The sequence below is a fragment of the Condylostylus longicornis genome, unplaced genomic scaffold, assembly GCF_029603195.1.
Source record: "Condylostylus longicornis isolate FDR11 unplaced genomic scaffold, ASM2960319v2 ptg000026l, whole genome shotgun sequence".
NCBI lineage: Eukaryota > Metazoa > Arthropoda > Insecta > Diptera > Dolichopodidae > Condylostylus > Condylostylus longicornis.
The window spans coordinates 765,259-909,437 of NW_026577995.1; the positions used below are offsets into that span (position 1 = coordinate 765,259).

A 144,179-nucleotide genomic window follows, 5' to 3' on the forward strand; every position below is an offset into this window, starting at 1 on the left:
CATAATACAGAATTTGATAATACAGAATTGTAAACTATTTACATATTTCTGAAATAATTGAAAAGGAGGTATATAAAAAATTTTATAATATAATTGGTAAGTATATAAAAAATTTCATTTTGGTTAAAAAAGTATTCTTCCTTTATACAAACACTTATATCGCATTATAATCCAATCGTATGATACTCCCAACCAAAACGGGTTATTTAAAGAAATATATGGTTTATATGGTGATGGTTTATATTTTGATATCAAAATTTAGTGTTCAAGTTTTGATTTTTAAATTAACAAATATTCTCTCGTTTGCGTTTTAAAAAATATTGGAGGAATCGAAACATTACATAGAACAAAATGGTTTAACAAATCTTCTTACATACTTTGCGACAATCTATAAGAATCAATTTAAGTTAACATTTTTTAGTTTTATGATTATACATACATAGTTTAAATTGTTTAAAGTTTTTGAAAAATTTAAATTTTCTACATGCACAGCCATTCACGTATATTATACATAATATGTATATTCAAGTACTTCGTGAACATTTTATTAATTAAAATTTGAAAAAAAATTTATATCTGTTGTATTTATAAAAGTAAACTCATAAAACTTTCATACTTTAATATGATTATCTTTATGTTATGAAAGTTTGAAATCTAAAGAGTATTAGGTATTGCACGTCCACGCCACTGATTAATTTGGGGAAGTAAATTAATATAAATTATTATTGCTAACAACAAGAATTTATATCAAGCTTTTTTAAACGACGACAATACAATAATATCTAGAAACAGTATATATACACACTAATGTATAATGTATGTTTAAATTCTATGTTCAAAATTAAAATAGTTTAAATCACTGAGCTTTTCATTAGTATAGATTTATTGTTCAAGGAAATAACATTGAAATTTTAGTTAAGATGAAATTACCTTTACTAATAGTTTTATTGATCCATTATAGTTCAGCAGCCAATATTTTGGGATTAATGAATGTAGCATCACCAAGTCATTCAATTTGGTAATAAATTAATAAATGTGCTTACTAAATAAAGAAATTTTAATAAAATTCTAATATTTTATTTTAATAATCAAACAACATTACAGGAATAATGTATTAGTAAAAGGTTTAGCTGAAAGAGGACACAATGTTACAGTTATAATTACTGATTTACCTAGAAATCCAAAAGATATTTTAAAAAATGTTTCATATTTCAGTGTAGAGGATGTCTACGCTGGAGTTTATGAAGAAGTAGACTTAAAGGAATTATTTGATATTAATCCTTTAAAAATGGGAATAGAATTTTGTTCATATTGTGCAAGTAATTGTAAAGCAACAATGAATTCAAATGGATTTGTTAAGTTTATGAAAACTTATGATAGAAAGTTTAAATTTGATATAATTTTATATGATTTTACTTGCGGTCCGTGTTTATTAGGATTATTGGAATATTTTAATTACCCGCCATTAGTTGGGATTTCAGCATTTCCATTTCCTTCGTTTGGTAATAGTTTTGCTGGTGGTCATGACCATCCCGGTTATATTACCTATCACAGTGCTTTAATTGATCCAGTTAACAGTATTTCGGATAGATTATATAATAATTTTTTATACTTCTTTGAAGCAATGTAAGTTATTATGACTTTTTTTAACTATAAATAAAATGATTTTTTTTTTATCTTCTATTGAAAAAATTTAGATATAAATGGTATGTGTTCTATCCTAATCTGGACCAAATTGTTAGAGAAAAATATTTTCCAAAAGATATGAAATTAGTTCGAGACTTAGAGAAATATGTGACTTTATCACTAGTGAATTCACATCCGTCAATAACACCTGCTGAATCGTTACCACCGAATGTAATTGAAATAGGTGGCTTACAATTAACTGATCCAGAACCGTTACCTAAAGATATAGAAACATTTATAAGTTCAGCGAAAAAAGGTGCAATATTTTTCTCATTAGGAACAAATGTTCGCCCGCAAGATTATTCAGATGAAAATATAGAAATATTTTTAACAATAATGAAAAAGTTTCCGGAATATAATTTTTTGTGGAAATTTGATGCAGACAAAATAAAAAATGAAATACCAAAAAATCTTCTTATAAAAAAATTCTTTCCTCAACGTGATATATTAGGTAATTAATTAATTTATAATAATAAACGTTTTACTATAGTTAAAATAAGTAAATATAAATAATTCCGTGCGTTATAGTAAATAGATAGTGCGATATTTAAAGTGTTTGCAGAGAGCACTAAAGTTTTATTTCAGTTTTATATATGTACATAACTAGCTGATAAGTGATAAGAGGTTCTTTTATCATTTGCGCACAAGTACATACTTATGTATGGACATATTTATATTTTTTATATGCTTATATGCTCAATATGAAGATAAAGCTTGTTTTCACGTACGTACATACTTCAATAGCTCGAGTTATTCTGAATGACCCAGTAGCAAGCATTCAATAACCGTCAAAATAAAACATATAAATTTATATATAATATGTACCTACATATACATGTGTGTATATACATGTATGTATATTAAAATTTCTAATTATTAAATGATTCATGAGACAATAAAAAAATTTAGTACAAAAAATTAATCGAGAAGAATTTTTTTAGATTTTTAATTTAATTTTAAGATTTTTTTTTAAATTTCAATAAGAATGATATATTCGATAATTTAACGCTATATAATTATATTTTAGGAAGATTTTGTAGATACTATATGTGTGTACATATGTACATATATGATTTTGAATGCATGTACACTTAAACAGTTAACAGAAAAATTCTACGTACACTCGGAGAAACTTATTCAATATTGATTTTTTTGAAACTATGATGAAAAAAAAAAATAATTTTTTGTATGTTTCAAACGATAATTCGAAAATATGAGTACTCAAAAATTACGCTTATGGAATAAGTTAAGAAGTTATTTATTAAGAAAGCCCTCATCTGAAGCATATAGTAGCTATGTATATGTATATATGTATATGTACTCAATAAAACTAATTCTAAATTAAAAATTTTGATTTTAAGGAGGGTCGATCGTTTCTTGAACAATTTTTGGTGCAAATAAGTGCTAAAGACTTTTTTAGAAAACGAGGCTACATAAAAATTTATACAATGAATCCAGCCAGGCGTATTAGCATATAATGAAACAGCTACATGTTACTAATTTGTTTCAATACTTGTTCAAAAATATTCCTTTTTGTAACCATTCCGTAGATTATTGATGCAACTTTTTTCATACGAAATTGAAAATTTATTAATAAAACATTTTTTTTTAAATAAAGAAAAAATTGTGTGGAAATATTATAAACACATACATACATATGTATATTATAATTTATCTATTAAATTTGAATCCATCTTATATAATTTTGAAACTATACAACAATATTTAACAAACTTCGCTTCAAGTGTACGTAGACTTTTGCCTTTAAGTGTATATGGATTTGTTTATATTTTTATAAAATTATCATGATGATGCGGCATTATTAGAATGTAATTATAATGCTGAATAAGATTCCAGTCAAAAATAATAAAATAACAAAAGAATATTACATAATGTATATAAATAGATTATGCGACGTAATATTTTTTATGTATGATGAACTTTTTACTTGCATATGTACATATTTACTTATTGTACATACATGAAACACAAACGCCCATTCATTTATTTCCGTAAGCTTATTCTATTTAACAATTAATTACGACATATTATGTACTTTGTATTTTGCTACATATTCGCACACAAAAATTATATATTATGTACATATTATTTACATACCGTACATTAGTATTTAAATAAATGTTAAATTTTAAATTACTTCATTTATGAACTATAATTTTTAATTTCAGCACATCCAAATACAAAAGTTTTCATAAGTCATTGCGGCGGTTTAAGTACCCAAGAATCAATATGGTATGGTGTTCCAATACTTGGATTAGCATTATTTGGTGACCAAATAAGAGTAAGTATTATTTTAATACCGTTATTAATAGACGCTCAAAAGCACAAAATATCACAAGTGAAATGTTTTTTTTTTATTTGTAGAACATAAGAGATGCTGTCCAAAAAGAGATTGCTTTACAAATAGATTATCGTTCCTTATCTGTAAAGAATCTTGAAAATAATTTAAAAGAAATTTTGGAAAACACCAAATATTCTAATAATATCAAATTAATGTCTAAAAGATTTCGGGATCGTCCATTAAAACCATTGGATAATACTATTTGGTGGATCGAATATGTTTTACGGAATCCAAATCCGGAACATTTAAAACCAAAATCATTGAAAATGAACTTTATAACAGCAAACTCACTTGATTTTTTTACACTCATTTTGATAGTTCTACAGGTTATTTTAGTTATATTTTTGGCAGTTATATGGGCTTGTCTTTGCAAAAAAACAAATACATCAGCTAATACGCAGAAAAAAAAGAAATTAAATTAAACAAAATATGATGTGATATTATAATAAATAAAAAATATTTATTTTCCATGAAGTAAATCAATAAATTTGTAAAACTTCAAATGAAAACTGGGTTTTTTGTAATTCTAACAGAGGAGAGGGTGTTTAACAATTTAAATTTGCCGTAGCTCACCACAACATGAACCAGTTATTTTCTAAATAAGTTTTTTCAACAAATTTTGCCTTCATAATTTAAATAAACTATTTTAAAATATTTAAATATTTTAAAACTTAAAATAATTAAATGCCTGTAAATTAAATTAAAGAGAAAATACTTGTAAATTAATTTTAATTTAAGGTATCACTATTATCCAATCAAAAATAAATATTTATTTTACTAAATTATTTTGAACCTATCAAAAACATAAAGAGTCAATTAAGATTGCTGTTCGAAATGTTTAAATAATTTATTACGTTTTTACATATATGTTTGTATATATGTATGTATATATCTATATGTTTTATCATAAGACCCATATGATATGAATATTAATATACAAATAACAGAAATTAAGTAAATTAACTATTGGGTAGCACTACAATTTTTATAAAATTCTTGAGGAAATTAAAAATCAAATCAAAAAATGTCACACTGTTATTCTTTAAATTAATAAGTAAATAAAATTATTGAATAAAATACATGAATTTCTTAAATTAAATACAAAATGTTTTCAAAGTTACATATAATTATATTTTCTTATTATTAAATTATATTATTATACATTAAATAAAAAATAGACTTGTGATGTGAACCATTGACACATATTAAGGTGTTTATAAAGAGAGTAATAGCTTAATCGCGTATCTCGTTTTTTCATCACAATTTTTATTCACTTTAAAATCAGAATTCTCCGTTTTTCTAATGGATATATTTTATTTTTCCAATAAGATTACTCATTTTTTCACCTGGATTTTTGCATTTTTTCTTAAATTATCAACTGAATGTCTCGCCTTCAAATACAAAGTGAATAAACTTTATATACATTTCAGGTACGGAATAATTCTTCTCACTCGAAAATTGCATTTTATAAATATGTATATGATAGTTACTCAGTTACTTCTTCTCAGGCCCTTAATACTTTCAAAATATTCATTCAGTGTATCATGTGTCTTGATGGCTTGAAAATATAATTGTATATATAGATTGAGCTTCTTTTAAAAAAATAAGGTTTTTTCAAATATCCAGTTCCAGCCAGTTTTGCCTAAAAGTATACATACATATGTCAATTTTCGAATTATGAAAGTTTAATTAAAAATAATGAATACAGACAAAAAAACAACAATTTTTTTTCTATCAAGCGGAATTACATAACCATATTGTTATTTTTGGCCTAGTTTTATGAGCTATGAGTTGTGCCAATATAGAATAATATATCCCCGTTCTGTAGGGTGTTTCGCATAAGGTGGCAAATAATTTCAGAGATGATTCTTTGATCAATTTTCAGCAAAACATTGTATGGGAAGGGAGGGCGATACATAAATGCTCATTTTCGAGCTAAAGTCTGTTGAGAAAAATAGCTACCAGATTTTTACTGCATATAAATTAATACTTATAACTTCATATAAATAATAGCTTATGTTCAAACGTGTTTGAATTTGCCTCTTTCGCGTGTACATGTACACATAGGTATGGATGACAATTCTGAAACAGACAATAATGACAGAATGTTTACCAAAATATTTGGTCACTTTTCGCTGAAGTTCAAATATGTTAATTAAGTACTGATGTATCTTAGCCATATTGAATACAAGTTAATTCTTCAATAATATAAAATATAGTTTTGTTAAATATGAGCTGAAAATCTTTAAAACGAAACTTTTGAGGATGTTATATTATGTAGAAAAATATGTATGTGTGAACATACGCATAAATAGCGCATATACATAAAAATTTGAAAATAATATCTTAATACTTTTTTTCACAAAATCTAAGAAATTGTTTGTTTTAGATAAGATTTTTTTTATCTCAAATTTTGTGAATTTCATGTTTTAATATAAATTTCGTCTGATTTAAAACATAATTAGACTATTTTCAAAGAAGATCAAAATGAAACTTTTCCTTACATTCATAATTACAGTTATTTTAATTAATTTCAATAGTGCAGCAAATATTTTGGGTTTCATGAACGTTGCTTCACCAAGTCATTCAATTTGGTAATTTAATATTCATATACACAATTTAATTTAATTAATAATATTTATTAATAAAAAAAATTAAATCTTGCTTATTTTTTGACTTATTATTTTCTTTTACAGGAATAATGTATTAGTAAAGGGTTTAGCTGAACGAGGTCATAATCTTACAATTATAATTTCGGATTTACCTAAAGATTCAAATGAAATCATAAATAATGTGACGTATTTTACTGTTGAAGAAGTTTACAGTGGGATTAACGAAATTGTTCAAATAAAAGATTTTTTTAACTTACCTGCATATAAAAATCCTATTGAGTTTCATGCCTATTGTATTAAAAATTGCGAAGCAACCCTAAATTCAAAAGAATTCAATAAATTTATAAGCACTTATGATCGTAGTTTTAAATTTGATTTAGTTTTATATGATTTTGTATGTGGACCTTGCCTTTTGGGACTACTAGAATATTTTAATTATCCACCATTAATTGCTATATCACCGTTTCCAGTTCTTTCATTTGGTAACAGATTTAATGGAAATCATAATTATGCTGGTTACATTAGTTATTTTGGCGCTTCATTGAATCCAGTCCATAATATATTTGACAGATTTTATAATAATTTTTTGTACCTATTTGAGGCTTTGTAAGTTAAGTTTATAATTTTTATATATGTACATATATAAATATGTATAGGTATAATTTGAGTATTTTTTCAAGAGAGTGTTTAATATATTCTGCATTCTCAAATATCATATATCCATTATTTAACTTTTTCTTTTAAAATTTTAGCTGATATATTTTTACTAAATTTTGAGCATAGAATGTATTTCATTATATTATTATATTTAAATATATATCATTAAAGTTATAGACGTTACATATTTTACCGGGATCTTGATCAAGTAGCAAGAAGCAAGCATTTTCTAAAAGATATCAAATTTATTGGAGATTTAGAAAAGAGTGTGATGATTTCATTGGTAAATACTCATCCGTCAGTAACTTCAGCACAACCAATACCACCGAATGTAATTGAAGTTGGAGGTCTTCAAATAACAGATGTTAAACCTTTGCCAAAAAATTTAGAAAACTTTATAACTTCAGGCAAAAAGGGTGCAATATTATTTTCATTGGGCACAAATGTGCGACCGGAGGATATTTCCGACGAATACATTGACATTTTCTTTACAGTTATAAAAAATTTTCCTGATTATAATTTTATGCTAAAATTTGATGAAACAAAAATAAAATTAAATATGCCGAAAAATCTTTTAATTAAAAGATTTTTTCCACAACGTGATATATTGGGTAAGTTATTCATTTAACTGGAAATTTCAGCCTTTATTTTCTCAAAAAGACTTGAAATTGATTAAATTTTCCTTAACTCAATTTTAGCACATCCAAATACAAAGCTGTTTATAACACACTGTGGCGGATTAAGTATACAAGAATCTATTTGGCATGGAGTTCCATTTCTGGGATTATCATTATTTTCTGATCAAGTCAAAGTATATAATTAATGATAATATAAATAACTACTATATGCATAGTATTAAATTATTAATATAATTTATATTTTAGAATGCTAAAGATGCTGTACAAAGAGGAATTGCAGTTCAAGTGGAATTTTTTAATTTAACAAAGCAAACATTTGAGTATGGTATAAGAGAAGTCTTGGAAAATGACAAGTATGCTAAGAACATTAAACTGATGTCGAAACAATTCCGTGATACTCCTATGAAACCGTTAGAAACTGCTATTTGGTGGATTGAATATATTTTACGTCATCCGAATTCCGATTATCTAAAATTAAAATCACTACAAATGAATTATTTTACTGCTAATTCTTATGATTTTATTGTGATTGTTTTAACTATTTTTTATTTAATTTTAATTTCTATATTAATATTAATTTGGAAATGTTGGATAAAAAAATCAAATACAAAATATTTGGAGAAGAAGTTAAATTAATTAATAAAAGTATGTATATGTATGTATAAAGTAATAAAAAAATGAGTGCGTGTATTGCTGTAATTTAATTATACATACATACAAACTTTGAATTACCATAAAATTTAATAAATATCAAAATCAGTACATACATACACATAAACACCTTCTTTATGCTTGATTCAGAATTTAAAATGGGTGATCAATTGGATGATTAATTAAAATATATTTGAATATTATAAAATTTGATTAGAATTAAAATTTTGAAATATTGCCGAAATACAGTGCCTTTAATTATTTTTAACTTCTTCCTTTAGCAGTTATTCATGAAATATAAAATTATTGTATCAAATATTACTGAATATATATATCATGTAAAACGGGCCAAAACTGGCAATTTAAAAAAAGTTATACTTTTTCTTTGCGTCTAAAACCAGGTTAGGCCATTTTTCTAAAAGGAAAATTTAAAAAAAAAATTGGTCTTGGGAAACATAATTTTAGTGCAACATACATAATCATAAATGTTCTATATATGAATTTGGGACCACAATTTAAAAATATGTAAAATTTTTCTGAAACTTTTAAATGCATTTATATGGAAATATAACTTTTAGGGCTGAAAATGTCATAACTTACCTCGATGAAATTTCTTTTATTTGTACATACTTACTCACTTGCGTTACAAAACTGCTACGTCGGTACTAATAAAAAACTTTATTGCTATAAAAGCAACACGTAACTTATGCAAAAAACTATTTTGAAAACATTTTCAATTTTGTTTTCCAATTGTAATATTGAAACATGAATATACTCTCATCAATAATCTAAAAACCCACTGTATTTTAATCTGAAAAAATCTATTAGAAACGTTGAAAGTACATAACTGACAAGAAAAATGTGATACGAGTTATACCTTATGCATTTCCAAGTAACAATCTTAGTCGATAATGATTAAGTGCGCTCTGGATTTGTTTGCATCTTATTTGCATCTTAATCGATATTGCATTGCAGCTAATAAAAGCCTTTTAACTTTTAATCATAATTACTTTTGTATTATAACTGACGAAGAAAAAAACAAATGTCAAGCAATTAATAATGCCTGCCATATCGTTAAAATTTTTTGGCATTTTTTGTAACAAAAAAAAATTTTAATTGCTGATTTTGTTTTTTGTAAGAAATCGAAAATTTTGAAGAGGATAGGTAATTTTGTTTGATGAAATTAAGTTCTAGAAATATTCAAGCCAAAAATAATTTGTTGCTAAGGTAAGGGGTCAACTGGTTATAATATGCAAAATTTTCAATACAAAGATATTTTCAGCATAAATTGTTGATGGCCAGTTTGTGATTGTCAGATGCCATTATTGTCGGCCGGCATTATAGATTATATTTGACATTATAGATTATATCTTTATACGAATATATATGTACATTGTGAAGACAAATCAACTGTTAAATGAAAATTTTTGTGTGAAATAAAAATGCCAAATATCAATTTTTCAATCATATATCCTTTTATTAAAGTTTTTGTTTTTTTTTTTTCAATTTTTTTTTCCATTTTTGAATTTTTTGTTTTTTTTTGTTTTAATCATCCTAGCTTAATTCTCTTTTTATTTTTTTTTGTTTTCAATTTTTTGTTTTTTATTTAAATCTATAGGCTTAAAAGTTGAAATGAATTTTAATAAAATTTTTGTTTTTTCTTGTTATTTTTGTTTTATAATAATTAATTTTATTTAATTATTATTTTTATTATAAATTAATAATTTTATTTGTTATACAACATAATAGAAAGACTTTGTTTTCTTTTTTGTTATTTAATTTATATAGCCTTATTTTTTTTATGTGTGTGTGAATCTGTATAATATTGTTTTTTCTTTGTATTTTAAGGACAAAATTAGTAATTTTTTAAAATCTGTCTTATTTTTTTTGTTTTTAATTTTAGTCTATTTACTTGAATATTCTATATTTGTATTTAATTATGATATTAATTAAATGCGATTTTGTATTTTTTTTTTTCAATTATAGAAATTCAATTTTAAAATATTTTCATTAAAAATTTTTGTTTCTTATGTTTTAGTATTCTTTAAAAATTCTTTGCTTGACTATTTTGGATTTTTTTATTTCTTTTATTTTGTTTGTTTTATGAAACCGAATTTATTTTCATCTTGTTTTTAGATTAAAAAATTTTATGTCCCATAAATATATAGCTTCTTTTTAATTTGTATTATTTAATTTGATAATTTTATTTAGATTGGTATTGTTGGTATTTGTTTTTAAAGTATTAATTTTGTATGTATTTTTTTTTTTTTGTTAATATTATATTAATTTTATAATAATATAATGATGAGATAATAAGAAAATAGCCTGGGCATACGCATGTATTTTTAGTTATGGTTATTATCTACTTCAATTATAATTTCTAAAATTTATTTTATAAAAGTTTAGCGTAAAGTTGTTCAAAACAAAAATACACAAAAAATAAAAAGAGTAAATAACTTACCTATCTAAAAAAAAAACAAGAAAAAATAATATTTTTTAATTCCTTTTCATACATATACATTTTTATTGAAATGAGATCTAAATACATAATAATTATAATTATATATTTATTTATATATTTTATTTTTATTTTATTCAGTATGTTTTATGTAAGTTAAAAAAAATGTTTTGTGATTAATAATACAAAAAAAAAATTTTACGCGGCAGTAGAGTAAAGACATTTTCATAAACGCAATACTGAAAAACAATAACTGTGAAACGCAATACTAGTCGCTATATCCTGAAAAATTTGCCAGATTCAGGAAGAAACTAAGTTAACATCATTTGTTTATGTAAGTTTCACTATAACTATAGTTTTCACTATAAATCGCGATATGCTGCGTTTATAAAAATGCCATTTTATTTGAGTCAATTATTGAAAACGCCGGTCATCATCAAATTTGAAACAGGAAATTTAATAAAAATTAATATACGAGTTAAATAAAAAATTAATAAAGGTTAATTCAAATATTTATAAATTTCTTAAAAAATATTAAATAAATTTATTCAGTTATTTAAAAATTATTTATTACGTACTGGTTTTATTTTTCTTAATCTCCACACGCTCAAAAGAATATAAAATTATAAAATTATAAAACGGATATAAAATTTGAATTTTCGTTTATTTAACAAACGCTGTAAATTGTATTTTAAAGAGTAGATTTTAAAATTATGTTTTTTCATGCCAAAATGTGACGTTTAATTCTGTTCCGGTGACAACACTCTTGCTTGCAATAATTGGCTCAAATAAAAAAACAAAAGTTAAAAGTTAAAGTCAATTTTAACAAATAGATTATTTTAATTTTCGTTGGTTAATTTAAAATTAAAATTAAATTTTTAACTAAAATATTGTTGAAAATATATAATAAGTATTAATTTTTCTTAAATTTTTTGAAAAAATTAAGTCAGATTGTTAAGAAACTGTAAAACCTTATGAGAAATTAATAAGAAGAATGTTTCAAGAAAAAATATTGGATAAACATAATATAGAACATATTGATGAAGCAAAAAATTTCAAATTTTATTTATATATTATTTGGAAAAATTAAAAAGAATTTTGTTGCTTTCAATTTAAAAAATGAAATTTTACTTTCTTTTATATTTTAGGAAAAGAATCCCTAATTGGTAGATAGATGAACCAAAATCAGTAAATTTTCTTGATAAATTATTCATTATGAAATTTTGGAAACCGATTTTAATACGTTTAACAAATGGATTGGAAGAGAAAATATTCATTAAGAATTAATTAAAATTGCATAAGGACATCGCATTTGAATAACATTCTCAAATTATAATATGATTTTGATAGAAAAATTAAAATTTCAACTGAATCAGTAAGAAACTATTTTGAAAATAAGTGATTTAAATAGCTAATTTTTTTAATTATTTGTTATAAATATAGTTCATATTAAATTTACACATTATTGAATTATCTAAAAAAAAATAATCTATTTATAAATGACTTCAACACGGTAAAATTTGAACACAAAAAAATTTAAAATAAAAAGAACAATTTATTTACAAACAAACTAAAAAAAACCATTTATTAAATAATCCTCTGGGACAGAAATAATATTTTATTTTTTTTTTGGTACTTATCATTTATATACATATATATTTTAATGCTTGTATTTATTGAATTTTATATCACAACTTAAAATAGAATTTAAATTAACCAAAAACAATATTTGAAATTTTTAATATAAAAATGTACAATAATAATTCTTTTTTTTTTTGTTATATATTAATTTTTCGAAAATTGAATGCTTTCACCTATTAGAAAAAACTTTTTTTTATTCTGTTACGAGTATATATCCTTTTTAGAGTAAAATACATGTAAGTTTTGTGAATTTCTGATGCTTTCGTAAATTTTTTAGTTCAATTTACCTTAATGAATAGATTGCAATTCTTTTTTAATTTATCTTTATAAATATTCCCTCACATATTAAAGTTAGTTTAAAAGTGTAATTATTGTACTTTGCTGAAAATTTTTATTTGTATCAATAAATTTTATTTTTGAAAAATACACTAAATTTGTAATGTGATGTAGCATCTTGCTTCATAGATTTTTAGGAAAATCAAACTTTGCTTTCTTAAAAGGTTTATAAAAGTACATTAAGATAGATATGTTTTTGCTGTTGATTTCAATTAAATATTGCATTTTGTAAATATTTTAAGTAAATGTTAAACATTTGGAAGAAAATTTGACTTTTAAATTTAAAAAATTTTAATATTTTCTATATATTTTTTATGCTTTTTTTATTGTAAATATTCCATTGGAAGAATGGTTTGCAAAAATTTAAAGAATTCTCAATAATGCTTGTTATCTTATAAACTTAATAATAAACATAATTTGAAAAGAATATTTTAAAAAAATCATATTATTAAAATTTAATTTTTATAAGGCTATATGCATTCAATTTTCTAACATAACATATTCATTTCAATCAAAAATATATATAGCTAATTCAAAATTTTGTATAATATATTCTATTTTATTTTTGATGTGATTTTTTATCTAATTTCAATTTTAAATATAATTTTTTTTACCAATTACCTTTTTTCTTTTTAAATTATTATCAAACATAATTTTATTTTAATTTTATTTCCAATTTTAAATCTAATGTAACACACATATGTATATGTATGTGTATATACATATACATTGTAATTTTAAAATTTTCCTAAAATATTATTATTCAATTAACATTAAAACAAAAAACGAAACATTAATATATACATATATATGTATACGTATCTTTAGTTCAATAATTAAAATTTAACTTAGAATTATTTATATACTTACAATTTTAATAATATTTTTTATTATGATACAGTTTAGTATATTGTGTATATAAGTATATTCTATATATGTATATACAACAATATAATATAGTTTTTTTTTCTTCATATTTTTAAAACTAATTAACACAGGCAATAAACAAATAACGAACAGTTAATAAAAAATAAATTTTTCTATTGCTTTATAAGTTTTATTAAAAATAAAATTTTAAAATGAAAATATACGGATATTTTGCAGATTGAATAATCTAAAAATTATTATTTTCCTTATTAAAGAACACAAATATTTAAAAATTGAAATGAATTGAATCAAAGAAATTTTTATAAATTGAAAATTTTAGAATTTTAGAAAAAAAAAATAAAATTTATAAATATTATATAAATAATCAGTTTAAATTGTGTTCTAAATTGTAACAAATAAAATTGATTTATTCATTTTATAGGCAAATTTAAAAATTTATAAAAAAAATTGTAACAGAAAAAAATATAAAAATCAGGTTATTTAGCATGTATGTATTTTCAAAATATTATAAGAAAATTAATTTTAAATAATTTTCAATTAAAATTTAGTTTAAATTGTACATACAAACAATATATTATGCATATAATTAAGACTTGATGTAAAAAAAAAGAAATTTCGAAAATTAATTTTGAAAATGCAGCAATTTTGTTGCATATTTAATTTTAATTCGAGCCCAAAATAACTATTCAAATTGTTAAGTATAGTTATTTTTATTAACTGTTTTAAAAATTATAAAAAAAGCACTTTTTCTAATAGCTAAATAATATGGCGAATTTAATAACAATTTTCCTTTCAATTTTAATATTATATATGTGTATATATACATATATTTTTATTTTACCAAAAACTTTAAAAAATTGTATTTTAAAAATAAAACAATATATATATATATGTATATGTATATATGCACATATAAAATTTAAATATATTTTCTATGTATACTACAGCAATAACTTTCTAAAATAAAATTTAGCAAAATTTACAGGCATTTTTTTAAGGAGTAAATATTATTTAATTATTTATTTATATATAGTATATGTAATAGAATTAATAGGAAATTAAATTTCTTTATCAACTCTTAAACAAGCTAAAATATATACTTACTTAAAAATAAAAATATTAAATTTTTTTTTTCAAATCTTGGCACTTTTTTTTCTTTTAACTTTTTTTTTCTTTACTAACATTAAAAAAAAGAACTTAACATTTTTTTTGTAATATAGGTGAATTTCTTAAATTAATTAAACATAAAAACTTAAACAGAATTAAACAAAGCTTAAAATTATTAAAAAAAATTGAGGTATTTCGTTTAAAATAAGTCAAAACTGTCTGGAACATTTATTAAATTTTATTTTCAATTTAAATGATTTTTTATTTTATTATAATTTTAAAATTTAGTAATGGAAAATTGTAAAATTTTACTTTTAAGAAGTTTTGTAAAAATTTTGGTAATTTAGTCGAATTGTAAATTAAAAAAAATTGCAAAAATATATAAAATGTCATTTTAGAACATTCGAATTATAATTTTTATTTATATTACATTTTAAATATTGTTTATTACTTCATTAATATTAATTTGCTTTATTCTTGCTTTTATTTGACGTTTTTAAACACTTTGGATCATTTGACGTTGTAAAAATTTTTCGGCTTACAATTTTTATTACAAAACTTTGCAGTATTTAAGAAAATTATAATTTTGTAATTATTTTAATATTTTAAGTTGAGTATAAAATAATACAAACGAAATTTCGCTTAAAGAAATCACAAGTAGATTGTAATTAGAAATAATTATATACTATTTTAATTAGGTTTTAAATGTAAGAATATGTATAAAAATAAAAATTGCAAATGTTAACGAAATTATAAAAATGATGGTATTATAATGCTTGTTGGTTAATTATAAGAATGAAATTTTAATTTTGAAAAGTTTATTTAAAAACTATTACCAACTTTTTTAAAATACTTTTGAACATAACTGAGTAAAAATTGAAATTAAAACAAAACATCTTAAAAGAAAATTAGAACAAAATAATTAAGTATTTGTTTTTCCTTACATAATATTGTTTTTTTACTATTAATTTATTTAAAAACAAAAAAAAATTTAAAATTCAATTCTAAGAGAAAGAAAGCTTTGACTCATTTCATTAACTTATATTTTAATTATTTAAACTTAGTTTTTGTAATTTCCTTACATAATATTTTTTTCTTTTCCATTAATATTATCATATTATTTAAAAAAAAAAAAGAATTAGTTTTATGTATTTTAATTTTTGAATTTCAATTCAATGCATAGCCATTTTTTTTACAACAAAAAAAAAAATATAAGAAACAAAAATGAAACATTTAAGAATTTTTTATTTGTAGTAAAAATTACTTTTAGAATTATTTAAAATATTATTTATAAAATACAATATGTTTTTACTAAATAGGAAATTTTCTGAAATGCACTTGTTTTTTTTTTTTTGTATTTTGCTATACGAACAAACCTTTTATTATTTTTTCTTTTTAAGTATAGCAAAAAATTTTTTATAGTGTTTTTATAATTTTTTCCTTGTTTGGTTTTTTTTTTTTTATTTAAGCGGAAATCGTTTAAAAAAATCGACTTATATCTATATATATAAAATATATTATGTACATCAAGTTAATAGAAAAAAAATTAAATAATAAAAAAAAAATTGAAATTAAATATAAAATAATAAAAAAATATAAAATATAGTGTTTGTAACAATGCTAATATGGTATGTTTGCACATTTATTTTTTAATTGTTGAAATTAATAATATTGAAATGAATATACAAACAATATACACACACATAATTGTATATAAAAACTTTTTGTTTTCCAAGAGCTTTAAAAAAAAAAAAATTAAATTTGTTGAAAAAAAATTGGAGATTTTCGATAATTCAGACATGCACTGAAAATTCTAAATTAAATCCTAAAAATCTTTTCACAAATACTTACAAATTTGCAAAAACTGAATATTTTACTTTTGCAGATTTGTAACCAATCTGCAAAAGTAAAATATTCAATAAATAATTAAAAAAATAAATAAAATATTCAATAAAAAACCAATTTGTAATTCTTTAATTATTTGTCTGTGTTAAATTCAATATTTTTATATTATGTACATCTTCTAATTTATGATATTTTTTAAGTAGTTATAAAAAAAACTTAAGTATTCCTTTAGAACTTTAAGCACAAATGTCATTTCCGAACATGCTTTTTTTGCAATTTGGATTAATCGAATATGCTTTATATTAAGAACTAAGTCACATCAGAATTATCGAAAATCCCCATTATATTTAAGAAATTTTATTTGTAGTTGTTTTCTATATAATTTAGGTATGCGTGCATAAATTAACTAAATTATTTAATTATTATTCTAAAACAATGTTGTATATATTTTGCATTAAAGTATATATTCCATTTCAATATACATGATTTAACTTAAAACAATTGATATATAGAAAAAATTTTATGTAATGCGAGTTTTTCAATTTCTTTAATTTATTTTGCATATTTTTCAAACTATTGAATGTAGATATTTTTTATTTTTAATGATTTTCTATTACAATTATTAATTATTATGAATTATGTATAGCTTGTTGTTAATAATAAAAAGCAACAGAAAACAGAATCTATTAATTTTTGTAAAAAAAAATTTTCATATAAAAATTCAGTAATAAAATTCATATAATTTAATTCTTTTTTTTTTTAATAAATCAAAAATAAATTTTTTGATATACATAAATGTAATTTAAAACTTTATTAATATTAATTTATGTTGTATATATATCAAGTATGTACTATATAACATTTATATATATATATATATATATAAATAACATTTATATATATATATAACATTTAAAATGTTATATATATATATAACATTTATATATATATATATATATATATATATATATATATATATATATATATATATATATATATATATATATAAATAAAATTATTTGAAAATATTTTCACTAAAAAAATTGTAACTGCATATAAATGTATAAGTATACAAAGTTAAACTTTAAAACAGTAATTATTTTTTTTAATTAGAGTGCTTTTAAAAGAATAAATAAAAAGTATATAGATATTTTCGATTTTTAGTTAATTAAATTTATTAAAGTTTAATATTTGAATCTTATAGATAGATAAAGTGCATTGTTTAAAGTTTGAATAATCGGTTTGAATAATATTTATAAGTAAATTTCAAATTTTTAAAATAATTATAAAAGATTCTATATTATTGCGCTTTAACTATTAATTTATTTGTAATTTTAAATGCACATTGAATGAAATAAAAAAAAAAATATATAAAAGGTGAATTTTATTAAATTTCGTGTTTTTGAAAATTCAGTTCTAACTTTTCTAGTATTCTAGCAGCGTGTTAGTTTAATAAGAAACGTTTAGAAAGTATTCTTGAAAATTAAGTGTAGAGCAGAAATATGAAAAAATTAGAAGTTGTATTTTCCTTGTTGCCAACCATATTTTTTTTTACCTAAACTTTTTTCTAAAAATTTTTCCGATTTTAAAACAATACTTTTATTTCTTCAGATTTTTTCTCACTACTTGACGTAAGAAATTCTTTGTTTTTTCTTAGAAATGTGAAAATTTTGAAAAATATAAATTACTTTTAATTATTCACATTTACCAATGTGATAAAACTCTTGGAGAAACTAAAGAGCTCTTGTAGAAAATTTTTGTTTAACAAAATATTTTTGTAATTATTTTTATTACAATATAAATTAAATGTTAAATAATTTAAAAGTGTATCGTAGTAATGTAATCAAAAAAGAAATAGAATTTAATTTATATGAAATTTAATTCTATATAATTTAAATATAGGTGAAATAAATAAATTAATAAAATATCGTGGTTAATTTTTGAAAGTTTGTTTTTTTAAGATTTTTAAGATTTTATTATATTAATTGAATATTAATACAATAATAGATATTATACAGTTTTTATGTTGTATGAAATTTAAATATCTTTAAAAAAAAAACATATTTAATAATAAATATTTTAATTAGAAGTTATAAATATAAATTTAAACTTTAAGAGTAAAGATTTTTCATTTTGTGTTTTTATTTTTTTTTAGTGAAAACTATAATATTTATATATATATATATTTATATATATATATATATAAATATGTTTTAAATAAATAATGTATAAATAAATATATAAAAACATTATTTATATATATAAATAATATATAATTAATGTAGATATATTTACATATTATTATTTATAGTAAATGTCATAAAAAAGTTAAGCGATTGTAAAAATTTTACATATTTTTGTTTTTTTTTACTATTTTTAAAAATTCATATACAAATATTTAATATGTTTATTCATTTAATAATTGTTGTATAATTATATAGAATTATGTTGTTGTAAGCGATAAATTAAAAAAGTTTTTAATATATATTTTTTTTATTATAATATTTTAATATTTCATATACTTTTTTAAATTCATTTTTAGAAAAGAAGTTTAGAAAGTTTAATCAATCCTTAAGTACTACAAATTTGGGAACGAAAATTCAATTAAGTAGCGCATAATTATATATTATACTAGTATATAGGAATTATTTAGTACCAAAATATTTTATAAAATTCGGCAAATATCCTATACACAATTTCGACAAAATTGTCATATCAAAATATTATTTTTTTTTCATAGTTTCTATAATGTATTTTAACAGGAGAAAATTGAAGAGAAAAGAATTTGAATAATTTTTACAGAAAATTTACAATTTTATTTTTTCAAATTTATAATTTTATTTTTTTGAAATAAAAAGTTATAGATATATAAAAAATTTATTTTTTATAAATAATATATAATGGTATAATATAAAAGTTTTAATATAATAATATTAAAACTATAGACGCGATTTTAATGCAAACCATAACTGTAAGTTTTTTTTATAAAAATTGTGTAATTTTAATAATTTATTTAAAAGTGTTTAAAAAAAATAATTAAATAAAATACAAAAGTAAAATGAAAAAGTAAATAAATATTAATCAAATCAATATTATGTGAGATGATGTTACAACTGTAAATACTAGTTTTACCGCCATTTGGAAATTAATTCTTTTTAAAATTTGGATGGAGTTATCATTTACAATCATATTATTTATTCTATTTTATGGTCATTCAATAATTTCTGTAGTATTTAAGGGTTAATATTCGTATATGTTTTTAAAAATATGTTATTTTTTTTGTTTTTCTATTTTTATATGAATTTTATATTTGAAAAGTTTTGTTGTGCAAGAAATTGTATGTTAAATTTATATTTTTAAAGAAATTTTTTTTGTATTATATTGTTACATTAAAAACACATTTGATTTTTACATATTTCTTTTTTTTTATTATTTATTATTTAGTATTATAATAAAAACTTAGATTTATAAGTATAATGTTTAAAGTTTTTTAAAAATTTGAAGATCCATCACTCAAATTTGATTTCTTATTTAATATTTTATTTTAAATTTTATTTTCTTCTATAAGTGTTGCTTTTTTTTTGTTTTTGGACTTAATTTTTTTTTGGGTTTATTTTTTAAACTTTAATTGATTTTGTAGAATTTATTCAACAATACAAAATTTAACTTATATTTTATGATTAATATACAAAAAAATATGAAATAAAATAAAATAAAAAAAATTACAATAAAGGAGCAAACAATAATTCACCTAAAATTAAATTTATTTATAAAATAAATGCTGTAATTGTAAGAAAATAAAAATATAATATTTTAATTTTGGCGCTCAGAACTTATACAAATGGGTACCTTGGGTATTTCTTTTAGCTTTTATAATAATTTTATTATTACTTTTATAAATATTTTAAACATTTATTTAAAAATTTTTATTATGAGTTTACTTTAAAATTTTATTTTATGCTTAGTTAATATATATTACATCACTTAAAATTTAAATTATGATAGCAAGGAACAAATAAAAGCAATTTACTTATTTTAATAATATTTTGAATTTAATATTTTCTTGTAAATTGCTGTTTTTATGTATTTCAAATACATTATGTTTTATTTACCCAAGTTCTAAACCTATTTCTTTTGTACACCAAGAAGTATCGACTAAAAACGTCAGTTAATTTTTTTGTCGAGGATCTTTGTCTTGTTTTTTTTTTGTTTATCATTTTCTTTTTGTTTTTTTTTCTTTGTTAAAAAAATAGTTCATTTATACTATAATATATTTATTTGTTTTTGGTTTTAAATTATATATTTTTAAAATATTTCCGATTTTTTTCTCCTATTTTGTATAATAATTTTTAAAAATCATTACAGTGTCGTTTAATTAATTTTTTTTTTTGATTTGAATTTATAATTTTTAAGGTTTTTTTTTAGTTTCATATATTTTTAGATTGTTGAACTTAATTTTAATAAACGATCTGGATGTTTGTGCCTCAAATGTGATCTTAGAGTATCAATTCTGCTATAAGATGCAGTACAATATGGACAATTAGAACGTTGAGCTGTGTGTGAATGAAAATGATGCCATCTATTTGTAACCTCTTTGCCACAAGATCTGCAGCGCCACATAGTGCCAGGATCACGTGATGGAATAAACATATTATGATAAGACATTTGATGATGTGAATTTTGATCATGATGTGAACCAAGACCACTATTACCTCCTCCTCCATTACCTCCACTACCTGATAAACGACAATTATTACCGGTTGTTGAACCAATGCCACTACCAATGCTACCAGCTGATGGACTACGATGATATGGATCATGTATATTACCGCCACCACCAATTTGATGTGAACCATGTTGTAAATGTGATGTATGATATTCACCTTTAAGACCGGCAGCAACAGCTGCAGCTGCTGCTAAATGCATTGGAAATGTTGTTGGTGGTGGTGAAGCAGATGATGTAGATAACGGTGTTGCCATTAAATGATGACGTCCTCCTAGAATATGGCCTGTAGAGAAAAACGATAACAGCATCGCTCATATCTTTTGTAATCTTTGTAATTTTTTTTTGTTTAGGTTATATATAATTTTTTTGTTTTTGTTTTTTTTTTTTTTGTAATAATAATTAATACTACTCTTAAAGATAATATGCAATGTAAGTATATATATATATCATATATGGTATATATATATTTCATATATCTATGTATGTTATTACACATACATATATTTATAAACGAATACAAGATATATATAGAAATATGTATTCATATATTACACATATTTTGTATTCGTTGTAATTTTTATAATATATAAAAATTTCTTTTATTTTAATTTTACTAATATTACTTTCAATTCATGGAATTGTGAGAAAATATTCATTAATTGAAAAATAAATAGATGTAATATAAAAGAATAAAACAACATTTTTAAAATAAAGATGTGAAACGAAAACTATTAATGAAAAAAAAAATAAAACACAAGAAATATTAAAATAATTAAATCAGGCTGTGAAAGTTAAAAAAAAAACCCTGCAATTTTTCTTGTTACTTAATTTCATATTAAATTTAAGATGCAGACTACAATACTTAGAATACGCAGCAACTCAATTTTTTTTTATTAATTCTTAAAATATTTTCTTAAAAACTTTACTATTTCAAGCCAAGTTTTAATTATGCAGCTGTACTTTTAGGATTTCTAGTGTATGACTTCATCTAATCAATGTAATAATGTAATTATAATGTAATATTGCATCAAATACGAATATTACAAATTAATTTTTACCTTCCAGTTTTTTAACTATATACATAAATAAGAAATATAAAAGTCAAAAATTATATCTTTTATTAGTTTTAATTGTGAGAATATGTTCTTCTCATAAATTACCTCTCTCTTCTACAAATTTATTGGATATAGAGAAGATACGAGTATTTGTAAATAATTTTAAAATATCCTATATTTTTACCAAAGAAATATATTATAATATCGTATATAGACTGCATTTGTAGATAAGTAATATTAAATAAAATTTGATAGTAAATACACAAAATATTATGTCAAATAATTATATATATATATATACACATTTACGTATATATATATATATATATATATATATATATATACATATATATAAAGTCATTCCAAGCGATGTTCTTACATAATAATAAATACAAAAAAAAACAAAAACTTAAATGAAATTACAATGTAATAAATGTGAATAAAAAATTATTTGTATGTAGTAAAAAATATATATATATATAATATGTAATATATATATGTATATATATATATATTTATGTAAAACTAAAATAAGTTACTTTCTTTTTTTATAATATGATTGAAAAAATATATTATACTTTGAAATGTATATGAGCTAAAAAAATATAAAAATTATAATAAATAATATAAATAAGAAAAATCGCTTATATAAATGTATATGAATAAAGCGGAAATCAAAAATAATATACTTAGTATATGATATCATAATATATATGAAATTATAATATATAGGGAAAATTTTATAGTATATAGTTTAAATATGCATATAAATTTGTTGCATTATTATGTCTTTATTTGATTTATAATATTATATATTTGTTGAGCATTTTATTATAACAGCATATTATTTATAAGTTATTTATATATATTAATTTAGTAACATGTACTAAATGAATTTGCAATTATAACAACAAATAATTTAATATTTTATTTAATCGTTATCATATTTATATAGATATTATTATATATATCATATATATGTAAAATATGAAAATATTAAATAATTATAAAATGATTATATGTACATATACTGTTGGTAATAAAATAACCAAAAACTAATACATAACGTATATATGTACATATATTAATTTTTATATATAAATACTATATGTATTCTCTTATTAAAATATTATTTTTAATATATATATTATTTTCCAAAATTTTGAAATTTTATTCAAAAAAGTAAATCTTTGAAAATTTTCATATTAATTCAAATTAAAATTTAATTGAAATTTCGTATTTTATTCAAATATAATTTAATATTTTAATGTGTATATATATATATATTTAATTTTTAAATTTGTCATCTTGATTTAAATAAAATATTATATTAGTTTTTATTATTTAAAGTTATTATAGATCTCAGTTGTCCTAAAAAAAATTTGTTCTTTTTGTAACTATTATTAAAGGATTTTGGGGTTAGTTTATATGATTTTTTATTTATTTAATTTTCATTCAATTATATAATAAAATATTATTATAGTAATTTAATTATATATATTATAATATTAATATGATCATTTGTTTTATGTTATTATTATTTATATGAGAAAATTTTATTATAAGTTATGTTTTAATATATAATATTAAAATTTTATTATAATATTAAAAAGCAATTATATTATCGATAAATAAATACAACTATACAGATATATATATATATATATTTATATTATATGAAAATAAATAATATTATGTTCAACAAATATTTTTATATAACAAAAAATAGTAATTAATACACAAAGAAAAGAAAAAAAAAATTAAAAATAAATGTAAATTGATGACTATATATTATATATAAATTAGAAAATAGAAACATTAAAAAGGATAATATCTAAATTTCAGTTAAATATTTTAATTAAAAAATGAAACATAAAGAAAAAAAATAAATAAAAAAAAACAGAATGACTAAGTATAAATTAAATTAATTTTAATCGTACAATATTTATATATAAAATTATATACTGATTAATTAAATACATCAAGTGCATTTCAGTTTTTTTTGTTTTACTATTTATTTTATTAATTACTTATATTTTAGTGTAATAATTCTCTTTATGTAATAAATTTTAATTTTTTTTTCATATTTATTTTATATTATTTGGGTTAAATTATAATTTGATAACTATATATATTTTTTTTTAAAATACATATTTTTTTTAAGCTTTTTTAATATATTAATTATTAATATATATAATTTTAAATTTCATTATAAAAATTGTAAAATAATTATTTATTTTGCTGCAGGGGGAAAATATTATTTGAACGTATTTACGGCATAGTCATATAATACATAAAATATTGTTGATTTTCGTTTTTTAAATATAAAAGATTTGAAAAATATAAAAAAAAGTCATTAAGTATTAAAATAAAAATCAAAATTTTTCATTAGTAAAAACTAATAAAAATTCAAATTGTATGTAAATTTTAAACAAAAAAAATCCTGAAATCAAAATTTTTCCTATTTCAAAAAAAAAAAAAATAATGGTTTTCATAAATAAAACTCAAATGTTAAAAGATACAAAAATAATGTCGACATCTCTGTTAATTGATTCTATTTAAAATATTTTAAATTAAATATTAATTTTTTTTTTTGTGTATTTTTTTATTTTTGAAATTTTATACTGCGTGTACACGCAATTAAAGTAATAGTTTTTTATACAATGTTCAAATTACATCTAATCAATAGTTTTATATAAAATAATTAAAAACATAATGGAATTTTTTAATGTGATAAATTAATAAGTATAACATTAAATTTTAATTGTATAACATTTGACTAAGATTTCAATTGTATAACAAATTTAATAAAAAAGACGACAACATTATTTTTGTATAATTTGACAATATTTTCAATTTTTTAGTATTTTATTTTTTTATTTTATGAAAAGAAAAATAAAAAAAAAAGAAATAAAATAAAATTTAAAAAGTATAATTTAATTTTTTCTTTTTTTTTGTTTTGCATTTAATAATCAATATTTCTTTAATGAATAATTAAATTAATTTATAATCTTACAATAAATTTGTGTGTATGTATTTTGTTATAATATATTCATGTTTTTTTTATTATAATTAAATATCATTTTAAATTCAATATGAAATTTTTTAATTTTTTTTTATTTTTCAAAAATTTACATAATTAATTTCCCTTTTTTTTTTTGTTAAATTGTAATGTATTTTGTTTAATGATTTGATTTATGCATTTTTTTTTTATAAAACTGATGAAATTTTTAAATTCAAAGTTGTATAAATGTTTATTTTATATAATAATATAATATAAGTATGCTTGAATATTTATATAATATTTTTATTTGTTTAAGAAATTATTTTTAAAAATAAAAACAAGAAAAAAAAATGTTTTTGAAATTAATTTGCGATATTTATTACTTTTAATGTATATTTACGATTTGCAAATTTGTAATATTAATGTTAAAAAAATTATTTTTTATTCTGAGGTAATTTATTTTTTTTTTTTTTGGTGGGAAACTAGTGGGAAAAATTAATTTTATATAGAAACTATAAGGAAGACAGTAATTAATTTTTATTTTTTGTAATTATTAAGTATTTTGTAGTGTAATGAAATTTGAATTTGTCTATCATGAAAGTGGATATAACAGTTTATATTTTATAAGAGAGTGTTGTCTTTTTGATACACCATTTTTAAAAATATAATAAAAAATTAATTAATTAATCAGTGTTATTTTTAATATAAATAACATTTGATTTTATGTTTCTGTAAATTTCGAAACAATTGTTTTACAATAATGTTATACGAATACTGTTTTTTATTTTCTCATGAAAATTATTTGAAAACATACTTTGTATATACCACTTTAATAAATTATATTTGTAATTTAAATTAAGTCACAAATGTTTAGGAAAACATTTTTGTAAGAAATAATATTGAATATATCTTTTAATAAGAAAAAATTATAATTTAAAAAATAATGATTTTTAAAATATTAATTTTTTTTAACTCATTATTTATATTAAGAGATTAAATGTATACATGTACAATGTATGTACATATAGAAGTTTAATTGGTAATTTGATGTCAAATTTGTAAAATATCGCCCAATTTTTGATAGAAAAATAATCTTCATTTTTAAATTACTTTAATATAATGATATTTATTAATATTTTTATAGAAGATATTTTTATTTATCGATTTTGACTGTAAAAAGTATTAAAAATATTGGAAAATTTAAATGAGATTGTATTTTATAGGACAACTATAGTTTTCATCTTTAATTGGTTTATTAATTTTAATTCATAAAAGTCTAAATTCGTATATAAATAATAAATATTCTAAAGGAATATTTTGCCAAAAATAATGTAATGCGCTTTAAAATTATTTAATTACTATAAGCAATCTACCATTAAACGATTCTGACTTTAAAACTAAAACTGACTTTTGCAACAGAAAAAAAAAATATTTGTGCTTAATCGTGCAGTAGCTTTAATTTTGGCACTACTTTACCATTTTTGACATTTAAATATTGAACAAGGAATATGAAAGATATATATTTCAATTGTTACTTTAACGTCATATGTATGATTATCATTGTACAATTTATATAAGTATAAATACTTAATTTCAAATGGAGTGTTGCTGCTTTTGCTTTTGTTTTTAAACTGACAAGCTATTTTCATTACTAACATAATTAATTCCGTAAATATACCGTGGATCGGAAATTTGTTAATAAAATGTCAAAAATATTATTTTAAATTGAATGCAAATAAAGCTATTTAACTATAGCTATACTCTTTTTTTTTTAATACAATCTAATAAAATATGATTTCTATATTTATATAAAAAAATTCATTTCTTTTATATAAGTATAAAAATAATACGAGTAATTATTTCTAAATTATTTCAAAATATAAAAAATAGATAAAAAAAAATATAATAGAAACTATAAGTGTTACATATGTATTATAAAAAAAAAAACAAATATAAAAATAATGAATTAATAATTGAAAAACATGTGTTTTACAGGTATTTAAAGAAATAAAATATAAAAAAAGATATTTATGTATAAGTATAATTATATTATTATATAAATTAAAATATAAAAATTAAAATATCGGATAACAATAATTATATAGAGTATTTGGCACATAAATGACAGTGGTTCTTTTGAAAAGGTGGGTGGAAAGATTTACAAAATATTTTAATTTTGTTATAAATTTTCATCCATATTACGGTATTTTATGGTTATTTTATTATAATTATTATTAAAAAAATAATCATATAAGTATATAGAAAAATATTACAATAATTATAGAAAATAAACTTTGAACTTAGAAAACTTGTTTTTATTTTTTGTGTTTGTTTCTTTAACCTATCCATATATAATAATAATCTTTTATATTATTTAATTCTTTCTTTTAATATTTATAATTATTTTTTTTTGTCGGTTTTGTAAGTTTTAATTGTAACAAAAATGCATATTGTATTATGAATGTTTGTATATATGTACATTTATATACCAACATTTTTTTTGATACCAACATTCTCTTCTAATAATTTCAATATTTTATTTAGGTACATTTGTTTTTTTTTTTTTAAATATATTATAAATATTTCTTTTTATTTTGTATTTTCTTTTTTGCTTTAAGCATTTTAAACTAATTATCTTTTTTAAATAAATTTTTTCTTAAAATTTTTTTAACGATAAGTTTTATTTATATTTTGCTTTTTTTTTTTTAATTTGTACGAAATAAAAATAAACATTTGTATGGCTGTAATCGATAATGTAAAATGTAGATTGAATTATTTTGTATCTTAATCGATATTGCAGTCAAAAAAATTTCTGTCTATATATTTGTAATGTAATCAATAATGCAGGAAATAAATGTCCGTAATTAATAATGTCAGTTGCCTGTAGTGCTGTTAAAATTTTTTTGATATTTTTTTAATAAAAAAATTTTAATTGTTGCTTTTGTTTTTGTGTAAATTAGAAAATTTTGAAGAGGATAAGTTAATTTTATTTAATGAATTTGACATTTTAGTAAAATCTCAAATTCAAATTATCAAAAATAATTTATTACTGAGACAGTTGTAAACCGGCTGTATGCAAAACTTATATTTGCAAAAGAATTTTTTCTAGCATAAATTATTGATGAACGGTTGGTAACCGTCAGATGCAATTGTTATTATCGATCGGCATTTGACATTATCGATTACCGCCATATAAATCGTATTTATGATACGATTCTAATTTTTTATTTGCATTTATATATGCATATATATTTATATGCTTATATATTTAAATAGAAGTGTAAGTAAATAAATGTATACAAATATTATTTTGTTTTTTTTTTTTTGACTTGTTTTCATTTACAATAATACGTTTTGTATACAATGCAAAATATAAATTGTTTTATTAATTTTTTTTTTAACATATATGTATTTATATAAATGTGAACATGTATATGAGTATATGTATAAATTTTTATATATTTGTGCTTTTCTCAAATATTATTATTATATTGAAATTATAAGAAAATATTTCAAAAAAAAAAAATTAAATTAAAAACAAATAACTGCAAAGTAGTTAACCAGTATGTGTATTTGTAAATTTATTTTAATTATTAATTATTAAAAAAAAAAAAAAGTAACTAGCAATATTGCACGTTCGGTTCTTTTATCAATTTAATAAATAAAAAAATTTGATCTGTTTTTGTTTTTTTTTCTTACTAAGTAAATGAAGATTTATTTATTTTTTTTTTAATAATAATATAAATATTGTATTTTGTTGCATTTTCTTTTTATCTTCTTTTATTTAATATATAATAATTATGTACTAATTTTGTAAAAAAAAATTTATTAGTACCAATACATTTTCCTTTAAGTTATCCATCTATACCTATATGTATACATATTTATTTTTTTGTAATACATATTTTTTTCTCATTTTTGATACTTGTTATTAAACACAACTCTATTTTTTCTTTTTTTGGATTTAGCACCATAATAAAAATGACATACTGCATATAATGTAATTAATGTTATATTGATCTGTTCTATTTGAGTTTTTTTATATTTTCTTTTTCAATTATTTTAATTTAATTATTTAATATTAAAATTAAACTTCACATTTTTTTTCTTCTTCTTCTTCTTTTTTCAACCTTTTTTTGTTTTCTTTTATTAAATTATCACAATAATTTTTCACATTCATTTTATATATTCCTTTTAGATAATATTATTTTTCAATTATATTGAAAAACAAATAATATATATATATATATGTAGATAATTTTTAAGATAATTTCATATAATTTATTATATAATTAGTGAAAAGCAAACAAAAACAAAAAAAAAGTGAATTAATTTTACTTTTTATAATAATTATTAATTTATACAACATTATTATATTGGTTTTATGTATATATATATATATATATATATATATTAATAACGATGATGGCCAAGGTATATAAATAAAAAAAAGGAGAGTAAAAAATTAAATAATAATTTATAATACAAATTCTAGTAATAATAATTAATTTCAAAAAAAAAATTTAATTAAATTATTCATCTAATGGAGTATTTTTGATTTTAACTGTACTAAAAAAAAATAAATTATATAAATGTTAATTTTTAATGGAAAAAAAATATGCAATAATTAATAATTTATTAATTAAATTATTTTTAATGCTTTTCATTTTTACAGTTAATTTATTATTGCTATATACTATTTTGAAAAATATATTAATGTAATATTAAATATATATACAAATGTATAAATAATGTTTTCTTTAAATTTCTTCTTCTTTTTTAATTATTAATAAAAAATATATAGTTTAGATCACAAAAAAAACCTCAGAAATGAGATAAATTTTTAATTTAAAATTTCAGAGTTTTAATTTTTTATTTTTTATTTTTTTGAATTTATTTATTTAATTAAGTGTTGCTTTTTTTTTGTTTTTTATATAATTATTTACAAAGTTTTCATTACTACATATAAACTTATAATAAATATGAGTTTTAAATTATTTGTAAGATAAAAAAGTAAATTATGTATTATTATCTATTATGTTTTGCAAAAAAAAAAAATAACTAAACAAATTGATAATAAAAATATGCAGATCGACTATATAAACATGTTAAGTTTTGATATTATAATATTCAAGTGTTATTTTAATTTTAACATTATGTATATTACCCATATGCGTAAAGTAAATGTAAAACAATTAATTTAATTTGGAAATTGTTATATTCTAGGTGAAAAAAATTTTTGCGCCGAAATTCTATTTGGCAATATAAAATAGGTCGTTTCCCATCATATAATTGTGTGCAACTAATATTAATCGTGAATTCTAATTTATGTTGTCAACGCAACTAATTATTATTTTAGACACTTTGTGCATTCCTTTCAAAAAAAAAATGTACATATAACGAAGAAAATATTTTAATTTTGGAATTTGAAATTTTCCGCTTTATTAAAATCGTTTTCAAAATGTCAATTGCGAAAATTGTTTAATGAATGTCTTTTACGATATTGTACTAGAATGTAAATTAGTTGTACTAGAATGTAAATTAGTACAAAATTATATTTTCTGTTATATTTAATATAGGCATATTATAGAAACGTAACTGAAGAATCACTTGAATTGTATAATAACAATATTAACATGTTTTGAAAATCTCAAAATTAACTTGAAATTTAAAATTCAAATATAATATGTATTAAAAATAAAAAAACTTAACGAAATTACAACAAAAAATGTACTATATTAGAAAAACTTAACTTGTTATATCATTATTGTTAAATGTAATATTGCATTGCAAAATATTTATAATCACCTAATATTATAGGTATATTTGCTTTAAAAGAACAAACAAAATTTATTGAAATCTAAGCAAAATAAATTAAATAAATGCTTCGCATAGTGAAAATTTTTTTCGGATTTTGAATTTACAAAGATTATGAAATCAAAAAACAAAACAAAAGAGTGACCATATTTTTTATATTTAAGTACTTATTTAAATTCTAATTAATATTTTTGATTTATTCAAAATTTGTAAATTTGTTTTTTTTTTTTTGTTTTTCTAAGAAAGAACAGTGTAATATTAATTAGTGCATAAAAAAAATTAATAATTCAAAATTTTGATTAAGAAAATTTAAAGAATAAACTTATTGAAATTTAAAAGAAGTTCAGATTTTTGTAAGTTAATCAAAATATTTGTCAAAACTTTTAATTGAAAAGCTGTCAATTTAATAAAACAATAAAATATAAAAACACTTTTAGCAACTCTACCAAAATGTCCATGTAAATTTAAAAACAATTTATAGCACCTATTTAAAAAATATGAATAGTAATTAGTAGAATTGCCTTAATGGAATATTATTTTTACAATTTTATTGCGCTAACAACTCATATTATGTCAATTTAATTAGAAAATTTCAATTAGTTTTTTTAACAATACAATAATGCTGAAAAAACTTTTGTTCGGGTTACTGATTGTATACAAATATTAAAAGTGATATTATCGCACATTATAACAAAAAAAAGTAGAAATATTTTAAAAGTATAAAAGTATTTTAATAAAGCAAAATAAGATATTGAAAAATAATTCATTATGGAATAATAATGACATTGATGTCGGGATAAAATTAACGATAATTAGGCTCGATTAAATGCAATTATATTAATCATACAAATTTTTTGTGTTATACAAAATACTTAATCTTAAATTTTTCATATCTATATTCTCTTATTTTCTCATTTTCAGAGAAATATGATTTCCAGAGAAGATAGCAGCACTAACATTGTGAAATTTTCAATTATTGCTTAATATTGTTAAATTTGATGATTTTAATGTTAAAGATCTTAAAAATTTAATTCAAATTGAAAAGGAATTATAAAACGAAATTCCTATATTTGCTAACATCACGGATTCATTTTAATCGAACAAATAAATCTCAGCTTTTAAATAAACAAAGAAATTATATTGCATATTTCTGATTTTTAAACTTATAAATATTTATTTAAAAATTATATAAATTTTGTTTTCAAAATTATAAATGGCTTGTCAGTGCAATTGTAATTTTAAAGTTTTAAATATATTTTGCATTTAATCGTGTTTTTTTTTAGATTTTTGAATGAAGTGGAAAAAGAAAGATTTTTTTTTTACTTAAACTTTGTTTGTGCTAAATATAAATTAAAGCAGTATTGCGTATTATGAAAAAAAACCGCAAACTTCGACCTGATACATCGGTCCCGTATTGTATCGGATAAAAAATTGTACAATGTTAATCATTCCGAATTGCATAAAATGGGTTTCGAAACGCAGAGAAAAACAAATCGTTTATCCAAAAAAATTTGAATACTTTTTGTAAACTTTTGAGGATAAGTATTACTCGTATGTGTTGAAATGTATAGAAAACTAGTAGTACTCTGAAAATTTTAAGAAATATGATAAAAATATTTATAATGTTATTTATAATGCCTGTTTAAAAAGAAATACGGACGTCAAAAAATCTAAATTTACATACTGAAATGTAACAAAAAAGAAAAATTATAGTTGTTTGACAATACAAGTGTCATTTAGTTTTGATTTCAAATACGGTTTAAATGCGGTTTCAAAACGTTGTTTTTGACAATACACGGAAATACTGCCAATTTTTTTTTTTTTAATTATTTTGTTTTTATCTAATATTTTATTGTATTGCATATTTTTTTTTATTATTATTATTATATACTTATGTCTACTTTATAATAAATTTATATTTGTTTATGTTTGTTTATAATAAATATGAGTTTTGTAAATTAACAATTTCATTGAATTTTAATCGAATATAATAAATTCTGGCTTTAAATTTAATTTGTTTTTTTTTTCTTCTCTGTAAATAATTATTGTTATTTTAAGATTTTAATTATAATAAATATAAAATATAAAAAAATAATTTTCTTCATTCATTATTATTTTAAATATTGAATAAATATACATAATATGTGTACGTTTTTTTTTTTTTTGAATATGTGAAATATATTTATTTTATATATATAATTTTATATATATAAGTATTTTATATATATATAAGTATATCAATAGTGGGTATGTAAATTTTATAAATTAATTATATAATTTTCATTTAATATTTTCATATTTTTTGTAATACAATGTAAACTAAAATTGTGTTACATAATATGTTTTTTTTTATACAAATTAAAATTAAATTTTATATTTAATATTTTTTTGTTTTTCTCTTATCAAAATGTGAAGTTTTTTTTAAATACATTATGTTTTGTAGTTTTATTCTTTATAAATATATATATTTCTATTTATATATATATATATAATTTCTATATGAAATTTACATTTTAATTTTTTAATTGTCTAATAATAGTATAAAGATAATTTTTTATTTAAATTAATATTGTGTAAAAAACATTTAAAAAAAAACAATATAATAAAAAAATAATTATAAAGTTCAACACTTTAACAAATTCATTTTTTTTTCTTTTTTAATTTCTCTTTATATATATATATTTTTTTTTATTTATTTTAATTAATTTTAATAGTAAATATGAAAAACAATTATAAATATTAATTAATTTTTATATTTTAATAAATTTAAATCTGGCATTTTGTTAATATTTTGTTACATTTGTGTTTTTTTTTTAATTATTTTGTTTTTAGTATAAATTAAACCACTCGATTTTATTCTATATTTTATAATAATAATTAACTAATTATATATTTATTAACTAAAATTCTTATACATATTTTTTATATTTAAGTTAATAATTATAAATAATAATAATAATAAAATATAATATATAAAAAATAATTAATTAATTAGAAGGGTTTTTGTTAATAAAAAATAAAAAAAAAAACAATAAACAAAATTATAATTTAATTTTAACATTTACAAAGTTTATTCTTAATGTTTTTATCTTAATTTATCAAATTTATATTTATAATATATATAAATTTTATGAAGTTTTTATATTAATGCGTTTTGTTAAAATTACATAATACTTCATAATGATTTTTTTTTTTTTGTTTTTATTAATATGCATTTAAAAATATAAATTTTTACCATTAATATTGCATTCTATTTTATTTTGTATTAATATATATTATATAACATGTATAACAGTTTTTATTAACACATTATAAACATATTGTTGATACAGAAATATTATTTCTATTAAGTATTTATTTTTAATAAATTATTAAATTTTTAATAAGTAAATTTAATAAATTATTACTAATTGTATGTAATAATAAAGTAAATCAAAAATTTTATTGAAATAAGGGTAAATGATTTTTATTTTTAACCTATATAAAAGTTTCTTTTTTTTTAATATTTTAACATGCAACATTTATTTCTTTTTCATTTTATATTAAATGTTTTATTAATAATATTTAAAAATCTTTAATTTTTATACAAATAAAATTAAAAATTTTTTTTTTAGTATTTTTGAAAATTTTTAGAACAGTTTTATATATAAGTATTATATGTATTATATGTATATGAAACATGCAAGATAATAAATTATTAATAAATTTAATTTGCTATTGAGAATATCAAATTCAATATATTGTTTTCTATGTACTTTTACTATCTAAATATTGTATTTTTTTAAATTTATTTAATAAATAAGTTAAAGATTTATGTTTAACATATATAAATGCTATTATACAAGAAGTGGTGATAAAAAAAAAGTAAGATGAATACCTATAATATTGTTTTGAAATCAGCATTTGAACGAAAATAAAAATTAAATTGAATAACACCTAAAATAGCCGCATTATATTATTTTCTATGTAAAGAAATTGGTAAAAAAATTTTCAATTTGAAGTTTAGTATAAAATCAATTTTTTCTTCAAATTTAGATAAAAAATTTATTTATATTTTATGATGTTTTCTTTTGAAAAATTTGACATTTTACATAATGGTTTTTTAACATTTCTTCTATTTGTCACAAAATATGTCAAAATTTCTGAACATGAATTTAAAAGTTTTTGCATATTTTGGTGTTGAAAAAGTACTTCAAATTTTTTACATGCGGTCTATAAAACGATAAAATTTTATTTTTAAAGAGATTGTGCTGTAGGTATGCTTAAACATTTTCATCTTAAAACAATATATTTTTGAACATGAATATTTAAATTTCTTTGGCATCTGTCATCGTTGTCACAAAAAAGAATGATTGAGAGGAAAAATGAGTGAATCATAAACACATCTGTATTATTCATTTTTTCAACGATTACAGTGATTTCTTTTGCATATAAAATTAAAATGACTATATAAACTATTTTTGACAGTTAATTTTTTAATAATGACACCAAAAATGAATGATAAGTTCACAAAAATTTGAATGATGAAAACTATGATGACAGACCCCTTATTTTTAAGCTAAAATTATTTTCTTAATTTTATATGATTTTAATGAGTTAATAGGTTTGACACGAAGGATATTGCTGTGGAAAATTTATATGTATGTATGTATGTACATAATAATATTTCTAGAAACCATTATTTTTTTTTTTTTTTAAAGATTAGAATAATTTAATTGATTAAAAAAACTTTGTAAAAATCATTTAATGTTTTAAAATTTTAAAACAAATTACAGGTAATTTTTTGATTAAAGGTTAGAAATATTGTTAACGAAAATAAATTATTTTTAAAATTGCATTAGTTTGAGTATTTTTAGAAATAAAACGAAAATTTACATTACATCGATTTTAAATACATACTATGAAACAATAATTAGCGATTACTTATTCACTAAAGTATTCTGAACAATTAAGAAAATGGATATGAAAATGATGAATAAGACCTGATAATAAAAACTTTTCAGATAATAATTTGGCACTAAAATTTTCATTACATGAATTACATTTTTTATATTGCAAAATAAAATTGACATTTGAGTTAATTTCAATTAAATTAGAAAAGTTTGTGTAAATTGTGCATTATATTCATAATAAGAAAATTAATTTAATTATTATGTTGCACATTTATCAAAAAATTATCTATAATCAAAGATCGATCTTTTCCTTATTTTTCTGAAGCAATTTTATGAAATGCATCATTTTCTTTTAATGAGTTAAAATTCTCTAAAAATTCATTTACCATTATTTCATTATTAAATTCATAATTTTTATTTGCTGAAACAGAATCACGGTTCTCAATATTAATATTTTTCTTGAGTGTATAACTAACATCAGCTTTATTATTATGGTTGTTACTTTTAAAATTGTTATTATTATCGAAAAACAAATCGTTTTCCGAATTTCTTTTATTTTTATTATACTGTTTTGGTGGTTTGTTGTGATTCTTTTCCAAATTTGAATCAACATTATTATTATTAGTGTTATTGTGTCTATTGTTATCATTTTTAATATTTTTGTCAATATTATTATTATTGTTATTATTGCTGTTACTATTGTAACTACTATTTTCAATTTTTCTTTCTTTAGAATTATAAGAGATTATATTCTTATTATCTAATTCTTTAAAGTTTTTATCATGCTGATTTGTTGCATACGATGTTCTTGATGTGGTACCACTAGCGTTACCAGCGGAAATATTATCATAACATTGCTGATTTTGATGAAATTTCAATTCATTATATTTTTGATACTGCTGCTGAAACTGTTCTTGATGATGTCGTAAATGCTGAGAAAAAGATGAATGAATTATATTTTGTTTAGGAGATGTTATATTTTGTGGTGATGTGAGGGTGGCATTATTTGAAGTTGATGAAAATTGTGTTGATGCTAATGTTGTTTGATTCTCATCGAGATTCCATGGAAATGTATTTGATGTTGGAGGGCCAAATATTCTGTTATAATTCCAGCAAGTTAATTCTAATGGATTATATCATTCGGATGCTGTTTGGTTATTTTGAGCTTGTTGATGAGCAGCAGCTGCTGCAGCCGCTGCCGCTGCTGCTGCATGTTGCTGTTGCTGATGATGTTGTTGCTGTTGAGCAGCAATAGCAGCGGCTGCTGCTGCTGCCATTGCTGCTTGTGATGCTGCTGCAATTTGCGTCGCTGTAGGTGATTGGGATGAGACTTGGGCAGCAGCTGCCGCTACCTGAGCTGCTGACATAATATTATCGAATTTCCTAGTATCAGGATTATACATTGGATGTTTAAATTTACAATGTGTTCTTAAATTATCACTTCTTGTGTATGTAGCTCGGCATAATGGACATTCAAAGCGGCCGGGAAAATGTACATGATAATGGTTACGTATATGTGTAACAACTTTACCGCAAAGTTTACATCGATGCAAATTACAACCGCCAGATAATCGTTCAAATGTAAGGCGCATATGCCATGCTTTTGATCCTGTTATTGTGTTTGATCGTTTCCGATTGTTTGTTTTATTCATGATATTGTATTTGATTTTTGGTTAATGGAATTTGGAAGGTATTTAATTGTTTGTATTATAAGATTTCCGTATCGTAGGATTTTCAAATTTCCATGGTAACGCATAGTTAGGTGTTTTTTATTTCATATTTTGCAAAAAATAAAATAGGAAAGAAAAAAAAAATAGAAAAATAAAACAAAAATCACATTTTGTATGGTTTGGTTTTCAACGATATTGTTATAATTCAGAAAAAAAGAGTAGTAGTTATATCGGAAATTCGTGTGTTTATGGATTTATCTTAATATTATTTATGATTAAGGTAAAATTAAAACAAATTATTTACACATAAAACAAAATCAAAAAAGGTAACAAATTTTAATTTTAATATTTCATTTTTTTTTTGTGTATTTAAATATCAACATCAATTATTTAAATTTTAAATGCTTTAATCAACATGAAAAATATTTAATGCACATTTCTTCAAGATTGAATTTAAAATTTTAATTTAATTTTTTTCATTCACAGTTTTATAAGTAATTTAAACTTAACCAATGCAAAAAGGAAATTTTGGAAGGGATATGCAGAGTCTTAAGACAATGATTGTCATTGCGTAAAGAAAAAAAAATTGCAATAATGTTTCCTTTTTTTTCTTTTAAAGAAAAAATATCTGAAAATTGGCGTTCTTTGCAGTTTTAATAGTTTTTGATTAAACATCATTACCAATTTGTTGTAGATATTTAAACTAACAATTAAATAATGCAAATAATAAGAAACAATTAATTATGATCGAGTGTCAAATCGAATATTAATTAGGTTTCAGAACAATAAATAGTGTGTACATGTGTCATAAGTACAGAGATAGCCTTGTTAATAAAAGTTCATTCAATCATCGTTAGAGCCTATAGGGAAAATAAAAACAAGGTTTATGCTAACTTAATTGATTTGAGTATTTCAAATCAAATAAGTGATGCGGGTAAATCAGAGTCAATAATAAAACAATAATAAAAGAAATTCGATCTAGAAAAAAATTGAATTTTTTACTAAATTTTTGTTATTTTACTAAAAAATTTTAATATTTTACTAAATAGTTTTTTCTTTTTAAATTTCTTTTTCTTTTTGTCTACGCATTATGTAAATATAAATGAAAATTGTTTTTTCGTAAGAAAACAATTGTTTAAAATAGGAAAACAATTACACTATACACTAAAAATTCTTTAATAAGGTTATTTTACCAACGACGGTGAAATCTGCGGTCGTTCGAGGGGTATTCTAAATGAATTTTGAGATTTCGTCGCGGTAAATTACTTGTGTTCTGTTTTCAACTAAAGAGTGTCAAATGTCAAAAATTTACAACATTATGATCGTGCGTCATTTAACAAAAAAATTTCAATCAATTTAAAATTTAAAATTTTAATCTTTTTAAAAATAATTTAAACGAGGTTAACTATTCTTCTATTATTTTTCTATTTGTAAATAATAAATTAATAACATTAATTCCAAAAAAAATTTATATTCTATTTTAAAGAAATGTGCAATTTTTCTTTTAATTATCAATTTTATATTGTTGAATTTTTGAAAATTTTAATAAATAATTGTGTGTATCTAAAATATTTTACTTTAATTTTATGCATTTTTAAAAATTTTTTCAACACCCCTCCATCCAATAATACTTATGTATGTATATTTTTTATTTTTGCATATATACATAAGGGTTTTATATAAATGATAATTACATAAAAAAATTTCTTTTTATTTTAAAAAATTTTCTTTATTCGGTTAATATAGTTAACAAAAATTAGTTACCATATATAGAAAAAAAATAAATAAAAATGAAATATTAAAAAAAAAAATATATAATTTTCTTCATTTTGGGTTTTATTTGAATAAAATTTTTAATAGTTAAAAATAAAATATAGAAGAAATATACAGTGAATTTGAAAAAAACAAAATTGCGATCAAATTTATATTAAATATACAAAAATTTCGTAATTATAGTTATTTAAAATAAACATATTTTATTAAATTGAATTGAAAGAAAGAAATCATTAGAAATTATTTTTATATTTATATAATAGTTGAAGTAAATTAAAAATATTTGGAAAATAAATTATGAACCTAACACCAAGTAAATCCCAAATAATATATTTTAAATGATATTTAAATTTAATATTGAAAATTTAATAATTAGTTTAAAAAATTATTTTAAAATTTATTTTATTTTTATATCAAATTTTACCTACCCAAAATATGTTCTTATTTATGAATTTATTAAAATATTTGAGAAAATCTCATGAAAATTTCATAAAAATATAGAAAATAATTTTAAAGTGGAATTAAGAACTTTAATTGTTTGATGAAATTTAAGATTTTGACATATAATTGATAAAAATTCGAAAATTCCTTAAAACACATACCAACACATGTAAGTACGTTTTAAATTTTTTGACATTATGCATGACATTTTATTAAAATTTTTAATTATTTAACGAAATATTTTGAATAGTCAGATTAAGATTGATAATAATGGCCAGATAATTGATAATAATGGCTTAAACTGCTAAAGTTTTCATATGCTAAAGGTCAACATAAAGTTATATATATGTATGTATGTAAGACTGAATATTTGTTTGAATAATGTATCGTTTTTAAAATGTGTATTTAGGGCTTAAATTATCGTAATATGTACATATATGGATTCAGAATCGATTTTATCTCTCAAATCGATTTAAGCCTATAATTATTGCTGCTAAAAACTTTTTACTACAGTGGCATTTAATGTACATTATAGACTTTTTTGAAACGACTTACCAAATACGAGACAATTTAATTGCAGTTCTTATCAATTTTTCTTATTAAATACATATACATATATAAAATATTGAGCTCTTATTAGTTTTTTTGAAAATATTTGTATTTAATGTTTGAAATTATTTTTTTTTCTTTTTTATAAAATTCATTATTGAGACACTGTTGGAGGATATACTGAACTGAAGTCTAGAAAACTGAAGTTTCTTTCTTTTTGAAAGAATATAATGATTTTTATTTGACTTTCAAAATTTCACAAAAATAATTTAATATAGGTATATCCAAAATGTTTAGTGTTGTGGCAGTAAAATTTTAAACGAAATCAAAAATTTCGAAAGCAAAAGCTTTTTATTTGTTTTTATTGCTGTTTGCGAATTTCTTAACACTAATTTTTGGTTTTAATTTCATATTAAAATTTTTTTTTGTATAACTAAATGTCAACTATTATAATAATTCCTTTTTTACTAGGTTGATTTTTTTGATTAATAATTTCTTAATTGACATTTGATTTGACAGATGACAACTAATAAAAATATGTTTAATAAAATATAAGATTATGATTTGATTAAAATTCACTGTATATAGATTTATACGAAATTGTTATTTCATTTAGGATAACTGTATAAAAACAAAAATTTACAATTATTTATTTATATTAATATAAATTATAATATAAAAAATTATATAGATTTAAAATCCCAAAATCCATTTATAAAAAATTAAAATAAATTAATGTTATCTTTAAAAAAAAATATATAAGGTAAATGTTTAATGATTGTGTGTTTTCAATAGTCGGATTAGAGGGTATTTTTGGTTGATTTGAAATTGCTTGTATTCTATTTTTTTTTTGATTTTTACATAAAATTCATACGAAAAGTAAAATAAAAAAAGGTATTTTGTTTTGCTTTATTTTGTTTTTTGGAAAATTCTTGTTATTATTATTGTTTATTATTAAAATTTATTTATTATGTATATATTAATTTATTTTTTTATATATATAGATATAATAAAAATATTACACATTTCTTAATTAATTTACAATAAAAGGAATTTTATTTTTGACTTTTATTTTCATATACATATAGTTAATAAATTCAAGATTATAATGTGAAATTTTATTTAAAGTAAATAAAATTTGCAAAAAAAAAAAATTAAATAAATAAAATAACATAAGAGTATTTTTTGATTTTTTTTTGCTGTATATAGAAAGATAAATCATTAAATTATATAAGTATATAAAAAAACCAAAGTTATATTGTTATAAAGTGAGGTTAATGTTATATAGATTTTTAATTAAAAAAAATATGTTTTAAATGAGATAGCATTATAAATTATTAATAAAAAATATATATATATATATATATGTTTTATTGCTCTGAAAAAAAAACTGCTGTTAAAAAGTTAATAATAAAATAGAAAGCCATATAGTAGTGATCTCCTCTGAATAAATTGGAATTTAAAATTGGACTTAACCTATTAGGAACCATCATAATCCTCTATAGTTGGGGATTAAAACGAACAAAGATTTTCTAATAAATATATTAAAATTTCCAAAAAAAAAATATAAAATTACATTAAAAAAAGGAAAAAAAATTTATTCCCTAATGGATTAAAAATATTTAAAATTAAATCAATATATAGAAAAAAAAAATTATATTGTATAACACTTATTAACATGTTAAAGAAAAAAACAAAAACAGTGACTTGTTAATAATTGTACAACAAATTATTGCTGGGAATCAAAATCAAATACTTAAATTTACTTGACGTTTCTTTTTTAAACGTTTCTAATTATTCACTTTAAAAACTTTATGTTCAATAAAGTAATTTATATATTATTATCGAACAGTTAGTAGATTCACGTGAACTTAATTTATCCAGTGTACATTCGCTTCCTCTCACTAAAATAGATTATTTTCTTTTCATTTGTTCCGCAAATATATTAAAAATTTCAAGATTGAAAAAGTTTTTATAAACGTGTTGTTGTCAAAATTTAGAATACTTTTAGTGCCTGAAACCTTCATTTAAAAATTTTGTGAAAGTTTCGACATTGCCAAAAGTTTTTGTTTTATTATTAAATTTAAATTTTCTTGTTTTTAGTCCCTCGTTTGTCATTTCTTATTAGTTGCCTTTTTTTTTTTTTTTTTTGAAGTTCTTTTCACGACGCAATTACAATAATATTAATTGATATGTTTTTATTTACGTGAATATAAGATTACAAACTACCGACTGGGCATCTGTTTTATATGGAATCCTGCTTTTTAAATGTAAAAACAAATTTTTACATTAAGAAGTTGACGTTTATTTTCTATGTAAAAATTGTGAAGCCATCTACTCAAATAAATTTGCACAACTATACTTTCTACAATATTATTTTTATATCCAGGCTGATATATTTGGTAGTGTTATACGTTTAGAGTGTTATACGTTCCTTAATAGAACACTATAATTAAATATTTAAATTAAATTATAATTACATACATAGTGGCACGTTATACTAGTATAATAAAACCAAAATAGTTTTCGATTTTTAATTTAAAAAAAAAATTAAAAGAAATTTTAAAAAAATATATTTAAAACATTAAGTATATTAAAATAAATATTTAAATAATGTTGAAAGAACTGGTTTCATTTTTTTATTTTAATGTACTGTTTTACCTATTAAAAATATATTAAAAAAACAACAATTTTATTAAATTTATTTAAATTTTATTAAATTTATTATAAATTTAAATTTTATTTATTTTATTAAATAAATTTAATAAAATTATTTGTTCATAAAAATATAATTGTTATACATATAAGATTTATTACAATCGATTTCTAATATACAAAAAATACAAGTATAAATTGTGAAACTTTAATAAAAATTTGTAAAGTTTTTAGGGTTTTTCTTATTTTCATTCAAAATAACAAGATATTTAGTCAAATATTAAGCATTAGTAGTAGTAGTAGTAGTAGTAGTAGTAGTAGTAGTAGTATTTGCGCTTATATAACTCTATATACTTGCTATTATTTGCATTATAATACATTGAAATCTCTATATAACGAGCATATATTTTCAATGAACGACTTTCAGTAAGATTTTTTGGTTTTGAAGGCAAATTCTCTGTATTAAGAGATTATATAATAATGTTCGTCATAAACAAATAGAGATTTCATTGTATTTATAATAATTCAATTGTTCCTGAAATAAAATACTCTGTTAAGGTGGATTCATTGGCACGTCGCATTAAACGATAATCTACTTAAAAAGACATTCACATTTTTGTCATATAGATTGTTAGCCTCATCTGAAAGTTCTAAACTTATTTTTTTTTTATTATTTCATTCAATTTCAAAAGCCTCCGTACAAAAATTGAAGTTGACTCAATTTTTTCAGAGAGAGAGAAAAAGAACTACGCAGAAAATATAGAAAATGAAACAATTTCAAATTTTCATATAAAATATATGGGTGTGCATTACTTCGGTGCATGTAAGGCGAACCTATGAATTCACCTTAAGCTACAAAAGAAACTTTGTAGAAAAAAAGACGATTATTTTGTTTTTATTTTTGTAATTTTTCAAAATTTTATTTTATTTATTTATATATATATGTATTATTATTATTTATATTAATTTTATGTTTTTTTTTTGAATTTTTTCATTTGATTTTATTATAATTATATTTTTTTTATTTAAATAACTTTTGATTTAAGTTTTTTATGCATTTTTCTTTTTTTTTAAATACATATAAATAATGTAAATATATTGTATATATTTTTATATAATATAAAGTATATTACATGTTTATACACGACATGTGCATTATGCACATGCACATGTAAATCACATGTTTGTATGTATATATATATATATATATATATATATATATATATATATATATATATATTTAATAATTATATAATTATAAATAATTTTTTATTGATTTTTTTTTGCCTTTTTTACGTTTTTATATATTAAAATTATGAATAATTTTATTTAATTTTCAAATATCTTAAATATTATTGACTAAAAATTTATTTATTTCATAAATTCAAACTAATCACTTTTTTCGTTTTTTTTTTTTTATTTAATTTTTTTTTTATATGCTGAATTAATTTATAAATTATTTGTTAATAAATGTGTTTTATTTAATAATAATAATATTTTAATTAAATTAATTGTGAGAATAAAATTAATTATATACTGCCCTCTTTTGCTTTTGTATTAATAATTCTACTTAATAAATAAAATTTTGAAAAAAAATGTTACCGTTAAAGTTATTTTCGGTTTTATAAAAAAATAAAAAGAAAGAAAAAAATAACGGAGGCTTTCACTCATTGATGTATTAGTGCAAAAAATGGAAGAAATAATTTTTCTTCGCCAAATAAAATTTTTAGGGGATCAACCTAAATAGCCGTCTAGTGCTTGTGTCAAAATATCCGTATATTTTAGAAGTCCCGGTAGAAACTAAACGCCTACATAACACGTAACGTATTGGAATTTTTCATTTTGACACTGCATTTGAAATTTGATTTTGACACTTTTTTTCTGTTATATTTTCTAATGTCAAATTGATTTTCTTATTTTCCATTCATATATATACATATATATATATGTATGTAAGCGTGAACTTCAAATTTAATAATATAAACTTCATTTGAAAAATAATTTTGAATTTTGGAAACTTCAAATTCATTTAAATTATACATTGTAAAAAATTTTTGTCAATGTCAGTTTACACGGTGTGTTCAATTCGGTTACATTATGCATATATGCGTACTTACGTATCCTGTACTCTACATACTACGCATCCATTTAGGTAGATCCAAATTTTTTTTTAAATGTCATTTTAAAAATTTTTCTTGAAAAACACATATTGAGTTTGTGTGGTTCAAACTTGAAAAAACTTTAAAAAGAGAAAACAGTGACGTAATTTCTCGCAAAGAAAAAAATAAAAAAAAAAAAAACCAAACGGAAAAGTAGAAAAAACTTTTAAAAACTTTATAATTTTAAAAGTTTTAAAACACCAAATTTTACTTTACAAAAATTGAAAAAACTTTAAACTCTGAGAAAAGGATGACATCATCATTTTCTCTCATTTTTTTTATCAAAAAATATTATAGACCAAACGTTTTGCATATTAAAACTGTATAGAGTTTTTTCAAGTTTTATAAAGTTCTTAAAAAGTTCCTTTTACCATTCGTATACTTCTTTTCCGTGAAACACATATTATGCACTAGTGAAGAATTCCAACATATAAATATTATTGTTTTGAAAAGCTTCACTCTAATACATCAATCCATCGATACACGAAGACCTTTTGCACCAATTAGTGAAGACCCATTATAATGTCTTTTCCTACTTAATTTTATTGCTATTTTTTTCTTATTTAAGATTTTTGTTTATTAAAACATTTTTATTGAATTGTATAATAAATTAATTTATGATTTTTACGTATATGGTTTTTGCTTTTATTGACAGAATATTAAATATAATTATTTGATCAACTTTCACAATATAGATTTTTTAATCAATTAAACTTTTGCTTTTTTTATTGCAAATTCATTTTTTCTTTAATAGTTATTTTCTATATTTTTTTTAATTGTAAATTTAATTAATTAAGTTTTTTTTTGTTTTCTTATATATGTATATGTTATACATATATATACATATGTATATGCGTTTGATATTTAATTTTTTTTATTGCTTTTATTGTTTCTTTAAATATTGTTACTAATTTTTTTCTTTATTAAATATTTTTTAATGATAATTTTGTGTTAATTTAATAATGAGAGAAAAATGTAAATTATTATTGATTTTTTTTTTGATTTGTTTGTATTCCAATTTATAATATATAGTTAAATACCTACTTTTTTTTTAGTTTTAATTCTTAAATTAACCTTTATTTTAATACTTAAATTTCATTTATGTATGTACATTTGATTTCTAATTACAATTAAAAATAGAAAAACATAAATAAATTAGTAATTTGAATTTCTTATAAATGTTATTGACATTTAAAGTTTACGTCATGTAGAATGAAGTAAATGTTATTGAACATACCTTGTATATAAAGTATGACATTAATGAAGTTTATATTTTGTTTTAATTAAAGCAGTCCTTCCAGCTACTTTTATTGTGATATCATAGAAAAGCAACATTTTGATATTTAAAATTTTTCGTTTATAAATAAAAAATTTCGACTTTATATTTTTGTGTTTATTTCAATTTCAAATATAGTTTATATTATATTATAATAATAGAAGAAGGATAATAATAAAAAATAATTAAATTTTTTATTTTTGAAAATTCGGTGGGTATAATAATAACAAAAACTTATAAATTTAAAAATGGACAATAACATTATCCTTTTTTTAGAAGAAAATTCAAAATTTTATAAAGGGAAATTTTTATTTAATAAAAAATTGTTGGACTATTGAAGTTTTGCAGTATTCAAATAAAAATTCTTTTTCATTCAAAAGGTATTATTAAAAAAATTAATAATGTGGAAAATGTGAATATTCGTAAGTTAAGTCATGGGCTTTCTAAAACAAACCTTGCATAAATAATTATACCGATTGTAATAATTACATTGACCGTATCCCAATACATGAACTATTGTTGCTAAATTGAAATGTTAGTTGCAAAAGGAGTTCAATTGCAGATGATTCTGTTCGACATGATTAACATGATCGTCAAAGCTTTGGCATACTGGGAAATAGCCATTTTCATAATCTTATGTAAATACATAATTATAATAATAAGAAAAATTAATTTTCTCTTAATTTAATAAAAATATATGTTTTACATGGTATGTAAAACATTTGTAAACTTGTATTAAAATTTTTTGTATAAAACTTAATAATTTTAACATTATAATTAATTTCAATGAATTTAAATAATATTTTGTGAAAAAAAAAGCTTAAAATTATTTTTATTTTAATAATGACTTTAATGCCTTAAACTCATTTAATAACATAATAATATTATAATTTCAATGGATTGTATATACTTTAATATTAAATCAAAAATGATTTAAAAAATTGATAAAAACAGTAACAAAACAAACAAATTATTTTTTGGTTTTTTTTTTGACTAGATTCGATTTTAATTAATAATTATGAGGGACCTTATAGGTACTAATTTATTACAATTAAATATATATATATATATATATATAAATGTAAATAATAAATATATATAATAAATTTTATAAAATCTTGAAATCTTGATCCAAGATCGGATAATTATGATTATTCAGTTCTATTCTATAGTTTTCAATTAAGTTCTGAGGTGGAATCGCAAACGCAGACTGCATTTTCAAAAATACCAATCGTGATTGGTTCAAATCCTGATTTCAAGATGTTTATTTTAAAATTATTTCACTGTTATAATGAAAAAATTAAAAAAAAAAAAAACAATAAAAGGTTCTATATAAAATTGGGTCTAACCTAAATTATCATTTTTGAGAATATTGATTTTTTAAAATCATTCCTGTAGGGTTATACTTAAATCTTAACAGAAAATAAGATGAATTTATTGTAGAAGTTTAATAGATTGTTTTATTTTATTATTTTATATATGTATGTCAATATTTTTCAATAGATTTTATTTGATTCATATTTTTAATAAAAATTTAACAATTTTCTCACAATATTTATAGGTGATTTTTTTTATAACAAAAATGGCTAATGAACAAAAGAAAAAATTATAAATTATAAGAGAAAAAGAAGTTACATGTACAATAAGGAGGGTTTATCTAAAAATTCAAATTTTAAAATATTTATTTGAAACAAAAGCAAACACTGTAAGTCAAGCCCTATTTATATTGAAGTCAATAATTAATTACTTTTTTATTTTTATTTTAGCAAACAGTATTGGAAAATGTTTATTGTACATCGAACCTCTTCAAATATTGTTTTATACTTATACTTGAGAAATAAGGATGGAAACGGTTTTTATACTTTTTCAACTTTTTAAAAAAATTTACCTGATATCTATTTATATATTAGTTTTAATGAAAAATTTTTGTATTTTCTGAAAATTAAATTATTATGTATTCATATTATATGTTATACAGAATGATGTGTCTCTTTTATTAGAATTACAGAGAATTTATAATATTTTTACTATATAAATTTAACAATTATGTATATACACACATGAATTATAGTGTATATAGTGATAAACTTCCATACAAAACATTCTTTCAAGAAATCTCAGGGGAGCATCTAGCAATTAATTTATTAGATCCGTTTAAAAATTTGTATGATGAAAGCTTATCCATATATACTAGTAGAGATACTACATATATTAGTACTTTGCTATGTGATTGTTTTAATATTTATATAAGAAGAATTCACTAAAATTTTTATCTGTAATTTTCAATAATCTTAATTTTTGTTACTACTTTTATTGATTTATGTAGAATGACATAGAATTTAAGAGAAAAAAATGTTATTTTATAAATGCTGAAGACACATCATTTACACAAGTTAAGTTGTTAGTTTTATAATTATTTTATATATAAGTTACAGGAGAAAATATTGAACAAAATATTCCCTATGTGATTCCATTTATTGATTTATTAGTTTTCTTCTTATTTTGTTTATATTTCTATATGCATTTAATATTTTTATTTAAAATATTTATGTATTTTAAATCTGTATTCCCGTATTATATTGATTTTAATCTCTAGAATTGCTAATAATTTTTAATTTTTTCATTAATTGTAATTTAAAAAAAAAATATTTACATTTCATTTAATTTATTCTATATTTTATATTTTATAAAATACATTATGTAGTTTTTTTTTTTAAGAATATTTATATAATGTATAATTTAAATTTGAAAAATATAGATTATTTTCATATGTCCTACAGTTTTTAACTATTATTATGCTTTTGTCTTTTTTAATTTTTTTTTTAATTTCAATTAAGGTCCCCATTAATTACGTACATAACATTTATTAAATTTCACGTATACAAAAAATAAATATGTATTTTATTTATTTACTTGATTTTAAAATTGTTTTTTGCATTTTCTTTTTTAATATTTTTCCTTTATATTTTAAATATAAAAATTTACATTTTGGAAAATAAAAATTTTCATAATATCTTTTTGTTTTGTTCATGATTTCTCTAAATATCTTAATAACTAAAATTTTTACTCGAGGAAAAAAAACAAAAAAAAAACAAAAGATTGCATTTTTTTTTATTTTAATTTATCAAACGTGTTAATAATTTTACTGCTTTCATCTTTAAAACATCATTTAACAAATATTACAATATTATAAAAGTTGAGTTTTTAGTTGAGCATTAAAATTAATTATGTATTATATTTTTAGAATAATTTTATTCGTTGGATTCCATATATTGTTTTTTAAATATTTTTAATGAGGAAGTGTAGATTAAGAAAGAAATTAAAATTTTAATTTTGCCATATTGTGTTTAAATAATATTTAAGCACAATGTATATTATATTTTTTTAATTCATCTATACTGATGAACCCGGCCAATTGAAATTTGTAAACAACCTTTAAGTTTATTGGAATAAGAACGCTTCATAATTAAAATTATTTAAAAAAGTAATTAAAAATAATATGAAGAAGCTAATTTCATTCCGTCATTTCAATTCGAGAAATTGATATTATTCATTATATCAATAAATTATTTTATAGAATATTAAAACAAAAATAGAAAATTATTTGTGCAATATTTTAATTAGTTTTTGTAAGAATGATTCTTTTAAGCTAATTTAGTAGTTTATGATTAGTTATATCTGTAAATTATAATTTAATATTTAATTTAAATTGAGCGAACTATAATTCAAAAGTTAAAATATAAAGTTTGTTCATTTAATTTATATATTTTAATAATGTAATGCATATGAAAAATCAGTTTAAAACAAAAACAATTATTGAATCTCTGAAAGCCTGAAAACTTTTTAATTTTTATATAAATTTAATTACAATGATTGAATTTAATTATTGCAAAAATCAATAAACATAAAAATTACTGAATAACATCAAATAACAAATATAAAATGACGGCATTTTAAAGTTTATTTTATTTCAAATTCTTTTACATATTTTATTTTATTATGTTTTATAATATTTATTGAAATTTAAATTTGTATTTATTTTATATATGTAGGTCAAAGATAAAAACTATTTAGATGAAATGCTAATTATTATAATAATTTTTTTATTATATTTTTAATCTAGCATAATTAATATTCTGGGTTTGACAGCATTCTTATATTTCTTTTAAACATTTTAATACAATAATATTGTTAAACTTTTTGCAAAAAAATTTTTTTTCTTTAAAATAAAATTTTGCAAATATCAAACATATATGGATTCATTTTAAGAATAAAAAATGATAATTATTTAACAATAATTTAAAATTAATAATTTTATAAAATTTTAATTAATATTTTTATATAATGTATATTTATACAATTTAATTGTTTTTAACATTTTAAATTTCTAATACTAAATATTAAAAACTATGTATTTAATAAATGGGGTTTTTTGTAAAAAGGTCTAAAAAAGTAAGTAAAGGCACATTAAAAAACTACAAAAAAAGAAGAAAATTAATAAGAATTGCAAAAATATTTTGAAATATTTTAAATTTTTTTTTTTACTTTTAGGAAATTATAAAAAAAAAAGAGATCATATGGGTTTGAATTTGGTGTAACTACACCAAAATATCAGGTGATAGCACACTTAAAGGATAAAAAACCTTAGCGCATTAAGATTAGGTATAAATTGTACGTTGCTTCATACAGGATTATTAATAATTATTACAAAATTATATAATTTTATTTCTTCCCAAAGGAAGAAAATTTCACTAAAATTCGAATTTTTAATATTTGAAGAATAGTGTTTTTAAAACAATGGAATGTTGAAATTAAAAAAAAAAATAATTATGAAAAAAACAATATTTTTTCTTCTTCCAATCGAATATTAATTAAGGGTATTCGGCTTTAATTGAACATTTTTAATATATCATAAAAATTTAAGAACGCTGTCTATTTAAAAATTTTTTCTATATATATATATATTGTGATAATATTATTATGTATTGAATTTTAGAAAGAAGAATTTATCTATATACAATTTATTATATATAATTTTTTATTTAACAAAATTTTATATTTTAAAACATAAAAATCCTAAATAACTAACTACAATAAAATACTATTAAATCGAATAATACTGGATTTGAAATACTTTCTAATTGTTGGATTCTCTTTTGTTTTCATTTATTGTTATTATTTTAAGAATAATACTATATGATTAATACTTATAACAGTTGCTTTTTAAACATTTGTTTGTCTTGTTGTTTTTCTTTTTTATTTTTTGTCTCATAATTTTAATATATTAAATATTTCTTAAATTTTTAAATTGCTTTCTACTATTGTTTTTGGGTTTTTTGTAATTTTTTATTTTAATTTTTTTTGTGATTTTTTTTTTTTTGGTTTTTTTTTTTACAATTTTATAGTTTTTTTTTTCTTTTAATTTTTTTTATTTGGTTCATTCACTTGGCTAATTTATAAAATTGATCACATATGTACATAATGGCTAAAGAATCTATCTTTTATATCGGCATGTTTTATTTTACAATGAGCTTTCATATTATCTCGACGTGTAAATTTTTGACCGCAAACAGGACACTCATGACTCTGTGGTCTATGTATATTTGCATGATGCCATCTATTCGAAACAATTTTATTACAGCTAACACATCTGTAAAGTGTTGGTAAAGTTCCAGATAATTGTACAAATAATGCTGAATAATCTATATTATGATCACGACGATTTGCTGCCGCTGCAGCTGCAGCAGCTGCTGCTGCGGCAGCAGCAGCCGTTGATGTTGATCCAGGTCCAGGTGATCCTCGGCTATTTGATTGATGATGTTCATTTGTAATAATTGATGAATGATGTTGTAAATGATGTTGATTACCAGATTGATGTGCATTATGCGGATATAATTTCAATGGGGAATGATGTTGTATATTTGAATTATTGTTATTATTATTGTTATTATTAATATTATTGCTGTTACAATTATTATTGCTATTTTCATTATTATTTCCTTGTAAATGTGATGCCACCGATGATGATGATGATGCTGGAGATAATGGTGTACCAGAAATTGTTCGTATACGTCCACTACGACCATTTGTGGGGCTCACAACAACAGTTCGGTCGTTTTTTACTGTTAAATGAATTTATTTTTTTTGAATTATAAATTTTTAATTTTTAATTGAAACGTAAAACTTTGTTCATATGTATTTTGTATTCATAATTAATATAATTTTGTATTTGTTTTTTTTTTGTTTTTGAAGGGGAAATCCTGTGATTTATAATTATATTTCTATTCCAAATTTAATGAGAATTTCTTTATATACTTTAAATAATTATGTAATGATAAATTTGGAAAAATAATGATATAATTTTTAATAATTAAAACTATCACATGTAATAATTAATTATTTGTAAACAAAATTATTTTTCGAATTTCTCATTTAAATTGAATTTGATTTTTATTAAATAATTAAAAAGGACTAATTATAATAGGCTATATGATTTAAGTTTTTGATTTTTTTAGCAGCAAGCACATTCTAAAAAATTTAGTCTATTGGTATTTTTGAATAATAAATATATATTATGGTGTTTTTGTTGTGATGATTTAATATCATAATGAGTATAGGAACAACAAATTATTATTAAAAACCAATAGGATTTATAAAAACTCTAACATAATTTTATTCACTTTAGTTTTTACTTTTTTTTTTAAACTCATAATTTGTTAAACAACAACATCACTAGTTCAACTATATAATTTTTTAATAATAATATTAAAAAATCACAAAAATACTTTTTTCAAAGAAATTTTTTAATAGAATTTTGAACAATTTTCAATTTTATTTGTATGATTTGCTTGTATGATCTGTTTTGTATGATTGATTTATATGACGTTTCGTATTTTTTGTGATTTTCTAATAGAAGTAATCTGATGTTTCCTTATTTACTTCGAATAAAACTGAAATAATAACTTAATTTTTCAAATTTTTATTAACATAATTTTAATTAATTACAAAATTAATGTGAGAATACGATTTACTCAAATTCACTTATATTTGAATTGTTGAAATGAAAAAATATTTGACAGCAGCATGTATGTGTAATAAGAATGTACATTTAAATATATATACACAATAAATACCATATACGAATTTCATCTCATATTTATGCAACTTTTGTGAAATGAAAAATTAAGTTTTTATTTCAATTTCAATATGAAATGTTTGTAAAATCTTTTTTAAATAAATCCTTGATTTATATCAGATTTATATAATTATGTAAGTATATATATATATATGAAATATTAGAATAATCGGTATATAACAGACACAATCATCTACGTATTAAAACTTTCCAAATAATTATATTGCATATATATAATATATGTATATACATATATATGTATTTATATTTATGTATGAATGAATTTATAAATATATATATATATAAACATACATAAATACATATTAATATAAAATATATATATTAATTAAAAACTAATTTTTCATCTAAGTTCAAACTCAACTCAAAAAACCAAAAACAATAGCATTTCTCTTGGGCTAAAAATACAAATGAAAATTAAAATATAACTTGTAACAATATAACAGTTTTGCTTATGGGAATTATTTATATTTATTTTATTTATTTGTTTTTTTTTTTTTTGGGTAATAATTCGTAAATTTAATATAATTTCAACTTCAAAATTACTCAAATACAAAAGAAAAAAAAAATCATAAAAATAGTAAAATTATTAAAATTATAATATAACAATCTATTTAAAAATTATAAAAAAAAATATATAAATAAATAATATATAAACAAGGTACATAATATATAAAATGAAATCAATTTATAAAAGAAGTATTTATATATAAAAAAAATTCAAGATATAAGGAACAATATCTTAATGTATAGAGGAAGATTATGGAATGGATTAAAACAAAGAAACAATTTTATAATGCTTCAATTTTAATGGGGTGAAACAAAATCAGGCATTTCAAATTCAAACAATGTGTAAAAAAATAAAAATAATAATTGCCATTAAAAACAAAAATTTACAAATCATTTTTCTAAATTCTAAACTTAAAATTGAAAATAAAAATGAAATTAAAAATAATAAAATTAAATTATTCTCCAAGTTTTTCTTTTATTATAATTGTTTTTTTTTTTTTTTTGGAGTCTAATTGCTTAAATGAGGGAAGCAATATAGGATGAGAAAGGAATAGCATCCGTTTACATAATAAAGTTATGCGAACAGTTCTTTTCTTTTCAATCTTTATTTTTGAATATAGCAATAAAGATATAAAAAAATTTGTTGCATTAATTTAAAGTTCTTATACAATATATGACAGTTTGAATATAATATGACATTTAATATATGATTATCAATATAATTGTCAATAATTGTCAATTATTTTCAATATTTCCAACTAATTTGAAATTCCATTTTTAAAATGCAAAATCAATAAATTCAATTAATAAAGTTTACTTTAAGGAATAATTTGGCATTTTCACAATTTTACTCTATATTTTGGAAAAGGTTTCTTCGAAATGAAATCTGTTTTCAGTAAAATTTTTTATGAATTCCTTTTTAAATTGGTTGAAATTCAATATAATGTTGCCAATAATATGATAATAAATTAACTTTTCATATTTTATAAATGATCTGTTCATAATTATACCTTTATTATATTATAAAGTATATATATGTACTACCAAAACAATAATAATAATAAAAACAGTGAAATTATATAATTAATTAATATTTATAAATATAAAAAATAAGGGAAAGAAAATTAAATTATATTTGTCATAAATTAAAAATTTAAAAAAAAATATATATATAATTAAATAAATAAATTAATGATATTTAAAATCTTTTGAGGATTTTGTTAATTTTCTTTTAAATTTTTATTCTTCAATTCAATTGAATGATCAAAAATGATTTATTTCAATTTAAAACACAAAATTTAATTATAAAATTTACAATATTTTAGTTTTGTTTATAATAATAAGTATATAAATAGTATTTATTGTATTTCATATTTGTATAAAATTATTAAATATTATGATTTCTCAATATTTTTTTGTTTTTGCATTTTTTAATGTTTGTTTTCTTGTAAATTCAGTTATATTATACAAAATCAATATAATTTTTTTAAAGTGTTTATTTCATTTTCTTAATTTTTTTTAATTTTTGTATTTTGTGATAATAAAAATTTATTTTTTATAAAATTTATATGTATACATTTTTCCATATAAGTTTTGTATATAAGTTTTTTATTTTTTTTCTTATATTTTGAAATGTTGCCATTCAATGTTGCAACCCTAATTATTCGTTTATTTATTTTTATTATATTTTATATGTATATAAAATTTTTTAATTGATTATTTAATTTTCTGTCAATTTCTTTGCTTCCTTAATAATTTTCCAGTTCTTTCAATTTCAAATAAAAAATGTAAATTAAAACTAAAAAAAAAAATATTTTCGATTAAAAACCGTGTCGTATCTTTATAACCGCATAAGTGTAGTAAAAAGAAAAAAAAATTTAATGATAAAATAGAGAGAGGTAGAGAGTGAGAGAGAAATATAGAAATATAAAATGTCAAAGAATTTAATTAAAAAAAAACATATTATGTATGTATAAGCATGAAAAAATAAAATAAAAAATATTTCAATTTTATATTTAAAATTTGGATTCGATTTTTTTTAAATGTTTAGGGTATCTTCGGAATTTGATGTATGAGACCCATTGTATCATCTTTTGAAATGTCATAAAAAAAAAAAATTTGATGACGTGTTATGTTCAGAATTTATTTGATGTTGTGCCTGCGATATTGTCAACACTGAAATATCTGTCGTGTATTTTTAGTATGCGAAATTTTCTAATATTTATTAATTTTAACACAATTTCAATTTGAAATGCTAAGAAACGTTTTATGTCAAAATTAAATAATATAATGCGTCAAAATTTTTAAGTTCTAAAATGTCAAATTAACTGTTCAAAAAAAAATATGCAAATTTATCATTCTATTTTTTGCGATTTTGACAAAGTCGTCTAACTTTTATTTGATAATTCCGAAGAAACCCTTAATTTCTAAATTCCAGTTTTCAAAACCTATATATAACACAAGCGAAATTTTAAGGAGAATTTGTTTTATTTTATTTGACATGATGTGAAAACATTTACAAAAAGTGATTTTCAATTTCATTTTTTCTTATTTTGTTTTATTAAATTAAATTTAAAAGAAAAAAAAAAGACTTATTATAAAACTTAATGTGCTCTATTTATAAGAATATTTAATAAATATAATTGTTTATACATATATATGATCAATATTTTTAAATATTTTATATATAATTTGAAAGAAAGAAATTTTTAGCTTGGTAAAAGATATTATAAATTATAAAAAATTAATAAAATAAAAGAAATCAAAAGTTATAAGAAACTTAATTATGTAATTTGAGAAAATTAATTTTTAGAAAATAATTAATTTATTTTGAAAAAAAATTGTGTTTAACAATTAAAAACAAAATAAAACATAAAAATGAAAAAAAAAAATTATTTCAGTAAATATTCGATAAAAGAAAAGAAAAGAAATGTCAAATAAAGCTGCTGCATAGAAAAATATTATGTAATAATAGTTGTTTTAAGAATTTTGAAAACAAGATATTATAAAAAGAGATAAAAATTCCTGTTAAAAATTATTGTATATATATATATATTCATTTTTTAAGATTTTGCACATTTTACAACATTAAAACCTATTATTATTATTGATTTATAATTTCAAATTAACACATTGATTAATAATTTAATTATAATGAAAAATTAATGACATTTAAAAATAAAAAAATTGTTTCTTGTATTCGGTTTAATTTTGAATATTATTTAAAACATATATATGTATGTATTGAAAATATTTTATTTAAAAAAAATCTTAAATAATTAAATTAAATTTTTTTCTTTTAAATATTTATTTGATCTTTTTTAATATACTTATTAAAATATTATTGTTACGACATATTTGTTACGACAATCAATGTGTTAATTAAAATTTTTTTGCTCCGTTTAACATTAAGCATGCCACAATTAAAAGAAAAAAAAATTAAAACGATATTTAATTGATAATAAATAATATTTAAAAAAAAAGTTATTTCTATTATATATATATTTTTTTATATATAATATTTAAAAAAATTTTCTTAAAATTTTAAATTAAATAATATTGATTGATGATGTCATTATACCTTAATAGAAAAATGTCTATATTGTAGTTTCTGACAACTCAAGTACATTTTATAATCAAGTACATTTTATTAATGGCACTACACGCATTGTCCTGAAAATTTTCTCAATATACATTGCTGTTTATTGAAAAGTATAAATTCGAGTTAAAAAAAAAAAGTACATTTGACATAGAAAGCAAAGGTACAGTATATTTTATCTGTCAATAAATTCCGGGTTTATCGAAAATTATTTTTAACATGTTTGTAAATTTTAAACAATATAATAATTTTTTTTGAGTTTAATTATTTCGCCTTTTGATGTAACGAAATGTTATAGAGTTTTTGTAATTTAAAAAAAAAGGTATAGCTACTTCAGTATTCAAAAACCTATACTTCGATTACAAATACCATAAATTAATATTATATCGTTAGACTTTTGTTAACTTTTAATATATCTTTTGCTTAATATAAATAACATTTAAGGACATCGATTAATTAGACTTAAGGACAACCTAAATAATAATTTTATTTTACAAGGACATTTAAACAATTTCGATTTATGATGTATGTATATTGCTACATTGAAATTGAATAAATATACCAAAAGTGTTAAATTAATTTTAATTAAATTTAAGAAAGGGCTTGATTGATTTTTGGAATTAAGAAAAAAGAAAAGCTCAAATTTTGATAAAATTTCTAATATTTTTATCATGAGTTGCAACATTAAAGACAATATATTTTATAATATGTAATTGTGAACACCCTGGACATTTTGTCTTTTTTTTCCTTCATTTATGGGGAGGCAGATGATAAATCAAATATTATTAGTGATTGTAAGTATGTATATTAAATCTTAATACATATTTTTATGAAATGTTTGATTTGTAATTTCCAATTGTAAAATTATGGTGGGGTTTGGAACTTTATTTCACTTAATTTCCAAAAAAACACAAGATTTATTAAAAAAGAAATTCTTACGAATAAAACATTGTCATTCTTCTGTCTTTTTATACATTTCAAAAGGCAGTCGACATGCGTCTAACAAAATATATATTTTAAATTTAATGTCAACTTAACTTATTTCGTAACAGAGTCTCGATTCTATGTAATTGTTGGACAAATCAAACTGACTGGTTTTTTAATTATAAGGACAACTTTTTGAAAGAATATTTTGGGTACTAAAAATATTTTAAGATATTAGAGATCTTTATAAATGCAATACTGCGAAAATATAATGTAACGAATATGCAATATATTTTTAACTATTTTATAAAATCATATCCGTTTATATGATTACAACTGCGCTTATAAACAAAATTGGTTAACAACATTCGTTTATGAACATAAATGCAGGGCTGTTTTCGCTATAATATATTGCGGTATACTGTGTTTATGAAAAGGCCTATTAGCATAAATGTACAACGTCACAACAATTTGTTTTAATTTACGGTACAGAATTTGCTTGATACGTTTTCTTAGATTGGTTTGAAACTTTGAAATCTATAAATTTTTATGTTGACATTTAATAAGTACATAAATCTACTACCATTTTATAAAAAAAAAATATTTTTAATGACATTTTCCAAGACAAAAATTTTTTCTTACAAGTGCAAGATTAGTTTACACCCATATTTATAAATTCACAGCAGAAGAAGTTATTGCAAATATTATAAGTGCTAGAATTTCATGAATGCGGAAGTGTCTAAATATTTTAATTCTCAATATAAAATGCTTTATGCATATTGAAAATGGCGCCAAAGAAACCTAATGTTGTTAAAATTTTTCGATGACCATGAGTAAGATAAGTTATTTTGTTTTTTTTTTTTTTCTTAAATTTTTGCAAAATATAAATTTCAAGTGAAATAAAGTCTAAAATAATTAGTTTTAGAATAAGAATTTCATTTTGGTATTAAAAAGATAGAGTTAATAAATATATTATAAAATGTATAAGTATTTGTATGTATTTATGTTGCTATTTTTTATTTTTATTAGTATATGTATATTATTGATTAATATAAAATTTTGAAAGTTTATTTTTTTTTTGCTACATATATATGTAAGTAAGTGTAGATTTAGTTAAGATTTATATTACAAAATTAAAAGAATTTAAAAAGAATAATATTTATAATATTTATAAATATGTATGTATATAATTAATTTATACCAATTTTTCTTTATCATAATTTCGGGACAACTGAGATTAGGTTTTTACAGATTTCTATTTTCTTTTATTTTGTTTATTTTTTTTTTTGATTTTGCACGTAATTTGGATTTTTTAATTTGGTTTTTTTTATTATTATTATTTTAGTTTTGTTAGTGTTATATTTAAAAAATTTTGAATTTCTAAAATAAAATTTTTCTGTCATTAAAATGTCCGCTAAATTTTAATATTTGTAATTTGCTTTTATTTTACAATATTTTTTTTATATCCAAAACCTAAAATATTTTTTATTTAAATTTTTGTGTCACAAGTATATTATAAAAATCATAATATAAATTATTTTTTTTATTAATTATAATGAATTTTTTAATAGTTCTGCTCAAAAAAGAAAAAATTTTGAAAATTTCCTCAACAAATTTTGTTTTGAAAGGTAATAAATAAAGATAAAATAATAAAAATAAAAAATAATAAAAATTTAGAGAAAATAAAAATATAAAAAATGAAAATCGCATATTATACGCATTTATACAGTTAAAGTATATCTGGCAATACTAATAAATATTATAAATGTCAATATCAGAAAAGTCAAAGAATTTGACGCCCATTATATTGTACAGCAACATGGTCATATTCAGTTGCTAATTGAATTTAACTGAAAAATAATTTTTATTCTGTGGATGTACAATTACTTATGTACAAATTATATATTAAAATAACCCTCAGTTTTAATTTGATTTTTAATTTAAATACTTAATCTACGTATGTATTACTAATTCTTATTTATTTTTTTAGGTATAATCACTTGAAGGAAAGTATCTAATTTTCCAAATGAAAACTCTATGTTGTTCTTATACGAAATTTTTTCTCAATAAAATTTCCTAATTGAATTTGGATTTGAATTGCTATATTTGAAGTTGGACTTTATGGCATTATGTAAAATGAAAATTGAAATTTCACCTTGATTGAAATTTCATTTAACTTTAAATTTATTTCATAATTATAATTGAAAATCATATTGCTAATATTTATAATATGAATTTTAGGAATGCTGACAAGATGGAACAAGAAGAATTTTCCACAGACATTTGTACATATTTCAAATAAATTACAGTATTCCAAAATTTCGGGAACCTTCAGATTTTACAATATATTATATATTTCGAACTTTGTTTTTATATTATTATTATATTTAAAACATATTAAACAATACATTTTATTTGTTTTGGCAACAAAATAATATCGATATTATTATAAGTGACAATGTCTACAATATTTTTGTATCTTATTAGATTTTTAAGCTTTCTGCTTTTAATATTCAAGTACATTGACTTACTTATATTAGTTAAAATATACTTTAACTGTAATAAATGTATATTACTAAAATATATATTAAAAATATAAAAAAAAATTTATAAAAGAAATATAAAAATAATAATAAGCTTAAATATTTGTATTAAAAGAAAATAAAAATTTAAAAAATTATATTATTAATATAATAATAATTATGATAAAAAATATTTTGTTCAAAAAGGTATACATATATATGAATTAAAAGTTACCATTTTGTCAAAGTATATATATAGGAAATATTTATGTATAATAACAAGGTTGTATATTATAATGCTAAATGAGGAAGATATCATTTAAAATAAAATAAAAAAAAAATTGTACGAAAAAAAAACGTAAGATTATTTATAAAAGAAATTTTAAAATTAAATGGAAAAAGAAAAAAAAAAGTGAAAAAATAAAATTAAAACATATAATAAATTATATTTTATTATTATATAATATAGTTAAACATAGTAACTATATTATGTTTTTTTTTTTTGTTTTTGAAAGTATTTAAAATTAGAAATTATATTATTACTAAAAGTATTTACTTTTCTACATGCAGCATGCATAAAATTTTAATTTAAGTTACAAGAAAAATAAAAAGAAGGTTTTCTAAATTTTTTTTTTGCTGTTTGTGACAAATTTTGCATTTTACTAATTTGCTTTTTTTTGTTACAGGAGGAGAGGTGTTGATTTGTAGTCTCGTTTTTAATATACATATATTTATATTTATATATATATTAATAAAATAATATTAATATTTATATATATATATATATATTATAATATATAATGTAAAAGTTTGTAATAATACAAACATGTTTTAAATATATAATATAAATATAAATTTTGCATATTTATACTCATATATTTTTAAAATATATATATGTATAATTTTTTTTTTGTTGTTTTCTTCTTTTTATATATAATTTTAAGTAAAAATTAGTTAAAATTAAAATAAAATAAGGTAAATGAAATAATATATACTTACATTTCGTTATTAAATCTTATTTAATATGAAAATTATAAAAAAAAAATTATATTCTAATGTTATTTTAAATTGAAATTAATTTTAATTTTAGGTAAATTCTATTTTTTTTTTTAATTATCAGCGATTTTGAATTGATATTTATGAAGATTTTAAGAGTAAAATATTTGTATTTAATTTTTAAAATTTAATTTTTAAATTCTTTTGTATAAATATAAAAAAATTAATTTCAAATTAAATAAAAATTAGAATAAAATTGTAATAATAACAGTTTGTCTATAAAAAAGTAGCATAAAATGTGTAATAAATTTTTGTAATTTTAATTAAATTTTTCAATATCATTTATAAATTTGCAATTTCGCATTTTATTTTTTGCATTTTGTTTTTATAAATTGTCCATATTATAATAATAAAAATATGTGATAATATACATGCAAAACTCACAAGTCAAAACCACCCCATAGTAATTTTCATTTTTAAAAATTAAATAAAAAAATTTCTATAATTATTTATAAAACAAAAAAAAATAATAATTTATATTTTATAATAATATTTACATAACATTTTAAATAAAATAAAATAAAAAAATATATTTTTTTTTTGCAATTAAAATGCAAAATGTGTGATTAATTTTTAATTTTTTAATTAACTGTAAAAAACAATAAGTTCGACTTGAAATAATACGGAACAGAAAGAGAAAGTTTTAATTTTAATAAAACTTAATTTTTTATATTAAATGAAATATTTTTATTTATATTTTTTTATATTAGTAACAGATTCACGTTTAGCAAGAGAACATATGATTTTGCTATGTTAATCATTACAAACACAGAAAAAAATACAAAAAATTATTTTTTTGAAAATTTATTTAAATAATTTTTAATTGGGAATTTATTGATTAATATTTTTATTATGGACCAGAACATATATAATTTTCAATGGCAATTTTTGTAATTCGTTCGAACATATTACATAATTTGCATATTAGATTCTAGTACACATTTGTTATGATCAACAGATAATATTTATTTAAAACATAATTATAATTTAAATTATATAATATTAATAATATTATATTTTAAAACAAAATAATTATGACAAATAAGGATTGTTTATTACAATAAACAACATTGTAATAAATAAAATTATTAAAATTTTTATTTAAGCAATTATTGGAGAAATAATATTTAGATGTTCTTCATCAATTCAATTAAATATTTTGTCAGCCATATTGCAATGAAAATAGAAACAAAATATGTTTTAGATAAACTAGGATAGCAAGAGATAATTCCTCACAGAAGAGTTTTTAAGAGCTCTAATATATAATTTAAATCTGTTTTAAATCTGTGAGAAAAAAAAATTTTTAAATTCTTAATTTTTGAAGTTTTTATAATTTTAATTAAATACCAAAAATTTTTATCACACATTTCTTGCAAAATATAATTTTATATGTAAATTAAAAAAGAAAATGTAAGTTTATTTCCTAAGTTATAGCATCCCATTAAATTATACAAAATAGGTAAAATTAGCAGAAAGAAAATGTAAAAAGATAAAATTTACATTGATACAATTTCAAAAAAAAAAAAATATATATATAAAAAAAAAGTTTATTTAAAAATGCATTCAACTCAAACTTTTTATTTCTAAATACTTATAGTATTTTTTAAAAACTAAATTTTTTCTTTGCTTGTTGTAATTTTGCATTTCTCTAAGTTTTATTTTAGGGGATTTTTGATTTTGTTTTTTTTTTTTTATTAATTAATTAGTTATAAGAGATTTTAAGTTAAATATGTATATATAAATGTAATTTAAATTAATAAACTGGGGAATATTAATAAAACTATTTGGTATATGGTATAAAATATCTATTAAATGATTTTGTGAATTTTATTTTATATAAGTATATAAAAAAATTAATGTAGTAAAATTTTATATAATGATTTTAAATTGTATACATTTAATAAATAATATTCTATGTATACATTTATGTATATTATGCATATTTGTTTTATATAATATATAAATAAATAATGCATATTATACAAAAAAAAAAAAATCTAATAAAATACTTTGGATGGGAAAGATAGATGTAACATAATTTAGAAATTAATTTATATTTTGTATTATTATTGTTTTAGGAAAAGTACTCACCATCAATATTGTCTGATGTATCTAATTGCATTTGTTTGATATCATTATTATCATCTCGTGATTCAACTGAAGAAAGACCATGTGATGCTAAAAGTGACATGTCTTCAGGATGTAATGACTTCAAACCAGACTATAAATAATATATTATATATATTCAAATATTATTTAAAATTTAAATAACAAAATATCTATTTAAATATTTTGAATTAAACTTACAAAGCAAAAACTTACAAAAAAAAAATACAATCAACAAAAAATTTAATTTGAAAATCGGTTCGATGATTCAATTATTTGAAATTTTCAACTTTTTTAACTTTTTTTGAAAAAAGTTAAAAAAAATTGAAAATTTAAAGTTAAATCACATATACAAAATAAAAAAATAGCAAAATTTTCAAAATTATTTACCTAACCAAATAGTTGTTTATCTACAAAATATTCGCTCTAGCTAATTCTAAATCGGTAATAAAATTAATTTGTATAAACAGCCATTCAAGTATGCACGGTTTTAAAATTTCAAAATTTTTAAGTAAATATTTTTTTTTTGAAACCTTTTGAATATTGAAATAAAATTTGCCATAATTATGGGGATTTTCTATAATTCAAGTATGCACTTAAAGTTCTAACTTAAATTTTAAAAATCTTTTCATATGAATCATTACATATCTGTAGAAACTAACTAAATATTACATAATTTTTCTATGTGATTATTTTTCAAACTTAAAATATTTTGACAGCGTTTAACAAAAATCTTTAAGAATCCATTAGAACTTTAAGATGCTATGATTTTCGGAAGTACTTCTTTTGCAGTTTTCATTCATCGAACATGTTTTATATTAAGGTCTAAGTTAGAACAGAATTTTCTAAATTCACTATTTTTGTATATATTTTTTTGTACTTTGCCGTTTATATTAGGCAAGAAATTTACTATATTTCTTTCATTAGACAAATTTATTTAATAAAAAAATTATGAATTAGTAAATATGAAAAGTTAATAAATGAGTATGTAGAAAATATTTTGACCATATTGAATATAAAAATTAAATAATTAATTAATAGCATACATGAAAAAGACCTATGAATTTTATAGAAAAAAGGGAAATAACGATTTTTGAAAAAACATATTACTCGTATGTATTAATAATAATAATGAATTTTTAGAATATGAACATCGACCAGATTATGAAACTTAAATTTTTAGAACATTGTGTATTATAAAAATCCAAATTTTTTAATTTGTGTATAAACTATTGGACGATTTTAACTATTGGATGTTTAAACACATAGAAAAATTTTCTTGTTTTAAAAATATTTATTCATACAATTATTCCTTATATTTTTTCTTATATATTATATATAAAATATGCAAATATAATAAAATGGACATTAATTATAATGGAAATTAAATATACAATTAAATTGATTTTCGAATATTTAAAATGCCATTTAAATACCAGATTATTTTGCAAATAAATTCATAAAATATAATTTTTAAAATAAACAATACATATTAAAAAAAATTTTTTTAATTCTCTCTTTTACAATATTTAAGTTTTTCTTAAAATCTATAGTTAACGTTCATTATATGGAAGATCTTGGTTTAAAATATGACTTTTAAAGTTATTGTGTAATTTTATTACAATTTTCATATTTTGATTTTTTGTTTTTAAAGAGATCAAAAAAATATTTATGAATATATTTTAATTATTTCATATGATTTTAATGAATTTTTTTTTAGAATTTTACTTAAAATTTAAAAATTTGAATATACACTATGTACTTCAAATATAAACTATCAAATTTGATTTGAATTTAAATGGAAAATTGGTTTTATTTTTTGTCAATCTATTTTAGCAAAATCCTATACTAAAATATATTTTGCTGATGATATTGTCTTAAAACTATTAACATAATGAATTCAATGACATGTAATAAAAATAATTACAAAAATTTTATACAATAAAAAATATTTTTTTTTTAATTTTTTATTTCAGCTTTTTATAGATTCTTCGTTTTCTTCAATCATTGTTACGTCATCGCTGCTATCATCTTCAATTTTTTTCACATTCTTCTCAGAAAGTTTTGCAGATTTTTCTGTTAAACATTGTTGATCTCCAGTTTTCAAAGTTAATTTTTCAGATGTTGTAAGTTTTGAAGATTTTTGTTCTTTTAAAGCTTCTTTATATTTTTCTTTTTCATCTGTTTCAGATTGATGATGCTCTTTTGATTTTTGTTGTTGCTGCAGGTGCTGTTGTTTATGATTTTGATCAAGCATTTCCCTTTCATGGCATAATCGATGTGATTTACATTTATTATGATGATTTACAATTTCTAAACGGAAATTTGAATTGCCTTCAACAAATGATGTTCTTATGTCTGGTATATCATTTGACCATTTACGGCAATAAATACAATACATAGTATTAGCATTTTCATCAAATCTTAACCATTCAAATTGATCAAGCCAATTTATACGGAAACGGCCAGATTTTCTTGAAGTACTTTGACCAGAATTTCCTGCAATCTGATTATTACCACCTTGATTTGAAGTAGATTCTTTATATTGTCCAATAGTTGATGTATCATATGAAGATTGTGATCTATGTGGTGAATTTGATCTCGATATATATTTAGATGGATTATTACTGCCAGATGATGGTTGATTGAAAATTGAATGCATTTGTTTTTGATAATTAAAAGGTGGTTGAAAATGTTGATGATGTTCTGTATATGATTTTAATGGACCTGTCTGATTATTAGCAGGGTTACTGTTACTTCTATACGGATTCATTCCAGCACCTGATCTTACACTTTCATTATAAAATTCTGTACGAGATAACAGATTTGATGTATTCAATTGACGTGCTAAATGTTCAGAAACATTTCCTCCACTTGAAATGAAATAATTGTTGTCGGAACGACTTGTTATCGAAAGCTCTGGTGGTATCCAAGTTCTGGCTTGACGAGAACTTAATTGATGATAAAGTTGTTCACGTTCTTGTTGCTGTTGATGTTGATGATATTCTTGCCGTTGCATTTCTTGCAATTGTTTTTCGATGTGTTGTATTGAATAATAGGAACGTTGTTTGTTTGGTGATTCTTGTAACTGAAATTCACGCTGCAGACTAAGTTGTTGTGTTGAAAGTGGAGATAATAATGGAGGTGAATTTGGTGCAGAATAAATTTTAGGTTTTTGATGTCTATAAGCAAATGATTTTGAACTATCTCCTAAACTGGCCGTCATTGTTATTGCAGGTGTTAAATTCTTTTGCCGTGCACGTTCCGAATCCAAAAGTACGGTTTTCTGAATATTCGTCAAATTTAATTTAATTTTAAATTTTCGATCAATTTTTTTTGTTTTTAAATTCCCATAAAATAAAATAAAATATTTTTTTTTGGTTTTAGTTTAAAGAAAATAATTTTTTATTGTTTAATTCATATAGAAAGTGAAGGATATGACTTTATAATTTAAAATTATAATAAAAATAAACAATTTTTGTATGTATATATAAATAAGGATATATATACATACATACATATATATTATTCATTAATGCTTTCAATTAAATAAATTAGTTTTGTTTAGATTTTTTCTTTTTCTCGGATCGATGAATTTTATTATTATCATGGTGTATGTAGACTTTCCTTATTATACTAAATGTAAGTTCTCGTTCACTTTTCGCGAATACAATTCTAGTTTATAATTAAATTTTAGTTTAACTTAAAAATTTATAATTTTTGTTCTTCTTTATTTTGTATTCTTACATAATTTTTTAAATATATTCTTATTTTCTAATTTATTATAATTTATAGTTGCAAAAAAATATTTTAAAATATTTTCTATGATAAGAAAAAATAATTTATGATAAAAGTTTAAATTAAGCGAAATAATACAAATTTTCAAGAATTATAAAATTTGTAAGTTATTTTGAAGTGATAAGTAGATTTTTAATACAATATGAAGAATACGGGAAATAGTTCTTTAAAATATATTTTTGAATAACCAAATGTCATTTACTAAAATGTCAAGCATTTGTTTTTAATTATTAGTTTTAAACTAACAGTTAAATTACCTTACTATTAAATTAATTGAAGGTATAGTTTAATACTAACTGAGGTTGACATTTTATTAATTTAAAAAATTATATAAATTTTAATAGACAAATAAAATGAAAAATAATTCATTAAAATATTTTTTTATTATTACTTTAATATTAAATTTATAATTAAAAAAATAGGAAAATAAATATTGCAATAATTTCGAATGCTTAAAGAATTTCAAATTTTATAAAATAACTTGTAATCGATAATGTGAAATGCGCATTGAATTCTTTTGCAGTTAACAAAATCGTTGCAACTTTTAATGTTGTCGACAGATGTCTTTATTTATAATGTATTATCGTTGACATAAAAAATAAATGCCACGTAATAAATGCTTGTCATATTACTAAAAATTTTTGGAATTTTTCTAACAAAAATATTTTAACTGCACACTTTAATTTTGTACTAAATGGAAAATTTTAAGGTGGATAAATAATTTTATTTAATGAAATTTAGCTCTAAAAATATTCAAATCAAAAATAATTTGTTGTTTTTCAACCGGTTGCATTCAAAAGTTGTATTGATATGCAAAAATTTTTTTAGAATAAATTGTTGATTGCTGGTTGTTGACTGTCAGATGTAATTGTTGTCGATCGGCATTTGACATTATGGATTACACCTATATATATATAAATTCATTTGTATTAGAATAAATTACATTTTCATTTCTAAAAATCATTATTGAGTACAACAAAATAGTTTTTCATATAAAAATATTATTTTAATTCTATATTTAACATTATATTGAATTCAAAATTATAATTTTTGAGAGGAAAATATAATTTAAATCAAATATAACAGTGAAAATTAGGAGCGTCTAAAATTTTAATGTACAAAACGTGTAGTAAAAGGAGCTAGCAATTTTATATTTCAAATATCTTACATATATTTTTTAAATTAATTTTATTTACATTTAATTAAGATTCAATCAATTATCCTTCTTCTTTCTATTATGACTGAAACAAATAAAATTCATTTTCTTTTACTCTTCCTTATAATCTTATAAATATTTCTCAATTTTAAATAATTTTTCGTTATTAAAATTTGTTTTAAATTCAATGGGCTAAATGACCATTTTGTTTTATTAAACTTTTTGTAATGCCATTCTTTTTTTGTATTTCTTAATTGTTATACTAGATTAATTTATAAGCATAAAAAAAAATTATAATTAGGAATTTAAAAATTTCGAAAACCAAATAGTTAAAAGAATACAAAATTAGATTAAATTATTTGTATAAAAAAAATATATAAATTAATTATATTAAATGGATTAAGCAATAATTTAAATTAATATTAAAAAAAAAAATAAATTTTTGTTTTTAAACTGGATGAAAATTTTGATACTTAAATTTTTTTTTTGTATTATGTATAAATGTGTGTATGTATAAGTAAATGTTTATATATATATATTTATATAACAAAGAAAATTAAAATTGGAACCATCGAACCGGTCCAAAGAAAAAACCTTAACAATTTAATAAAAATAAAGGATTTTTTACAAAAAAAAAATAAAAAAAAAATATAAAGGGTAATTGTTAAAAAATTTATGAATAAAAATATTAAAAAAAAAAATTAAAAATTAAAAAAAAAATAAAAAATTTTTAATTTTTTTTTTTCGTTCTTACTAATTTGTTAATATTGGAAAGTAGTAATTTTTAGTAATTAATAATTAAAAAATTTTTAACTTACCGCTAATAATTCTGGCGGTAGAGATGTATGATGTTGTTGGGCTTCTAGTAATTCTTGTTTAATACTAAGCGACTGACTGAGGCTACCACCACTAGTACTAAGATTTCTTTCAACGCCTTGATTTGAAAGTGGTGAATCACGTCGACCAATTATATCATCACCAGCTTCGGATTTTGGCACCGGACTTGATTTAAAATTGCATGAAGATGCCTAGAATATTTTTTTAATAATGTTAATAAATTTTCAATCAAAATATATTTATATATATATAAATTTATGTTTTCAATAAACTATTTCTTTATTTTTATATTATACATTGGTAAAATAACATGGGATCTGTCAAATTACTGTTAAATAGTATTAAGTATATTACTGAGTATACACTTGCTATGAGCTATTGAGTTCATTTGAGTTTATCAATATCACATCTAAGTTATATTAAAGATTTTATTCAAATTGGTTTTCGTATACATGTACTGTCTTATAGAATTTAAAAAATTTTAAAATTATAATTGGTAATTGACAAATTAGAAAATTTTTTTTAAAAAATATAATTTTTATAGTGAATTTAGTAAATCCAAGAACTATGTATGAATTTTAGTTATTACTACTTTATTAAAAAGTCTAAAATTATAGATAAAGGATGAAAAATTAAGTATGTAATATGATTAAGAAAAGAAAATATAGGGTTTGACTACATAATAACAAACAATTATCGATATGAAGTACTTTAATAATTAAGGACGACTATCGAGATAACATTGTATTAAAAATTAAATTCTATTTTTCAAAAAAAAAAAAAATCTGTAATGAAAATATCAATTGTCTTTTAATAAAATTAATTTTATATTTATGATTTTAGGAGTAAATTATTTATTAACCACATAAGTTTATTATTTATGAATATTTCTAAGCGAATAAAATTTGTGTAATAGAAAATGAATTTAAATTAATTCTAAAAAAATATTAAAATTTATTGAAATATTAAACAAAATTATTGAACTTTATTACGGGAAAGGTATAGAAAATAATGACTAAAATAACAATAAAATTTATTAATGTAACTAAGTAATATATTTACATATTATGTAGATGAATTAAAACAGAATATTACATAAGTTAAATTTAATATAATCGTAAGCTAAAATTACATACATGTATGCTATAATTTATTATTTTAAATATACTGTATGTATATATATATGTATATATAGGATGCAAACATGTAAACCAGTAGTTATTTTTCTATTATATACGAAAAACCAATAAAACCAAATTTTGTTTTTTTTTTATATGTTCATTGATATGTTTATGTACTGAAAATTTTTCGGGGGACAAGGCAACAAAGAATATAGAATCATGAATTCCATAGAGTAAATTTTTTAATCAATTTATGAGTATTATGAGAAAAATGCTTGACCATTTTTGTGTCTATTTTAAATATAAATTTTAATAGTCTATTGAGAGTGTTATAATAATCCCTTTTTTTTTGCTTTTTTTCTTCATTTATTTGATATTATATCTTTTTGAAGATAGAATGAGCATGAAACAAAAAGTATATAAAAAAAAAATTGTGAAAAAAAGGTATTTATGGGGAGGACAAAACAATAATTTCATGAATTGTAAAATATCGATTAAGTCAACTGTTGCATAATTATGAAGCTGCTTTTGTTAAATCTACATTAAGTTATGATATATTTAAAAATGTCGAATTTATTAATACATAAATAATAGGTGTAGTTATCCCGTTTTTTTAACCGATTTAATATGGTAATAAATAGACGGAAGTTAATGTTACAATGTTCCTGTTTTTTCTAGTTTTTGAGAACTTATTAGGTACTTTAGTAATTAATTTTGTAAAATAATAGGATTTTTATTCATTTTGAAAAATCTATTGCAAAATATTGGTAATTAAAATTATTGATGAAAATCATCATTTGTTAAATAAAATTATAATATTTTTGAAATGTAATTGATAATATTGTTGTAGTCATATATATATATATAGAATACTATGAATTATTGCAAATTATAGAAAGGAGAATTACATAATTTCTAAAATTGATTTGTCCATGTATACGCATATGTATAATTTTTAATCACCTGAGAATCCTGAGTGTAATGTCTGTCCTGTACATTTGTGTTATGCGTCGAGGTCGAAGAATTATCACAGTTGGATGAGTCCTTACGTCTTTTCTTATTACTACTAATGCAATGATCCACTGGAGTTGTGGACATTTCTCTATCACGATCTCTATCTTTAGTATAATCTTGTGTTTGCATTAAATCATCACGACTTTCAGCCCGATCACAATGTTCACGTTCAATGCTTCGATTGCCTCTATCATGGCTGGTAATACGTTCATTGCTGCTGCTACCAAGTAAACCAACACTTGGTGAACGATCACTGCTACCGCTACTACCAACTCCACCAACACCACCAACAACATTACCTAAACCTAAACCGCTTTTAATTGCTTCAGCAGCTGCAGCAACAATACTCCCACTTAAACTGTTACCACGATAATGTTCCATAAGACTAGCAGCATTTGCATTTGGACCACCTCCAATACATTGACCACTGCCACTATCACGATTAATGTTACTATTACCACCACTATTATTACTTGTGCTACCACTAATACCGCTAGCACTACTACATCTTTCACGTTCTCTTTCACGTTCACGTTCTCTTTCACGTTCTCTTTCTAAACGTTCACGTTCTCTATCTAAACGGCTTTCACGTTCAAAATTTGTTCTACTAGTTGGTGATGATGTCGCTGATTCTTGACTTTTATCTGATTCTGTTCTATAATTAAAATTATTATTTTCTGTTAAGCCTCGAACCTAAAATTAATTAAAATCAAAATTAATCATTTTTTATTATTTTTAATAATAAAATATTTTAAATTACTTGTAAGCTCTCAGCTGTTTTCAAGAACATGGGTAATGAACTCTGTCCAACATTTACTTCACCTTTATACATAAAATCAAGTAATGAACGCATTTCTGAGTATCTAACATCTTTTAAATAAATAATAGGATGGGGGTGGTTATTTTGTAGGAAAATTGTTTCAAAATAAGGGCTGCACGCTGATAGAATTGTTTGATGTGCCTGAAAATTTAAAAATAAAGTTAATATTTTTAATATTTTTAATTTCTTATTTTATAACTATATATTTTAAATTGTGAATTATAACACAATTTAATTTGTTAATGGAAAGTCAGTTGAAATTTATTCACACATTTTTTGAAAATTATTAACTACAACCAGAGCACTTTTCCCTACATCTGATATAAAAGTGTATGAGTGTTGAATTTCCATGGAAATTTTATTACATTTAAAAATTTCAAAAATTTATGAAATATATTTTTTTTTGGATTTTATTTCATTGCTAAAAACAAGCATTCTTTGTCCGTAACTTAAAATGTGGATTGAATTGACTGTCATAAATGCTTGTAAATAATTTAATATTTGTGACATACATGTCAAAAACAAATCATAACAGTAACAAAAGGGTGAAGATTTTTTGTATTTTTTTATTCGCAAATAAATTTTTTACATCACTATAAAAAAAAATTTATATGTATATTTTTTGACAAATTTACTCACGTAATTCATTGTGAATTTCCAAGAATGAAAATATATTAAAATATAATTCCGTTATTAAATTTTATTATTTTTATATAAAATGAATAGTTTTTTATAAAACGTTTTGATTCTCAATAAAATGACTATTGCAGATAGGTGAATCAATAGGTGAAAATTCAATAAATTTCACAAGAATTTAATATAATAATTTTGTTTTTGAGTATTGAAGTCACTAATTTGTAGATTGTAGATTACTGAAGTGAGATATCGCCGAGAAACCTTCTCCCATCTAACCAACGTAACCAGCCTTTTTACAAACTTATACAAAGTCGGCCTTAAGTAAATACCAGGCAATAGCCCCTAGGGAGTTAAACGTGAAGTTCTCAACACTGAGAAAGCTCTGTCCGAACTATCTGCGCCTCCTGACTGCAAGAAAATCACACAGAATATGTGTCATTTTTGATATAGAACATTTTTGATATTCCATGAAAATAGTTTCTCTTCGTTTTTTTTTGAAAAAAAAAATTTTTTGCTACTCGAACAACAAAAAAAATTACAAAAAATGAATGAAAAAATAATTTTCTCCTTGTTTGAGGCGATTCCTGTACAGATAAACGTTGTGTGTAGTAACGCAAGTTGTCAAAAATTGAAATGTTATTATGTATGTACGTATAGTATACGAAAAAAATAAAAGTAAATTGAAAAAAGCAAAAAATGTGGGAAAAGTTCTAGCTAACAAAAGAAAGTAGAAAACGTAGAAAATTTTATTATTTTTATTATAAAAATTCTTTTTCTCTTTAACAAATGTAATCAAATCAAAGGACACTTGCATACAATTTTATAGTTTTAGGGGAAAAAATGAGACTAAAACAAAAATCTTTTCTAAAAGGAATTAATTTACGAAATATCATGGAACACAAATCTTAAGACTTACACTAAGAAAATTCAGAGAGTAATTATAATATCAAATTATGTGAGTTGCATATTTTCAGAATTAGGAAAATTTTGAAAATTTTTCTCTTCCGGAATATTTTAGTTTATTTTAAAACCTCGTCGTCGTGATTTAAACGAAGATATTATGAATTAGCAAAAGAAAAATATTTTCATATACTTCAAACCGGGCTCCAATTTACCTAACTTAACAATTTAAAAATATAATCGAAACAAAATGTTTTTTGATTGAAGAAAACATTTGAAAATAACGAGCATCAAATTACATAAATTAAACGGACTATTGTTAAATTGGTTTCATTCGATGTCAAAAATCAAAAAAGAGTTTCACTAATTTACCTTCACTGTTTCACCATCACAAGCTAATGTAACGTCACACAGAGCTTCTCTTTGCAATAGTGAAGTTAGCACACCTGTTAAATTTGTCGGATGGTTATTCCAGCGGAGGCAAAACTGCTGGTCCATAGCTCCTTGGTCACTGTTGTACCTAAAATTATACAAAAGTAAAAGTAGTTTTTAAAGATTGAGTATAACCAAAATTTTTATATTTTTAAATTTTATAAGAAATATTTTAAATTTATTGCATTTGATTGCTTAATTACGAATTGATAACCAAGTATCAAAGTATTTTGTCAACTTATTTGAACAGATTAATTTTGCAAGGAAGCGTGTAATAAAATTTTTATATTTTATTAACATGGCGAAACTTAAAAATTTCATTCAACAAAAATCAAAGAACAATCAATTTTAGGGCTGAGATTGCAATGGTTTCAGTGACATTTCTATGCGCTTTAGAATAACGTCACCTCTTCATCAAATTCACTCTTTCAAAAATTTTATCTAATATTATCTTCTTATCTCTGTGATTGATATTATGGCAATAATTATGAATTTTATGAAAAGTTCTCTAATATCGTAAAAATATTAATAAATTTTGGAAATATCGTAAAATATCGTAAATTACCGAAAATTCTCTAAAATCATAAAATTAGCAACGTTCTGTTGTACATAATATGCAGATGTGTGTGCAAGATAAAATTAAAGAAATCTTAACAAAAATGTTTTCCTTTTTTCATTTTTAAGTAAATTTTTTAAAGAAATCTATCATATTTACTTTATTATATAACAAAATATAAACGTCGATTTGCAAGACTTAATTTTGTTTTCAAACTTACTTGTTTTTTCAAGTATTTCCAAAAAAAAATTCATTTCTGGTTTTCAATTCAAACAATATCAATGTACTTATTTTTATAAGTACATCATTTATAACATTAATATAAATCATTTTTTTTTTTTCAATTTAATAATTTCCATTATAACCAGTTCAATATTGATAAGAGAACAAGACCAGAAAGAAAAAGTGATCTCTATATTATCAATTGAATTTAAAATATAACATTTTTACTATGATAACAACACCTACATTTATTAAAATAATCTTATCAGCTCTAATAATACGATATCAGGAAAAAAAATATATGAATTACTTATTTATAATATGTAGCAAAATTATTATACACATTTATGTGGATTTTGTACCTACACATATTAAGAATAATTGTATACAAATATTATGTAATAAAATTTCAATTCGCATATACACAATATCATTTAGCCATCTCATATACTTATACATATAATATTTAATTAGAGTATCTTGTTTCCAGTTGAAAGTGAAATTTGTATTTGTATGTATTTGTATTATAATTTTATATATTTATATTTGTTTAAGTATATGTTATATTTTTTATTTGCTTAAAATTCACAATATTACTGATAAGAGCATGTGAGTTAAGAGAAAAACAAAAAAAAAAAAAATATAAAAACTTGAAGCTTTTTACAATAAAAAAAGTTTTTGTAATTTCTATTTTTATAACACATTTACTTATATACATACATATATAAAGAATATCGCGAATTTACTTGCGGTTTCATTAAAAAAAAAAACATTCACAAAAATTCATAATCATAAAAGTTTTATAACAAGTACCTAAATAAAGTAACGAATATGTACATCTCGCTTAGAGAAAGAATATCAGAATATTAGAAATGCTAGTTGAGTTGAAAACAAAATAATTACATAAAACATGTGACTGTAAAATATTTGACAAGTGATCAGGCAATTATTTTAACATGAGCAATAAATAAAATTACTCAAAAAAACCTAAGTAATTTCAAGTTACTTAATTTTTAATCATTAATGCTACGATTCTTGAATGAATCGAATTCAAACATGCAATATAATATTCGAATACATTTCATATCCTACTAGTACCTACTTGACAATCATTGTATAAAAACGAATTTTGATCTGGCAACTATGCATTCAAAGAAATCTCAAATAAAATTAAAGATGAACTGTTAATATTCGCAATCAATTCACAATTGAAGAAAATCCTTTATGTTAAATATAGTTGACAATCAGTGGAAATGATGTTACTTTTCGATCCTCCTTCATCACTTACATATTATTTGAAATAATCGACTGCTATTTCTTTTCAAAGAGACTGTACATGTATGTACGCCAGCGCTGTCTATGATTTTTTGCAAAAACTCGGAAAATCAAATCTAAAAATGAGTCTAAATATCTAAGCCGAAACGGATACTTCGCAAAAAACTGGATGACTATATGTACGAAAATATTAATACAACCTAAAATATATTGTTTACTTAATCATCCTGCATTGCGAAGCACATTTTGAACTTGAAGTAAGATCATTGAAATAAAAATAAAAGTAAAAAGTAGGTTGATAAAATAATTCGATATTTTTTGTTGATAATAATTTGAATTTCAATACAATATTACTGACATTTTATTATTTTATTATATTTTGGTGGGGTTTTGGTTTTTGTTTTTTATTAGTACATACATATGTGAATATATGCATGATAAAAAGAAAAGTATAACAGAGGGGGGCTTGGTTATCAATTGGTAAAAGTTTGATAGTGATGTTCGATACTCAATATTAGTACAATTGCTAAAATTGTTTGATTTAGATATTTTGTAACTTTATATTAATATATTAAAGAAATATAATAAAATAATTACCAATTGTTGTTTCAATCAAATGAAATTTGAAATCAAAATAATATTAGGATCTATTTAAAATTAATTACACAATTACATTTATTATAATCGCCTCTCTAATACAAACACTTGAACTATAGTCAACAAGAAATGTATGTATACACATTCATATGTACCAACATTTAAACACTACAATATTAATTATGTGTGTTTATACGTACACACATAATTTGTAATTTTGTGTATTTTTTTTTGTAGTACTTATTTGTAAATTTTTGGGTGGTCTGATATAAAATTTTTAAATAATATTTAAGTATATGTACTTGCTAAAATAAATCTTACTATATATATAAAAAGATTAGTTTTTAACTGTAAAATTTATAAAAATTCAAAATAAAATTAAAAAAATTTTTTTTGATTACAAAACTTTTTTTTTTCTTGATAAGATAAATAACAATTTTTTTGCATTATAAAATTATATTTTTACTAGTTTTATATACTTATATAAGTAATAACCATTGTTTGAATATAGTATCTACCTACTTATTGTTGTTAGTAATAAAAATTACATTGCCTAGCTATATACAATCAAAACAATGTTGTCATGCAAGAAATTTTTTAATTTTGAACTATTTTTGAATGAGTTTTTTTTTGGACTCTCAAAAATTATGAAAAAAAGAAAATTTTTTTCAAAAAACTACTTGAAAATGAATCAATATACTGGCGTGTAATAATCCTTAAAAAGTACGTAGTTGATTTCAATTGAAGTTGTTAAAAGGTAACGATTCTTTGATTCTTAATCAATAACTATAATTTTCTATAAAATCAATCTAAAATTCAAAAATAAATACAAGAACAATTGAAAAATCCTTCGTTATAATAAAATTCCACTAAAAAATTTAAGAGATTTTTTGTAAAATATTCAAGTATTATTTTTAAATTCCAACATTTTTGATTGTGGAGTCACAATATTTGCATGACACGAGATAAATAGATGTCTGACAATACTGAAAATTACTATTTGTGTGCATGTGTATCATTTTTAACTAAAATAAATCAAATTCTCTGCAACAACAATAGTTAAGAATAATTAAATTTGAGGGAACATTTACTTAAATTTTATTTTGCCTTAAAAATATTTTTCTTAAAATAAATTTAAATACTTGTCACAACACCTTTTTACAAAATATCAACTTTTCGTCATTTAGCAATTTTGAATTAAAACTCAGTCATTTGACAGTTTCTTAACCAATTGTGCTAAATTACTTCTGCTGATCAAATAATAGTATTTATGTGTAATAGTACTAAAACAATTTGGACATATTTTATCCTGTCATTTTTACAGCAAAACTTTTCAACTGATTTTATTTTAAGTATAAGCACACTTGCAAAAATATGTGACTTAACAACGTAATTCTAATAAAGAAGCTTTAAAATTTTATAAATCTACATTATATAAGTATAGAAATCAAATTTAAAATCATATTTGTATGTAAGTAATAAAAAATATTATTATAATTATTACAAAAACATTGTAATATACAATAATCATTTTGAAGACAATAATTCGCAAATATTTATTTTAAAAATAAAACTGCTGTGCATGTAATAATAATAATTATTTAAAATGTTTATTGATTACACGTTCCTAAATAATAAATATAAAAAACACAGGAAATATTAGTACCTATACTACACTTGTATACATACAATGTCAAACTTACGTATGTGTACATGCAGTCTTAATTCAATAAACATTCATACAAAGTATTACTATGTAAAAGCTTAATACAGTTTATTTGCACTTAAATAACGTAATTTTAATTACAATATTTACATTGTAATTGTAAGTGTCGTTCATTTTATACTTATTACTATTTAATTATTATTAATGTAATAAAAGGTTAAAGTTATAGAATGATTTAAAGGTTATAAGTTATATTTAAAATGATTATTACTTTTTTACATTTTCAAATACAAAAATACTTAAATATAAATTATTGTAATCCCTTTTTTAGATGATCTAAAATTTGTATGGAACAATTCGATTTTGCAAAGTTTTTAAGATTAGTTTTGGATTCAACAAAATTTACAATAACTAAAGTTGGGTAGGTGCAGCTCGATCTTCCAGAATAAAAATGGCATTTGAAAAAAGTTTGAAATTGCATATAAGCTAATTATATAAGAATAATCTGGAAATTTCACGAAAAATTGATGGTGAATTTTTAAATTGAAAGTAAATCTGTCATGTAAAATATAAAATAAAAACAAAATTCATTGCAAGAGAGAATAGTTCAAACTCACATACATATTTCTACATGATCAGGAGTCCAAGTTAATATTTTTTTTTCTTGGTAAAAATAAAGCAATCCCAATTAAATACAATTGATGTGAATTCATTCCTCGTGTTAAAAGTAAGTGTTATGACATCAAGTAATCCGAACAAATTACGTAGAGATTAAAATTTTATTGTGTTAAAATTCTTCAAATAATTCAATGGACAAAGAGAACAGATGAATTTTATACATGTTTTTATTTATTATATAAAAATTTTATCGGTTATGGTGATCTATCGATATCAACATAGCAGTATTCAAGAATTTACTGATAATTTACAAATAATTTAGGTGATAGAAGAATTAATTATATTAGAATATATTCTAATATATGTATGTACGTATATAAAATACGAGGCATGTAGAAATAATTTAGGGGTTGGAAACTTTTTCAATAGGATGTCTTCTCTGAGACTATCTGTATCTAAATAATATCAATGGTTCACTTAAGTATAGTTTTTTAGAACAATGTTTAATGTTCAATAATCTTAATTACACGTTTCTTAATAAAAACTTTTATAATATTACATTTTAGGTTGAATTAACATTCAAATTTTGTTTATTGAATAAAGTTGCCATTATTTAAACTTGTGGCTTCCATAATGTCTACTTGTTGCTTTTTTTTGCAAATAAAAACTGCTCAAATATTAAACTAAAGAACTGAAAGAGACAAAACCCCTTTGTAAATGAATCGTCCAAAATTCAGTTGATCACAACATTGTTTTTAAATTTGCTAATTTATTCATGGTTGACTGTTTTGTTCGATTTTGTTGTAAAAAAAAAATAAAATGAAAAAAGCTTTTTGTAAGTAAACATTGTACTTTTTATTGTTCCTTGTTTTCTTTCCTGTTACAAAAGGTTCTCATACATTCATACATACATACATACAACATTATAAATTTTTATTTATTAAGCTAGTAACAAAGTAAAAACTTTGTAGATAAGCTGCTTTATTTTTACTTGTATTTCGTATTTGTTTTGAAAGCCCTTCAAATTGTTGTTTTAGTTAGAAAATGTCAGTAACCTTTTTGTTTAAATAAAAAATAATAGAACAGAAAATATTTTTTTTTTCAAATTCACATATTTATATGAAACTTGTGACTATAAAACAAATATTTTACATATTTTTAACAAAATATTTTTAACAATAACAAAATTATTAAATTCCAATAAGAGCTTTAATAACCAAGTGTAAATTGTACTTTTATTAATAATACGAAATTTTTTTTAAAAAAAAATTTCAATTATAAAAAATATTTTTGTAATAACTTAATAATTTTAATTTTTAATGGAATTACATGTAATATCTTTAAGTTTTTATTAAAAATAAAAAAAAACAGAAAGCGTTTTAAAAATTGTGAGCACAGTAACCTTAAAATTACGCCCACACCCTTTTTTAAATCAATGACCCTAAGAATATATACATACATAGGTAGGTATAACAATAAAAAATGCAAATAAAATTGGTACTAAAATTTAAAGGTGGAAGAGGAAAAGTGGTAAATTAATAAGATAAAAAAAAATTTACAAGTCAAAACATGTTATTTAGAATGTAAATGTTAAAGTATAAGAAACTTGTAAAAAATTATTGACATTAAAGACCTTTTCTTATAGGCATAAAAAGCAAATTTTTCTTAGTAACACAATGAGTAATACATATAAGGGATCTGGAAGACTGGCAATTACTAGTTTTGTAATTAAAATTGATTGTGCGCACAGTTAAGCAGCTAAACTATTTTGAATTGCATGCGATCATACAAAACAAATGGAATGCAAATAAGTAATCAAACAGTTGCGAAACCAAAAATCGCATGTTTGCCACAGCCCTTACTTATTGTTTTATTTTTATACTAAGGTTATATTAATTTAATATTTATGTATTTATTTTTTACATACATACATAAATAATAATTGAATGGCGTATTTATTTATTCTTATTAGCTAATTTAATAATTCTATAACAGTATAGAATATTATGTACATATGTATGTACATACATTACTAATAAGGGTTATAATCAAAATTAACAAATCAAATGTTAGTAAGGAAGCAAGTACATAAAATCCAAAATAAGCCTACACCAATAGGTTATTTTAGTAAATATTAATTTTAGACATTTGTTATTTAAGTTATATAAAAATATTATATTATGAAACATAACTTTTGTACATATATACACATAATATGTATACATATAAACTTCCTTGAAGACTAATACTTAAAAAAAAGAAGTTGGCATAAACAGTAATGTTTAAGGTACTGTTTACATATACGACAAAATCTCATGAATGTTTACGTACATATCAGACTGAAATTATATGATAGAGGGTTCATACTTTACATCCACATTAAAAAATTTGCTACAAAACTAATTAAATTTGCAAAATTTTTGCAAAAAATTTACAATAAATTTGTTGAAAATTGAGTTATTTCTAATTATTTTCCATCAAACAAAGTGTAATAGTAATGAAAAATATCACATGATGATCAAATGATTTCAGTCATCATTTTAAAAACTGTACCGTGAATTTTTGACAACAATCGTGAATTTAATTTTACAGTTGCTACTCGTAGCCCTTTTATAAAAAATAATTTACAATCAAATGGCTTTTCTAAACTATGACATTTTTAAAAAGGACCAGTGTTGACGTGTACGATTTTCATCAGACTTGCATTTTGTCTTAAATTTTGTCGTAAATAGTGTCTATACATAAATGTAATATATACAAATGTATTAACATACGTATGTACCTATGTATCTATGTATGTAGTAACAAGTTATAATTTGAACACCTACAAATGTATGTACATATGTAAATTATGAACATTTGTATGAAAGTATATCAGCAAACCATAATCAAATCCCAGCTTTAGGTATTTTGAAGTCATATATTATACATAAATACATATTATGTACAACTACTTATAAATATGAGTTTTGTACATTATTTATTAATCATTCAAATAGCAACAAAAAAAAAACTATCCCAACATAGAAAATTACTATTCCAATAGGAAATAAAAATTACTATTAATGAAGATCAATAAAAAAATATCAAAACCATAACAGCAATAAATTATAAGAAAAGCCGAATAAGAACACTCAATTTTGTTATTCTTTTTTATATATGTATGTATTGATGTATATAAAACAATATAAAATATATAATTATACATACACGCATATTTTATCTATCAAAATCTAAATAAGAATAGAAAAGGAACCCCAAAAAAAAATCTAAATAAGCAAAAACAAGAATAATAAAAAACAACGACAAATAACTTTCAGTTCGTTGAACTTTTGTGCGTATGTATAAGCCTAAAAATTATATAAATACTATGTATACATTTTAGACACAAATATTCAAAAAAAAAACCATATACACATTCATATAAAAACAACAATGAAGAAGAACAACAATAACAATAAAGAACACGCACTCAAAAACAAAAAAAAGCCCAAAATTGTGCGAATATCTTTTTTTTTACTCATTAAAATTTCGCATACACATAATACAAAAAAAATAAACCGTTTTCCAAAATACACGCACACATTCTTTATCAAAATTGAATATTTTTGTTTAGAAATAGAATAAGAGTATTTAAGAAGAAGAAAAAATAGAGAATAAAATGCGTAAGCGATGAAGATAAAAAGAGATGACAATAGTATAAAACATAAACGCAAAAAAAAAACAAAAATACAAAAAATAAATAAACACGCACAATAACCGGGAATGGATTGTTGGCCTACTTAAAATATGCCAATTAAGAATCACAATAAAAAAATAAAGCGAACTAAAAAGAAAAACTAAGCGAACAAAATTTACAAAGAAAAAAAACAGCAACACTTGGTATACTACATACAAACGTAACATTCATACATTTACGAAAAATTTATTAGAAAAAAAAAAACAATGTTTATGTAACAAGTTCTCGCCACTTTTGTAAATTTTCTGTCAAAATCACTTATTCTAAAATTAACACACATGCGTACATACGTTATGTACATACATATGTAAAATTTTATTTTTTTATTAAAATGTGTAAACTTGTGTTTGTGATTTTATTTTAGGGCGATAAAATAATAATAGCAACAAAAATTCTATCTACTTTACATACTTATACAAACATATGTATGTATATAAATAAATTTTCTAGCCAAAACTAGAATAGCTTATTTTTTAATTTTCATCTTCTTAAACTATTAAACTTAAAATATATTACATACATATATTATACCTTTGTATGTACATACATATGTACATTCAAATGCTATTCATATAAGCATTTTGGGTGTTGTAAATTTTTATTTTTGACTTTCAGAAAAGAATTTTAGCTTTAACTAAAATAAACTTGATAAACTTCATTTTGCTAAGGTAGAATTTTTGGCTACCACCTTACCTTTTGAATAAATTATAAGAGATTTAATCATCCTTTCCTAACACTGAATGAAATCATTATGAAAATCAAAAATATACCACCGATTGGTGGTTATTAAAGTCAATTAAATACTCTAATAATGTCAAATATGCCAAAATCATTCCTGCAAAGTACATAAAATTCATATACCTTTTTTTCCATGAAGCTTCAATTTAACCTCTTTAAATTAATATTGGCATAATCTTAAGATCTAATACAATTTTAAAAGCATTAAAAAATTCCTTAAAACTGAAAAATTAAATTGTTAATTTAGGATTCTGTTTCAGCATCTAATTAAGAAAATTTGACTTTACCATTTATGTTTTTAGTGCTTCAACATGTATTTTATACTTAATGTTATTCATAACTTCTCAAATATTTCTTTGATGTAGTGAACACTGTTGAAGCTTTACATTGTGCTATCACTAGTAGTTGACAACCAGAATAAGAGTATGTAATTACATAAATACATGTTTAGAAACATAATGTACACACGTACATACATACATATATGAATATACGTACATATTGTATGTATGTATGTATGTATGTATATAATTTAAATTTTAAAATATTTGCGTGGTTAATTATAAAAAAAATTATTGTGCGTTCTATTTATGTAAATGTTTACATTAGTTAATATGTCTGTACATACATATGTATATACATATCCATTTGTACATTTGAAAATATTTTTTTAATCTACTCATAACATAAACAAGTATGTATGTTTGTACATATCTTAAGTTAGTTACATAAGTATGTAAATTTGAGGGTCACAAGTTTTTTTTTTGTTAAAATCGAAAATAATTTTACTAGAAATATGTTTGCCACGTATCTATTATATGTATGCAAGTATATATACATACATATGTATATACACATATGTACATTAGTTTCAAATATTTTTTAATTAAAATAACTATTACTTAATTAATTTGTTTGGTTATTTTAATTTGAATGTTTATTTTGAAAGAAAAAAAATTATTAAACTTTTACTCTTCGCATTCATAGATTTTAAGAACATTCCTATTATTCTGATATTTCAATATTTGTATATATGTATGTACTTAATTTAAAACTACATACATATGTAAATGTATTGCAATTGTGAAATTTTTATGACAAAAATTATATTTAACAATTATATTGAACACATCAAGTCTAATGGGTGTATATTAGAATAGAGTATGTACATACATATGTATATTGTATGTATAGATAAACAAGGTAATTAGTAATTAAAGAAAAAAATTGTAATAATTCATAAAATGAATGTATTTATTAAATGACAGTTGCTTAAACAACTGAGAGAAGTGTTTACCCACATTTATTCCGATAGATGGCTTTATATATTTATGACAAAAATTAAATGTTAATATTTAATTCCATTAAAAATTTACCATTCCAATAAAATGTAAGATCCTAATTACCCGAATTTTTTTCTGGAAGTGTTATTTCATATTTGTAATTTTAAAAGAATTACATAAATGTACTTATGTATGTGTCATGAAAATTAGCCTTTATTGTCATGTTTTTTTTTTTGGTTTTGTTTAATGAAATTAAAAATTGCATAAATTTTCTATGATTTTAATTCTATTCTCTTTTATATTTTAATTGAATGTAGTACATATACATATGTATATACTATGTACATATATATATAGATATATTAAAACTTCATAAGAAAATAATATTCACACCTATATAATATTATTCCTTTATGACTATATACGTACATATGTACGTTTGGATATGTGAATTTGTACTATGCATGCATAAACTGTTGTATAATATTGTATTACAACATTTTTGATTACACCTTAAAAATTATGATTTGTTTACATAATTTTTGTTAGTTATTTTTTTGCTTCTTTTTTTTATTTTCTTTTGCTTTATTAAATTTTGCTGCATTTCAATAATAATTTTTATGCAATTTGGATTTCTTTTATCTTGTCACAATAGAAATTTATTTACACAAAAGTGTAAAATTTGCAAAATTTTGTAAAATTTTTTTTTTTTGTTTTATTTTTCTATTATCTATATACATAAAAATAAAGTATTACAAAATTTCCTAATTTATTGTTAAATTAAAGATTTTATGAATATTGGAAAAATTTTAGGAAAAAAATAAATAAATTTGTATGAGTAAAAATCTTTTTGTAAAATGAGAAAATTTTAAAAATTTATACGTAGGTTTATACATTAATCCGTGTCCCTATCAGTTAGTAAATACATAGTTTGTTTATGTATGGAGACTTGCTCACACCACTTCTGAATAAGTATACTTTAACGTAATATTATAGTGTAAGCATAAATTATATAATTTAGCTACTTATATGTAAATTTTTCTTTGGCTTTGGTTTTTTAAATATTTTTCATAGAACCTGATTATTTACCATTCATTAGTTAAATTTTTATTTTTAAAATTATTGTACACCCCTTACATATACATATGTAGGTAAATGAAATTAGTACAGATGGAGCATCGAAAAAATATACAGAATTTTAATATTTATATGAAAAGCAGGTAAAATATAAATTTTTTAACAATTTATTGTTATAAGTTTACTAAAAAAAATTTAATATTACGGCAATAAAAATGGCTGCAAACAATTTACACACAATAAAACAATGTTCGAAAGTTTTTTAATGTCAAAAATTAACTTATTTTAATTGAAAAGATTTTACGTTTTTCTGTTATTACACGAACTCTGCTCTCTATGGGAACACCCACATGGAGTCTTTATTTCAGAATTTCGTGCGTTCAGAATCTATTTTTACCGTGGTGGTTGAACAATTTGCCATAGAGCTCTGTATATAACGTTGTAAATTACTAAATTACAATTTCGAACTTTTTGACAGTGACAAATATTGACAGATTGCTATAGTTGTCATTTATTGTTTACTTGTATATAATTGTATATAATTGTATTAATTGTATTCAATTTCGTGTTGAATTTTGAATTGGGTGTTTGGGTTATTATTAATTATGGGATAAATATTATAACAAGCTGAACCGGATTTATACTTAGTTTATTTTGATTTAAAGATGATTGAGTTTAAATTTTTATTGTATTGTTTTATAAAAAAGAGATTTCACTGTATTATAGCATCTTCATGAGCGTTATAATAAACATAATAAATGAATAAATAAAAAAAAAAATTGTTTATTTATTTATTTATAAAAGAAATGTTTATATTATTTTAGCTAAGTTTACTTAGAGAGATCATACATAATTTGAATATAAATTACATAAATAAGTCATAAGTATATATATGTTTGTATACATATAAAATTATTTATAAGATTTTGTAAAATATTTATAAAATTAATGATAAAAATATACACGAGTATTGCAAATTACGCCTGCTCGTATATTAAAATTTATATGTAGGTACAAAAAATGAAAATAATATTGATATAATTACATAATTATAGTATGTACTCTTATACATGTAAGTTTTTATGGCGAAAAAATAAAAGAATAAAATATGTTTATTATATTTACATACGTACTTTATAAAATATATGTATGTAATCATGTATCGGATCTTTTGAATAAAAAGCATAAGAAACAAAATACTTGAATACAAAATAGAAACTGATCGTTTATAAATATCCCCACCCCTTCCCTCCTAACTGTTCCAACATTTAGATAAAGTCAAAAAGCTTTTTTATTGTTGTTGGGGCATTAATAAATTTTTCTCATTCAATGTTTTCTTTTATTTTTTATACTCTTCTCTTTGAAAGAATTTTCAACAAATTCTTATATTATACGTTTATTTTACATATATGTATATACTAACATACATACATACATTATGTGCTTTACACAGGCACATACAATGCTACAAATGCTATTAAATGTATGGGGCTTATTCTTACATTCTACTCGTAATATATGCCTCATATTATTAGAACATACGAAAGTATGTACGCCGGTATACCTACGTTATTACACTTACTCAAGTATATCTACGTATGTATATATGTGTGTATGTAAAATATTAAAATAAAGAACTTAATTTTACGACTTTTTATTTTTTTTTTTGGGTTGACTTACGTCAACCAAAAATTCTTTTAAAAACTTTTATTATAAGTATTGTTTCTATAAATTTCTGATGTTTTCTTGCTTTTTTACAAACATACAAATTCACGTAAACTTAATTTTGTAGGTTTTAGAACAAAACATAAAAAGTATGTGCTTAATGATAATAATATATACATACATACATACAATTTACATAGATACATATATACATAGCAAATACACACAACATAATGTATAAATAAATTTATTGTTATAGTCATGTAATGTAGAATTTGGGGTTTTTTTTTTTTTTTTGAAATTAAAAATATATTTTTTTCAGAAATTTTTTACGTACGTACATATATGTGTAGGGACGTTTGTTATGTATTCAAAATAAAATACAAAAGTATGCTTAATTACAGGGCTGTCACATTTTGTAGACATTTTAAAATTTTATTATCATCACACATTAATTAAATGAACATAAGAAGATCAACAGCAATGGAAAGTCGAAATATGTACTACGATTACTACGACGAAATCGGGTTCTTGTCCATGATAATTAACTATATACAGTAAGTGAAATCGTAACCTATATTAATATTCTAATATTAATAATCAGCTTTCAAAATTTACATCAAGTACCAACTCTGTTTATTCTTATGTATTCTATGTAAGTAAGAATATAGAAAATTCTAAAAAAAATTAAGAATAAAATTAAAATAAAATTATTTGAAATTTAAAAATGAAGGTTTATTTTTCTTCTCAGTTACCAATACAAAATATTCTCAGTGTTTCCGAAGTATATTCGAACACTTGCCAATAAGTATGTAGGTAGGGATCATTTTTATTTAAATTTTTGTTTTCTTATTTTAGGTAAATTACATCAGCAAATTTTCAATGACAAAAACATAATAAAATTTTGGAATATGAAAATGAACTATAGAATTTTTTTCTTATGTTTGGAAGAGTTTAACGAGTAGATTTTAGTATGAATGTGATAATTAAAAAATTCATTTATAAAATGAGCCTTTTTCAAGGTCATAGTTTTTTCTTAAATTAGCTATTTTTTATACATTTTTTTTGTACATATTTAACTATAAGCATGAATCATGGTAGTTGCTTTAGTAATTTTTTAAGTCCTTTAATATAAAAATAATAGCTTTCCGAATTATGCTCTCATTTCCAATACTTGATAACTAAATTAGTACTTATAAAATCATGTATGAGCTGTATTCATTAAAGCAAAAATACGGTACTTCTACAATGTTTAGTTGTTATACTGCAAATGTATTGCGACAGTAGCTTTTTATATCCAGTAATGTCAACGTAATGTCGTAATAATATTGTAGGATGTGAGTTTTGATATTTACATGTTTCTCATTAAAAATGTAAGTTATTTTTATTATTTTGATGCAATATACATTTTTTTTTATATTGTTTTTAATTTTAAGGTATAAAATTAATAAAAATTCCCAGAATACCATATTGAGTCTAGACAGATTTTAAATATTGAAGACTTTAATATTTTGTCACCTAAACCGGTATTTTTAATAAAAAATAATCCTGTAGTGAGCAGAAGTTTGACACTTACATAATTCCTACAACAATTCTACAAAAATGTACTTGACAGCTGTTTTCAATAATGTAATTTTATTTACCTTACCTTAGTTTAATATAATAATAACATAATAGTTTTATTTGTTATTTAAAGAAGTTGTCAGATTAAAAAAACCTTGAAAATTCTAAATGTTACTTAACTCTTTCAGCGACAAGTTTAAGTTTTATAATTATAAAAGTTATAATAATTAATGAAGCAGGTAGGAAATTTTTTTCATATTTCTTTACTATAGCTTAGAAATATTAAAAGAAATAGCTGTTTTTTGTCTACTTTTTAAAATTACTGTAAAAAGTTATTGCCAAGAAAAATATCAATGAAAAATTTAAAAACAAATATTTTCAAAATTTTTAAAATTAAAATAGAAAAAATAACATGATATTCTTTCAAATTTTACACTGAACTTGTTATACAAAAAAAAAAAAACAAGAATTTCAGAAATAACTATTACATAAAATCAAAAATTTCAAGAGCTTCATTTGACATTTAATTTTCATGTTATATAGGCGATTAACAAATACAATAGTTTAAAAAAAAAACTAGCTTCCTTGAATACATACGTATACAGCTATGTAAATATATGTTTATGTATATTTATGTATGAATAAATATTTTTCTCTTGTAAAATTTTTAAAGCACAAAATTATTTGAAATGTCAAATTACATATATACATTATTTTGTCAAAATGACTAAGAAATTCTTTATTAATTAGAATTTTTATTGACACTTTATTTCTAATTAAAATAAATTGTTAAAATTCATTAAAATTTGAAATTATATATTTTTGTACATACATACATATGTATGTGTACATTATATATGAATAATATGTCATAAGGTAAAATTTTATAAATTATATAAATTATCATATTTAAGCTAATTTTTCAAAAATATTTTATAAAAAAATTTTATCATAAGATTGATGCCTGCCTATACATTCAAGCATTTTGATTCAACTGTACTTTTACTTGATCTTTGATAAATTAAAGAATATTGTATAAGGTTAGTTTTTTTTTCAAAGAGAGGGATATATGTATGTTAGTAAGTACGTATTTTTAGTACCACTTCAAAAGATCGAAAAAAATTGAATATGCATAGGTAATTAAAAACTAAAAAATAACAATGTTCAATTTGTTGAAATAAAAGTTTTGAAGCATATTTTTTGGAGCAAAACATGATATTCACAATATGAATTTAGACAGCTTATGCGATGATCTTCAGACAACTAGTTACACTTGGTTGGGACCATCTTTATTTTTTTATTTTTAAGTAATTCTATATACATATTAAATTGTAACTATTTTTAGTTTTGAACTTTGTAACTTTAAAATAAGGAAAATAAATAAATAATAATAATAATAAATAATAATAATAAATAATAATAACTTAGGTACATATGTATGAAATGAAGCTTTCTTAGAATAAAAACAGTTATGTCATAACATTTTGCAAAATTTTGTGTAAATGATGTTTAGAATAAAGTAATCAATCTTAGTCCGGTACGGCTGGCTAAGGCGCATACATATATCATAGAAGTGTAATGAAATTCTTATTCCGAGATTTTCTCGAAAGAAAAGACTCACAATATTTAAAATTTTCAAAAAAAACAGGCAATCATTATCGGAAAACTGAATGAATTACTAAAGGAATGAGTAACAGCGAGATTCTAGTAGTACATAAGTCAGGGAGGTTTTCAATACAAAATTGATTCTGTAACATTTAATAAAAATTATTACTGATCTTTTAGAATATTTTAAGAAATGTTTTTTATTGTAAAAAATTATTAATTTTACCATTTGAAATCTTATAATGAAGGCTCGTCTATATACATATTGATAATTGCATAACCAATGAGAGATAAAAAAATTACATAACAATGATATTAACATACGTACATACATATATAATTTATAAATATCAAAAGTATCTCTTACCACAATAAATACAATTAAATTGTGATTCGATTTATGATAAATTATTTTCAAAAAAATTAAGGTAAAAAAAAAAATTACAAGAGAAGCGTCATCCTGGTTTTATAAATTTTAATTGAGTTTGACATGTTTAAAAGTTACAGGTTATAATTTATGTATTTACAACAACAAAAAAAAGGATATCCGATTCAATAGAGCGATAAATCTTTTTATGCTTATACATGCATAAATATATTATCTTTTAAATACATACATACATATATAAATTTCATATTGCAGATATATGTTTGTACAAACACATGTATACATACATGTAAAATATAATACTTATGATTTTTCTTCTTCTTCTTTTTTTTTACAATAAAAAGATTTACTTTTACTAGGACACGTGTCACACCATAAACATTTATTATTCAAGAATGCAATTAAGGTTGATTGTTGATGGAAGGGTAAAAATAATAATTTTTTAAAATCTATTTATTAATGTAATTATAGTATAAAATATATGTATAATACGATTTGCATGCACATAAGGAAAACTGCAAAAAGTTATGTAACACTAATTTTAAATTAAATTTGTGAATAGTTTAAAATATTATAAATTATATGTATGTTAAAGAATCTTTGATTGAGTGTTGTATAAATACATGTGTGTATATATATATATTATGGAATAATAAATTTAAATGATAATTTTTTTGAATAGAATAATGTATTTATATATTCTATATTCGTACATACTTTTAAAACAAAATTGTATAACATACTTATTCTTTAGAATTTAAAATATACATAATTACATATTTATTTGTAAATATGTAATCAATGAAAAATAAAGGATGTCTATTAATTCGCCCACAATACAATTTTAATCATACACAATATTATGTTTAATGCATTCAAAATTAAGTGTTATATTATACTTATATACATATAATATTCTAACCTAAGATTTAATTTTTTTCTTAATTAATAAATTTCTAATCTAATAAATTTGGCAACTCATTAATTCATAACATTTATGTTGTGTAATAAACGCAACAAAAACCAAGCTGATGAGAATTAACGGTGCGAGTCGACCCTCCATCTACATACAGAGTATACCAATTGGAGAGGTATCTGAGATTGAGTACCTGGTCAGCACAATAACAATGGATGGGGGAACTAAAAATGACATAGAGCACAGAATTACTAAGGCAAGATGTGCATTCGGCAGGTAGCACACGAAACCAAGATAAGAATATTCAACGCGTGTGTTAAATCGATGCTGCTTTACGGAAGTGAGATATGGTTGGTGTATGCTTAAAGCTAATATGCTAAAGGTACAGATCTTTGTAAACAAATACCTCAAAATTTTATGTAGAATATTCTGGCTAAAAAAAATTATGAACCAAGAGCTACGGCTGATGATAAAACAAGAGCCAATAGATACAATACAAATGAGAAGAAGGAAATGGAAGTTGATTGGCCACATGCTAACGCGCCCAAAAACCTCGATTAGACGTCAGGCTTTTGACTGGAGTTCCCAAAAAAGAAGAAATATGGGGAAGTAGAAACCTGGAGAAGAAGTGTGAATAAAGAGCTAGAATAATCAGGCAGAACGTGAGCAAAAATAGAGAGATTGGGAAAAACAGAGAGAATTGGAGAGGCTATGTTCCCAATGGGAATAACAACGAAACAATAAAAAAAAAAAAACAAAAATGTAACTAAGAATTTGAGGTTATGTACTTATAGAGTTATTAATAAAATCAAAATCTCTTAAGAAATTTTAACCGATATTTGCTCATCTGGTTCTTTTAAAATTTCTTTTTTTTAAATCTTGTTCGATGTTTTATGAATAATGAAAATTATATATATGTAAATTAAATTTATGAATCACTATTAAAGTTGGCGGTAGTTAAGGACAACTAAGTGCGTTTTTGTTTTTAGCTTGGCGGTTCTATTTGGCCAGATTCGGAGTTGTAGGAGAACGCGTTGATCAGATGAAGAAATATTTTAGCCGTGTTTTAAGAACGAATCCTATAGAATTTATTCTGTCATTTAATCATTATTTAAGTACAAAACAATACAAATAATTGAGATTTGAGTATGCTCTCATCGTAATAAGAAGAGCAATTTTAAAAACAAACCTAAATCTGTTTGTGACAGGTCTGAATATGCCAAAACAAAATGAACTCATGTTTTTTCAAAATGTCAACAACAAATTTATTATGGTGTTTTAATTAATGGTCATTATTGAAAATTAAATCTGTTTTCGTTAATTTGAAGTGTGCATAATTTTTTTTTATTTGAATCTTGTTTCAATAAACACTTGTTGTCAATTAGTCGCCCAAAGAAACGTAAAATATGAAAACTATGCACAATAAATTTTGAGTATTGCATGCTTAGCTTGAATGGCAGTAATAACAAAAAAAATATTAATTTTCATTTAATATTCTATAGTCATTAAACAAATTATAATTAAATATTTGGTATTTTATAGTAAATTTTGAAAATTCAACACAAAAAAAGCCAAATTTTTTCGCAAATAGCGCCATCTATAGTCAACATATAAATAGTTATAATTAAAACAGAAAAGAATGTATTTAGAATATTGTAGTGTGAATCTATTCACTAATCAAAACTAATAAATATGTAAGAATGATTAGCATAAATTAAAAAAAAAAACTAATATTTTCTTATTATAATACAATATAACAACATATGTATGTACATATATAAAAGTATGATAGAATATCGATGAATATTCAAGTACATTTAACCTTCTGTTAATTTTGTTATTTTTAATGTACAATACATTAATTTTATAATTTACGGTAGATGTCATCTTCTTTTTAAGTATAACAGTAACCCATATAAGTAACACATATGTATATTCTCACAGTAAATGCCATACGGGGAGAATGGCCATACACAAACATACACAAACTTTACACCAATAGCCATACTTAAATTTTTATTATACATATATGTTTTATTGTATTTAGAACTTAAACTGGAAAATCGAGTTCTAATATAATTTTGACATAAAATATTTTATTCTTTTATAATATTTTTCCCAATTTAAATTATAATGTACATTTATATACTGTTACACCAATAAATTAATTTAAATTATAGAAAAAATAGAATTATATATTTTGAATAAATAAAAAATTTTATTCCGGATCTTTAAAAATTTATTGATTTAATTGGTACCAAAAAAACAAAAAAAAAAAGAAACAAGATTTCCTTACTAATTTTGTCCGCTACAGTTACATAATAAATTTAAGTCTCAAATACAAAATGTAGCTCTAAATAATGTACATACTGGGTAAAACTACATACATAATGTATACGTATATATAAATTGTAAAATGGAAAAATATTAGCATTCTACCATACCAATTTGCTAATTTTTACCTAAAAACACATTAAAAAATCATCAAATGTAACAATTTGAGCTATGTATGTATATGAATTTTGGAACGGCTTGTGGAAGTGTGTTGCATACAAATTAGGGTTTTTTATATTTAAATATAAATTTAATTAAGTTGTTGTTATTTACTTATTTAAAAATTTACTTGTAATAAACGTGTGAGTATGTAAGTGCTTGTTATATGAAGTTTTCAAAAAATTTGTGACATGGGTAAGGGTTAATATATGTAATTATTGTGTGAACATACTAGAAATTAAAGAAGCAAAACAAATGCATTAAATATTTGGATGGTTTATTTTGAAAGTAACCTAAGTCCATTTTACACAAAAATGAAATATTGTGCGTTTAGGTTTAAAGTAAATTAAAAAATTCGATTATTTGGTTATTTGTTTTATAGTACTTACACATATATAATTTCCTATTCAATTGAATAAGTTTCAATTTTCTATAAAATACAATGCTTTGACAATAAAAGGATTTTGAAATTTGATATAATTGACATTTCAATTATATATGTATATAATTGACATTTCAATTATATAATTGACGTACTTATATAAGTATTTGTAATTTTGTATATGATTTATTAAATTAACAAGGATAATGGTAAAATTATTGGATTCGGATTTTATTCCGATTTTTTTCGGAATTATTCGGAAATACGAAATCGTCACTAAAATTTTAAATTACAGATAATTACAGTTTTTTAACAAATGACTCCTTAATTTATTTCAGCTCTTTGTTTTTCTTTATTATTCAGCTGTTTTAAAATTTTATTAAAAATGTTTGGCGGAAAATAAATTAAGTAGGGAAAATTTTTACGTGTTTTTTTAACATTTAAAATGCTGTTAAAATTGAATTAATTTTAAAATTAATAATTTTGCAAAATTTATGCAGATTAATATTCGTTAATAATCTTAATTAAAATAATATATTATAAGTTACATATAAGTATATACGTATAATAAGTGTGTATAAAATAACCATGTAGTTATTAAGTATATTATTAAAAAAATAAAATAGATAATGAACCAATTAAAATATGACACAACTTTTACTTTGATTTAAAAAAAAAAAATTTATTTTTTCAAATAAATAAATTAATAAAATATTGTTTGTTTTTTTTTAATTTTATTTTAGTAAAAAAAAGAAATAAAAACAAAATAATTTACATAAAAATTTAATTTATGACTTTTTACCAAAAAAAAACAACAAAAAATAACTGGTTTTTCCGGCGCCATTTTATTTCCATTAAAGATATTAAAAATGTCTAAAACAGCAGTTAAGTCAATTTATTTTTTATACTCAGTTTTTAAAATATTTTATTTAAAAATCAATACAAAATTGAAATATTTAATTATGGTTGTTTTAATAAATTTATTTATTACTGCAAAATAAAAATTAAAATCAAAATTTTTATATTTAAATTTAAAATATAAAATTATAAAGTAGTTAAAAATAATTTAAAAAATAAAAACTTATTTAATTATAATAAATTATTTATTTATAACTACTTATTGCATATTTTAAGGTAAATTAGTATTCGAGTTAGTAAATGTAGTACATATATTAAAATAATATGGCGCTATTCTAAAATACAACTTATTACCTACCAGCGCTACTCAAAAAAAGTTATTCTTTTGTGTAATTACAAAAACTGTTTTCTGTATATCACTATAAACTATATAAATAATGGAAATATTTAAATATTTCGGTAATTTTTTGATTAAATGAAGAAAACAGTTTTTCTAAAAGATGCTAAACAAAGGTGACCTTATTGTTGTATCCAGTTTTATTAATCAATTTAAATTTTCGCTATCTCATCTGTCTATCTACTTATACATTTTATGTAGAATATAAGATGGTAATGTAGCTGGCAATAACAGAGTCGGAAAAAGAACCAGATTTTTTACAAAATAATTTAGAACTTCCCTATTGAAATATGTACATAAATAACTATACAGTTGATTGATTTCGCAAAGTAAATAACTAGCTTTCTTTTCCAATTAAAACTTGAAGTTCCAAGTTTTTTTTTTTTTAATTTAGAACATTTCAAATTACTTCCGTAATAAATAACAGAAAAATATTAAGAATTTTCTAAAAGATTAGAGCTAAATATTTGTAAATGAACATATGTATGTATAAGTTTAAATGTGTTTGTTGTCAAAAATTGAGGAAATGTCATGCTAATATATAACTGCAATGTTTCATAGATATCTGTGCACTATAGGAGTTTATGAATGTATACAGCAATGCAACTGTACATATACAGCCATGCAATGTAAAAGTTCTTAAAATAAATTAGAGAAATGGTATAAAATGAACTCAAAATTTAATTCCAAATTATTCCGTTTGGGTGTCTTTTTAAAAATGTTAGGTGCCGACAAGCGGGCAAATCCAATTTCTAAAAATTTTCACAATTATTTACATTTTTTTGAAACAAATTTGTCTCAAAAATTCTTTTGTAAATTTCAAGAATAATTTTATGAAAAACATAAAAAAAATATTATACTTAATATGTACTTTTCAAAAATTCAGCGAGAGAATTAAGGAACTTCAATAAATTTGACATTTGAAAATGCCCTATTTCATGAGTTCCTTTAATGAAAAATTCATATGGAAAACCTTTATAATTTCAGAAGTTCTCAAAGCACATAAATCAAACACGTATATAAGTGCCTAATCTAGATAATGTTTTTGATCAGACAAAATTTATTTAATAAAATGAGAAATTGTAGGTACCTACATACTTATTAAAAAAAATATTCGTAACGAACTTAACAAAAAAAAAAATAGATTACTTATATCAGCATGTAAAAGCACTGTTATACATAATAATCAAAACACAAGCATACGCATATATATATACTATATTTATCAAATTTATATTTATATACTTACTGTCATGTTTACACAAGTAATTATATATGTATGTATGTATAAGAAAATACAGGCACAAAACTATCAAACACTTAAATATGAACATCATGTAAAATTAAAAAAAAAAAGGCAAACGGCAAAAATACGAAGGTACACAAAACACACAAAAAAACTGATGTTTTTTTTCTCTTTCCAGTAAAAAAAAAAAAAAAACAGAATAAAATTAGAAAAAAAAATTGGCAACAATGTTTAAATTTATTTTAATTTTTCACAAGGTTAAATTTAAAACAATTAACCCTTTAAGACATCACAGTTAACATTGAAATTCTACACAATCTCATAATACACAAAATGTGTAATACATATTATATATAATATATATACATAATATGTATATAGGGTAAAAGCACTAGTGGCCGAACAGTTAACACATTTTCTAACTTTAACTTTATATTATTTTTTAACTACGAGACATAAGGCAAATATTTAAATTGTTTCTAAAAGCGGAAAGAATTCTTAATAGCATTAAATATGTCAAAAAATTGTTGAAATTATATTTATAATAAATAATTAAATTTTTGTAAAAAGTATCACTTTTTCTAGTATCCGAACACCAAAATTTAGTTGCCGAACACTTTTATTCTAGTATCCGAACATACAAATTTTCTTGATATATAGGTGCTTTTCTATTAAAAAATTAACTAATTAAATAAATTAAACTTTATTTTAATATAAGTTTTATTTTTAAATATGTTAACCAAGTTTATAATGAAAAAACTTTAAATATGCAAGTAGGTACAGTTTTTTCACATGATACTTCACCGTTAAATCCAAAAAAGGAATAGAACTTAAATTGAACTTCAAGAATGAAAACTAAAATAACGAATAACGAATTTTAAGAAACTTTTTGGTTTTTTTTATTCTTTCCTCTCTTCATTTTTTAATTGATTTAGCCTTTTTCTGCTTTTATTTTTCTTTTATGTCATAAATTTGCTAGTTTCATCGCCATTTAGTTTTGAAGGGTTGTTTATAATATTTATATTCTTGGTTTATACTTTTCAAGTGGTCTTCTCGATTGTTAAACCATTTTAGTATGCTCTCCTCAGTGTCTGCCGCCTTTGGTAATATTTTCAGCTTCTCTGAATTTCAATATAGGATTTCGTGTCATAAAGAAACGCATCCATAACTTTCCTATCATCATCATTATGTAGATCATTTTTAAAAGGTGTTTTTCTTTTACTGTCTTGAATGCTGTACAAAGTATTTAGGAAATTGTCTGTTTTCAAAAGGAAGCCACATTTGCATAAGTTAATACATCATTGTGCTTCCTCGTCAGGTGTTAAATATGGATTTGGACCAATTTTGGTTGATTGTTCTCTAATTAACCTCTTACCCATTAATCGATCGAGTAGTGTTTTGGTCGTAATTCTTATTTGGCAGCTGATTTTCGAATACTTAAGTTATTATTACGGATTTTTATTTAAACAAAAACAAGGGGATATAGAAATTGATAAATTAAATTAATAAATTTCAGCAAAAAAAATGTTTAGTATTAACGGAACTGTAAAAATAAAATAGATTATATATATAAAAATTCCAAAATAATACTTTTTTTTAGGCTAAAAAGTTTATGATTCGTAATACGGTGGTTTAAATTTAAGACTTAAATTTAAGACTAAATGTATGAGCGTTTAAGAAAATTTTTTAATACTCAGTTTCAGTAGGTCTTTATAATTCGCCCAATTTCACATAAGTACAAATTTTGCATAAAATATTAAATAGTAAAAATTTTTCTTTAAAAAATTGCCACTTCTACATGTGCAATATTTTAATTATTTTAAATATTATGTTTATAAATATTATGTTTATAGTAAAAATAGATATTCTGACAATTAAATTTATTTACTTAATGTATTAATAATTAATTTATGTTCCTACTATAACCTTTATAAAAAATTAATTATATACAAATTTGGTTGTTCGGATACTAAAATATGCATCTTTTTCATATCTTCAGAATCCGAACCCACTGTTCGGAAACTGAAAATATAAAAAAATGTCGGCACCAATATGCGAACTGCAAATATTTAGTTAAAAATTACTCTTTTGTTAACGTTTTATGATTTTTTTAACAAAATTAAGCAAATTCCAATGAAAATATATACTTATCACTAAATAGACCTTAAAATATACCAAAAAAAGACTTACTTTCCACACACAGTTCCACTATTTTTTTTACAAAAAAAACGCCAAATCAAACGCTTTTCACAAACCACTAACATAAACTGACTTATAATTCAAAGAGCATAAAAGTAATTTATTTGAAATTTTACAAGCACTAGCCCAAAGCATAAACATTTTTTTTTGCGTTTTTGGTTTGAACGATTTCTTGGGAAAATTTCTTATTTTAAATAAAAAACCAACGAAGTGTTCGGATACTGCAACTGTTCGGAAACTAGTGCCTCTACCCTATAAATATATAAATTTTAAGTATATTTAACCGCCAAATGATAATAATTTTTCTGTATGTGTTTGTAGATTAATTTTAATTTTATTAAGTATAGTTATTTAATATTCTTTTCTATTGTTTATGATCTTTCACGGTTTTGACATATCAAATAAAAATTTTGACAGTTAAACTAAATCTATATACATACCTAAATATAATAGTAAATACAAAAAGATTAATAATAATTAATAGGGTATTATGTAACCAAATATACGAAAAGCGTTTCTTTTTCCAAATAGTTTTCTAACCAACAAAAATAGGTAAAAAATCTACAAAATATTTATGTAAACCTATATTGTACATACTCGTATACAATTATAAAACACGTATGTATACAGGAAATACGATATTACATTTGATCGTTTTTTTAAGGTCATTTAGCTATACACACATGTATATAAATTATAATTAAATAATTTCGATTATATAAGAATTTTATTAGACAAAAAAAAATTTTTTTTTTTGCAAAATTAAATAAAAATTAATAATATTCGCACACAAAAAAAAAAAAATTTGCAAAACTGGAAAAACTTAATTAAAATCACCAAAAAATTATAATAAAATTTTTCTGTTTTTGTAAAAATGAATGTGTACGAAAAAAAGCCTGAAATCACAAAATCAGGTTTCAAAAAAAAAATTAAAATATAAAGAAAATTTGTGCAAAATTAATAATTTAACGTTAAGATTAATATTAATAAATTATGTATGAATGTACATACATTTAAATGTTCTTAGAATTGTGCATGTGTCTAAGAATAGTTTCTACAAAATAGTCACTATTTATTAGGATTAAAGAAAGCCATAAAACTACGATTACAATCAAAGAATTAAATTTCTTTAATATTCTTGAAATTAAGGAAAACAAAGTTAATAAAGAGAAAAAGTGGGGATTGAGTTAATGGAGGGCATAGAACAATGTAAATATAATATGAGACTTGTTCAGCACCAGAACTTTGATGAGCAAATTAAGATTATTATAGACAAAAATATTGTAGATAGGTTTTAACAACGCCAAAAAATATGCTATTTAAAAAAAGCCAAATTATATTATATGAAATACAAAAAATGTTGAAATTGAAGTTGTCAAATTAAAATTAATGTAGATATAATGTCAATCTCCCTTTGAAAATTTTGCGTTTTTATTAAAATGTATTAAGGTAAGTGTCCCTATTACTGACATATTTCGCAACAAATTCAACTTTGGCGTGAGATATTTTATATGTGGGACACAATAAATGATCGTATTTCCGATTTTTTGAATAATTTGGATAATTGGGAATAATGTTTTTTATAAAATTATTTAATCAAAATATTTTTTAATTCATAATTTTTCGATTAAAGACGAAGAGAAAAAATGTTCCTAATATTGACATAACCGCAAATGTTTGTGTCTATTACTGACAGTTTGTGTTCCCAATACTGACAATGTAATTTCATATGCTGTAATCTATATTCTATATATGAATAATGGTTCAAATGGTTAAAGTGATAATATTCAATAAAAATGGAATAATAATTTGGATTTCTACGGATATTTCATTTTATTTAAAAAAAAAATTAAAAATTTATCATATTATAATTCAAACAAAAATAAAAAAAATATTTTTTATTGAATTAAAGGTAAAAATATGTGAAATTCAGCTGATTTGAATTTATTATTACTGTAGAATGTACTTTTGCTAGTAGTCTTAATATGCAACAATGAATAAATAAAAATTTTTTAAAAGATATTTATGAAAATCTAATTCGAAATTATATAATTTTTTATAAAGTATTATAAGTAATATTTGCTACAGATGTATTCTTATAAATAATACCTAAAATATGATGTACCGATCACACGAAATTATAAGAAATCATATCAATATATTCTAAAGCTGCTAATAAGCCTATTCTAAAGCTGCTTTTTGCTTTAACAAAGACTATTTATGTATTAAGTACGTAACGAGAGCAACCCATTCTTAATTTTTGGAACAACATTTCGGGTTATTAAAAAGGACTCCTTTTCTTATTTAAAAAGAACCATTTCCGTTGTGATATTTGTTATGACGTTAACGTTTACAGTAATTCAAAGCATTTTTTTAGAAAGCGAATTGTACTGTTTTATTGACAGTATTGTATACAATATTGACACACAATTTGTTAGACGAATATCACTATTAAAAAGGTAAAAAGGTCGCAGTCAGATATAAGTTTTCACAAATGTAATCGATTTTCATTCTACAGAAATAGTTTAAACAATTTTAAAGTATAAAGAAATTATTTTTATTAATTAAAATGAATATCAAAATTAAAACTTTATACTGATATAATTTTGTACATAATATTGACCCTCTTTAGATCGTATTACCGACACCCGTTTTTAAAGCTAAAATACTCCGAACCTGTAGTAAATTCTTAGTGTCAGAATTCGGACATTAGAAAGAAAATTCAAATTCGATTTTAATTAAATAAATACGAAAATAAAAATTTAAATATTCTAAAAATGACGACATTTGTAAAAATACGGATTTTTGACGTATTACTGACACATATGTCAGTAATAGAAGCAGGGTCGAATTTTAGATGTTCCTAATACTGATAGGAATTATTTTTTAAAATTCTTATTTATTTAACGTTTTTACTCCGAATAACTTATAAAATAAGATAAAGAATAATCAAAATATTTAATTTAATATAAATACATATATTTTTAACCGTCAAATAAGTCAAAAAACAATAAAAACAAAATCGGAAAAATTAAGCAAAAAGTATAAGAAATTCTCCAATGCAACCCACTTTTGCTATGTCTATGGAAACAAAACTGATTTATGTTCAATATTTTGGAGTTATTTCAAAACTAAATAAAAGGAAGTATTGCGATAATTTGAATTAATCTAGAAATAAAAAAATATATATATGTTGTATAGAGAAAATCTCTTAATAATTATAAAAAACCTCATGTATGTCAGTATTACCGCCACTGTCAGTATTAGCTACACTTACCTTACTTATATGTGTTATATTATTATTGTATTATAAAATAATAAGAATACGTTTACCTAGTAAAACAAAAATCTAACTGTATATAATTGGTAAGGTACGTATTTTTATTGTTATTTGATAATTCACATTTCATAGAGGATAACAAATAAAATAACTGTCATGCAAATTATTATAAATTTTTTTTTTGCTTTTAAATTTCCATATAAAAATAATGTAAAATTTTTACGTTGTCATCTTGACATATAAATAAAACGTTTTAATTTTGTAATCCATTTAAATTGACAAGATAACAATTAACACAAGGGTTTTAACATACATAAGTGTGTATAATATGTAATTAATTCGTTTACATATTGTGTTTAGAAAAAAAAAAACTCACATCAACACATTGATAATTTTTTTTTTAGTATTGACAAGACAATTTTGACAAAAACTGTCTGTCTATTGTTTATTTTAGATGCTATAAAAAATTATTATACATATTTATGTACTTATGTAATTACCAAAATAAGTACATACCCACACAGGTAATTAAATTATAACAATTTTTTTAAAGTTTTGAATTAAGCAACAAAAAATTTAAATTCCTAGCTTTTTTTTTTGTTTTAATTTCTACGAATGTTTTTTAATAATTCAAATTAGAATCTTTAATTTTAGGCATTAATAAAATTAAATTACCTTTATTCCAGTCATAAAATCTGATTAATAATTTAGAAGTCTTTCAAAAAATATTGTTTTTTTTTAATAGTTGCTTGTTTTTATCCCAATCTCTGTATAATTATTTATGGATTGGTAAATGTATATTTAAATGTGTGTAATTAACTTTACATATATGTATATGTATATATACACAAAGTGTTAAAAATTTTGAAATTTCTATTTTCATAAAATTTATATTTTATTTTTTTTTTTTTTTGTTTTCTCTTCTTAATTTTAAATTCTATTTATGTTAAACTTATTTCTCTTATATTTATTTTTATATTTTTGCTAAATTTTTTTTTATATTTTATTAATATTTTTACATGTGTATGTACGTATGTCGTATTATATAAAAATATATCACAATATTTTGGCACTTAAATTTTTTTTTCTAATTTTATTTATTTATTTTTATTTAAATAAATTTAAAAAATATTAATTATTTTATTATATTTTTCATTTTTTTTTTTTTGTAAAATTTGAATTTTTTCTTTCATTTTTTTATTTCTTAAATAAAAAATATTTTTGTAAAACAAATTTATTATAGGTACCTATTAATTTATCTTTTTTTTTAAATAATTTTTAGGTAAATATGTAAATATATAATGCTGGTAATATTGTAATATAATAATAAAAAATAATTTTTATAAAATGTTGAACAAATATTTTTTTAAACACTGCGATTTGTATAAAAGAATACACGAAAAAATTATAAAAACTGAGGACCCCCACCCTTTATAGTAGACATAAAATATTATTAAGATATATGTTTGTATGTAAATATTTACATATGTATAAACAAATGTAAATTAATAATGTATAATTTATGTAGAATAGAATTTATGTTCCTTCACTACCCACATATGACATATGGTTTGGTACTGTTATACATATAATATTACTCATATAATATATGTATATAATTACTTAAAATTAAGTATTTTAATGTTATATTATAAATGTTATGTATTATTAATTTTTATTAAAATATCAAAATTACATAGTTAATTATTTTAAATGGGTGTGTAAAAATAAATTTAAATAAAAATGCCAATATTATTTTTCTCTGTTTTTTTTTTTTGTTTTTCTGATTATGATCTAATTATTTAATTAATATTATGAAAATACATAAATTTGATATTTTATTTAAATGTAGTAAGTATATTTACATAAATATGTAATATGTAAACATATGTATGTATGTATGTACATTTATTATGAGATTTAAGGGAAAATTGATTTTGTAATACGATTATTTTATGTTAGCATAATGTATGTTAATATATCCACTTTGTATGTAATGTATATCCAAAGGCAGTATGTAAGCACTTCAAAATTTTCGCATTAATTTTTTTTTTTGTTTTCTTTTTCGTCTTTTTAATAGCACTCGTATTTTTTAAGTATGTATGTATGATTGTATTGAAATAGTACTTGTATAATAATAGTGATTATTAAAATTCTAAATATACCCTTAATAAATATGGATATGTAGGTAGGTAAGTAGATACTAATGTAGATTAACAACCGAATTAATTCAAGAATTACTTGAATATTTTTATCATAAGAACATGCGTAAGTTTGTAATTTATACATATATATACATATGTGTATGTATGTATGTAAATTTTTTCACTTTTTAATTTTTAGGAAAAAAAAAATATTTTTTTAAATATTTAAATTTATTATTTTTTTTTTACTTGTGTTGAAAAATTAAACGCAAACACCTTGTAAATTTTTTTAATTTTTAACATTTTTTGGCAAAATTAAATTTAATTTCAATATTCAAATAAAATAATTTTTTTTTTTGATAATTTTTAAAATTTTTTTTTTGTAATTTTAAAAAAAAATTTTTTTTTTTTTCAATAAATTTTAAAATAAAAATTTTGCATGTATTTTAAAATATAAGAGGCAAGAAAAAGACCTTCAAAAAAATAATTTATTTATTTTTTTTTTTTTTTGAAAAAAAAAGCACAATTCTTTACGGAATAATTTCTATTTTATATTTGCAGCACTGAGCACACATTGTGTAACCGACGAACCGAACTAAACCGACTTTGAAAAAATAATAAAAGAAAAAAAAAAAACAAAAATCCAAAAAAAAAAAACTATTAAAAAAAATTTTTTTTATGTCTGGCGAACCGAATTAGAAATGATCTTTTTGGACAAATTTTATATTTTATTATGATTTTGTTTTTGCAAATTACAAACACTGCCAAAATTACAAACATAAATGCGAATTTTTTTTTTGAAGAAAAAAAAATAATCAAAACAATAATAAAAAATACGATCAAAATCGCAAAAAAAGCTCTCTTTAATTTTTATAAGTTTATATATATACATACCTACATATAAACATAAAAAATATACACGAGTATATTACACTTTAATATTTTATAAACGTATCGTAAATGATAATATACTTTATTTACATTATTATATACATACATATGTGTGTATATAATATACAAAGTATGTATTCATACATACATATAATATGTAGTAATAATGATACATTGTAATTTATACAATCATAATACATATGTATGTAAGCATGTAATATATGCTATGTATATTATATTTTTTGAGTAGATCATTAGAGAACAAGAAAAAGAAGAAAATAATAAAAATTCGCAATTTTTATATCTATTGGCATAGTTTTTTTTTTGTTGCTTTTATATATATATATATATACATACATATTGGGTATATATTCGACCACATGTATCAATATATAAGTATATTACGTATGTACATACACTTATGATGATTTTACTATACCTTAAGCGTGAAGAGAAACTATACATACATACATACATACATACATACACTATTTATTTATTAATATGAATATTAGCAAGCGTAAGCAGAGGTATAGCTTCTTGTTACTTTAAAAAATTAAAAGGCAAAAAAATAATAATAAAAACAAAGAGTTTTTATAAGACCCTATATTATAACTAGACACTTAGTAAGCTTTTGCTTAAATTTTGAAGGCGGAAAATAAATAACAACTATGTGTACATAATATGTATGTATGTATACGTGTATATATGTGGGTACCTAAATTATATTGTGTTTAATTACATATTTATCATCAAATATAGTAATATTTGCTTGTAAATTATTTTTTTTGTACTCAAACCTATCTATGTAAGTATGCATACAATTTACTTAAGTATTATTGTTTGCAAAAACGCTATTTTGTTATATCGTATTATGTATATTAACATTAATATTTTTTATTTACATACGTATGCTTTTAAATTTTAATAAATGGGAAATTTTAAAACATATTTAAGACCCAGGTTTACAATACCCTAATTGCCCGATTTTAAAATAACTGGGAGTAATTTATAAATATGTATAACACATAAAACTCTATTAATGAATATCATATACATAATTATAATACATATAAGTAAATGTATGTTAATGTATACATATAAATTTGCCATACAAAAATATATAGCCACCTATCGGGAAAAATTAACGTTATTAATCCTTTACATTTCCATATGTAAATTGCAGTGTTATATAAACCTAAAATCTATTATAAATATAGTGATTTGTTTGAAGTTGTCAAATTGTATGTATAATTTGCATTTACCCTAATCTTTTGCAAAGTTCATACATTCATATGACAACATGTACATACTTTATTACGTATTCAAACTCGTACACACAAATTTATTACGTATGTTTATATGCAATATTGTTATAATTTAGTAATTATGATGACTTTTTCCAATTTGATTAAATATTATACTTATAATACCTAAATACTTTTATATTTTGACACATTATTAATATTTGGCCGATTTCTAATTAGCATTTACTTAATTGTATAGCTCAGATTTGTAATATTAATCTAGGTTTTGTTTTTTATTAATTTTAAATTTGTTTATGCGATTATTATAAAATTTCCCGCTTTTAATTTTTTTATAACATAATTTTATTTTTAAAAAACAATATGTTGAGATGAAGAATCTAATCACACCATTCCACAAAAACAAAAAAAAAACAAAATCAGAAAAACAAAAACAATGAACAAAATTCTCCACACCTCTTGCCCTTTAAGGCTGTAAGATTTCATGGGCAAATTTATAAAATAACACTATACAAATAGATTTTTTTTAACTACCACAATAAAATTTCAAAAAAAAATGAAAGAGGTCCCCCTTTTTCAAAAAAAAAAACGACACATTTTTAATTTAATTTTATACCGCAAATTTTATAAATGTATACAAGTATACCGTATATGTATGTATGTATGTAAAATATATGCGATATAAATTACTACATCGGCATACAAACATAACATATATCGTATATATACCGTATTCTGCAGTAATGTATGTATGTATGTGCATATTTCGAATATATCTATCTACATATATTTTTTTTTAATATTTGCCATATTAGCAAAAATCAAAAGTTGTGTTTTTTCTCGTTTTGTTCTGCTTACTCTTTTTGCTTTTATTAAATGAACGCGTTACTATTTTTTTTTGCTCGTTTTTTTTTTAGTATTTTATTTCGGTAATATTGCGAATTGCGAAATTTGAAGGTCAAACCTCTAAGCTTAGATTAAACGAACTGAATTCGGTTGTGCGCCGTTTTTACATGCTTAGCACAGACTCAGAAGAAGAAACATACATGCTAAATTATATAAAAAAGGCAAATATACTTACATGCTTACACACATTAGAAAAGAAAGAGAAGAAAATATTAAAAAAGAAACAAAAAAAGGCAAATAAATTGAAAAGAGAAGAAGTTGCGCGAAAGATACAAAAATAAAAACAAAACAAAAAATGAGCAAAAAAATCGCACACATTAAACTAATCAAGAAGGTTTTTTTTTAATTTTGTTGTTGTATTAATTTCGTTACTAACATTAAGTATGAAAAATTTAGGACACCAAAAATATATTAAAGCTATGTATAGTTATATATGTAAATATATGTATACATACTCATGTACACGAAAAAAAGAAATAAAAAATACCTAAATAAAATTTAGGCAAAAAGCAAAAAATAAAAAAAGAAAAAAACGACAAAAAACGAAAACAGCGCTGGCACAATATAAAAATTAGTGTTTTTTTTTTGGTTTTTTTTTGCAAAAGTGTAGGTTTAAAAAATTTAGAAAAAAAGAAAAAACAATTTATACATAAAAAATAAAGTTTAATAATTTTTGCTATAGAAAAATTTTGTATTTGCTATTTTAAATCTTTTGAATTTGCTCATTAGATTTGAAAAATCTCAAAGTATAGAAGACGGAGTGCAATAGAATTGACTCATCTTTAGTAAGTCGATTAAAAGACGTCATTCATACATGATATTATGCGAAATTCATTTTTTTTTTCATTACTTACCCTGAAATTTCATAAAAATTGCCTTTTATTACTTAAATTTCTTAAATTTATTGTGTATCTCACTACCCTGTTTTACTCACCAAGTGAGAAGAAGTTGAATTGCTATCATACATATATGCATATGTATAGTTTAATTTTCCAGACGAAAGACTTCCTACTGCCTATCTCATTTTTTCTAAATTGTATACAAGATTTAATCATTATTTATACGCTTTGTATTTGAAGAAAAACCGAGACACCTGATTAGGCTGTTAAATTACCGTATACAATTGGCGTATTTGCGAACGTAAAAAGTTTTTGGTGTCGTCAAATTTGAGAAGACAGTGAAATAAAGCAGATATTGTATGTGTATATGAATTGACAAATTTCAAAATTCATCATGCGAATCAAGCGTACAATTTAATCATAAAAACCAACTGATTTTTTGCAAAAAATTGAACTTTAGATATATTTTTTAGTGATAAAAAATTTTTCGATAAAATCATTGCCAGACATACACAAAAATACTTCAATAAATTGACCACAAAGGAAAAAATCATTCCCAATTTGAATTCAACCCCTTATATCAAATTGTTATCCAATTATACCGCAACAATTCTTAAAAATATTCTAAAAATTATAAGTTTTTTAAAAAAAATTTCACAAATAATTTACCGATCAAATTAATTTTTTTTTTTATAAAAAGCGATGAATTTAAAATACATAAAAATTTTTCGTAAGTAAAAAAAAAACTTGAAAATTCTATTTTATTACTGTATTTGCAAATGTAAACGTGATAGATAATAAAAAAAAAAGAGAAACATAAAAAATAATCATAAAAAAACGAAGAGAAAAAGCTGTTGAACGAAAAAGAAAAAAAAAGCTTTCAAATTCAATAAAAAAAATTTTCAGCCAAGCGAATTCCCTTTATTTTTAAAATTAATGTTTTTTTTTCTGTTGTTGTAAAAAGCGCCCCTTTGCGAATTCTTTTCCACTCAATTTTATGTGTGTTAGATTAGGTTAGAGATGTGACATTGGGCTTTTTTTTTTGTTTGCTATTTTTGCTCTTTATTTTTTTTTATTTTTGTACTTTTATGTTAATTCTATTTTTTTCTTGCTTGTTATTTTAAATTGGTTGATTTTCAATTTTAAATTTTTTAGTTATTTGCACTTTACTTTTCTATTTCTACGGAAATTTTTTTTTTTTTAAATATTGTCTATGTTAATTGAATGTTATTTTTTTAAATTTTTTTATATTATTTAAAATTTTATTTTAAGATTTTAGTGCAAAAATTTTTATTGTATGTATACAGGGTCGGCCGGTTATTGACTGCATATACATATGTATGTATGTATAAATGTTTGTTAACGAATAAAATGAAAATTTTTACATACCTACTACAAGTACATATTTACGTTTTGGAAAAAAATTTTTGATACATAGGTATATTGAAAATATTAATATTAGAATTTTAAAATTTTCAAAAACAATATAAGAAATAAAAATATCCATAGAAACAGTTCTCTTTTTTTAAAAAAAAATTCGAAATTTCAAGGTTTTTTTGTACGAATTTTACAATTTCCAAAGAAATGATACACTTACATATGTAAATATATGTATATGTACATATGTACCTATAAACACATATGAATGTACATTCATATACTAGAAATGATAAAACGATAGAAACGATAAAACGGGAGAAACAATAAATACAGTCTACAAACGATAAAAAATGAAAAAGTTAAAGAACCTTTCAAAAAAAAAAAACGTCAAAATTTAAAGAACCTTTATTATTTATTAACCCATAATTGGGGCTCAAAAACTTTTGTTGGCGTACTTACATACATATATCATGTGCGATGTGCGAGTAAATTTTTATTCTTATCATATCGTATTCAATTAGATATTTTAATTTGCATTTATTCGTAGATATTTTAATTTGCATTCAAAATCCATTTTGTTTTTTTATTATAAGCCAAAAAATTTAATTCATAATTATTATAATAATTTGTGTATATATGCACTTAATTTGGGTATAGTTAATTATTATCGTAATCAATTCATATTTTTAACAATAATGTAATTTTTTTTTCTGAAATAAATATTTTCTATAATAACATTATACTTTGTTTTTTAAGCACCTTAAATTTTTATACCAAACTAATCTATAAATACATTAATTTTGGATTTTAATAGGAACAATTTAAATGGAAATTTAGTACTGAGTTGATATAGTTCTAAGAAAAAAAAAACAAAAGATTTATTAAGTAATAAGAAAAAATCTCATATGGTAAATTAGAAAAATTCTTACCAAAAAAGAAAAACTTTATTTGGCAACAAAGAAAAGACAACTGTCATTTTTTTCATATTTCTTACATAACTAATTGACAGCAATTAATTTTCAAAAATTAATGTTTCCGTGACATTTCTTATTACACTAACAAATTAAAACTGAATTTTCAAAAACTATGTATGTATGTATTTTAAATAATCGATTTTTATTCATTTTGTATAATCGAATATCAAACACAAATAAATAAAGACAACTACTGATCAGCGATCAACATAATTTTTTGACAAAATATTATTTAATATTATTTATTCGTATATAAATAAAAAAAGGAAGTTTCAAAAAATTAATAATATACATTTTTTTTGATTTTAAATATTTTAAGTAATTTGATATTATCATAATATTTTTTTTCAATTTAAAAATAATAATGAAAAAAAAATTTTTTTTTGTTTCTATTTTTACCGAAAATGTCATTAAACTTTCTTGATTTAATTAGCGACTTTCTGTTATATACAAAATTCAAACTTATATAACACAAAGTAGGTATAATTTTTATTAAAAATATATAAAATATGATTATGTATGTTTAAATATATATGTGTATGTGTGTATGTAGGACACCGATCTTTCTTCAAACATTTCAAACATCTTTTAATATACTTTTATTTGCGATCGTAACCTACCTCAATGCAAAAATAATCGTCGAAGTTTTTTGCTTTCTATATCGGTTTTTTTCACGTTTCTTTCACTTAAACGTTTTTTTTGTATATTTTTTAATTTTTTTCTTTTTTACTTTCATGGACTTGAAATTTATTTATTTTTAATTTAAAAATTTTTATGTGGTTTTTTTTTCTTTTTAATTACTTTAATTTTTATTTTAATAAATGATAAATAAAAAAATGACTAATGAGAATAATTTAAATGTGATTAATAAGTATTTTTGTATTAATTTGATTTTTTTTATTATTTTGTTGTTATTTAAAAATATTATATAATTAATATTTGTAAATATTTGAGGTATGAATTTCATTAAGAATTATAATGATTAATCTACAAAAATATGAATGTAAAATCTTTTAATGTTACGCCTTCGTGTATGCAATTTAATAATAATAAATTTAATATTATTAGGAAAAGTCATACATATTATGATAATAAGACTAATTATTATTTTCTTAAGTTAACTTAAGATGGCTTAAAGTCATTCATTTAACTATAATTCCTTTAAGTTAACTTTCGTTCGTCCCTAGGCTAGATCTGTGTTGCATGGCAGATCTGTTGTTACTCTCTCGGCGTAACATTGGCACATTCGAGTTATAACTGGGCATTGTCGGATTGGCGAATATGTCAGCGACGTAAACCGGTTTATAAAGGAGTCGGACTGGTTCAAGTGAGGTTGGGGACATGGAGATTCAGCGGTAAGTGTATCTTAAACCTAAACTAAGGTATGTCTTAAGGTGTACAAAGTTTGAGCTAAATTAACAGTTTAGCAGAAATTTGACAGTTCACAAATGATTTGAATATATAATTTAAATAAATAAAATTATTAAATATTGAAAAGAGCAACATAAAATGCAGGCTTTAAAATAATTTTGGAATTTCTGGGATGTTTGGTGCATATGCATACATACATATATAGTTAATTTAGTTAACAAAATAAAAAAGTAATTAGGGAGAGGGTTAAAAGAATGTAGATGTTTTGTATACAGCTTTTTATAAATGAGAGAAAAAGGTCTGGAGAAGAATGAAAAATTTTCTTCGGTTCGATTTGAATCCATTTCTATTCCATATATTAAAAAAAAAATAAATAATTTTCATAATTATTTAATTTTAATTATCTAGTTTAACTAAATCTTACAATTTCTATAGTTTGTATTTAAAATTACTATTGCAGACTTCTCTTTGCCAATAATGCCTCAAATAACTGAGAAAAGAGTTTATAATAGAAAGGGAATTCTTTAAAATATTACAATCACAAAAATATTTGAGAGCGATCACCCAATCAAAAATGAAGTTTCAGTTACAGAGAGTTAAGAGTATGACTACAGCCTGACGAGTTTGACTGTAGTCAAATATTTTTCATAATTATTTAATTTTAATTATCTAGTTTAACTAAATCTTACAATTTCTATAGTTTGTATTTAAAATTACTATTGCAGACTTCTCTTTGCCAATAATGCCTCAAATAACTGAGAAAGGAGTTTATAATAGAAAGGGAATTCTTTAAAATATTACAATCACAAAAATATTTGAGAGCGATCACCCAATCAAAAATGAAGTTTCAGTTACAGAGAGTTAAGAGTATGACTACAGCCTGACGAGTTTGACTGTAGTCAAATATTTTTCAAATAATTTTTGATTGAACGTTGTGAAACATCCCCTTAAAAATTTCAAAAATTTGTAGAAATACAAAATATATTTTATTTTCTTTATATTTTCAAGGAATTCAAATACAGACATACATACATGCAAACTATATTATTGCTCGCTGTTAAAACATTTAGTGTTTAATATTAAATCTACACAGTTAGTTCATAAAATCACTTGCATTTTATAGATTAACAAAATTTTAATTGAAATTATTTTTGTTTCTTGTAAAATTTTTTCAATTAAACTTAAATATAGCTATTTAATTTTAATTTAAAAAGCGAGCATTTTTCATTAGACCTTGATTTCACGTACATATATTCTAGAATCTTAAAATTTTTAGTTTTGCACAAAGACACTAACTTATAATCTGTATATAGATGGATTTAACTTATGGGTCATAATAAAAAAAAAAGTCACTTTTAGAATGAAAAAAAAATTTTTGTTAAAGGTCACAAAATAACATGTAATTTTTTTTTAAAAATCAAAGCTTTGAATAGAGACCTGATTATATTTTTTAATTTAGTAAGTGTATAAATACAAATAGATCTATAGATCTGTGCATATATTTATATAGAAGTAAATGATTAGATAGAATTTTGTAAAAGATTGGAATTTTAGCACTTGCTTGTATTGCATCCAAGTTAAGAATAAGTTTTAATTTTAATTTAAGTTTCCACTCGACATAATATCCATCTTAATTTATGTTTTATATGGCGTAAATAGATCATCAGGTCTGTCAACTTTTTTATACAAAAGATAAACTTTTTTTTTGTTTAAACGACCTCGAGATCTATACCCATTTAAGAAAACTATGTGTGTCGACTTCAATTTATTTTACACAATTTAAAAATTAAAAAATATCTACAAAAATAAATTAATTTGCATTGTTGAAGAAGTAACAAACTGCAACAACTTATTTCAAAGCAAATAAAAACTGAAATTTGACAAGGCAATGGTGACACGTATTATTATTCACCACATAGCTTTAACTGAGGCATAAAAGAAACGGCCGTTCAAAGAAGCAACAACGAATTTCATATGTCGCCTCAGTTTAAAACTATAAAAAACATTTATTGAGTTATTTTATAATTGTGATCGATCTCAAATAATATCACACGTAATTCTAGTCAACTGTTAGCAATGTCAGCATAGAATTTTCATAATATTTTTAATCTAGAAAAATATTAATTAATTTTGTAAATCACCGGCACCAGATCACTAGAAATACATATTCATTGTTATCATGTAAATATTTATACGCATGTAATTTACTTATTTTAATTAAAATAAACAAAATTGTTGAATCGTATTGGTGGCAGCAGATGACTGTACAAACATTGTAAAAGCAAAACACTTTCTTTAAAGTAAATTTAATAAATTAAATTTATCATTGACGGTTAGTTTGACTTGCATAAACAGTATAAGATTTCAAATCGATAAATCCGAAAAACCAAATTATCGCGAGGTAGATAAGAACAACAACAAAAAAAAACAGAAAAAGAAAAGCTATTTAATGGGTGTCCAGTAAGATTTTAAGAGAATGATTAATAAAAATAATTTAGAAAGTTATTTTTAGCAATTTCACAAAAAAAAAATTTGAAAAAAAAAGTGCTTATTAGTTTCACTCTGTCCGACCGCCCGTACGTCAGCCTGTGTGTTTCTTTACAAAATTTGTCTACGACCTTTAAGATAGAGAACTGGAATTATATACCAACATATAGATATTTGCTAGAAACTTGTTTCAGAAGAAGAAAATTCTAAAATCAGTTTTAGTAGTTAGTGAATTTTTGCCACTTTGTATTTCCGAAACTGCAAGCAATGAACACCTTTCGACCATTATGTTAACGTCTTTTTCGTTCTTTTTCTCTTGCCTCATCCCAAATATATGCAATCATTTGAAATATTCGTTTGGCACATTAATGAAAGTGTGTAATTTAAATCATGTAGCAGATTGTTTTTAAAGGCAGTATGTTCACGTGTTTAAGGGAAAAGTGCTACTTTAAAAAAACAATTTGTTTCATCAAACTTTATTTAATTTAAAATTTTTAATGAAAAAAATTAATTTTATGCAGTTTGTTTCAATATTCTTAAATTAAAATAATTTTTAATGAATATTTTTTATGAAAATTTATAAATCTTAAGAAAAAAACTCATCAAATACTTTAACTATGATTAAATTTTTTAATGTGTAAGGAAATTACAACCATTTTTAATAATAATATTAAATTTTTTTTCTTAATAATTGCAATTATAAAAAAAAATACAAATTTTGCTCATATCGAAAAGTATAAAAAATTTAAAAACACCTTCAGTAAATTTAGACTCTAAAATCACAACAAAACCTTTGAACAAAATTTCTAATATGCCTTTAGGCTTTACTTTAGGTGCGCTTAAAAAAAAAACAAATTTATTATTAAAAATAATAATAATAAAAAAAAACCACACACACCCTAAAAATTAGCGATTAACATTCACGTAGGTATAAAAAAAAAAATTCTTCTCATTTTTGTCTCTTTCATGAAACTATAAAAGTCGAGTGAGAATAACAACAATAAAATTCAAAAATCCACAAACTGCAAGCAAAGTTCCCTTGCATGCAATTCTTATGATTGTATTCTATGCCGATTAGGAGTTTTTTATTTGCTTTTACTTTTCTATAATTGAGTGTAACAGCAAAATGGAATTGAGGGACCACAATATCACGAATTTTGAATTTTTTAATTGAAATATTATAGGATTGCAATACGTCTATGAAAATTGAAGGTTTCTTAAAGTTCATTTTGTGCATTTAAAGTATTTTCAAATTTTTACAAACTTAATTTATTGGAAAGTAAAAACAAATAAACAGCTAATATATTAAAAAATCATAAAGGAGCAAAAAAATTCAGAAAACAAAAAAAACAGAGAACAGAAGAAACAAAACACAGAGAAATAGAAGAAGATACGATAAGAAAAATCTTGAATATACCGTAAAAAAAAAAATAAGAAATTAAAAAGAGTTGCACTATACTTAAGAATAACAAATAGGCCAAAGGCTAAATACGGTATTTTTATAGCCATACACATGTATGTACATTTGTGTATGAAAATAAAAGGAGGATAAAATTATGGAAATTTTAGCATAGTTTTTTTTTCCATTCTATATTTGTTTTATACATTGTATATGTATGTATGAAAGTATAAATTTATGTCAAATTAATGGCATTTTTTTATAATGCAATAAATCAAAGAAGAACATATAACAGAAATATTTGCGCGGTGAAAATTAAAGATAATTTTCAATAAGAATTATTTAATTGAAATATTGATTAACTAATAAAATATTTTTATAAATCAAACAGCTGTTGCACTTGCGATTTTCCACAATGTAAGTAAAAACAATGCAGAATTTAAATTTATTAACTTTTAACTTAAATGTACAATTTATGCAAAAATAATAAAGAATTTGAATACACACACGCACTCGTAACTAAATGAATTTTATAATATTTCTTCCGAATCTTGTGGAATAAAGTGCTACAATCTACAATTTCTCGTTAACTTAATCTATTTTTCGAAATTTTTTACGAAGGCGACTTCGTAAAAATTTTATTACATATAAGACTTGAATGTATATTCATGAAGTCTATACGAACTAACGTATGTATATGGCGTCAGTGCTTAACCATCATATGCAAAAAAAACATTTCAATTCCTTCAAAATTCAAAATGATAAAGAGTCAAGTTTAAAATAAAAAAAATTTATCACCCTAATCAATTCTAACCTATTTGTAGATTTGTACAACCGGGGTAACAGAGCGTCGCGACCAAGCGTGAGGCTCTATTATGCTCCTTCTTTGGCGGCGCATGTTTGCAACAATCGCTTGATATCTTCTTTCTAGATGAGCTCAAGCACCTTGTTATGCCCTTCTCCTACGGGCGAGAGGCATTATACTCTCGTAAAAGGTGTACTGAGGTATCAACATCCTACTCTAACCTACTTATGTAAATTCACATATTAAATCTAATAAATTATATGCAATATTAGTGCAAAAAATCAAAATCTTATTCTATTTTGTTTTCTTTATTTTATTAATTTACTTTATTAATGTTAATGCAGAAAAAAATTTTTTTGAAAGATTTGTACAAGATTTTTCGCATAAATTTTTTATTTGTCCTCTCATTTACCATTGACAGCAAATTATTCTATATAATTTGTATGTATTATAGTATGTTTGTATTGATATTTAATTTATTACCATATTTTTATGAACACATGATTTCATTTTCAAGAAAGTATAATTTTCATTTACAAATAGGCACTGCATACATATTTTTTTTTTGTATAATGATTACAAATAGCACGCTTCACGCTTCTGTCAGAAAATAACGATTAACATTAATTTTATTTTTCTCCATATATATTTAGTATTAATTTACTATTAGTACTTATTATTATGCAAAATGTTACACATTCTTTTTTTTAATAATATAAACAGATTTTTTCATTGCATGTTAAATATACCAATGTGTTAAAAATATTTCTTTAATTTTTTTATACAGTATATACACAAAGATGAGGTACGCATTATTTCAAGTAGATATTATAAATTTCAAAAATCATTTAGAATAGATAACACATTTAAATTTGAGATTTTGTTACTTAAATTATATGCATTTTATACAATAAGCATGTGATCTACGCTAGACTTGAAAATTAATTGAAGTGTTTAGAATTTAAAATAAATTATGCTCAGCTCTGGTTTTTACGGTTAAGATGAGTGCCCTTCAAACTTCATTCCGGTTAAGATTTTTATAAGAATTAGGCTATAATTGTAACAAAAATAAATAAGAATCAAGTGAGTCAGCCTTTCACAGAAAAACTATGATTTACTTTACATTTAACATAAGAATATTCTAAAATGTTTTCTTAAATGCACTCGAATTCCAAAAGTCTGCAAATGTATTGATATTTCGAACAAGATCGACAATGATTTGATATTTTCCACGAAAATACAAAAAATTTGGTAAAATCTGTACTGAAGAATGCTCTTACTTGACATATAATTTATCAATTCTCAGATATGTAGATAACGTAATAATAAATTTTCTCTTGACTCTCACTGTATTTGTTATATTGCCTGCGCGGCATTTACTATAAGATATTTGAAGAAAAGCTCTGACGACAAGTATGTAATTTACCCCGTGAAGTAATGATTTATTAAGAATCTTTCAATATGTATGTATATGTAATTATGCAGAAACAAACAATGTTAGAATTTTTTCTTATCACTTGCTTGATCGCTAAAAGCCTATTATTTTTTTTATAATTTTCTCTTTTTTGATTCTAATTAATTATTGATTGCTATAAGAAGTTGCGCTTTGAATAATTTCATGTCATGTGTATGTACATACATACAAAATGAATAGTGAAAATTTTGTATTAACGGAATTTATGAACATACATACATATATCTGTATACATATATCACAATTTTAATTATAATCAATGTGATTTATTATTTCGAAGTAACAAGAAGCAAAAACATTTCAACTATGTACATCTACTTATGTACATACTCGTATGTATGTATAGTTAAAGAATAGGTAATTTTATAATTTTATTGTTTAATATCATTACACAAACCTATCGAACTTGTATACATGCACAAGCTTTATTATTTAAAAGTGTAGGTAAAAAGTACCTAATATTTTGTTTGGATTTGGATGCTTTTAAATTTTAATAATACAAATATTGTACCATTGTGGAAATAAATGTTCATATGTACATACATAGTTACATCTGTGTACAATTGTAATGAAATTTGAAGGGCACCCATCACTCTCTTATTGATATTTTTGATATTTTTTTTGCAAACATATGATAGGTATGTAAATTTATGCTAAATTGTAATTTTATTTTTTATTTAAGCTTTAACTTGTTTATAAGCACACATCCGACATACATACATACATATATTACGTACGAACCTATTGCTTACGCCTATTTGCGAATTTACACATACTATATATTGTAAATTCTTTTGCTATAATATAATTTCATATACATAGTTATATATACACACATACTTAAATAACATGTAATAAATTTGTATAAAGCCAATGGTCTGTAAAGAAGCGAATTCTTTTGTAAAAAAGAATCTGTTTTTAATATCGTAAAATCTTGTGTGGTTGCATACTTTTAGGTTGTGTACTTAGAAAATCTAAAGTTTTATATTAATGGAGCTGCGTGGTTAATTAAATGAAATTTCGAGAGGTTTGCCAGAAGGTAGTAAAAATTTTGTTCTAATGAACCACTCCATTAAGCTTTGTATTGCGTGAAAGAAACCAATGATGCTAAAAAATTCACAAAAATAAGTGAATTAATAAGATTCGTCAATTTTATGCTTTTGTTTAATCAACTTTTTAATATCTTACCAATGCTGTTTTACTTTAGAACAAAATGTTTGCTGTTACAGAATTAATATATTGTCAAAATGCTGAATTTTGACAATTTTTGGGGGCAATAACTTTGAGATAGGAGAGGCAGGTAAAATTTTCTTTAACAGAGATATAAAATTTATCGAATTTTTCTCTTATTTTCAAAAAATTCATTTGTGCATGTTTAGAATTACAATTTTTAGAGGTACCGAGATTTTGTAAGCACGGACGGACGAAAGAATTTTTTCAAACTTTAATTTTTTGGAAAAATTCTAAAAATATTCATACATAGTACACATATACATTGTATGTGTGTATAAATAACAATAATAAAATATGTAACAAAATAATAATATAACGAGCCGCTTTGTTAGAATAGTTAATACAGTAAATTGTTAAAATAGAATTGTACGTAGAAAATATTGTGAGAGAAAAAAGGACAGAAAATTATAAAATTAAATTTGCTTTGCCTTTATTTTTTTTATTTTTTTTTTTCTTATAACAACAATTAGAGAGGCACTTTAATGTAAAAATTAACACTATAAATAAAATATTAAAGAAAAGAACACAAAATTTACAAATGAGCTTTTTTTTTTCTTTTAATATTCAAAAAGAGCAAAACGATGACATATGTATGTCTACATGTATGCACAAGCGAGTGAGTAAAATATTGGTACTCATATTTTTATAGTAGTACTTAGAGAGACCTATGAAGAATCATAATACATTGTTTGAACAATATGTGTATGTACAAGCTCATGTATGCGTGGACATACAATTGTACATATAAATTAAATCTATACGTTCTACACTCACACATGTTTATAGTATTGTTGAAGTGTATTAATTTTTTTGGTTAATAAACCAAAATAAACGGTTTTAACGAATCAAGTGGGCGAAAATAGATGAACAGAAGCTACGAGCTTCGAGCATATAAACGAATGTTTTTTTTTATATACACATGTACATACATATGTACAAAAAGAAGAAAAGTAATTTTTTTTTTAGTAAAAATAAAAGTATGTTGTATATGAGTGATTCTAGTCTGCTAAACGATTTTTTTTCAATTCAGAATATGATGGCATGTTTACAATATGTGCAAAAATATTACATTTTATTATGTGTGTACGTATATATGTATATTCTTATATATGTGTATATACCGATAATCATATTTATAAGTACATTAAAAGACAAATTTGCAAGTGATTTTTAAGTAATTGTACCTATTACTGAATGTAAAACTCTTGTTTTAACACAGGATTATATACATCCACACATACATACATATATGAACATATGAATACACATATGTACATATGTATGACAGGTATTCTTATACCTAGTGTAATTTGTAGAGTCCATAAATATTTGCATACTTACATTATATTTTTAAATTGTACATAGGATTGTATACATATGTACATATGAATGTATATTTACGTAAGTATCTAATAATATTCGTTGACATGATGACAGATAAGAATATACATACATATACATATTATAATAAAAGTAAGTAAAGGTGTACATGCCTACATATTTACGTGCATACCTATTATATGTTTTGACATACATACATATGTACGCACACATGTTACAATGTAAAATGTAAATAGATAATGTACTTAAATATGGATGTAACTACATTAATTGTATAAAATTGTACTCTGTTAGAATTTAAAAATTAAATTATTTTAATATTGTATTTCAAAAATCTTATAACAATTTCTAAAAATTTCATTAAGAGCTTATAACAATATAAATTTACTCTCTTTCTTGGATGAACCCTCTTTTGTTAAAGAATAATAAAAATAGTGAAGGATAAAAAGCAGTAAAGGTTATTTTGTTAAGTTTTGTTTTTATGCCGCAAAATTTCTATTTTCTTGTCAGTTTTTACCACTTTACTATTCTCTAATCTGCATATTCAGGAGCTGGGTGCCAACGAATCACATATGTTATTTATATTAACAGCTATAATACATATTGCTCCTGTTGCTATTCGACTTGATTTTTTGAAACGTGTTCCGTCCATGATATTCGGTGCATTTTTTTGTATGACCACAACTCAAAAGTCTCCAATTTGTTCATTAACGAAGCTCTTAAAGTTTAACATTCATAAAGCACCATAAAGTATGTTAGAATTGACCAAACATAGCAAATTAGATATTGTTGTCTTAAGTTTATGTTTACATCTCTTGTTTGTTTAAAAATCTAAAATTCTATGCTTTTACATTCAAATCTTTGTTTATACAAAAATTTAATTACTTTATAATTTAATAATTTAATTAAATTTTTTATTTCTTTCAAAAAATTCTTAATCTAATCTAAATCATTGTAAGCGCTAAATACATATTTACAGGAATTATCAAAAATTATCATTTGTACCTATTTCCGCATATATATGTAATTAGGTATTTTTTTCTCTAATTTTTTTTAATTGTGCATATAATTAATTACACAATTTTAGAAAAAATATATGTATGTATAATTAACCACAATCTATCAAATTTTCTTAATTAGTAAAATGTTCTTCCTTTATATGTATAACATAGACTTAATATTTATCTTGTATTATAAAATCTAATTTAATAATCTTTAAAATAATATTACATGTATGTTTGTATGTATAATATGCATCGCAAAATATAAATTATCTAATTAAAACATAAAATATTTTTGGTTACATTAAAATTTACGTTCTTATACATAAATGTATGTATGTATGTATATGCTGATAAGCGTTTTGTGTAGTTAACTAAATAATAATTTAATTTTGTATATATAATGTAGATGGTGGTGCATTATATACAGCAAAATTTTATTATCTTGTAAAAGCTCTTTAATTTTCCATTATATACAAACATTAAACATAATATATGTATGTATGTATGTAAATATATAAGTCTCCATATTATCATAACCATTTTTCTCAAAAATTATTTTTTTGTAGTATCTGAATTAATTTATTTGTATATGTATGTCTATATAACTACATGTATATCAAAATTCTAATTAGGAATAAAATTTATAACTTAATTATGTACTTTATTACATTTGTACAAATTAGATTTTAATCTAGTTAAAAAATAATAATTTATGCACATAGAATTAAATTGATATGACAGATTTGTTTTCGTTTATAACAATATTATTGAAATTTTTTTTTTCAATAAAAATTTTAATTATAGTTTATGTGAATTTATGAGAATATGTGTAAAAAAGTCACCGGTCATTATAAGATTTATGAAGAGAAATAGAAGACAAATATGCATTTGTATGTTTTATGGTGTTGATATATCTTCTTGTCACATTATGACAATTAAAGAAAAACAAAATCTGGTCTTTTTTGAAATATTGCGTTTAAAATTTACATAAATTGTACCCAGTAAACAAATTTATTTACAGGGTCACAAAATATTTTTTTTTTAATATTTTATTCAGGCAATTTAATTGTTAATTAAATAAATTAAACATTATTAAATTAAATTATAATGTTAAAAATATGCAGGCGACCAGAAATTCGGAAATTCAAATATTAAATACGTTTGTGAAAGTCTTGCCGCATTAGTTTTCGGAATACTCCTCAAAAGTTCTGTGTACATTGACCCAAAGCAAATCAACAAAAAAGAAGTGAGGCCGCTGGTTTCCACATATGGATGTAGACAATTATACAAATTTATAACATTTAGAAAAAACTACTCTTCTGTTAATTTTTGCAATTTATGCAAAAAGAAGAAAATTTGCACAATTTTTAGAGAAAATATTAAATACAAAATATGTTTTTATTTATAATATTCTACTATTTTAAAATTTATTGAAACAATTTATTTTATGTAATTTTTTTATTGAAACAAATAACTACAATGTGACAATAATTATTAGCTACATGGGTTACCTAAGGTAAACTTTTAATCAAACATATTATTTATCATATTATCGAAATTTTATTCACACTAACAACTCATTATCAATAATTTAAAGGAAACGTAGGAAACGAATCAATTTCCTGATTTCATAACGCAGAATATTTTATATCAGTTTGATTTTAAGACACGTGTAAGATAATATTTATTGCAAGGATCCAATTCAATTCTAACATGCAAATATTTTTGATTAAATATTTTTTGTTTCATCTTTGAGTTGCTATATCAACTATAATTTTTTTTTTATATCTATACTTAAAATATTATAAATCTAGAATTTCACTTATAATTAGTTCTCTTTACAAAACATCATCTATTATTTTGATATACTATTTTGTTTTTTTGGTACAGTAACATTATGTACGCATAGTTGTGTGCATTTATATATGTATAAATATTTCGATTATTACAAACATACTTCGATTTAATAAAAAAAATAATTGTTGCTTATTGATATTCCAAAATATTTTTAATTTCTTATTTTCAATGTGTAAAAAGTATTTTGTATTAATTGGGATAATGGAAAGATCTTGGGCAATCATTATAGGAGGTTAATTTTATCGATTGGTAAAAATCGATTTTAAATTATGTATTTATATTTAAAAAATTACATTTGATTTAAAATGAAAGGTAATAAAATTTTGGAAACATAGTCGCATATCTATACTCGTTTTAACAAAAACAATTAAAATCGTTAAATCACATGATCTCGGCGGCGAATTCACAAATCCAAAACTTTAAATTATGCTCAATAAATACGTTCTCAATTATATTGTTTGTGAAAAATTTGTAATATTAAAATTATGTATACTAGCCGCTGGCGCCTATTTTAGTACATCAAATAAGTCAATTTGACGTTAATAATTATAGAATAAATAAATGACATAAACTCATTATTTCAATAAATTTAATGATTTATCCACAAATTTTTGATTCTCCAATTTTGTAATTTTATTACACGCAATATTATTTTATCTTATCTCATAATAGAGTAATGACGATTATACCCTTTGTTCTCTCTCGTATTACTTACCTATAATTTTTTTTTTATTTTTCTTTTTTCTTTGTAATTATGTTCTTATTGTAAGGCGTTATTATTGTTTACTATTATTATTTTATTATTTTTTTTTTATTATTATTATTGGCGTAATTGCTGTTCTGAGTAAGTATATATTGTATTATTATTACTTTTATTACAATAATTATCATTATTACTGTTATTGTTTATCTAATTAAATATATTTTTATATATATATATATATGTGTTTATTTATACATGTGTGTATGCATAATGAAAACTAGATGAAAGTGAAAATATAAACTGTTATTTTTCATTTTTCTTTATTATTTTTCTTTCATGTGAACATTTTGTGAATAGTGATAGGTCAGTTAATATTGGAATGTTGAATATTAAGAAAGAAAACAGAATAGCTAGGTGTAATAAAAATAAAAAGAAAAAATTGATTATTTATAATAATTTTACAAATAAAATGAGTTTTTGAATATTTTTTTAGAATATTAATTTTAAAATTATAATAAACATTTACGCTTACTCTAATGTATGTAAATTCATATAGTCGTATGCATTTTTTGTGAGCATATACAAGTGATTTTTAAATTAGAATTATTTGTGATGTTAAAATTATACATAAATTTTAATTGATTTATTAGAATCGACAGTGTTAATTCAATTGAAATTTATTTAAATAAAAAAAATAATTCAAACATAATTGGTATATTTATTTTTTGAAGTTGTATTGTAAATATTCAAAATTCATAATTTAGAGGAGAATTCTCCCACCTTATAGAACATCTTATAGCCTTTATTTCACTATATCAAAGCATAAGTTGTTTGAGATCAAAATATATCAATAGTTATAGTTCTCAATCTCGTCCAGGTGACAATAATCTCCATCATCAACACCGTTTTTCGAAATTATTAATAAATTATATAAAATAAATTATAGAGTAAAAAATTATTTTTGGTAATAGGTATAAAATGTAAAATAAATACCATATTTATGCTGAAAAATGTTATCTGTCACTATACATGCATATAAGTGAATTTATGGCATATTTATTTATTTTTTGACATATAATGAGCTACGTGTAATTCATGCAACAATTTTTGAGATTCTCACGGCTCCAAAAGCTGCTGTAGCCTGATTGAAAATCACGAATATACTATATACATATATTTGACTCTTTAGTGAACAGTGAATTAAGTGTCAACGTCCATACAGCTTGAACTATTCGCGATTCGTGTCTGCGAAAAGAGAATCAAAACGATGAACGGCAATGGTCGCAACAGCGCGGAATGGCAAAACCAGTAATACCAAAAGTGCAGTAGTTGCATTTAATGTCACACATTCATGGAAACAGATAATGTCAAAAAGAAGTTACCAGCAGTATGGGTATTCTTAGGCTATTTTAACGCCGATAATTGAATTCGCGGCGATAATTTTGCTTGATTCTGGGCAATCCCATTTGTATATGTGTATTCTATATGAATTATGACTCTGTTCTCAACTTAAATATCGTAGTTAGGCTAAGATATATAAGCATTTTAAAATATAGAAAAAATTAAAATGATCGGATCGGAAGTGATTAAGTATTGAATTAGTGATTGTTTAAAAAAATCGATTGTTTAACGGCAAAAAATTTTCGACAGGGTTCTTTTATTAGAATTTAAATTTTCAAAAATTGTGTTGATGAATTAATTGTCAATTTATGATTTAATGCCTTTACCATTGTTTGTTTTTTTTATCAATTTTTTAAATGTACGTCAATTACCAATCATTTAAAATTGTACTTATTATGGAACTAGAATTTTATATTAAAATTACTTGTAACTATTTTTACAGGACATCTTTTTTTCTTCAAACCAAATTAATAGTATAAAATAATAGTAAGCTGTAATTAAACATAACTGTAATGTTCATTATTAAGATGATTAAAGAAATTAAACAACTTTTCGTATATAAGTAAAGATAAGATAATTAAATAAGAAGCAAATATTTTTCTAATTAATTTTGCCGTTTTGAGAATTTTAGCATCGTTATAAATTTGTATATGTGCATGTATATAATATGGGTATTGCCTCAAATTGATTGAATAACATAATTGAAACAAGCTGAATTTGTTGTCTAGATTTCGAACATCAATGTTATAAGTACGGTTGACAAAATCGATTAGTTTTGTCAACTGTTATAGTAACTAAAAATTTAAAGTTCCTTATTATGGATTTCTGCCGAAATCAAGTAGAGTGGAATAGTTAAAAATGTCCGAACGCATATCGGAAAGACTTGCCTGAATTAAAAAGCTGCAGTAACTACCAAAACATTTTTTACTGAAACATGAAACAATCTATTTTCTCTACCTCGAGAGTAAACATTAATTTTATGGAAAAAATTATTTTTCTATTAAATATAATCAGGACTAATATAATTTCTATTTTCTCTTATTAATTTTATAATACATTTTTATTGTAATTTAATTTTTATATGTACATAAACTTATAAAATAACAGTTAATTTTTCAGTGTATAATAAATAAGTAATTTTCTTATATAATTATTAGCTCCCAATTGTATATTACATTATATTACAAACATAAATACATAATGTAAGATCCCAGTTTATTGTACTATTATTAAAATGTAAATTAAATAAGGTTATAGAGCACTGCTTTAAATTTTATTTACTGCAGTGAAATAGTGGCGTGTAATCAATGTACATAAGTATGTAAATATTTCTATATTTTCGTTCAAATTTACAGGAAAACCAGATTATTTCATTTACTTCCACATAATATTTATACATACATACATATGTACCTACATATTTCACTATTGCTTACATAGACATATATGTATGTACATACATACATAAAATTCACCTGTCCTAATAATGAATATAATTTTGATTATGCTATTTCAGGTGTTCTGTTATTTTAACAAATTTTTTTTTCCTGTCTTCTGTTGTTTTTTTTTCTTTTTCATTCTTAAATTTTTTTTTTTTTGTTAAAGAATAGAACGGAACATATTTTATTGGAATAACTTGAAGCGAATACTTGTATAGCGGTAAGCGGTATAAAAAAAAATTATCATCAACCGATTAAAATTTACTACCAATTCACAATAAATATACGGTTAAAATAGACGTAGGCATTATAGTACATACATAAGTATATCTTGTTTTTAAAAGAGAAAAAAAAAAATTAAACAAACACAATATAAAACGATATTTTACCGTATAGGATTTTATAAATCTCTCTCTTTTCTATATTATTAAAAATATTTAAGCTACAAGCACACATTGTAGAATTTTTAGTCTTAAAACTTGTAAGATGAGGGAAAAACAACCAATCAATAACGACATATACATAAATAATATAAAATACCTCAAGAAAAATAGCAAAAAAAAAAAAAAATTCATTGTATTACTTCGGCGGCCGCTGTCGCTCTATTATTGAAATTCATCTACAATATATAAGAAGTATACAATTATTGTTCAAGGATGAGCCCATTGAAAGCACATTCCTATACTTATATAATAAAAAATATTTTTTGTATAACAATAAGAACTAGTTTTATTTCGGTTTGCTTATATTTTTGCCCATATAATCGTATTATTTCCAGATTTTAAAAATTTATATACATACACATATGTGTGGGCCTTCCTGCATTTTGTATAGATTTTATTATGAAAGCAAAAATAAAGAAGGGTACAATATATGTTTATTTCTGACAATAATAGGATCTTATTAAAACAAAAATTAAATTGGAAAATTGAATGAGAGTGGAATGACAGTAGAGGTATTTTAAAAACACAAGAACTGCTGTTAATTAATTCACTCAATATATTTGTCTGTCCAATTTTGTAATAGACTAAAACTTATCATTCTTATATGTCTCTTATAATTTCTTATAAATTTGTATGATACTTTTTGTTATTATCAGGGAGGCATGCAAAAAGCTGTAGGTAAGAGAAAAGATGGCGTAAAATCAAAGTCAAGCTATTTCGTCTTTTAGCATTCTAGCATTCTAGCATTAACCATAAAAATTGTGTTCTTCATTTGAGACTCTTCATTTGTAATTTCTCTATTTGCTCTCTTAATTTACAGCTTCTCTTATTTACAGTTAAATTACAGCGTATAGCAAAATTTTTCTTATATTTAGCCAGTTTTTTTTATAAGACAGTTGGTACAAGTCTAAGATTTGACTCTATTTATATTTCTATACAATTATAACGGCATTTAATTTGATTATTTCAAAAATTAAATCACAATATTATTATTGCAATAAAAAATATCATAATATTAAAAAATAATTATTATTTAACTTAAATTTCAATATATATGCTACTCGTTTAATGCTATAATAAAAGTGCATAACAGTAGTTAAAAACATTAACCTACCGGTACTTCATTACAACCTCATACACTCACACACATATTCTATATAATAATCAAGAATCTTCTTTAATTTCATCTATTATAATTTTGAAAATCAGGTATAAAAATAAAAATAATAAGAAAATTTAAAATATTAGAAAAAAAATTTTTTTAAAGGAATTTTAAATTGAAAATATTGTGATTAAACAACAACAAAATAACAAACAGTAAAAAATAAAAAACAAAAAAATTGTGCATCGGAAAAAACATAGGAAAAATTTGTGTTGTAAAAAAAAAATCAAAAACCGTTGTTGTCTTTATTGTTAATATGGAAGTGGAAATTTTTGTTTTTTATTGCACACAAAATATATACACAAATAAAAAAAAGGAAGAAAAATCATACAAGAGTAAATGAAGAAAATTAAAGCGGTTTTCAGGCTAAAATAATCACCTGCCATGCCAAACTGGTTTAGTACAAATAAGAAACAAAACACGGCCAAATCTTACATGAGAATAACAAAAAAAAAAATCTAATGTTAAAATGTTACTGAAAATTATTAAATTTTTTACTATTACACTATTACACAAACCTTATACCATACAGGAATTAAATATAAAAAAGTAATAAAAAAATAATTTGAAGTTTAAAGAATTTTCTTTTTATTTTCAAATGAAATTGAATTCTCAGTTATTTTGTAAAACGGGAGCATTAAAATACAAAATATTCTTGTAATTTTTTCTCTGTAACACTGGCCGTGTAAAAACTTCAAAAATAATTTGTATAAATTGAAAGAGATGCTTACGATATTCAATTTAAAATTAGCGGTACAAAATAACTGTGTTCTAAAATGAAATGAGTACTAACAAATTGTAAGAAAAAAAAATATAATCTGTTTTCTAATTTATAACACATATGTATATTCATATACATAGATGAATACATAAAATGTAGATGATTACAAATTACAAAATAGAAATTTTTTTTCTAATATACTCAAAATAGTAATTTGTTTAAAAAATTATGGTACAGACATAGACAAAGGTTAATAATATTGCAATAAGAAAATATGCATAATAAAAATAAATTAAAGTATGAGAGAGACATAGAAGCAGAGAGAGAGAGAGAGAAAAAGAGAACAGAACAGAACACTTAAATTAATTTTAAATTTTAAATGTTAATACATTAATTTTATTAGCAATTATAATAAAAAATTTCTCCTTTTCTTAATAATTTTTGTTATTTAAGAAAATAATTATAAATAAAATTCGCTGTTTTTCTAATTTTAATGAATTCTTGCATATGTTTGTATGTAATTTAATAATTTTGTAATTAGTACTCATACATAATTATTTGAATTTATTTATTTTAGGTGACTGCATATGCATAATATTTATTTATTATTTACTTAGAGGAAAATTTCTTTATTTTTTTTTTTTTGCAGAAAAGTGAGAGAAAAATGATTTAAGGGTGCTGTTATAATTATGATTACCTTTCGTTGTAATCGAAATTGAAGTCAAAAAATTAACTGCTTAATCAATGTTTATATTAAGAGCATATATTAATTATATTAAGGGAGATAATCTAAAAATTGCTACTTATTTAAGATTTGTAACAAGATTGAAAAAAATTTTAAATTTAATGGTGTTGACAAATTTTCATACAGAAAAAATAATAGTGTAAATTGTTCTTATAATAATTACATGTAAAGAAAATATTGGAATTTTTTAAGAAAATAATCTTAAATTATATACTATGATGAGCAAGAGTACATACATACATATGTAATCAGTGTTCAATTTTCGTTCATAAGTTCTCACATTATTTTTAGAGAGCGTAAAATTCGCCAACCACAATGTCATGGACTTATAAAATGTAAAATATAAAATGTATTTCCTTCTACCAGCTTTTAATACCCAATTCAGTAATTTGACGAATTCAGTAATGTCATAAATTTATTTATGAGTTAGTTTTTAAAAAGGAGAGTCAAACGTAACTCAAACGAGTAAAATATCAATAATCTATAAAATCAGAAAATACATAAGAAAATTGCTGCAATATAAGTAACTAATGATTACAATTTAAAATATCTATTAAATAAAGTTGGGTCAAACCAATGGTTTGTATTGTAGCACTTTTCCCTTCAACAAGTGAAAATTCTGCTTTTAAATACAGTCTATGTATAGCTATCACACTATTAAAATTATTTTCATTCATATAAAAAACTATTTCTAGGATTGCATATATTTAGGATGACGCATATATGCAGTCTTTGAAATAAAGCAAAAATTAATATAAAAAAGGGTTAACATAATGCTCGATTTTAAGGGTTAATTGTGTGAGTTAAAAAAAATAATTATATTTTTCAATTTCATGGAATTTACCGTTAGCTTTTTGCGTTTATAAAAATTTGGAAAAGCTTGCGGTTTCGGAAATATAAGGTGTCAAAAATTCAAATTTTACGAATTTCAAGAGGTGATAACTTGAGAGGGGGTGGAGATGGAAAAAAATTTTCTTCTAACAAAATGAACTATTTATTAATATCTAAAAGCTCCTAAAATTTCAAGCTTCTACAGTCTGGGGTCTAGAAGAAAAACGACATCAAAAATTTGGAAAAAAAGGACTTTAAATAACGGTAAATTTGAACGGCCATTTTGTTTTTCTTAAATTGAACTATAGTATACCGCGCAAGGGGAAGCAAGCCACTGCCTTTCTGCGTTTGCAAAATTTCAAAAATGCTTATGGTTTCATTGCAACAAATATTTAAAAAAGGCCATTTTTAGGGTTTTGGGGGGTTATAACTTCTAGAGGGGGGGAGATAGGTAAAAATTTTGTTCTACGGAAATAAGTTTCTAGTGAAGATCTATGTACGTATTAAATTTCAGCTTTCTATCTTCAAAGGTGTAGAAGTTTTGTAAACAGACACACGGACAGACGGACGGACGGACGGACGGACGGACGGACGGACGGACGGACGGACGGACGGACGGACAGAGTGAAACTAATAAGCACTTTTTTCAAAAAATTTTTTGGAAAAGTGCTAAAAAGTAACTAAATTCCACTTATACGAAATGATGTTTCTCATTTTGACAATAAATTTTCAAATATTTTGTATTTCATTTTAAAATCATTCACAATAATTAACTAAAATCCTTACTGGTATTTAACTTATTTGTTTTTGTTATACACACATAATACAATTATAAAGATATTTAATTATTCAATTATTATTATTATATTTAGTATGTGATATTTCCATATACTACATTTATAAAGTTAACTAAATTTTTCAATTATAAAAATATAATTAAATAAAATTATATAAAATGTATGTATGTATAAGGCACGCGTATATTACTATATAAAATTTTTTTATTATACAATTTTTATAGTTTTTATACCAAAAATATAATTAAATTTTGGTTAATATTTTTTTTTTATTATTGAATGTAATTACAATAGCCTGGTCAATAACAGTTAACATAAACTTCTATAACCGCAAATAAATTTTCAATATTCAAATGTGTATACACTTAGGTATGTATGTATGTATATGCTTTAACAAGAATAATAAAATCATTTAAACATTTTGTTATACAAAACAAAATAAACAAAATTTCATGTTGAATTTTTAATTGTGAATATTAAAAAAAAAAAAAGAGAAAAATTACCGTCGGTGTAAAACCAAAAAGAAAAAACAGTACAACAATAATATAAAATTAAAATATTCCGTTGGCAAAATTAACGGTTGATCATCAACACAATAATAATTATATTGATTGCATATATGTATGTATGCATGTATGTATGTAAAATTAAATTTATAAAATAATATTTACAATAATTTTATAAAATAACTGAAATTTTTTTGTTTTACGCGATAGGGCAATGCTGCTATATGCTCTACAACCGCATTGCTTTATTCTACTACATTATATAATGAAATTGTTTGAATAACAATAAACAACCAATTTTTAGTAATATGTATTTTTTTCCAATAAAAAAAAATTTATATGTATTTTGTGATGAAAAGTATTTATAAATAAAATTGACATTTTTATTATATACAGAGAAAAAAAAAAGAATTCCATATTGCAAATTTGCAATTACAAATAATATTTTAGCAAAATAAAAAATTCTACATTTATACTAAATAATTTGAAGTGTCTCCTAAGAATTACTGCGTATTTCGTCTATATTTCTATTGGGATTTATATATGGGGAATAAAATATACATACATATGTACATAATATAATGACAATTATGTGTACAAAATTACATGGAATGAAATCCAAAATTAAATATTGTGAACTTTTTTGCAATATTCATTTGACGATTTTAAAAATAATTGCAATACATATTTTCATCTATTATATACACATATGTATACATATAATTACTTATTACATAATTCAGCAATTAGTATTTTATAAGCTGAATTATGTAAATATGGTAAAAAATTAGGGATTTGAAATTGAAGATTGCATGGTGTTTATTCTTAATTAAGCTTTCATCGCTGAATATTGTAATAATATAGTATTAGTGAAATTTCGAAGTGAAATTTTAAATTGCTTTTAATGCGTAAACTTGTTATGTGTAACCAATGATTACTCTGCCTTCTAAATAAATACACACTTAATGTCCCCATGACTTATTCAGCAATATAATTTTAATAGCTGGACAGTAGTAAACAGTGTTTATATATATTCTAAATTTAGTTTCTCAGATTTAAATTGAAATGCTGTGAAATTATAATTAGAAACTTATTTATATTCAGAACACAATTCAGCACACAATTCAGCAGTTACAAATCATAAACTTAATCGTGTTTTAATATTTTGTTACCGTATTTTAAAATAGCATTTAAAATATAATTCTGATGTAGAAGAATTAAAATTTTAAAATACTTCAAGTATGTCATGTAAGTATGTTCATATGTATGTAGGTATATTCTAAGAAATATACTTACAATTTAATTCTAATAAAAAGTTTCGTGTTCCTAAACTTCATTTAAAATTCAAGGAAAATCACAGATCAACCTAGATTTTTATTTTACATCAACCATTTTACTTATTTTTCATTTTTCTTATTATTTTTTTATTAACAGATGCCTTTGTCAGCTACATTCAATTCAAGTTTATAATTCACCTTATAGTTAAAGTATTTTTAGAGTGTTGTACCTGTAAACAGTACCTGTTATATTTGACTTTTATTGCATTTTAAAACATAAATTTTTGGTTGCCATTTTTTTTTTCGTATTTTTGATTTTGATATTATTTTTCTCTTTCTAAAATTTATTATATAAAAATGATAATGTTTAATATACATAAATGTGTGTGTGTAATTGTGTATGTTCAAATAGATTTTTATTTATTTTTATAACTTTAAAATAAACCGTTTAAAAAATATATTATGCATATGTAAGTATATCATGCGAAAATAATATAAAATAAAATTATAAAAGACTTTAAAAGAAAAAAAAGAGAGAAAAAAAACTTTTTTTAATAAAAAGAGCAATAAAATTCACTTTGATCTGATCTGATATTGCATAGAGAAGAAATCGTAATAATGGTTTAAAACCCCACTATTTTTAAGGCGTACTTAAATAAAACTTTAATATCTAAAAGGAATATTCAAAAATTATAAAATAAAATTTTATACTCCAGTATAACAAAAAAAAAAAAACAGTAACTTTTTACAACATTTAAATATTTATCTTGACTATTAAAAAAAAAGTTATTCTACTTTACACATATGTGTGAGCGAGCGCCTATACAAGTAACGCTTAAAGAAAACACAGAAAAAATATAGTTTATCATGTCAACTCTGTTATACCCATACGAACTTGTTATCCTATGAGCGAACAAATATGCCATAGCCGACTTTTGGACGGACTATGACTTTAATTACATACTTTAGAAAAATCACGGAGTGAAGAATTTCTATACTTTAGAAAAATCACGGAGTGAACACTCGTCGAACATACGTTGGTACGGAAATAATATTTGTCGTATTACCATATTTATTTACACAAAATTTTAGTACTGTAATTTCATTAGTTTTCAAGATATGACCAAACAACTATTGAAGCTGTATGGCAGCTGCTATAAGGAATCAAGAAGTGTTAACGACTTTCAACACATTCATATAACACTTTCAGTATAATATGTATTTGTGCGAAATTTCTTCACGTGTAATTTCTGATATATATATAGCTTGCACAATTTCTGAGAAATAGCCGAATAACTTTTAAATTTTTAGGGCAACTACCCGAACATTTGCCTCGGTCTCATCCTATTTAAATAGCGTTCCGGAATTTACTATTATAAATCGTTTGCGGAAGTTTGGTGAGCTTAACCCAATTAGTTTTTGAGTTATCGTTGGGACATAAGGACAGATATGGTTAAATCGATCCGCAATTCGTCGTTGATCAAAAACATACACTTATATCTCAGATCATTATTTTTTAGCGTTATAAGGCGTAAGACAAATTTATAATACTCTTCAAACATACATACGCTCGTACAGTTATAGAATAATAGTAAATGTTTTAAAACCGCAAAGATATCGTACTAATAAAATGTCGATATTAATCTATAAACCATAAGAAAAAAAAATATAAAAAAAATACTTTAAGCATATAAATTGGTATTTTTTATTTTTAGTATCTCTTTTTTTCATATATACTCGCCTTAAAGGTAAAATATTATACACATTTAACTGAACTGAATATTGTACCTACACTGCGCCTATATATATGCTTATCATACTCACATATTACAATGTACAAGTACATATTTTATAAGGTTAACATTCATTATGCACATAAATGCCTACATATTAACTTGTTATATTGCATATTATAAAGATAATATTGATTTTATTTTGAGGACTCCTTAAAGTATATTCAGCATAAATTCTTAAAAAAAAATTGCGCGCGCAATTCTTTTACATAACCAACGGTATTTACGATAAAATAAAAAAAAATACGAGAATAATAATAAAAACAAAAAAAACTTAAACCTGTGCGCGCATTTTTTTATGACAACAAAACAAAAATGAAAAAGAGAAACAGAAAAACAAGAAAAAAAAAATTGCATAAAAATAGGAATTTTTAGAATATTGCGAATGAAAAACAAAAATAATAAAAAAATGTACTATTTTCTACTAGTTAAGCGCATTTGAATCAAAATACAGGGTGTTTCAGAACTTTTTATGTCCTTTTTTTAAATATTTACATTAGGCCAATTTTCTATTGTTATTTTTGTTACAGTCTTAGAGCAGGTTAAGTTTAAATGAAGCTTTTCGACTTAAGTAACTTTAAAATTTATTATACCTAAAGACTTCGAAGAAAACGTCGGAGGCTCAACATGGTGTTTAATACTTGTTCAAGTAAAGGTATACGAACGATGAAAATTATATTTCTATTATGGGAGTTTTCCAATAAAAATGTAGCTACACTCTACAGTGACAATCAATAATTAAATTGTGGTTGCATGAAAAAATTTAAGTAAAAAATAAATTTAATTGTAATTTGACATTATTTTTTATTTTGTTAATCAGTCACAGATTTTAACGCCCTAAGATTTTCGAAAATAATTGAAATAAATACATTCTGCAAATACACAAAACTATAGCAATGTCACATGATAGAAGTTTCAAACCAAACATTTTTGATAATGTCGTATGATACGAGTTTACGTTTTGTAATACATTTGTAAACTATTTACGTGGATGTTTGATTTTCATCTTTTGAATTGTAGAAAAATCATAGCTTTATAGGTGATATCAAGGAAGAAAATTGTGAAGGTCTGTCGCAAAAAATTGTTCATTATACACACAAATTTTTTTTGAGTTATATCTAAAATTTGGAATATAGCCCAAAAATTTATTAAACACACTGTATTATATTTAGTAAAAATTATATGCATGAATAATATTTTTAGTTGTACACGATGCAATTCAATAATAATTTTGTTCTATTATGGTTATGACGATGACAACGATTACGATGATATAGACGAGGATGGCGACGATAGCAACGAAAACGGCTATACAATGACAGTAATGATGACGGCTCAGGGTCATCGTATTTAGTTTACAAGTACGATTTTTTATAATGTACAAGTATAGAATTTATAAATTGTATACGAGTATTGTATATGAAAAACACGTTCTAAAATTTTTAAATTTTTAATTTTTTTTTGATTAAGATCTATTTTTTGTTTTTTTTTTTTTTCTAAAATTTACAAAATTTATATTAACTTACGGTTTTCTTTTTGTATAATAATATTCCTAAAATTGCACTTAATGAACATTTTCGCTATAATATTATGTAGGCATAATTGCTATATGGTTAAATAAATTTTGTTTTCTGTGCATATTGTAAAAATATTTGTAACATTATTACATTAAATTTTTGTTGTAATCCTAATTATAAAAAAAAATTATTTGTGTCCATTATAATTACAATGGGCATACTGAATAAATAACATTTGTGTATTTTTAACTACTGGTCCATAATTAAAGTAACCATTTGTCTTCTCTCTTAGATAACCCTCGATTTCAACTTGGTGTCATCTTTAAAAACTCTATTCACTTTTTGTAATTTTTACCTAGACCAGTTAACAATTTGTCATCTTCCACAAAAAAATTAGGCACAGTAGAATAGTCTCTTCTTTCAAAATTCATATTAAATGTAAAAAATCAATTTAATTGTTTTTGATATTATAGTTTATACAGAGCGGTGTAGTTCTGGTGCAAACGCGCTCGGTAGCGTTAATTCCTTGGATTTTTTTTAGGAAAAAGATCGTATTGAAAAGGTTTGAGAATAAACATAAATGTAAAGGTTTGAATCTTGAATTTTTATTTATTATAGCCGTCGCAATCGAAAAAACTATTAAAGTATATTATCACTCTGCCTCGAAAAAGGTATGCGTGCCATGAAAGTTATACACAGCAAAGTTGTGGAGGATGACGAAGCGCATCGAACACAGGGGAGTTTTTTGAGATAACTACCGTTTTTTGAAAAATTTGCAGTTTGGCCGAATTTTTGAGCAGATTTTTTTTAGCCCTTCAAACCATCTGCCCCCTCCCCCTTACCCATCACTCATATGATTGTTATCTTAAAAAACTAGGAGAAATCACCAACCGAGGGCGTTTACACCAGAATCGAACTACCCTGTACAAATTTGAATTATAAGTCAAATTCCTAATGCAATTTCATAAAAAATCCTACATTTCAAAATATGGTCACCTTATCGTATAGTATTTGTCTATATAAATACAGTTTTTTACATCATAAGCTTACATCTATTTTCTGCAGATTAAAATTTATGTTGCTTTTACTGTTACTATACAGATACTGCTACTGCTAAATATATTGATTATTACAATTACTAAATATTAGACTATTGCTAATGTAGTTATGTATGTACTTTAATGACTATAGCTACCTATAAGCTTGTACTATTTATTACTGCATCATCTAACAAAAACAAAAAATCCAAAAAAAAAACTAAAAAAAAAAATTAAGTAAAATTGAACACTGACATTATAATAGTATAAACAAGTTAAGCACCTTTTATGGCAATTCTCAGTAGGTAATTAATAATTGAGTACTTGAAATATAAAAAACTAAAAAAAAAACATAAACGAAAAAATAAAAAATTCTCAGAGTCAGTCACATTTTTATTTCAAAAATAGAAGCTAGACATACTATCGAGAATATTTTTCGTATACGATATATAGAATTTAGTGAAAATGTGCGTGTGTGTGTATGAGCGTGGTATATGCATTAATGTTATATATTTAATTAAATAACTGGAATTTGTATATTTATAATTTTAATATATTAGTATGTACATACATACATACATATATTATTATTCATAACAAGAGACTCAAAGTTAATATTTTTAAAAATATTATAAATAATAACAAAATATACCAATGTATGTATACATGTATATATTATATAAAAATATATTTAAGATAATAGTACAAGGTTGTAATAAATTTTATTTTTATTTTCTAATTTTTTTTACTATTTTCGCGAATGGCGTTTTTATATATTCACCCTGCATTCAAGTAAATTTTTGTATTTTGTTTTCTCTCTAAAAATATTTCTAATATAAGTATGTATATACATAGATACAATATTTATAGCCTTATTCCTCAATAATATCTAATATATGTATGGATGAATGTACAAATGTATATATAATTCATAAATATCATGTACATCCATATATCAATACATATATACTTATAATAATACTATATATACAATTAAATTGTCTTTGAAACTGACATCTTAAAAAGTTAAAAAGATTATTAGTATTCCTGGTATATAAGTAAAATATAAAAAACAAAAACAATAACAAAAGTAAATTTAATAAATAAAACAGAAGTTTGTAATTTTTTTTTTAATTGTTTTAAATATTATTTTTATTTCTTAATTTTTTTTTTATTATTCGCATTAAAAGGCGCCTCCGATGTCAATCGATTATATGAGTTAATTGTGAACAGTTTTAAACTGAGTATCTATACATTGTGAATATGGATTTGAAGGTAAAAAAATTAAATAGCAATGCAACACAATTGTAATGTTCGGCTATTTAAGAATTTTTAAAAAAAAATACAGGATTTTTCTAAAGTTATTTTAATTACTTACTTTATAGAAAAAAAAATATAATAATAAAAAAAATGAATATGGAATTTTAATTAGAACTGATTTACAAACATTTACAATTGAATACAAACGGGGTAAGGTATATAGAAAAATGGAGTTTAAAAGGAGAACAAAAACAACATAATTGGGTTAAGTTCGAAATGATTAAGAGTAATAATATGTATTGCAATGAATACATAAGTGGGTACGGTACAGAGCTGTAATATAAGACTAATTTAACAGGGATATGGGACTTTGTATACAACTAAAAGCCATCTCTAGGGGAGTAAATGTGTTTAATTACTTTTTTTTCAATAGGATAACTTTGTGCAATGATTTTACACACCTGTTTTATTGTTATAAATGTTATATGTACACCTATTTTTATGTATGCTTCTCAAATGGACACAAATATTTTGTTGTTCTTAATTAAATTGTTGAAAAATAATTTATATTTAATTTATGCCTAAAACAGATTAAAATTTGTTATTTAAAAAAAAAATTGTGAATTATTAGGAATTCATAACATTTAATATTATTCACAATAATCAAATATCTACATTTTTAAAAATTCTAAATTATTATAAAGAAAAATTTAATTTTTCGATTTTTTATATTTTTTTTTAAAATTCAAAATTTATTAACATTCTATAGATTAAAAAAAATATTTAATTTAATAAAATTTTTAAAAATATCTTGAGTAAAATTAAAAATCAAATGAATATAACAAATTTAATTATAAAATGGAGAAAATATTTTCAATATTAATTATAGGTTAAGTTCATTTCATTCATAAATAATACACGAATATGTAATAAATTACAGTAGTTGACTAATATAATAAAACTTTATTACAAATAATTTTACAAGTAATTAAAGATTAGTTACTTTGTATTACAAATATAAAAAAATTTAATTACTAGTCATTTTGTAAGTTTTCTCATTAATGGTCACTATATAAGGTTTAACCTTATTACCTTTTAAGTTAAATTAATTGTAGTAATGTTTTTGTAATGTTAAATTAATTTTAGTAAGTAAATCGTATATGCTCTTTGTAATATTTAAATATAAATTCTTGTTCATCTTAATCACCTTATATAGCTTGCATTTTTAAAAAACTTAAAAATTTTTAATTTGAAATTAAGATTTGTAAATAATTCAAAATTTGTTTTGAGTCATTTCGATTACAGTCACAAATTTTCTATCCCAAAAACGATTTTAAGCGAGACGTTTACTGTATTTTGTTTTCTTTAAGATAAGTGTCCAATAACTTCCGAATTTAGCTGGGAAAAATACGAGATTTAAACTATAAGAAAGTAATTAAATAATTTACTATTCTCTCACACAATGCGTTGTGTTGTGTGTGGTGAATGATGGTGATTAAAAATGTGAAATAATTAAAAGTGACTTATTTATGTTTTGAGTTTTCCATTTCAATTTTCTTAAATTAATTATGTATATACACTTACATGGGCTTGTTTATAGGTATACAAAACTTTTAAATTAAGATTTAAATTATTACATTTATAAAATTATTGATTTTATAGGGACAAAAATAATTATTTAAAATATTTTAATTACAAAGAAATTACTGTTAGAAAAAGGAATAAAATAATTGGATATTTTTGGAAAATAAAACAAAAAAAACAACACAAAAATTAATTAATTTTTTTTTTAGCTTAAATAAATAATACTTTGTGTGTGTGTACTTAATAAAAAACAAAATCAAAATAAATATTTTATTTTTCTGTTTTATTAACAAAAAAAAAATATTTAAGGATTGAGAAATTCTATATTATATACGTATATATGTACATGTGTAAGTGTGTATTCAAAATTAATGATATTTATTTTAATTTAATTCAAATATGACCCAATATTTTCAATTTGTGTGTGTTTTTTTTGAACATATGGTATTTATAAAAATTTTATGCATAATATTACATGTGTCTGTATATATGTGTAGCTGTGTATGTATTTATAGAATTCAAGGTATTTTAAATTTCTTTAGCAGAGCATTTTATTTCTCAATTATCAAAAAGTTTTATATTCGTATTTTTAAATTGTTTTTTTTTTTTTTGCAAAATTTTTACAAATATAATTTTATTTAAATACTTATATGTATGTATATTTTATTTGCAAATTTGACAAATATTATTTAATTAAATAAAGGAAATATTGTAGTTAAATTTAAAAGAAAAAAAATATGGGTTATAAATATTATATTTGTTGTGACAATATGGTAAATATAGGGATTTCAAGGAAATTTTCTACAAGTTTTAATCCGAGATAATTTAGAATCAAATTTTACATAATTTAGAACATAATCAGAATTAAATACAATTTTGAGTTTCGAATTACGCGTGCATAACAACTCTTAAGGTAAAATCAATTTTGAAATTTTTTTCGTATTTAATTGTATAATAATATTAATAATGTTGGGTGAAGCCAATGGTTTGTAAAGTATAGTACTTATCCCTTGAGCAAGTAACAATACTGCTTCCATTCATATCATTATATTACAAGTTATTGCATATATTTAGGGTGCGCCAAACAAAAAAAATAAAAGAGGCGTTAACATAATTGTCGAATTCAAGGGTGAATTGCGTGATTTAAGAAAAATAATCATATTTTTTGATAGCATGGCATTTACAATCACCTTTCTGCATTTATTATAGAATAAATAAATTAATTAATATTTCTGCAATACACATTTACACATGTACATGTATTAATAGAATTATTGTAGAAATTTGGAAAAGCTTGCAGTTTTAGAAATATAAGGCCCGAAAATTCAAATATTACAAAAAAATTTTCT

General features: G+C 21.4%; 3 protein-coding genes across 3 annotated transcripts; 2 read left to right on the top strand and 1 right to left on the bottom strand.

Annotated features, from left to right (window-relative positions):
* The first annotated feature begins 885 nt into the window (after positions 1-885).
* LOC129607172 (UDP-glucosyltransferase 2-like) lies at positions 886-5,040 on the top strand. The gene is made up of 5 exons (XM_055517939.1): positions 886-1,018; positions 1,105-1,626; positions 1,698-2,137; positions 3,876-3,988; positions 4,072-5,040. The coding sequence occupies exons 1-5, from the start codon at positions 921-923 to the stop codon at positions 4,468-4,470; spliced, it is 1,572 nt and encodes a 523-aa protein (XP_055373914.1). The 5' UTR covers positions 886-920; the 3' UTR covers positions 4,471-5,040.
* Positions 5,041-6,535: 1,495 nt separating this feature from the next.
* Positions 6,536-8,453, top strand: LOC129607030 (UDP-glucosyltransferase 2-like; the record flags this gene model as incomplete). The annotated part of the gene is made up of 5 exons (XM_055517721.1): positions 6,536-6,642; positions 6,745-7,266; positions 7,489-7,928; positions 8,016-8,128; positions 8,202-8,453. Coding segments are annotated over exons 1-5 (1,434 nt in total), but the record flags the coding sequence as incomplete, so codon positions are not given.
* Positions 8,454-20,569: 12,116 nt separating this feature from the next.
* Positions 20,570-75,565, bottom strand: LOC129607031 (sex determination protein fruitless). The gene is made up of 11 exons (XM_055517722.1): positions 75,422-75,565; positions 73,454-73,654; positions 72,643-73,386; positions 70,540-70,749; positions 66,743-68,053; positions 64,753-64,882; positions 52,377-53,020; positions 39,239-39,275; positions 37,524-37,984; positions 37,073-37,307; positions 20,570-21,890 (listed from the first exon to the last, which is right to left on the bottom strand). Exons 1-11 carry the CDS (start codon positions 75,545-75,547, stop codon positions 21,319-21,321), a joined length of 4,671 nt encoding a protein of 1,556 aa, XP_055373697.1. The 5' UTR covers positions 75,548-75,565; the 3' UTR covers positions 20,570-21,318.
* Positions 75,566-144,179: the final 68,614 nt, after the last annotated feature.

Excerpts from the sequence above, each read along its gene's own strand:
- LOC129607172 (XM_055517939.1), top strand. The coding sequence starts at position 921 with ATGAAATTACCTTTACTAATAGTTTTATTGATCCATTATAGTTCAGCA. Across the intron at positions 2,138-3,875 it reads TCCTCAACGTGATATATTAG|CACATCCAAATACAAAAGTT; the intron begins GTAATTAATTAA and ends TTTTAATTTCAG. Across the intron at positions 3,989-4,071 it reads TATTTGGTGACCAAATAAGA|AACATAAGAGATGCTGTCCA; the intron begins GTAAGTATTATT and ends TTTTATTTGTAG.
- LOC129607031 (XM_055517722.1), bottom strand. The coding sequence starts at position 75,547 with ATGGACCAGCAGTTTTGCCTCCGCTGGAATAACCATCCGACAAATTTA. Across the intron at positions 64,883-66,742 it reads ACGAAGAATCTATAAAAAGC|TCTGGTTTGAAGTCATTACA; the intron begins TGAAATAAAAAA and ends TATTATTTATAG. Across the intron at positions 53,021-64,752 it reads TACATCAGACAATATTGATG|TAAAAAACGACCGAACTGTT; the intron begins GTGAGTACTTTT and ends TTCATTTAACAG.